Source organism: Lolium perenne, chromosome 1, assembly GCF_019359855.2.
Source record: "Lolium perenne isolate Kyuss_39 chromosome 1, Kyuss_2.0, whole genome shotgun sequence".
In the NCBI taxonomy this organism is placed as follows: domain Eukaryota; kingdom Viridiplantae; phylum Streptophyta; class Magnoliopsida; order Poales; family Poaceae; genus Lolium; species Lolium perenne.
In genome coordinates, this window is record NC_067244.2 from 237,458,731 (window position 1) to 237,591,399 (window position 132,669).

The window sequence follows — 132,669 nt, forward strand, 5'->3', positions numbered from 1 at the left end:
AAGAAGGAAACAGTGCACCAACACCGTCGTCGCCCGACCAAAGATCTTAGGTTTTCACCCTGAAGATAGTCCCCGCTCTCAAAACAATGCCTCCAACAAGGTCATTGCCAGGCACAACCAGTTAGGGCCAGACCTTAGATTTTCACTCTGAAAGGTAGGACTTTGAACTTCACATGTGTTGCCGCCCCCGCTTTCATACCACTGCTACGAAGCCCGGAACACCAAGCCAGTCCCTCAACAGCGCAGAGACTTGAACCTCCATTAGCTAGTCCTCCGATCCGGCCTTCATGATATTCTCTTCTTCTGACTTCACCATGGACCACAATGTCACTTGATGTCAACACAGAATAGAGCTTCGCGTCGCTCCCTCCATAACCAAACGGCTGGAATAAAACATTGGGTGCGCACGACCGAATACCAGCCGATCCAGCAAAACTCCAGGCAAAATGTACTGTTCCATTCACCGGCGACGGCTTCCGGAACTCAACACTCCGGCCATATCAAGAAGAACAGCCCTCAGGAAAGTCTCCATCTTCGTGCAAGAGAAACCCTAGGACCACCACCTTCAAACCGTGAAACAGACGAACAAGCCCCCTCGCCGCCATTTGCTAGCCAGCGAAAACGAAGGAGGAATCGGAATACGCACCATCGGAGACACACGCGACCCAGATCTCAGATCGGGCATGCCACGCCACGCGGTCTTGGACGCCGGTACCACACCATCCACGCCTCGCAAGGTCGCTGCCCCCTTCTCGCGCCGTCAGCTGAACCGACGGCGGGTCTATGCGGGACGTAGACCCACAGCCATCAGCACCACCATCGCCGGAAGGCCATGGAGGGAGCATCCGTCGCCGCTCGTCAAGGGATCTCCACCCCGGACGCCGTGCGCGCCTCCCCGTAGCTGCCGCCCCAGCCGCCACAATGGATCGTCGCCACCACCACACCCCGACCCCCTTTGGCGCCGGGGCCCGCCGCCACCGTGGCCGACGCCGACGGCAGCGGCGGAGGGAGGGACGCGAGGGAGGGCGGCGGCTGGCGGTGCTAGGGTTCGCCCTGGCTATTAACCTAGAGTGGGACGAGGGCGTGGCGCATGCGGCTTCGTACCTGCTAGAGGTGGTCAGATGTCGCATCCTCGTTTAGAGTGGAGGCAATCGTCTTCTCGGTCATGCAGGGTGTCGGTGGACCATGATATTTTGGTTACGATGGCAAGGTGATGCGGCTGTGATCGTGTGAGCGACAAGGTCGGATGCGACAATCCAGCGGCTAGGGTGGGAAGTGTGCTGCAATACAGGCAAAGATGTTGGTGGATAGTGTTCTGGCTACGGCGGAGACGTGTTGCACCGGCAGCGGTGAGAACGACAAGGACGACTACCCCAATCCGGCACATAAGGCCGGAGGTGAGTGGAAATAAGCTAGAATGTCTTGCCCATCTTGGGTCGGTACTGGCGGCGGCGACGACGCCTTGGGTGTCGTTCCATTTCTTGGAGGCGTTGTTGAATGTGTCGGCACTTCCATGCTCCCATTTAGTTTGGTAGATTTTACCGGGTGAAAGCCTAGATTCAGAGTGAACTGACGTGATGGTGGTGTCCTTAGAGATCGTCACGCTGTTGAGAGCATCGTGTTTGGAGACACGACTTTGCAGGTTCCGTTCCTCCCGTGCTCTTCGTTATCCAAGTTTGACCTTCATGGGTCTCATGTACACTGTAGTTGGAGAGTCCCGATCTCCAAGATGGTGTCGACCAAGGCTCACCATTTACTTGCCACTTCCTTTTTGGCATCATTGTTGCATGGTGCATAGTGGAACTATCGATCTTCGGAGCTGACCGATGTTGGTCGGGACGCGGTTTTGTTGCGTATAAAATGTATAGGTTAGCCAACTATTCTAAAAACCTGACTCATGAAAAGAGATAGGCAACGTATTTAAGCTTAACTTTTGACATGCTCTTTTGTCTTCGAGTTATAATATCGGCGATAGCTATCTTTAGGCTCCTCAGTGTGAAGTTATTTTAAGGCTAACCCGTTATTAAATTCAGTTGAGTATGATGCCACGCGACACCTCTTAAAAAAGGGTAAGGTGACGTTGCTGCATATCGACACATGCACCCGTATCCTAATACGCATGCGCTCGCCGGCACGTACCGTCGGCATCTCTCACCGACTCACCTCGCGATCGATGCATCAAGGCGGCGGCGGCAGCGGCAGCGTGGTACGTAGCCACTGTCCCGAGCAAATGAGGCCGGTGACTAGAGACAAAATGGAAACTGCAAGAGCGAACTCGAGATTCAGGGACAACAGCAAGAGCGACCCCCAGAATTCACTAGTGGAAAATAGGGCTTCCGTGGGAGCTATTTGTCGCGGGCGCGCCTGCACCCGCGACAAATGGGGTGGCCACGTCGCTCCGAATCCGGCAGAGGCTTTTGTCGCGGCCTTTTGTCGCGGGCCGTATTACGACCCGCGACAAAAGGGGTCGGCACCCCTTTTGTCGTGGGTCGTAATACGGCCCACGACAAAATGGCCATGCCTATATATATAGACAAGCAGCCAGCCACCCCCCACCTCATTTTTTCCTTGGTGGTGAAGGTGGAGGTGTATGCTAGCTCATTTTTTCTACATGTGCACAAGAGGTGTTTGATGGAATGCTTGTGAGAGGGATGCCACTTGGTTTTATTTGATAAGATTTCTCCTTTTTTTGATCCTAAAAGGTTAGCAACTATTTTCTCGACTATATATGCATAGTCCATACAATACTAATTTTAGCAAGGTGATTGCATCTGATACATATATAATTATACTTATGATGCAGATGAGTCATCCATGGATGTACGGTAACCGATGTGCTCCCGCTTTCAGAGAGGGCGTGAATTCTTTCCTGCTTGTGGCCGAGGCCAACAAGTCGAAGCAAGGTTTTATGTGCTGTCCATGTCTAAAATGTAAGAACGAGAAGGATTACTCTTGCTCAAGAGGCATTAAGAGCCACCTGCTTCGGTTTGGATTCATGTCCAGCTATAATGTTTGGACCAAGCACGGAGAAGAAGGGGTTATGATGGAAGATGGCGATGAAGAAGAAGATAATGATGACCAGTACCGATCTATATTCTCTGAATGCTTTGATACCGCAATGGACGACAATGAAGAAGAAGGAGGTGAAGAACAGGCATCAGATGATCCTGTTGATGATGATCTTCGTCGGGCCATTTCTGATGCAAGAAGAAACTGTGGCACGGATAAGGAGAGGTTGCAATTCGACAAGATGTTAGAGGACCACCACAAATTGTTGTACCCAGGTTGTGAAGATGGGCATAGAAAGCTGGGTAGCATATTGGAATTGCTGAAATGGAAGGCAGAGGTCGGTGTGACTGACTCGGGATTTGAGAAATTGATGATAATATTAAAGAAGCTGTTTCCAAGAAATAATGAATTGCCCGTCAGTACATATGAAGCAAAGAAGCTTGTCTGCCCTCTAGGATTAGATGTGCAGAAGATACATGCATGCATTAATGACTGTATCCTCTACCGCGGTGAGAAGTACGAGAATTTGAATAAATGTCCGATATGTGGTGCATTGCGGTATAAGATCAGAAAAGATGACCCTGGTGATATTGAGGGCGATCCACCCAGGAAGAGGGTTCCTGCGAAGGTGATGTGGTATGCTCCAATAATACCACGGTTGAAACGTTTGTTCAGAAACAAAGAGCATGCCAAGTTGTTGCGATGGCACATGGAAGAACGTAAGAAAGACGCGATGTTGAGGCACCCCGCTGATGGTCGGCAGTGGAGAAACATCGGGAGAGAGTTCCCGGATTTTGCAGGTGAGGCAAGGAACTTATACTTTGGTCTAAGTACAGATGGCATGAATCCTTTTGGGGAGCAGAGCTGCAGTCACAGCACCTGGCCCGTGACTCTATATATCTACAACCTTCCTCCTTGGTTGTGCATGAAGCGGAAGTTCATTATGATGCCAGTGCTTATCCAAGGCCCAAAGCAACCGGGCAACGACATTGATGTGTACCTAAGGCCATTAGTCGATGAACTTTTGGAGTTGTGGGCCAAACCAGGTGTACGTGTGTGGGATGAGCACACGGAGCAAGAATTTGACCTACGAGCATTGCTATTCGTAACCATCAATGATTGGCCTACTCTCAGTAACATTTCAGGACAGACGAACAAAGGATAAAATGCATGCACACACTGTTTACATGAGACTGAAAGTAAATATTTGGTAAAAAGCAGAAAAGTTGTGTACCCGTTCAATCGTCGTTTCCTTCCGCTCAAGCATCCCTTAAGGAAAAAAGGCAACCATTTCGATGGCGAGGCAGACCGCCGTCCGAAGCATGTCCCCCGTAGTGGTGCTGATATATTTGACATGGTGAAGGATTTAAATGTTATCTTTGGAAAGGGTCCAGGCAGTTGACCTGTTCCGAAAGACGATGACGGACACGCGCCCATGTGGAAGAAGAAATCTATTTTTTGGGAGCTAGAATATTGGAAATTCCTGGAAGTCCGCTCTGCAATCGACGTGATGCACCTGACCAAGAATCTTTGTGTGAATATTCTAGGTTTTCTGGGCGTGTATGGAAAGACAAAAGATACACCAGAAGCACGGGGGGACCAGGAACTTCATAAAGGACGAAACGGCAATCATCCAGGGCAGTTTGTAGGGCCTGCCAGCTACGCTCTTACCAAAAAAGAGAAGGAGATCTTTTTTGAAGCCCTATTCAGTATCAAGGTTCCGTCTGGTTTCTCGTCGAATATAAAGGGGATAGTAAATGTGAAGGAGAAAAAATTCCAGAACCTGAAGTCCCATGACTGTCACGTGCTTATGACACAATTGCTTCCGGTTGCATTGAGGGGACTTCTACCAGAAAATGTTCGACTAGCCATTGTGAAGATATGTGCATTCCTCAACGCAATTTCTCAGAAGGTAATGGATCCAGAAACTTTGTCAGGATTATAGGAAGATGTGGTCGAATGTCTTGTTAGCTTCGAGTTGTTGTTCCCACCATCCTTATTTAATATTATGACGCATCTCCTCGTTCACCTAGTTGAAGAGATTAGAATTCTCGGTCCTGTATTTCTACACAATATGTTCCCCTTCGAGAGGTTCATGGGAGTCTTAAAGAAATATGTTCATAACCGAGCTAGGCCGGAAGGAAGTATCTCAAAGGGCTACGGAACTGAGGAGGTCATTGAGTTTTGTGTTGACTTTCTTCCTGACCTTAAGCCGATTGGTGTTCCTAAATCTCGGTATGAGGGGAGGCTGACTGGAAAAGGCACACTAGGAAGGAAAGCAACGGTGTGCAGGGACAAGATTTCTTTCAATCAAGCACACTACACAGTTCTGTACAATTCCAGCTTGGTGGCTCCGTACATCGAGAAACATAAGAATGTTTTACGAGAAATAAACCCGGGCCAGCCCGAGTCCTTGATTACACGTCAACACATGAATACCTTCGGCAGTTGGTTGCAAAGACATCTCATTAATGACCCATCTGTTGTGGAGCAGCTGTACTTGTTGGCTAGATTACCATCTTCAAACATATGTACATTCCAAGGGTACGAGATAAATGGGAATACATTTTACACGATCGACCAAGATAAAAAGAGCACCAACCAAAACAGCGGTGTCCGCTTTGATGCAAAAGACGAGAATGGGTAGACCACCACATATTATGGATACATAGAGGAGATATGGGAACTTGACTATGGTCCCACTTTTAAGGTCCCTTTGTTTCGGTGCAAATGGGTGAAGCTCAGCGCTATACATATTGACGATAAGTACGGTATGATAACAGTGGATCCCAACAATCTTGCGTACCTGGACGAGCCTTTTGTCCTAGCCAGCGAGGTGGCTCAAGTTTTCTACGTGAAGGACATGTCTAGCAAATCAAGAAAAAGAAATCAACAAAAGAATACATCAACCGAGGAGCCAAAGCGCCACATAGTTCTTTCGGGGAAAAGAAACATCGTGGGAGTGGATGACAAGACAGACATGTCAGAAGATTATAATAAGTTTAAAGAAATTCCACCCTTCACGGTGAAAATTGACCCAAGCATCTTGCTAAATGATGAAGATTCTCCATGGCTACGGCGTAGAAGATCACAACACTAGATGGCGATGTAATAATGTATTCTTCATATATAGTTCCCAAGACAATCTCTACATTTATGTAATAATGAGAACCCTTTCCCCAACACTGTTAGAGGAGACGGAGTCTTTCACGGGCTTGCATGGAAATTTTTCCTAGGAGCAGCTTCCGAAGATGCCGTAGGGCGTATCCACCAACGATATCTTCGAGAAGCTGCGCCACGGGAGATTTCCCAACCCTTTCCTTCATCCGCGGGAATGAAACTGTGCTTGGCTTGTTGATCTGCTTGGCAAGGCGTATCGATGCTCCTTTTATAGGCACGGCACCGCTTCTACTTTGTCTTATTCCTTCGACAGGGCGTCGTGCGCTACATGCTTTATCTCATCGAGCAGTGCGTCCACCCACGCGTCCTTATCCTGCCGACAGCTTTAGTCGCGGTTGCAGCCACCAACCGTGACAAAAGGTTACCGACACATCCTTATCCTGCCGACAGCTTTAGTCGCGGTTGCAGCCACCAACCGTGACAAAAGGCCCTCCTAGATAAGCCTCCCCCAGTCTTTTGTCCCGGTTTGAGCCTCCACCCGGTTCGCGCGCCACTTCGTTCCCGCCTATTTTCTTCCCGCATTCCCGCCATTTTTCCACTATATATATGTAGGCTTGGACTCATATCTGCAAACCTCATCACTCTCTCCCATGGCTTCCATCGTATGTCTAACACCCCGGGAGGCGGAGGCGCTTTGCGCCTCGAACTACCCCTGCCCGCCCGGCTACCGCGTCCCGACCGGCTGGTTGCTGAGCGTCGGAGGCGTACCGGTCCCTCCTATCCCTCTTGGTGTGCCACGCGAGATGGCCATCACGAACCACTACTATTTCGAGCTCACGCCTGAGCAGCGGAGGAATCCCCAGTGGCATCCCGACTACAGCCCGACTTGGGACAGCTTCTTCATCAATCTGCGTGAGAGGGCGGTTGCCAGGTACGAGGAGGACGGCCCTCCTCCTTCGAACTTCAACGAGGCCGGCCGTCGGATGTGGTGGCGCGGCCGGACTCTCCAGAGTGTCATGGCCTATCGTGGCCCCCGCCTGCGCTACCCTCAATCCCAGCCCACGCGTGCTCACCCGCCGAGGTTCGACAACCGCGACCCCGATACTAGCGACGATGACGTCGGCGACTATGATGACTACAGTGGCGACTATTATAGGGCTAGGCACGACTATGATTGAATGGCTCCAACATTCGAATCTGGCCATGTATCTTAATTTTCAGTTGAGCTCTGTACTTTAATTTCAGTTCAGTCGTAATAAATTTCGTGTCAACCACTTTATTGAACAAAAACAACCGTCAACGACTTTATAAACTAAATTTAAACTAATAGAACCGACAACGACTTTATTGAAATTACAATAAAATAGATAAATTACTAGTCTAGTCTCTACTCGTCGTCGGAGGTTGTCTCCGTCCAAATGTCATCCCACCGAGGGTCGTTTTCGGTCCAAGTTGTATTCGGGTTCTCGACCTCGAAGGTGGCGACGGCCCGACGGTGGCGCCTGTTGGACCTGCGTTGTGCCCTAAGGATAGCGAAGAACGCGTCGGTGTTATCGACGTCATTGGGGAACTGCGCCCTCCACTGGCGCATCAACTCCTCGTCGTGCTCGGCGATGGCGATCCTGCGCTGCACCTGGCGGTGCCGGCGACGGTCCTCGTCGTCGACGAGGCACGGCGGTGGTGCGAGGAACTCTGCCTCCTCTAGCGATTCAACATCCGGGAAGTTCATGTCGCGCCGTGTCCACCATACCTGGCTACTACATGGTATTTTCCGCCATTCCAAGTAAATACTTCATGTGCTACCTTTAAACAATTCAAAACTTAGTATCTCTTATTTGTGTCAATGTTTCATAGCTCATGAGGAAGTATGTGGTGTTTTATCTTTCAATCTTGTTGGGCAACTTTCACCAATGGACTAGTGGCTTCATCCGCTTATCCAATAATTTTGCAAAAAGAGCTGGCAATGGGATTCCCAGTCCCAAATTAATTAATAAAAATAGACACTCCTCCATGGTATGTGATTGATTGGACGGCACCCGAAGGATTCGGTTAGCCGTGGCTTGAGAAAGCAAAGGTGGGGAGGAGTGTCATCATAATAAAACTAAAATAAAAAGGCACTCCTTGATGGTATGAGATTGTTGGCAGGCACCCAAAGGATTCGGTTAGCCATGGTTTGTGAAAGAAAGGTTGGAAGGAGTGCCACACAAAAATAAAATAAAATGGGAGCCGCTCTTTGAAGGTTTGTCTGGCAAGGGGGTTAGAGTGCCCACTACCATTCGTTGACAACAACAAACACCTCTCAAAATTTTACTTTTATTGCTCTCTATATGTTTTCAAAATCAAAGCTCTAGCACAAATATAGCAATCGATGCTTTCCTCTTTGAAGGACCATTATTTTACTTTTATTGTTGAGTCAGTTCACCTATTTCTCTCCACCTCAAGAAGCAAACACTTGTGTGAACTGTGCATTGATTCCTACATACTTGCATATTGCATTTGTTATATTACTCTATGTTGACAATATCCATGAGATATACATGTTATAAGTTGAAAGCAACCGCTGAAACTTCATCTTCCTTTGTGTTGCTTCAATGCTTTTACTATGAATTATTGCTTTATGAGTTAACTCTTATGCAAGACTTATTGATGCTTGTCTTGAAGTACTATTCATGAAAAGTCTTTTCTATATGATTCACTTGTTTACTCATGTCATTTACATTGTTTTGATCGCTGCATTCACTACATATGCTTACAAATAGTATGATCAAGGTTATGATGGCATGTCACTCCAGAAATTATCTTTGTTTATCGTTTACCTGCTCGGGACGAGCAGAAACTAAGCTTGGGGATGCTGATACGTCTCCGACGTATCGATAATTTCTTATGTTCCATGCCACATTATTGATGATATCTACATGTTTTATGCACACTTTATGTCATATTCGTGCATTTTCTGGAACTAACCTATTAACAAGATGCCGAAGTGCCGATTCTTGTTCTGCTGTTTTTGGTTTCAGAAATCCTAGTAAGGAAATATTCTCGGAATTGGACGAAATCAACGCCCAGGGTCCTATTTTGCCACGAAGCTTCCAGAAGACCGAAGAGTCAACGAAGTGGGGCCACGAGGTGGCCAAACCATAGGGCGGCGTGGCCCAAGCCCTGGCCGCGCCGACCTATGGTGTGGGCCCCTCGTGACGCCCCTTGACCTGCCCTTCCGCCTACAAATAGCCTTCGTCGCGAAACCCCCAGTACCGAGAGCCACGATACGGAAAACCTTCCAGAGACGCCGCCGCCTGATGCGTGTGGTTGACACGTCCGTTGGGAACCCCAAGAGGAAGGTGTGATGCGCACAGCGGCAAGTTTCCCTCAGTAAGAAACCAAGGTTTAATCGAACCAGTAGGAGTCAAGAAGCACGTTGAAGGTTGATGGCGGCGGGATGTAGTGCGGCGCAACACCAGAGATTCCGGTGCCAACGTGGAACCTGCACAACACAACCAAAGTACTTTGCCCCAACGAAACAGTGAGGTTGTCAATCTCACCGGCTTGCTGTAACAAAGGATTAACCATATTGTGTGGAAGATGATTGTTTGCAGAAAACAGTAGAACAAGTATTGCAGTAGATTGTATTTCAGTATAGAGAATTGGACCGGGGTCCACAGTTCACTAGAGGTGTCTCTCCCATAAGATAAACAGCATGTTGGGTGAACAAATTACAGTTGGGCAATTGACAAATAAAGAGGGCATGACCATGCACATACATATTATGATGAGTATAGTGAGATTTAATTGGGCATTACGACAAAGTACATAGACCGCCATCCAGCATGCATCTATGCCTAAAAAGTCCACCTTCAGGTTATCATCCGAACCCCCTCCAGTATTAAGTTGCTAACAACAGACAATTGCATTAAGTATTGCGCGTAATGTAACTAGTAACTACATCCTTGAACATAGCACTAATGTTTTATCCCTAGTGGCAACAGCACATCCACAACCTTAGAACTTTCTGTCACTGTCCCAGATATCAATGGAGGCATGAACCCACTATCGAGCATAAGTACTCCCTCTTGGAGTTACAAGCATCTACTTGGCCAGAGCATCTACTAGTAACGGAGAGCATGCAAGATCATAAACAACACATAGACATAACTTTGATAATCAACATAACAAGTATTCTCTATTCATCGGATCCCAACAAACGCAACATATAGAATTACAGATAGATGATCTTGATCATGTTAGGCAGCTCACAAGATCCGACAATGAAGCACAATGGGGAGAAGACAACCATCTAGCTACTACTATGGACCCATAGTCCAGGGGTAGACTACTCACACATCACTCCGGAGGCGACCATGGCGGCGTAGAGTCCTCCGGGAGATGATTCCCCTCTCCGGCAGGGTGCCGGAGGCGATCTCCTGGATCCCCCGAGATGGGATCGGCGGCGGCGGCGTCTCTGGAAGGTTTTCCGTATCGTGGCTCTCGGTACTGGGGGTTTCGCAACGGAGGCTTTAAGTAGACGGAAGGGCAGGTCAGGAGGCGGCACGAGGGCCCCACACCACAGGGCCGCGCGGCCAAGGGGGGGCCGCGCCGCCCTATGGTTTGGGCACCTCGTGGCCCCACTTCGTCTCCTCTTCGGACTTCTGGAAGCTTCGTGGCAAAATAAGCCCCTGGGCGTTGATTTCGTCCAATTCCGAGAATATTTCGTTACTAGAATTTCTGAAACCAAAAACAGCAGAAAACAGCAACTGGCACTTCGGCATCTTGTTAATAGGTTAGTTCCAGAAAATGCACGAATATGACATAAAGTGTGCATAAAACATGTAGATAACATCAATAATGTGGCATGGAACATAAGAAATTATCGATACGTCGGAGACGTATCAGCATCCCCAAGCTTAGTTCTGCTCGTCCCGAGCAGGTAAAACGATAACACAGATAATTTCTGGAGTGACATGCCATCATAACCTTGATCATACTATTTGTAAAGCATATGTAGTGAATGCAGCGATCAAAACAATGTATATGACATGAGTAAACAAGTGAATCATATAGAAAAGACTTTTCATGAATAGCACTTCAAGACAAGCATCAATAAGTCTCGCATAAGAGTTAACTCATAAAGCAATAATTCAAAGTAAAGGCATTGAAGCAACACAAAGGAAGATTAAGTTTCAGCGGTTGCTTTCAACTTGTAACATGTATATCTCATGGATATTTGTCAACATAGAGTAATATAATAAGTGCAATAAGCAAGTATGTAGGAATCAATGCACAGTTCACACAAGTGTTTGCTTCTTGAGGTGGAGAGAAATAGGTGAACTGACTCAACAATGAAAGTAAAAGAATGGTCCTCCATAGAGGAAAAGCATCGATTGCTATATTTGTGCTAGAGCTTTGATTTTGAAAACATGAAACAATTTTGTCAACGGTAGTAATAAAGCATATGTATCATGTAAATTATATCTTACAAGTTGCAAGCCTCATGCATAGTGTACTAATAGTGCCCGCACCTTGTCCTAATTAGCTTGGACTACCGGATCATCACAATGCACATGTTGTAACCAAGTGTCACAAAGGGGTACCTCTATGCCGCCTGTACAAAGGTCTAAGGAGAAAGCTCGCATTGGATTTCTCGCTATTGATTATTCTCAACTTAGACATCCATACCGGGACAACATAGACAACAGATAATGGACTCCTCTTTTATGCATAAGCATGTAACAACAATTAATAATTTTCTCATATGAGATTGAGGATATATGTCCAAAACTGAAACTTCCACCATGGATCATGGCTTTAGTTAGCGGCCCAATGTTCTTCTCTAACAATATGCATGCTTAACCATAAGGTGGTAGATCGCTCTTACTTCAGACAAGACGAACATGCATAGCAACTCACATGAAATTCAACAAAGAGTAGTTGATGGCGTCCCGGTGAACATGGTTATCGCACAACAAGCAACTTAATAAGAGATAAAGTGCATAATTACATATTCAATACCACAATAGTTTTTAAGCTATTTGTCCCATGAGCTATATATTGCAAAGGTGAATGATGGAATTTTAAAGGTAGCACTCAAGCAATTTACTTTGGAATGGCGGAAAATACCATGTAGTAGGTAGGTATGGTGGACACAAATGGCATAGTGGTTGGCTCAAGTATTTTGGATGCATGAGAAGTATTCCCTCTCGATACAAGGTTTAGGCTAGCAAGGCTTATTTGAAACAAACACAAGGATGAACCGGTGCAGCAAAACTCACATAAAAGACATATTGAAAACATTATAAGACTCTACACCGTTTTCCTTGTTGTTCAAACTCAATACTAGAAATTATCTAGACCTTAGAGAAACCAAATATGCAAACCAAATTTTAGCATGCTCTATGTATTTCTTCATTAATGGGTGCAAAGCATATGATGCAAGAGCTTAAACATGAGCACAACAATTGCCAAGTATCACATTACCCAAGACATTAATAGCAATTACTACATGTATCATTTTCCAATTCCAACCATATAACAATTTAACGAAGAAGAAACTTCGCCATGAATACTATGAGTAGAAACTAAGGACATACTTGTCCATATGCTACAGCGGAGCGTGTCTCTCTCCCATAAAGTGAATGCTAGGATCCATTTTATTCAAACAAAACAAAAAACAAAAACAAACCGACGCTCCAAGAAAAGCACATAAGATGTGATGGAATAAAAATATAGTTTCAGGGGAGGAACCTGATAATGTTGTCGATGAAGAAGGGGATGCCTTGGGCATCCCCAAGCTTAGACGCTTGAGTCTTCTTGATATATGCAGGGGTGAACCACCGGGGCATCCCCAAGCTTAGAGCTTTCACTCTCCTTGATCATGTTGCATCATACTCCTCTCTTGATCCTTGAAAACTTCCTCCACACCAAACTTAGAACAACTCATTAGAGGGTTAGCGACAATAAAAATTAACATATTCAGAGGTGACACAATCATTCTTAACACTTCTGGACATTGCATAAAGCTACTGGACATTAATGGATCAAAGAAATTCATCCAACATAGCAAAAGAGGCAATGCGAAATAAAAGGCAGAATCTGTCAAAACAGAACAGTTCATATTGACGAATTTTATCGAGGCACCAGACTTGCTCAAATGAAAATTCTCAAATTGAATGAAAGTTACGTACATATCTGAGGATTACTCATGTAAATTGGCATAATTTTCTGAGTTACCTACAGGGAAAACAGCCCAGATTCGTGACAGCAAAGAAATCTGTTTCTGCGCAGTAATCCAAATCTAGTATGAACTTTTCTATCAACGACTTTACTTGGCACAATAAAACACTAAACTAAGATAAGGAGAGGTTGCTACAGTAGTAAACAACTTCCAAGACACAAAATAAAAACAAAGTACTGTAGGTAAAACATGGGTTGTCTCCCATAAGCGCTTTTCTTTAACGCCTTTCAGCTAGGCGCAGAAAGTGTGTATCAAGTATTATCGGAGGGTGGTACTTCTACAGCGGGGTGTGGATTTTTCTCAACTATGCATCTTATCTTTTCTATGTGAGTTTCAGAGGCTCCCTTCTCACTAGTCTTGGGCTTGCTACTCTCATCAAACAAATCTTCAGGAACAATCCAATCAAAATTCTTTTCTAGTGCCTCACACATTCCCAAGAGTTTGCACGGTATTGATGTTTTAATATCCCCCTCATAATTAACTTCATTAGTGTACTTTTGTCTATCCTTTTCCATCCTCTCAAGGGTACTGGCAAAGTTGGTATAAGAGCCTAGCATATTATATTTAGTGAAGATTTTTCTAGCTACTCTCGCTATTCCCCCAAATTCTTTAAGAAGGGTTTCTAATACAAAATCTTTCTTTTCTCCTTCTTCCATATCACTGAGTGTAAGAAACATATGTTGAATCACAGGATTAAGATTAACAAATCTAGCTTCTAATGCGTGTACTAAAGAAGCAACAGCAATTTCATAAGTGGGAGCAAGTTCTACCAAGTGTCTATCTTCAAAATCTTCGACCGTACTAATATGAGTGAAAAAATCTTCTATATTGTCTTTCCCAAGGATAGACCCTCGGCCTACCGGTACATCTTTAAGAACAAACTTAGGAGGAAACATGATGAAATAAGTAAAGTAAATGCAAGTAACTAATTTTTTTGTGTTTTTGATATAGCAAACAAGATAGCAAATAAAGTAAAACTAGCAACTAATTTTTTTGTATTTTGATTTAGTGCAGCAAACAAAGTAGTAAATAAAACTAAGCAAGACAAAAACAAAGTAAAGAGATTGAGAAGTGGAGACTCCCCTTGCAGCGTGTCTTGATCTCCCCGGCAACGGCGCCAGAAATTTGCTGCTGGCGCAAAGTTGACGTGGGAGTTAGAGATCTCTGTGGTGCAGCTTTTCTTCAGTTCCCCGGCAACAGCGCCAGAAATTTGCTTGATGCGTGTGGTTGACACGTCCGTTGGGAACCCCAAGAGGAAGGTGTGATGCGCACAGCGGCAAGTTTCCCTCAGTAAGAAACCAAGGTTTAATCGAACCAGTAGGAGTCAAGAAGCACGTTGAAGGTTGATGGCGGCGGGATGTAGTGCGGCGCAACACCAGAGATTCCGGCGCCAACGTGGAACCTGCACAACACAACCAAATTACTTTGCCCCAACGAAACAGTGAGGTTGTCAATCTCACCGGCTTGCTGTAACAATGGATTAACCGTATTGTGTGGAAGATGATTGTTTGCAGAAAACAGTAGAACAAGTATTGCAGTAGATTGTATTTCAGTATAGAGAATTGGACCGGGGTCCACAGTTCACTAGAGGTGTCTCTCCCATAAGATAAACAGCATGTTGGGTGAACAAATTACAGTTGGGCAATTGACAAATAAAGAGGGCATGACCATGCACATACATATTATGATGAGTATAGTGAGATTTAATTGGGCATTACGACAAAGTACATAGACCGCCATCCAGCATGCATCTATGCCTAAAAAGTCCACCTTCAGGTTACCATCCGAACCCCCTCCAGTATTAAGTTGCTAACAACAGACAATTGCATTAAGTATTGCGCGTAATGTAACTAGTAACTACATCCTTGAACATAGCACTAATGTTTTATCCCTAGTGGCAACAGCACATCCACAACCTTAGAACTTTCTGTCACTGCCCCAGATATCAATGGAGGCATGAACCCACTATCGAGCATAAATACTCCCTCTTGGAGTTACAAGCATCTACTTGGCCAGAGCATCTACTAGTAACGGAGAGCATGCAAGATCATAAACAACACATACACATAACTTTGATAATCAACATAACAAGTATTCTCTATTCATCGGATCCCAACAAACGCAACATATAGAATTACAGATAGATGATCTTGATCATGTTAGGCAGCTCACAAGATCCGACAATGAAGCACAATGGGGAGAAGACAACCATCTAGCTACTGCTATGGACCCATAGTCCAGGGGTAGACTACTCACACATCACTCCGGAGGCGACCATGGCGGCGTAGAGTCCTCCGGGAGATGATTCCCCTCTCCGGCAGGGTGCCGGAGGCGATCTCCTGGATCCCCCGAGATGGGATCGGCGGCGGCGGCGTCTCTGGAAGGTTTTCCGTATCGTGGCTCTCGGTACTGGGGGTTTCGCAACGGAGGCTTTAAGTAGGCGGAAGGGCAGGTCAGGAGGCGGCACGAGGGCCCCACACCACAGGGCCGCGCAGCCAAGGGGGTGCCGCGCCGCCCTATGGTTTGGGCACCTCGTGGCCCCACTTCGTCTCCTCTTCGGACTTCTGGAAGCTTCGTGGCAAAATAGGCCCCTGGGCGTTGATTTCGTCCAATTCCGAGAATATTTCGTTACTAGGATTTCTGAAACCAAAAACAGCAGAAACAAAGCGGCACTTCGGCATCTTGTTAATAGGTTAGTTCCAGAAAATGCACGAATATGACATAAAGTGTGCATAAAACATGTAGATAACATCAATAATGTGGCATGGAACATAAGAAATTATCGATACGTCGGAGACGTATCACCGCCGCCAATCCCATCTCGGGGGATTCAGGAAATCGCCTCCGGCACCCTGCCGGAGAGGGGAATCATCTCCCGGAGGACTCTACGCCGCCATTGTCGCCTCCGGAGTGATGTGTGAGTAGTCTACCCTTGGACTATGGGTCCATACCAGTAGCTAGATGGTTGTCTTCTCCCCATTGTGCTTAATTGTCGAGTCTTGTGAGCTGCCGAACATGATCAAGATCATCTATCTGTAATTCTATATGTTGTGTTTGTTGGGATCCGATGAATAGAGAATACCATGTTATGTTGATTATCAATTTATATCTATGTGTTGTTTATGATCTTGCATGCTCTCCGTTACTAGTAGATGCTCTGGCCAAGTAGATGCTTGTAACTCCAAGAGGGAGTATTTATGCTCGATAGTGGGTTCATGTCTCCGTGAATCTGGGGAAGTGACAGAAATCTCTAAGATTATGGATGTGCTGTTGCCACTAGGGATAAAACATTGGTGCTATGTTCGAGGATGTAGTTACTGATTACATTCGCGCAATACTTAATGCAATTGTCTGTTGTTAGCAACTTAATACTGGAGGGGGTTCGGATGATAACCTGAAGGTGGACTTTTTAGGCATAGATGCATGCTGGATAGCGGTCTATGTACTTTATCGTAATGCCCAATTAAATCTCACTATACTCATCATAATATGTATGTGCATGGTCATGCCCTCTTTATTTGTCAGTTGCCCAACTGTAATTTGTTCACCCAACATGCTGTTTATCTTATGGGAGAGACACCTCTAGTGAACTGTGGACCCCGGTCCAATTCTCTATACTGAAATACAATCTACTGCAACTGTTCTACTGTTTTCTGCAAACAATCATCATCCACACTATACATCTAATCCTTTGTTACAGCAAGCCGGTGAGATTGACAACCTCGCTGTTTCGTTGGGGCAAAGTACTTGGTTTGTGTTGTGCAGGTTCCACGTTGGCGCCGGAATCCCTGGTGTTGCGCCGCACTAGATCTCGCCGCCATCAACCTTCAACGTGCTTCTTGGCTCCTACTGGTTCGATAAACCTTGGTTTCATACTGAGGGAAAACTTGCCGCTGTACGCATCACACCTTCCTCTTGGGGTTCCCAACGGACGCGTGCTGTACGCGTATCACCCTAGCGTGTGGGGCCCCCGTGACGCCTCCTGACCTGCCCTTCCGCCTACATATAGTCTTCATCGCGAAACCCCCAGTACCGAGAGCCACGATACGGAAAACCTTCCAGAGACGCCGCCGCCGCCAATCCCATCTCGGGGGATTCAGGAGATCGCCTCCGGCACCCTGCCGGAGAGGGGAATCATCTCCCGGAGGACTCTTTACCGCCATGGTCGCCTTCGGAGTGATGAGTGAGTAGTTCACCCCTGGACTATGGGTCCATAGCAGTAGCTAGATGGTTGTCTTCTCCTCATTATGCTTCATTGTCGGGTCTTGTGAGCTGCCTAACATGATCAAGATCATCTATCTGTAATGCTATATGTTGTGTTTGTTGGGATCCGATGGATAGAGAATACTATGTTATGTTGATTATCAATCTATTATCTATGTGTTGTTTATGATCTTGCATGCTCGCCGTTATTAGTAGAGGCTCTGGCCAAGTTTTTACTCTTAACTCCAAGAGGGAGTATTTATGCTCGATAGTGGGTTCATGCCTCCATTAAATCTGGGACAGTGACAGAAAGTTCTAAGGTTTGGATGTGCTGTTGCCACTAGGGATAAAACATTGATGCTATGTCCGAGGATGTAGTTATTGATTACATTACGCACCATACTTAATGCAATTGTCTGTTGTTTGCAACTTAATACTGGAAGGGGTTCGGATGATAACCTGAAGGTGGACTTTTTAGGCATAGATGCATGCTGGATAGCGGTCTATGTACTTTGTCGTAATGCCCAATTAAATCTCACTATACTCATCATATCATGTATGTGCATGGTCATGCCCTCTCTATTTGTCAATTGCCCAAATGTAATTTGTTCACCCAACATGCTATTTATCTTATGGGAGAGATACCTCTAGTGAACTGTGGACCCCGGTCCATTCTTTTACATCGAATACAATCTACTGCAATACTTGTTCTACTGTTTTCTGCAAACAGTCATCATCCACACTATACATCTAATCCTTTGTTACAGCAAGCCGGTGAGATTAACAACCTCACTGTTTCGTTGGGGCAAAGTACTTTGGTTGTGTTGTACAGGTTCCATGTTGGCGCCGGAATCCCTGGTGTTGCGCCGCACTACATCTCGCCGCCATCAACCTTCAACGTGCTTCTTGGCTCCTACTGGTTCGATAAACCTTGGTTTCTTACTGAGGGAAAACTTGCCGATGTACGCATCACACCTTCCTCTTGGGGTTCCCAACTGACGCGTGCTGTACGCATATCAGAAGCCGACCAAGAAGACCGCGACTCCGGTGATGGAGAAGCCCGCGACTCCGGTGATGGAGAAGCCCGCGGCTCCGGTCATGGAGAAGCCGACGGCTCCGGTGACGGAGAAGCCGACGGCTCCGGTCATGACGAGGTATACGATTAGTATAGAGGCATTAATGGAATTCTATATGTACATATGTATAGAGGCATTAGTATAGAGGCATTAATGGAATTCTATATGTATTCTCTTAGGCCTCCGAAGATAAGTTTGAGAAACAAGACCCGGCAAAGAAGTTGGGCAAAAAAGACCACTTCACAATTGAAGCTATATCACCGGAAGGCCAACCGGTGGTACCCGCGAGTGTCGGAGTGACATTTAAAAATCAGTGCGGAGTTGTGGTTGGAGATCGTCTCCCGATCACTATCAGAGAATGGAACAAGACCAAGAATGTGTCCGAAAATCAGGTTGCCGATAGGTACAAAGACACACTTTTCGGCGACCTCATGGCACATTTCACTTTGCCAGATTTGGGATCGGAGTCTGAGAATGCTAAGCAGAGGGCGCTAGTGAAGAAATGGGCTCTTAAGAAGATGGGGGAACTTTTCCGGGCGTATAAGAACCGGTTATGGAAAGCTTATAAGAAAGAGAAGAAGCCTCCATTATTCGAGAACTATCTAGCGAAGCAGGAGCATCATTGGGAAGAATTTGTGAAGTACAAAGAATCAGAGGAGGCTGTGAACCTGTCCAAGAAAAACAAGAAGAATGCAAGCGAAAAGAAATATCACCATCATACGGGGCGAGGGGGCTACGGAGTAGCCATGCCTAAGTGGGATGCACAAGTGGCTGAGATGGAGCTGAATGGGATCACTCCAGAACCCACGCGAGAAGGATGGGACATTAGGGCTCGAAATTGGTTCCTCGCGCATGGTTGTGAGTATGACATGAAGACAGGGAACATTGTTGAAAGTGACAGCAGGGTTAGGGTACCCAGGGAAAAACGGATTGAAGTGATGACAGATATAAAGGCGGGAAAACTAAAGTTTGCTCCCGATAGAGAGAAAGACTTGCTGACTCTTGTCCTCGGTAATCCTGAGAAGGGAGGACGAACAAGAGGCTTCGGCCCTAGTGTTCCGTGGTCGCTTGGGTTTCCGGCCGACGCGGAGACTTATAGAAGCCGAGCGAGAGCTAAACAATGCCAGCTGGAGGTGCGGAATGACCGGATGGCCGAGTTCCAACGCCGACTTGACCAGCAGCAGCGGGAGCTTCAGCAGCAGCAGTGGGAGATAAATGAACTAAAAGGATAGCGCCCGCCAGATAATACCACTGGCATATCTCAGCGACGAGACAGCAGCGTGGCCGACTCGGAGGCCCCTCCTACACGGATGATGATAGATGCCGGTCCTGGCGACCCCTTGGATGGAATCAAGGAGCAAACACCTTGTGATCTCCATGAGGTGTTCCGGAAGGTGTCTGTTAAGGTGGCGGTCGGCTATGTCTTACCGGCATTTGGACCTGAAGGTGAGCCGGCAACATGGCATGGCAATCCGATTCCAGCTGGGTATGCTCGTGTCGGGGTGGATTCAGTTGTCCCGTCGTGGGAGACATTGGAGCTCGAAATCCCTGGAGGTGATGCGGGGCTTACACTCAGAGAGGTGCTGGGAGAAATCATTCTCTGGGAAAAGAAGAACATCAGGCTGCCAGGCTGGGCAGCCCCTAGTACCAGTCGTCCCAGCAGGTCACCATCACCTCCTCCAGGTGATCGCAGGCCACCATCACCTCCTCCTACTGATCACATGTCGCCACCATCACCCCGTGGGTATGACGTCGACCACGACATCGGTAGTCCATCTCCATCTCCAGCGCCGCCGCCTCGGCCCACTAAGACTCGGAATGCACCCAGCCGGAAGCGTTTCAAGAGTCCTGTCCGCAAGATGTCGCCCCTCCCAAAAGTACCAAAGGTTCCTCCCCCCGTCCTTACGATCGTACTGAGGAGGAAAATGATGCCATTGTTAAGAAATACAATTATGATTTCTTTCATAAGCCAAAACCTCCAGCGCCAGAGCCATACACAGAGAAGCAAATAGAATATGCTACTAGTTTTCTGAACACACCATCGCAGTATGACTTACACGAGAAGAAGGATGAGTATACACGCACTCTTGCGAAGGTAATTGACAAGAAGAAGGATGAAAAGGCTAAGGAGAAGGACATTGCTGGCACGAGCAAATCATCAGCTAGAAGTGCAGCCAAGAAAAAGTCAAGTTCAACAAGTGCACCCCTCAAGGCTAAGCAAACGACAAAAGGCAAAAAGAGAAAGGAAGTTCCCCTCCTCGGAGATCAGCCCAAACAATCGATCCCAGCACTCAAAGTGTTTAATGTTCCCAAGGTGTACCAGGAACATGGTGGTCTCGATATGGAAGAAGCTGCAAGGCTAGCGGCTTCCTGTTCAGTTACCGTGGAGGAATTGCTGTCTGCAGCAGATGTTGCACTACCCACTGCTGATATAGCTCCTAAATTTGTCTACGGGGCCGACTTGGTCAGCAGAGAGCAGCTGCATAAACTGCCAACACATATGCGGAATTTGCATCAGTGGTACCTTGATGCATGCAAGGAGAACATAATGTACATCGTGGCGAGTATACCATGGGAATATTACTACCGAAAGGAGGAGATCCATATTGAGATGAATGAACTCTGGCAGTTATTCAATCTAGATGCCCTCGACAAATCTCTCATGAGTTGCTATTGCTTGTAAGTTGTGAACTACATATAAGTTCATTTTCATTCAGTTCATGTTCGTTTTCATTGCATATACTCATTATATCTTATGTGTTCTCTTATGCAGACTGAAGATCAGTGAATGCAAAAGTAATAATATTATCAATGTTGGGTTTATTGACCCAGATAAAATACATGTTGAAACGGTAAAGCATAAACACGAAGAAACGAAGAAACGGGGGGAAACCTACTAAGGTTTTTGGGGGAGCAATATTTCTGTGATTCAATATTGTTTCCTTACAACTACGAGTGAAAGTCTTAATGATCTTTTATGCACATTCAATTTTTCTTACTCGATGTTAAGTGTAATTCCTGACGTATATGCATAACATGTGCAGCTTCCACTGGATTCTACTAGACATTCAACCTGATAAGGGAATAGTTGAAGTAAGAGACCCACTGAGTAGAGGCGTGAACGGGTTCCACGACTTGCAGAAGTTGCTCCAAGTGTAATTTCCTTCATCGCCGCGCTTTATCTTTCGTGAGATATCAATTAATTATCCACTCATTCAATCATTCTTTTGCCTGGCAGGGCTTGGCAAGCTTTGAAGAATCATCATAAGGAGATTACCTGGGCAAAGAAGCTAACATTTACTCCTGTACCGTGCCCCCAGCAGCCACAAGGGACGAATCTATGTGGATACTACGTTTGCGAGTCCATTTGCATGTTAACCACTGAGAAGCAGAATAGAAATAAATTCGACGTAAGCAATAACATTCACAACTTTATTTATTATCATCAATATTTCGTTATCAAGACTGATATAGTCATACTCATCTCATTTTCGTATATAGGTCGACTTCATGCGGGACATACTCCAACCAAAGGAACACCTACTAGGAATCGTGGAGGAACTGGCGGGACTTTTGGTTAGAGAAGTAATAAACAACAAAGGCTTGTTTAGTCCAAATAGATGCTCTACCTCCAAATAGACGGTCGTTAGTACCGCTTGTCGATCGTGAGCTCCATGTATATACATAGGGAATCTACGAATATGTGTAAGGGGAATCGACTTTTGCTTCCAATATTTGTTTGATCGATCTATATATATATATAATGAATGAACGTGTACCACTTCTAGTAGCGTACAAATATATGCAACTTTTATTTTTGAATGAAAAAATGAAATAAAAGGGGGTCGGTGGCGGGGGGGGGGGGGGGGGTGCTGCACCTCTCAAACCCTAAAGCAGCAGCGTTGTGCGTGCGCCACGTAGAGGGCCTTTTGTCGCGGGTGGTAATACCGCCCGCGACAAAAGGACCCGTGCCCTGCGCGCCCCGCGGCTGCCACGTGAGAGTGACCTTTTGTCGCGTCTCCCTTGTCGCGGCTGGCCGCCCACGACAAAAGGGTCATACGACCCGCGACATTAGGCCTGTTTTCCACTAGTGATTCGATTGGCACCATGCCTGCCTGCCTGCCGATGCTGACGGATGGACATCGACCGCGACCGTAGAAAAGATCACCAGGAAGCTGCTCGGAATCCGACCACGTCCATGGCTTGAAGATTGTTGGCTTGTCGCTTGGACCGTACGTGTGGCTGGTCCTCGGTTTGTGAGGTAATTCTACTTCAATAATTCGAGACGCGAATGTGATGGAAAAGGCTTGTCGATACCGACCGGGATGCTTGGGTTTATCGGAGAAGACGTCGTAAGTTTTGGATGTTCGTGATGGTGGCTTAGCTACCTAGCTACTCCTATCTAGCTAGTCTCCCCTCCGATGAATGATCAGTTTACTGCCTTGCCTTGCGGCGGCGGTGGGTCGGTGAGCAGTGAGGCGCTGCTGGGAATGGGATTGGGACAGTAGCTTAACTCAGTTGAGCACAACCTAGCGGAAATTCAATTCGGCTCCCGGTCCGTATGGTCTCTATACCAAAAGATTATATTTCGAGTTATTGAAAAATTTTGTTAAAAAATTCTACATGTACATCTCCATAATACATGTGCATTCGTCAAATTTCACGAAAAATCAATATTTTTTGTGGTCTATGTACAAAAGAGAAAATTTATCTTGTAAAAAGCATTATTTTTAGGACTGAGTTTTCTCTTTTTTACACACGTCACATGGTAAGTCCATTTTTTATGAAACAACTTTGTGAGCGCATAGCATGTGAAGATGTACGTGAGAATTTTTCGTTTCAATTTTTTTGAAATTCAGAATATGTGTAAGATGAAATTCAAAATAGAGGAAGCATATGCTCCCATATTCCAAAACACCACTCCCCCTACCTAGCCCCATCCTTCTCTACGTTTATCTTTTTTTTATTTTTCTCTCTAAACCAAGTAACCCCGTCACCGGAACTCTTATTGCTGGGTTATATGAGCCTATATATCATGTCAAAGTTTAGTTGAATATTTGAAATTACTATTGTCCATGTCATATTTGTCATGTTTATGTTACCAAAACCACATGTTGTCGGGGCAATATATATCATCTCAGTCAAAAATGTCGTCATTGCTAGATTGTTTTGTTAACTAGCAGCTTGGCGTGTGCATCTGCGCTGCTAGATTTGTATATTCCTTTTTTATGTCTTTATATCTTTATGAATTTATGTTATATATCAATCAATAGTATATTTGGCAAATGCTCAAACTTTAGAGAAAGCTTGTAAGCCTAAAGGTGGAACACAAACACTTATTCAGCCAATACTTCGTTGAGATAGTATTTGCTTAACACAAATGCATTAGTTTATTCATAAGTATAGATATGAATGGTTGTGACCATATGAGTACTACTCCATATGTGCTAAAGTTAATTTATTTAAGTGAATTTTTTTGTTGTTGTTGGTAAATATTCCGATGTGATGGGATATCTTTAGGTAGTTTGGGAGTGATGTTTTGGCTCTTGTGTGCATATGATCCTTTTAGTTTGAAATGTATTTTAGATACATTTTGAAATGTTAAAAAATTCAAACGAAAAATTCACTTCACATGCTACGCGTGCATAAAGTCTTTCCATAAAAAATCGACTTGTCCTTTGGGCTATTAAAAAGACAAATTTTGGTGCTAAGAAAAGATTTTTTGTGAGACATGTTTTTTCTCTTTTATGTCGACTACAAAAAATATTGGGTTTTCGCGAAACTGTATGAACACACATAGATGTCAAGATGTACATGCGAAATTTTTTTTTTTGGAATTTGTTGATAATTAGAAATATGGTTTTTTGAGTGGACAGAGCATATGCATAGCCGAATTGAATTTCCGAGATAGTTTACGTTATTTTCTGAAGTGGATGGCCTATAAAAAATATAAAGTTGCGGATTAAAATCCTCATACGGTTGTGGACGCCCTGGGCGACGAAAAATTGCTGTGTGGTGTGTCTGATCGTGATCGGCCGGAGCCTTCGGTGAAGAGAGAGAACGGCAAATGGGCATCGTGCACGTGCTAGCTACGGCTCGAATCAGGAAAGAGAATCTTGGATTTGGTGCGTGCATACATACCACTTTTGTTACAAGTGTACTGAACTTTTGTTACTGGTGTACTGGACTAGTATCTAAGTTGGGGTATTTCATAGTGAGATCAATACCTTTGGTCGCGTTTGATGCGCTCACCAGAGCTTAACTTTTGTTATCAGCATTTTCGCCTTGTTTGGTGTTGTAGTATACTCCCTTCATAACTTTTGCTAAGGTACATGTGCCCTCCGTCAACTGAGCGGCCGGTCTCCGCTTCTTATGATCTTTTAGACATCGGAGGTGTGGCAGAACTCGGTTTCTTGCCGGCAGGAAGGTCCTTCCCGCCCTGTTCTCGCTCCAGTGGCATGTCTATACACCACTGGTTGAGGGCGCGTAGACTTTTTGTGTCCAGCGAATTTTGTGGGATCTGCTCCATTTTCGTGTTCATCGTTGTGCTTACAGGTTTGGCTCTACTGATCTACATCATTGGGGATGGTTGCTACTCTGCTATGCTGGACCTTCGGGGTCTTGGCGTGCACGACGACTTCTCATCCATCTACTACAACAAACTACTTCAACAAGTTTTGTCCAGCTACGGCGACAGAGGGACGAGAATGGTGGCGTGCCTTCAGCTCGTTCCAATGCTCGTAGTCTTCGGTAGGTGGTCCAAAAACCTGGTTGTGCCTTCTATTACCTTTGGTGCTCTTTTTACTATTTTTGGTAATGATTAATTGATCAAAGGTTCTACCTATATGATAAACAGAGTCAATATCTATAATATTAAATAAATATAGTATGGAAGTATACTTAACCATAATTCTAATAACGTTGATTTCATATTTTGAAGTTGATATTGTTAGGTTGATCTCCACGCCCTCGACCCAACGGTCGAGCACGACCATGTCTCGCTCCCTGATCGGGGGCGCCCAACCACGTCTGGTTGGTGGGCCCCTATCGCCAGCGCCACATATAAAAGAGGTGGGGGCCGGGGCACGGACGATAAGGTTCGTCCGCTAACGTCCTCCCCACCGACACACAAACCCTAATCCACCCGATCTGGTGAGGCGTTGTAGCGACGGGAAGCCGCACCGACATTGCCGCCACTCCTCCGTCGCCGCCATGGCGAGCTCCTCATCGACGAAGCCCGACGGTATACAACCCTGCTGTTTCCTCTAGCTTTCGTCCCGGTTAGACATGTACTCGCTAGATCCAACCACTAGAGATCCTAGTAGAACTAACAACGGTATCAGAGCTGTCTAGTTTCGTTGATCTAGTTGAGGTAGATATTATACCGGGAAAGAATCAAAGAAAAAATTGAGAAGTTTTCAGTTTTGCAAGCCCTAACCCTAGATCGGATCAATCCCGAGTAGAACCAGAACTTGAGTAAGAGAGAAAGGAAGAGAGAGGGAGGCGGCATACGTGTCGGCCTCCACCTACCGGCGAAGCTCCGGGAAGGGCCCTCCGCAGAGGCGCCACGCCAGGGCACCGCAGCTAATCCGCTCGGCGGCAGCGCGCCCACCCGCAAGGGGAACGCGTGCACCGGCGAGAGGGTTGGCCACGACACCGCCATCTCCCTCCACGGCGGCCCGCTCGGCGGCCACCGTCGACCTTCTCTCTTGCGTCACCGTCTTGAGGAAGACATGTTGTTCTTCCTCAAGACGGTGGTCTTCACTTCGAGCATGGCCGACACGTTGATGTTTCATTTTATGTATTGTTAGTCCGTCCTCTTGGCTAAGTTGTAGGCCTCAACATTGTAACCATACTCTCTTCTAAACCTTAAGGGCTCTATTAATTTAAAGTTGGGCACTAGATGCCTTTTATCTAAAAAGAAAATCTTATTAACCCATGGACCATGACACCACACTTATTTATTATTTGAATTCCTACAAATTATTTGACTAATAAAAAATGATTAAGTTATAATAATCTTGAATTCAAACAACAATAAAGTGAATTTTACTTTTAGAAACAAATCACCAACATCTAAAAGCTGAAAAACTCCTATTTCCATTTTGACTTTGAGGAATCTAAAAAACCGCTAAATGGCCATAGTCCGTTCAATTTGGATGTAAAAACTTTCGTGGATGCATTTTCTTGTGAAAAATATTTTCATCGGTGGTGTATGCAACCAGAAAAACTGTTTTATGGAAACATGATGTCATTTTGCATAATATATCGAAATTCATGTTTGTTAATTTTCCGAACAACTAGAACACATAATACATGGTCATCTCAGAGGATTTTTTTTTTTTGAAATTTCTAACTTTTTCTTATATTTCTTGGAAAACTAAAAAGGCCATTGGGGGGGGGGGGGGGTGGCATAGGGCTGAAGAGGGAAAAAAGAAAAAGAAACTTGTCGTTGGCACAAACCCAACGTTGTTGCCTCGTCATCATGGCAGAGATCCGCAGTGACACGCGTCCCAATCTATTTCCCCTACGCCATCGGCACAGACCCTAACCATCGGCACCTTGTCTGTTTGCCTGTGCCAACGAACCCAACAAAAAGCCATCGGCACCTTGCTTGTTTTCCGTAGTGAATACCAACCAGCTGATTGGTACTCTTACAAAGCGAGAGTTCATGCTCAACTATCCGCGTTACACATATACGTTTTTTCGATAAAGAGCATATATTAATATCACGAAGATACCAATTACACTCGGCCTCTGCAACAACATCATGCCTTAATGACATAAAGGATACGCGCAGCTAAAAAATAGAAAAGATTACAAAAAAGAAAGGTCCCGCTAGAGATCCATAACTTGAATCAGAAGCTCAGCTTCTCCATAAGCGACGCCTCTAAGAAGAAAACAGTGCACAAACGTTGTTGTCGCCCGATCATAGATCTTAGGTTTCATCCTGAAGAAAGTCATCTCTCTCAAAACAATGTCTTCAATAAGTTGTGAGGCACAACCAATTAAGGCCAGACCTTGTATTTTCACGATAAGACTCTGAACTTCTCGTGTGCAATCGCCCCCACATACCGGTCGTGTTACAAGACACAAATCTCCAAGCTAATTTCATCTCAGCACCAAGACCCGACCATCATAGCAATTCTACCGATCTCAGCTTGATGACCTTCTCCGCTAGCACCATGGAAAAAAAACGAACTACGTAATAATATTAACAGCAGGAGAAGTTAACGTTGCAGGATGACGTGTACCGACGGCGTTATCAGCTACGCGCGCGCCCACCCAGCTGCACAAACTCCGGCGTTCGTCGCAGGTTCCGACCAATCATTCGCCTGAGCGCGACACCCGCCACGGGCACGTCCTCCTGTGTGGATAGGCAGGCGTGCATTCATACGGCGGGCCAGCCTCGAGCGACGGCGACGCCGGCCAGCGGCGAGCGGCGCTAACTCGACTTGTCGTCTGTCGTTTTGATTCGGAAAAGGAGTTGTTGGAACGCGACGGCGACGGGCACGGCCGGCGGACGACGGCGACGTGGATGCCCGATTGCCCGGCCGGGTTCCGACGAAAAATTGCTGTCGGCTGGAGCCTTCGGAGAAGAGGGGGAGCGGGGAATCGGCGTCGCGCACGTGCTCCCACTCGGATCAGCAAAGAGTATCTCCGATTTGGTGCGTACATACCACTTCTGTAGCTAGTGTACTGAACTAGAGTGGCTGTGTCTCTGTCAGCACTCAGCACCGGCGAGCGATGTTGACACTCGTCCGGCCGTATATATCCTGATAGGTACGCTGGCTGGTAAAAAAAAAACGCATGTGCCCCCCGCCAAGCACTGCTCGAAGCCGTCGACATCTTTTTTTTCGAGTCAGCCGTCGACATCTCTCACCTCGCGCTCGATCCTGATCCATCGACGGCGGCAGCGTGGTGCGTAGCGTCGCCACTGTCCAGACTCCCGATCGAGCGAGTGAGGTCACGTGAGGAGATAAAACAGAAACTGGAAGAGCTTGCCAATCTACTAAAAAAAAGGAATGTCAGCGGGACGTGCTCTCCAACCATGGCGAGATTCGGCGGAGACAGCGACTCCCGGAATTCGTTCGGTACCGCCGATGGTGACCGGCATCGGCATCGGTCGCGATCGAGCCTGACGGGACGGGAACTGCAAAAAAAGATCGCCCAGGAAGCTTCTGGGAATCCGAGTACTGTACGTCCGTCCATGGCATCTAGACTGAGCCTGAGCTTGTCGCTCGCCATCGACTACGTGGCCTCGTCGGGCAATTCCGGGGTTCTATAATTGGAGACAAAAGTGAGGTACCGAGAGCGACGAGCCGACGACGACGACCGGGACGCATGGCTTATTCTGGGAGAAGACGTCGTCTTGGATGTTCGCGGCGGTGGCATAGCTAACCTGGGTAGCAGGCGCGAGCCAGCTTCCTTCGCGGAATCACGTTGCGGCGGCGGAGGGTCACTGAGCAGTGAGACGCTGCTGGAAATGGACAGTAGCTTAACTCGGTTCGGTGCAGCCTAGCCATCTCATATTTCTTACTGCATCCGTTTCAAATTATATGACATAGCTTTATCTAGACATGGTGTGTATAGGCCCTTTTTAGTGTATAAGTTCAATCTTCTTGTTTCGTATCTAATCAATATTAAAATATCTAAACATGTCAAAACATATTAAAACATTTAAAAGCATCTTATATATAATCGTGAGTTAAAGAGAGTATTTAGGTTTCAGAATTTGATCGATGAGGTGGACTATCTTCGCTTTTTCTGAACTAAGTGATGGCATCATCTAAACAGGCAAAACTAGGGCGGGAAGGCCAAATATCCGGTTTACAAGGTTTAACACTAATTGCACACTAGGTCAGGGTGCATTATTGGTATGTTTGGGAGGGGGCTGAAAAATAGGATGGTGCACTGGTACCTCACATACTAGTGTTGCACTAGGGTGGCGGTGCAAGGCGTGTCCTTGCCTGTTAGCTATAGTGGGTATTGTTGTTAACCGTGTGGCGTTGCGTTTGTATCGTGGTGCTTGTGTGGCGTTGTGTTGTATCGTGGTGCCCTTTGGTCGTTGTACCAGCCGTCTTGGCCCTTCTTCTATGCGATTGATACACCTCCCAAGATGTATTCTCGAAAAAAAAAGTGTTGCACTACGCCAGGGTGCGCCATTTGGTACGTCTTGCCACTGCTTTGTGATCCCAAAAATGCCCCCCCCCCCCCCCCCCCCATTATGTGGTCTAGTTCAAACATGAATTTTGATATATTATGCAAAATGTTTCGGTAAAATGGCTTTTCGTTTGCATATGACCTCAACTCCGATGAAAAAACTCTTTTATATGAAAATATATCTACGGAAAAAAGTTACATTCCGTTTGAACCACCTACGGCTGTTTAGAGATTTTTAGATTCCTCAAAATCAAAAAGGAAATAGGAGTTTTTGAAGGTTTTAGATTTCGATGATTTTTTAAAAACAAAATAGGAGTGGCGCACCATGGCATGCATGGTGCGCCACTCTAACCTTCATGCCTTCGAAATCGAAACCGACCCCCACTCTTCTTATCTACCTCCCCCCCCCCCCCCTGCTCGACACATTCCTCCTATTCTCGTCTCATCCCCCTCCATCCTCTTCTCCTCCTATCCTCGATTCTCTCATTCACCTTCTCTTCTCCATCATCTCCTCCTCCTCCTCCTCCTCCCCTCCTTCCACTCTGGTGCCCCTCTCTCCGGCCATCCTCTTCTCCATCCTCTCCTCTCCTGCGTCCTCTCCTCTCCTCCTTCCTCCATTCTCTCCTCTCCTCCATCCTCCATCCCCTCCTCTCCTCTCCTCTCCTCTCCGGCCTAGTCTCCTCCAACCTCACCTACGGTCCATCTAATTTGGGGAACAAAAATAAGAAAAAATGATTCTATATGAAAGGGACAAATAATTTGGAAAACAAAAACGAGCAAAAAAATAGACCCATGTCCAGATCTGGATCTATAGTTCAAAAGTAGCAGTGGCACACTCTAAGAGCTAGTAGTGGCGCACCAAGGGGGGTTAGCAGTGGTGCACTGAAGTGTTAGGAGTGGTGCATGCGCCACTGGTAGTATATGGATTAGCAGTGACGCACCAAATGGTGTGCCACTATTAACACTTACCAAAGGTGTGGTAGTAGTGGCACACCCTGGTGCGCCACTGTTAGGTTTTTTTTTCTTGTAGTGAGGTCTTGTTTCCTTGACAATCAATAACATATGTATCCATGGTGAGAACGTCATATTTAGAGTGCACGAGGAGGTCCGTGCACATATCCACCCCACCTTTTGCTTTGAGATCAACACTAGCGAGAATTTTTGCTATCCCACACTAGTTCTCTCTCTCTCTCCCTTTGTTTAGTACTTTGATTTAGTTTCTAGTATTGAATTTGAAATAGACATATATATTGGAATATATGTCGGATTGACATTTTGTTTGAATCTATGTTTATAAACAAGCGTAAAAACGGTTTCAATAAAATACAAATTATGAATTTTGAGGCACATTCAAACATGATGATACACAATAGAACTCAATGAAATACATATAAAAAAATTGTCTCCAAATTGGAATCTACGGTAATTGCAAAATATTTTCTAACTTTGACGAACCTAGATTGAAACAAAATGTTTCAAAGAAAAAATCACCAAATTTATCTGAGTATCAACATGTTTCAAAATTCGATTTTTAAACATTGTCAAAAATTATTCAATATTAGTGTTACTTTTTAGCTCCATTCACTAGGAACTGAAATAGTCAAACGGTTTGCAAATTAAATTTTCAGTTCAAAATCTACCGAGGTTTTAAGTTTTAGAACTAAATGCAATAGTGTGGGTAAGAGGGCATTTTAAACCATAAAAAGAAAGGAAAAGAAGGAGAGAGAAGGTGGGCCCATGCATGTTGTATTTCTCTATTCATAGTAGCAAATAGTACGTGCTAGACATGCATGACCCGTCTCCAATGATTACAAAATAAAATCTAAAAAGAAAAACAAATCTTCATGGTTTTCGGACTCTTTCTTCTTCCATAGCACAATCTTTTATTTTTGCTGCGGACAGTCAAAGGTAGGTAGTAAACCATAGACCTATAAATAGCAACTCCGGTTCTTCCATAATTTTAATTTGAGCCGTAATATCAAGACTATGCACGCGCGCAATCATTAAAGTGGTCTATCAACATCAGCAAGAGTACCAACACTAGTATGCGACAGAGTAACAACCGTTCAGCCTAGCCGGTGTCGCTGGAGAGCCGAGAGTATGATTCACCACGGTCAGGGACGTAGTAGCCGAGAAAAAAATTGCGAGGATAATCCTCCTCGCGACAACCATGAAAATATCCAAAATCGATGTGGCGAAGCAAGATTTGAAGGCCATACCAAAATTCCTGCAATCTTCCAACACCACCATTATAGACAGCGGTGTCATCTCCATTAAGGTGAAGACCAAAAAGAAGATCACTACCGGGCCTAGTTCTTTTTGAAGCTTAACGATGATTTATACGTGAAAATAAGCCTAAGCACACAAAAACTCGGAGAGCTACAAACATCAGATTAACACAACTTTCCTTTATCACAGAATTCATTAACCTAGCTGATATATGGAGGAAAAAAGAGAGACTTGGCCTCCCCTAAGCACCAGGATGCATCACCGTTTTTAGAATCGATTTTCAGTGCTCCTTCCATCCTTCATGCCCCAAGCAAAAGATATGACACCATTATCTCATACATGCATAACTTGAGGCATTATTGCACCTATGACGAAGCATTTACTTAGCTCCAAATTATTGACAATGCAGCAAACACTGGTTCAAGCCGGCCTGACAACACACTCGGAAGGCATAGTAAAGACATGAGTTGAGCACAGCGGTATGAAAACAAAAGCAGTCACACTGTCAACAATATAAACTAATTGATGCTTCACTTCTTAAAGTTTTCATCATTCTGAGTAGGCGACTTACTAGACGTCTTCCGCTCTCTTCTTGCATCCGCTTCACGACACCTTCTCAATGCGACAGCCTGTAGACAAAGGATACAAAGAAAAAACACATCCACAAAGATGAGGCAATGCATAAATATGAAAATAAATAAACGTAGGTAAAAGAAATAATCTTTAGGAGATTTCAAAAAGTAAGGCGGATGAACAAACCTTGGAATCACTACGGCAACAACAGTTCGGAGGAAAAAAACTATATTACAGTATTTTTGTCATTTCGATTTGAGAAAAGGAGTTGTTGGAACGCAACGGCGACGGGCATGGCCGGCGCGCCACGTGGACGCGCCGCCCGGTTCGGACGAATAATTGCTGTCGGTCAGAGGCTCAGAGCCTTCGGAGAAGAGTTAGCAGCGGGGAATGGGCGTCGCGCACGTGCTCCCGCTCGTATCAGCAAAGAGTGTCTTCGATTTGGTGCGTGCATACCACTTTTGTTGCTACTAGTGTACTGATTACTGAACTAACGTCGGAGTTTCCGCACTTGATAATCAGAGCGGTTGTGTCTCCCTCAGCACCGCGATCGATGTCGACACTCCTGATAGATGGCTGGTAAAAACGCATGTGCCCGCCGCCACTCACCGGCCGAAGCCGTCGGCATCTCTCACCTCGCGATCAATCGCTGGCGGCGGCGGCACCGCCGCAGCCGGTGCGCAGCGTCGCCTCTGCCCCGGCTGGCCGGCTCCCGATCGAGCGAGTGAGGTACTGAGGTCACGGGAGGAGATAAAATAGAGCTGCAGGAGACAAACGAAGGTCAGCGGTACGTGCCCGCCAACCATGGCGATCGAGATTTGGGGAAGACAGCGACTCCCGGAATTCGTTCGGTACCGCGAGATAATGGTGATCGACGGGCATCGGCATCGGTCGTGATCGAGCCTGCAAGAACTGTAAAAAAGGATCGCACACGAAGCTGCTGGGAATCCGAGTACGTCCATGGCTTCTAGATCGCGCATTAGCTCGTCGCTCGCCATCGGCCACGTGGCTGGATGGCCTCGTGGGGTAATTCCGGTTCTATAATTGGTGCCGAGAGCGACGGCTGAAGTACAGCCGACCGAGACGCCGGGCTGTTATGGGAAAAGACGTCCTACATTTTGGATGCTCGCGGTGGTGGCGTAGCTAGCTAACCTGGTAGGCTGGTAGCAGGCGCTGGCGAGCTTCCTTCGCGTTGCGGCGGCGGTGGGTCACTGAGCAGTGAGGTGTCACAGTGAGTAGCTTAACTGGGTGCAATCTAGCCATCCTGTATTTACGTTTTAGTGCAGTAGCTTAACTCAGTTGGGTGTGCGCACTAAGCTGGTTTATCTGAGTGATGCAAGCCACTCCAAAAACATAATTTTCAGGGCTTCTCATTCTCCGTGCCACCCGATGACAGGACCGCGTTTCTCGGGTCCGGGTTATTCGGGTTCAGGTGCGGGTATTTCGCGTATCGGGTATGGGTGCCGGGTTTTACGCGCAGCGTGGGTACAAGGAATTGCGGGAGACATGAAACACAAGACCCAAAAACCAGTGACATTAACGTGTGAAGTGATGCTGCTGACCCACAATCATCATGTAGTTAGAATTGCATGTTCGCCTGATTCATAGTTCAATAACTTAGAGCATGAACACCGTTGGCGTCCGGTTGAACAAATCTAAATGTGATGGCAGCGAGGTGTAGGCACCGTCTGGACATGCCACCAAAATTTTAATCGAATAACCATTGTATTGGTTATCACACCAATATATATATGTTTTTTCTTACAATCCTCGAGTTTTTCTAGGTTGCAAGTAAATATATTTCATAGGCATGTTTTATCATTTTTATTAATAATCTTTTTTATGATCCTTGTTATTGCCTTGTCACATTTCGTGCTATTATGTCTGGAACTAAGAAACATTGTGTTTGTTGAATCAACGCATCATTGGACACATTGGCCTCTAACCAAAGGAGGGAGGGGAGTGCACCACCATGACCAAAGCAGGTAGGGAGAAGGAGGACAATGAGGGTTAGGAGTTCAGTTTTTTGTTTATATAATAGAGGATTGGGCCGCTTCACTGACAGGTACCAAAGATGCTCACATCAATGGACGGTCGGCTCGACCTTACTGTTAGTGGTGAATGTGCTGGAATTTTAGGTATTTGGCCTTTGGCCCATGGCCCATTATCAAATTCTGAAACTCACATTGCCCATTCCAAAAATCAGTTGCAGCGCTAGTAGGGGCTGAAGTTTAGTCTCACATTGCTAGTTCGAAGAGAGTAGGAGTGGTATATAAGGTAGGTTGTTCTAGTCCTACTAAGTGAGAGAGAAGAGAGAGAGCCCTCGCGCACTCCTCCTCCGCCACCCGCCTCGCCTCGCCACGCCACACCTTGTCACGACGCGCCGCGGGTTGCGAGAATCTCGCTGAGCCGAGCTTATCTTTTTGCTGTTTGGGAAATTAATTGTGTAATCAATTTTGAGTCATTAACGGACGCGTTACTCAGCCGTTTTGCCTTCCGTTTTTTCTGGATCGTGGTTGTGCCGACTTGGACGTGGGTTGCGCCTCACGGCCTTCCCGAACCGCACTACATAAGACCCTTCGCAACCCTAGCCGCTATAATGAGACGCATATGCGACTACCTGTTTTAGTTCATTGCGCCGCCGCCTTCGTCTTCCTCATTCCGTCCGTCGGCGTGCACCGACTGCCGGGACAGTACCCTGCCTCTCGTGAACCTGTACGGGTGAGGGGCAATTGATACGCGTACAGCACGCGTCCGTTGGGAACCCCAAGAGGAAGGTGTGATGCGTACAGCGGCAAGTTTTCCCTCAGTAAGAAACCAAGGTTTATCGAACCAGTAGGAGCCAAGAAGCACGTTGAAGGTTGATGGCGGCGGAGTGTAGTGCGGCGCAACACCAGGGATTCCGGCGCCAACGTGGAACCTGCACAACACAACCAAGATACTTTGTCCCAACGTAACAGTGAGGTTGTCAATCTCACCGGCTTGTTGTAACAAAGGATTAGATGTATAGTGTGGATGATGATTGTTGCAGAAAAAAGTAGAACGAGTATTGCAGTTGATTGTATTTGATGTAAAAGAATGGACCGGGGTCCACAGTTCACTAGTGGTGTCTCTCCGATAAGAATAAGCATGTTGGGTGAACAAATTACAGTTGGGCAATTGACAAATAAAGAGGGCATGACCATGCACATACATGTTATGATGAGTATTGTGAGATTTAATTGGGCATTACGACAAAGTACATAGACCGCTATCCAGCATGCATCTATGCCTAAAAAGTCCACCTTCAGGTTATCATCCGAACCCCCTCCAGTATTAAGTTGCAAACAACAGTCAATTGCATTAAGTATGGTGCGTAATGTAATCAACGAATATATCCTTAGACATAGCATTGATGTTTTATCCCTAGTGGCAACAACACATCCACAACCTTAGAGGTTTCTGTCACTCCCCCAGATTTAATGGAGACATGAACCCACTATCGAGCATAAATACTCCCTCTTGGAGTTACAAGCAAAAACTTGGCCAGAGCCTCTACTAGCAACGGAGAGCATGCAAGATCATAAACAACACATAGATGATATTGATAATCAACATAACACAGCATTCACTTATTCATCAGATCCCAACAAACACAACATGTAGCATTATAGATAGATGATCTTGATCATATTAGGCAGCTCACAAGATCCAACAATGATAGCACAATTAGGAGAAGACGACCATCTAGCTACTGCTATGGACCCATAGTCCAGGGGTGAACTACTCACTCATCACTCCGGAGGCGACCATGGCGGTGAAGAGTCCTCCGGGAGATGATTCCCCTCTCCGGCAGGGTGCCGGAGGCGATCTCCTGAATCCCCCGAGATGGGATTGGCGGCGGCGGCGTCTCTGGAAGGTTTTCCGTATCGTGGCTCTCGGTACTGGAGTTATTCTCGACGAAGGCTTAAGTAGGCGGAAGGGTAGGTCAGGGGGCGCCACGAGAGGCCCACACCACAGGCTGGCGCGGCCAGGGCCTGGGCCGCGCCGCCCTGGTGTGTGGCTGCCTCGTCGCCCCACTTCGTTTCCTCTCCGGACTTCTGGAAGCTTCGTGGGAAAATAAGATACTGGGCGTTGATTTCGTCCAATTCCGAGAATATTTCCTTACTAGGATTTCTGAAACCAAAAACAGCAGAAAACAGCAACTGGCTCTTCGGCATCTCGTTAATAGGTTAGTGCCGGAAAATGCATAAATACGACATAAAGTATGCATACAACATGTAGATATCATCAATAAAGTAGCATGGAACATAAGAAATTATCGATACGTTGGATACGTATCAGCATCCCCAAGCTTAGTTCCTGCTCGTCCCGAGTAGGTAAACGATAACAAAGATAATTTCTGAAGTGACATGCCATCATAATCTTGATCATACTATTGTAAGCACATGTAATGAATGCAGCGATTCGAAGCAATGGTAATGCAATGAGTAAACAATTGAATCATATAGCAAAGACTTTTCATGAATAGTACTTTCAAGACAAGCATCAATAAGTCTTGCATAAGTGTTAACTCATAAAGCAATAAATTCATAGTATAGGTATTGAAGCAACACAAAGGAAGATTAAGTTTCAGCGGTTGCTTTCAACTTGTAACATGTATATCTCATGGATATTGTCAATGTAAAGTAATATAACAAGTGCAATATGCAAGTATGTAGGAATCAATGCACAGTTCACACAAGTGTTTGTTTCTTGAGATGGGAGAGAAATAGGTGAACTGACTCAACATAAAAGTAGAAGAAAGGCCCTTCGCAGAGGGAAGCATTGATTGCTATATTTGTGCTAGAGCTTTGATTTTGAAAACAAGAAACAATTTGTATCATGTAAATTATATCCTACAAGTTGCAAGCCTCATGCATAGTATACTAATAGTGCCCGCACCTTGTCCTAATTAGCTCGGATTACCTGGATTATCACCGCAATACATATGTTTTAACCAAGTGTCACAAAGGGGTACATCTATGCCGCATGTACAAAGGTCTAAGGAGAAAGCTCGCATTGGATTTCTCGCTTTTGATTATTCTCAACTTAGACATCCATACCGGGACAACATAGACAACAGATAATGGACTCCTCTTTAATGCATAAGCATTTAGCAACAATTAATATTCTCATATGAGATTGAGGATATTTGTCCAAAACTGAAACTTCCACCATGGATCATGGCTTTAGTTAGCGGCCCAATGTTCTTCTCTAACAATATGCATGCTCAAATCATTCAACTCATGGTAAATTGCCCTTACTTCAGACAAGACGAACATGCATAGTAACTCACATGATATTCAACAAGGAGTAGTTGATGGCGTCCCCAGGAACATGGTTATCGCTCAACAAGCAACTTAATAAGAGATAAAATGCATAAGTACATATTCAATACCACAATAGTTTTTAGGCTATTTGTCCCATGAGCTATATATTGCAAAGATAGAGAATGTAAATTTTAGAGGTAGCACTCAAGCAATTTACTTTGAAATGGCGGAGAAATACCATGTAGTAGGTAGGTATGGTGGACACAAGTGGCATAGTGTTTGGCTGAAGGATTTTGGATGCATGAGAAGTATTCCCTCTCGATACAAGGCTTAGGCTAGCAAGGCTATTTGAAACAAACACAAGTATGAAGCGGTACAGCGAAACTCACATAAAAGACATATTGTAAGTATTATAAGACTCTACACCGTCTTCCTTGTTGTTCGATCCTTACTAGAAAATATCTAGACTCTAGAGAGACCAATCATGCAAGCCAAATTTTAGCAAGCTCTATGTATTTCTTCATTAATAGGTGCAAAGTATATGATGCAAGAGCTTAAACATGAGCACAACAATTGCCAAGTATCAAATTATTCAAGACATTATACCAATTACTACATGTAGCATTTCCCGTTTCCAACCATATAACAATTTAACGAAGCAGATTCAACCTTCGCCATGAACATTATGAGTAAAGCCTAAGGACATATTTGTCCATATGCAACAGCGGAGCGTGTCTCTCTCCCACACAATGAATGCTAGGATCCATTTTATTCAAATAAAAAAAAACAAAAACAAACAGACGCTCCAAGCAAAGTACATAAGATGTGATGGAATAAAAATATAGTTTCACTAGAGGAACCTGATAATGTTGTCGATGAAGAAGGGGATGCCTTGGGCATCCCCAAGCTTAGACGCTTGAGTCTTCTTGATATATGCAGGGGTGAACCACCGGGGCATCCCCAAGCTTAGAGCTTTCACTCTCCTTGATCATATTGTATCATCCTCCTCTCTTGATCCTTGAAAACTTCCTCCACACCAAACTTAAAACAACTCATTAGAGGGTTAGTGCACAATCAAAATTCACATGTTCAGAGGTGACATAATCATTCTTAACACTTCTGGACATTGCACAAAGCTACTGAAAGTTACTGGAATAGAAAAATCCATCAAGCATAGCAAAACAGGCAATGCGAAATAAAAGGCAGAATCTGTCAAAACAGAACAGTCCGTAAAGACGAATTTCTAAGAGGCACCAGACTTGATCAAATGAAAATTCTCAAATTGAATGAAAGTTGCGTACATATCTGAGGATCACTCATTTAAATTGGCAGAATTTTCTTAGTTACCTACAGAGAATTAGGCCCAGATTCGTGACAGCAAGAAATCTGTTTCTGCGCAGTAATCCAAATCTAGTATGAACCTTACTATCAAAGACTTTACTTGGCACAACAATGCAACAAAATTAAGATAAGAAGAGGTTGCTACAGTAGTAACAACTTCCAAGACTCAAATATAAAACAAAGGTACAGTAGTAAAATCATGGGTTGTCTCCCATAAGCGCTTTTCTTTAACGCCTTTCAGCTAGGCGCAGAAAGTGTGTATCAAGTGTTATCAAGAGACGAAGCATCAACATCATAATTTGTTCTAATGATAGAATCAAAAGGTAACTTCATTCTATTTCTAGGGAAGTGTTCCATACCTTTCTAGAGAGGAAATTGATATTTAATATTACCTTCCTTCATATCAATAATAGCACCAACAATTCGAAGAAAAGGTCTTCCCAATATAATGGGACAAGATGCATTGCATTCAATATCCAAGACAACAAAATCAACGGGGACAAGGTTATTGTTAACGGTAATGCGAACATTATCAACTCTCCCCAAAGGTCTCTTTGTAGAATTATCAACAAGATTAACATCCAAATAACAATTTTTCAATGGTGGCAAGTCAAGCATATTATAGATTTTTCTAGACATAACAGAAATACTTGCACCAAGATCACATAAAGCATTACAATCAAAGTCATTGACCTTCATCTTAATGATGGGCTCCCAACCATCCTCTAACTTCCTAGGAATAGAAGCATCACGATTTAATTTCTCTTCTCTAGCTTTTATGAGAGCATTTGTAATATGTTTTGTGAAAGCCAAATTTATAGCACTAGCATTAGGACTCTTAGCAAGTTTTTGTAAGAACTTTATAACTTCAGAGATGTGACAATCATCAAAATCTAAACCATTATAATCTAAAGCAATGGGATCATTATCCCCAACATTAGAAAAAATTTCAGCAGTTTTATCACAGGTAGTTTCAGAAGTTTTAGCAGTTTCAGGCAGTTTTTCACGCTTTGCATTAGAAGTGGAAACATTGCAAACACCAATTATTTTACCATTGATAGTAGGAGGTGCAGCAACATGTGGAGCATTAGCATTACTAGTGGTGGTAATAGTCCAAACTTAAGCTATATTATCATCTTTAGCATTTTCTTCTTTTTCCCACCTAGCACGCAATTCGGCCATCAATCTTATATTCTCATTAATTCTAACTTGGATGGCGTTTGCTGTAGTGATACGTCTCCGATGTATCGATAATTTCTTATGTTCCATGCCACATTATTGATGATATCTACATGTTTTATGCATACTTTATGTCATATTTATGCATTTTCTGGAACTAACCTATTGACGAGATGCCGAAGAGCCAGTTGTTGTTTTCTGCTGTTTTTGGTTTCAGAAATCCTAGTAAGGAAATATTCTCGGAATTGGACGAAATCAACGCCCAGGGGCCTATTTTCACACGAAGCTTCCAGAAGACCGAAGAGTCAACGAAGTGGGGCCACGAGGCGGCCAGATGATAGGGCGGCGCGGCCCAGGTCTTGGCCGCGCCGACCTGTCTCCTGGGCCCCTCGTGTGGCCCCCTGACCTGCCCTTCCGCCTACAAATAGCCTTCGTCGCGAAACCCCCAGTACCGAGAGCCACGATACGGAAAACCTTCCAGAGACGCCGCCGCCGCCAATCCCATCTCGGGGGATTCAGGAGATCGCCTCCGGCACCCTGCCGGAGAGGGGATTCATCTCCCGGAGGACTCTACACCGCCATGGTCGCCTCCGGAGTGATGAGTGAGTAGTCTACCCCTGGACTATGGGTCCATAGTAGTAGCTAGATGGTTGTCTTCTCCTTATGTGCTTCATTGTCGGATCTTGTGAGCTGCCGAACATGATCAAGATCATCTATCTGTAATGCTATATGTTGTGTTTGTTGGGATCCGATGAATAGAGAATACCATGTTATGTTGATTATCAATTTATATCTATGTGTTGTTTATGATCTTGCATGCTCTCCATTACTAGTAGATGCTCTGGCCAAGTTGATGCTTGTAACTCCAAGAGGGAGTATTTATGCTCGATAGTGGGTTCATGTCTCCGTGAATCTGGGGGAGTGACAAGAACCCCTAAGGTTATGGATGTGCTGTTGCCACTAGGGATAAAACATTGATGCTATGTCCGAGGATGTAGAGCGCAATACTTAATGCAATTGTCTGTTGTTAGCAACTTAATACTGGAGGGGGTTCGGATGATAACCTGAAGGTGGACTTTTTAGGCATAGATGCATGCTGGATAGCGGTCTATGTACTTTGTCGTAATGCCCAATTAAATCTCACTATACTCATCATAATATGTATGTGCATGGTCATGCCCTCTCTATTTGTCAATTGCCCAACTGTAATTTGTTCACCCAACATGCTATTTATCTTATGGGAGAGACACCACTAGTGAACTGTGGACCCCGGTCCAATTCTTTACATCTGAAATACAATCTACTGCAATTGTTCTACTGTTCTCTGCAAACAAACATCATCCACACTATACATCTAATCCTTTGTTACAGCAAGCCGGTGAGATTAACAACCTCACTGTTTCATTGGGGCAAAGTATCTTGGTTGTGTTGTGCAGATTCCACGTTGGCGCCGGAATCCCTGGTGTTGCGCCGCACTACATCTCGCCGCCATCAACCTTCAACGTGCTTCTTGACTCCTACTGGTTCGATAAACCTTGGTTTCTAACTGAGGGAAACTTATTGCTATACGCATCACACCTTCCACTTGGGGTTCCCAACGGTCGCGTGTTGTACGCGTGTCAAGCTAAATTTCTGGCGCTGTTGCCGGGGAGATCAAGACACGCTGCAAGGGGAGTCTCCACTTCCAATCTCTTTACTTTGTTTTTGTCTTGCTTTACTTTATTTTATTTTCTGTTTTGTTTGCTTTCTTTATATCAAAAACACAAAAAAATTAGTTACTTGTTTTACTTTACTTAATTCCATGCATGTTTTTATTTCACTAGTTAGGCTTAATGGAAAACAACAAAAATATTAGAGATCTTTATAGTATTTATCTTGAGTTAGGACATGAGGAGTTTGAAGAGAAAATTAAAAAACCTATGAAACTTTATATGCGTGCTAATGGCAATGTTATTAGTATGAATGCTTTGAACACTATTATTGCTAATGCTATGGAAGAATTTAAGCTTGGGGAAGCTGGTTTTGATGAGCATGATATTTTTAGTCCCCCAAGCATGGAGGAGAAAATTTACTTTGATGACACTTTGCCTCCCATTTATGATGATAGTGGTATTTTGGTGCCACCTACTATTGAGGATAAAGTTTATTATAATTATACTATGCCTCCTACATTTGATGATTATGGTGATGAGAATAATAATGATAGCTACTTTGTTGAATTTGCTCCCACTACAATTAATAAGAATGACTATGCTTATGTTGGGAGTAGTAATTATTTTATGCATGAGACTCATGATAAGAATGCTTTATGTGATAGTTATATTGTTGAGTTTGTTCATGATGCTACTGAAAATTATTATGAGAGAGGAAAATATGGTTGTAGAAATTTTCATGTTACTAAAATACCTCTCTATATGCTGAAATTTTTGAAGTTACACTTGTTTTGTCTTCCTATGCTATTCACTTTGTTCTTCATGGACTTGTTTATTTACAAGATTCCTTTTCATAGGAAGTGGGTTAGGCTTAAATTTGTTTCATACTTGCTTTTTGATGCTCTCTTTGCTTCAACTCTCATCCTTATGCGAGTGCATCATTAAATTTACTGAGCCCATCTTAATGGCTATAAAGAAAGCGCTTATGGGAGACAACCCATTAATTTACTTCTGTACTTTTATTTTATATTTGAGTCTTGGAAGTTGTTAATACTGTAGCAACCTCTCCTTATCTTAGTTTTGTGCATTGTTGTGCCAAGTAAAGTCGTTGATAGTAAGGTTCATACTAGATTTGGATTACTGCGCAGAAACAGATTTCTTAGCTGTCACGAATATGGGCAAAATTCTCTGTAGGTAACTCAGAAAATTATGCCAATTTACGTGAGTGATCCTCAGATATGTACGCAACTTTCATTCAATTTGAGCATTTTCATTTGAGCAAGTCTGGTGCCTCAATAAAATTCGTCTTTACGAACTGTTCTGTTTTGACAGATTCTGCCTTTTATTTCGCATTGCCTGTTTTGATATGTTCGATGGACTTTTCGATTCCATTGACTTTCAGTAGCTTTGTGCAATGTCCAGAAGTGTTAAGAATGATTATGTCACCTCTGAACATGTATATTTTGATTGTGCACTAACTCTCTAATGAGTTGTTTTGAGTTTGATGTGGAGGAAGTTTTCAAGGATCAAGAGAGGGAGATGATACAACATGATCAAGGAGAGTGAAAGCTCTAAGCTTGGGGATGCCCCGGTGGTTCACCCGTGCATATATCAAGAAGACTCAAGCGTCTAAGCTTGGGGATGCCCAAGGCATCCCCTTCTTCATCGACAACATTATCAGGTTCCTCCCCTGAAACTATATTTTTATTCCGTCACATCTTATGTGCTTTGCTTGGAGCGTCGGTTTGTTTTTGTTTTTGTTTTGTTTGAATAAAATGGATCCTAGCATTCATTGTGTGGGAGAGAGACATGCTCCGCTGTTGCATATGGACAAGTATGTCCTTAGGCTTTACTCATAGTATTCATGGCGAAGTTTCTTCTTCGTTAAATTGTTATATGGTTGGAATTGGAAAATGATACATGTAGTAATTGCTATAATGTCTTGGATAATGTGATACTTGGCAATTGTTGTGCTCATGTTTAAGCTCTTGCATCACATACTTTGCACCCATTAATGAAGAAATACATAGAGCATGCTAAAATTTGGTTTGCATATTTGGTCTCTCTAAAAGTCTAGATAATTTCTAGTATTGAGTTTGAAGAACAAGGAAGACGGTGTAGAGTCTTATAATGTTTACAATATGTCTTTTATGTGAGTTTTGCTGCACCGCTTCATCCTTGTGGTTGTTTCAAATAGCCTTGCTAGCCTAAACCTTGTATCGAGAGGGAATACTTCTCATGCATCCAAAATACTTGAGCCAACCACTATGCCATTTGTGTCCACCATACCTACCTACTACATGGTATTTCTCCGCCATTCCAAAGTAAATTGCTTGAGTGCTACCTTTAAACAATTCAAAATTTATTACCTCTGATTTGTGTCAATGTTTTATAGCTCATGAGGAAGTATGTGGTGTTTATCTTTCAATCTTGTTGGGCAACTTTCACCAATGGACTAGTGGCTTCATCCGCTTATCCAATAATTTTGCAAAAAGAGCTGGCAATGGGATTCCCAGTCCCAAATTAATTAATAAAAATAGACACTCCTCCATGGTATGTGATTGTTGGACGGCACCCGAAGGATTCGGTTAGCCATGGCTTGAGAAAGCAAAGGTGGGGAGGAGTGTCATCATAATAAAACTAAAATAAAAAGGCACTCCTTCATGGTATGAGATTGTTGGCAGGCACCCGAGTATTCGGTTAGCCATGGTTTGTGAAAGAAAGGTTGGAAGGAGTGCCACACAAAAATAAAATAAAATGGGAGCCGCTCTTTGAAGGTTTGTCTGGCAAGGGGGTTAGAGTGCCCACTACCATTCGTTGACAACAACAAACACCTCTCAAAATTTTACTTTTATGCTCTCTATATGTTTTCAAAATCAAAGCTCTAGCACAAATATAGCAATCGATGCTTTCCTCTTTGAAGGACCTTTCTTTTACTTTTATCGTTGAGTCAGTTCACCTATTTCTCTCCACCTCAAGAAGCAAACACCTGTGTGAACTGTGCATTGATTCCTACATACTTGCATATTGCACTTGTTATATTACTTTACATTGACAATATCCATGAGATATACATGTTCTAAGTTGAAAGCAACCGTTGAAACTTCATCTTCCTTTGTGTTGCTTCAATACCTCTACTTTGAATTATTGCTTTATGAGTTAACTTTTATGCAAGACTTATTGATGCTTGTCTTGAAGTACTATTCATGAAAAGTTTTTGCTATATGATTCAGTTGTTTACTCATGTCATTTACATTGTTTTGATCGCTGCATTCATTACATATGCTTACAATAGTATGATCAAGGTTATGATGGCATGTCACTCCAGAAATTATCTTTGTTATCGTTTACCTGCTCGGGACGAGCAGAAACTAAGCTTGGGGATGCTGATACGTCTCCGACGTATCGATAATTTCTTATGTTCCATGCCACATTATTGATGATATCTACATGTTTTATGCATACTTTATGTCATATTTATGCATTTTCTGGAACTAACCTATTGACGAGATGCCGAAGAGCCAGTTGCTGTTTTCTGCTGTTTTTGGTTTCAGAAATCCTAGTAAGGAAATATTCTCGGAATTGGATGAAATCAACGCCCAGGGGCCTATTTTCACATGAAGCTTCCAGAAGACCGAAGAGTCAACGAAGTGGGGCCATGATACGTCTCCGACGTATCGATAATTTCTTATGTTCCATGCCACATTATTGATGATATCTACATGTTTTATGCACACTTTATGTCATATTCGTGCATTTTCTGGAACTAACCTATTAACAAGATGCCGAAGTGCCGATTCTTTGTTTTCTGCTGTTTTTGGTTTCAGAAATCCTAGTAAGGAAATATTCTCGGAATTGGACGAAATCAACGCCCAGGGTCCTATTTTGCCACGAAGCTTCCAGAAGACCGAAGAGGAGACGAAGTGGGGCCACGAGGTGGCCACACCCTAGGGCGGCGCGGCCCAAGCCCTGGCCGCGCCGACCTGTAGTGTGGGCCCCTCGTGTGGCCCCCTGACCTGCCCTTCCGCCTACAAATAGCCTTCGTCACGAAACCCCCAGTACCGAGAGCCACGATACGGAAAACCTTCCAGAGACGCCGCCGCCGCCAATCCCATCTCGGGGGATTCAGGAGATCGCCTCCGGCACCCTGCCGGAGAGGGGAATCATCTCCCGGAGGACTCTACGCCGCCATGGTCGCCTCCGGAGTGATGTGTGAGTAGTCTACCCCTGGACTATGGGTCCATAGCAGTAGCTAGATGGTTGTCTTCTCCCCATTGTGCTTAATTGTCGGGTCTTGTGAGCTGCCAAACATGATCAAGATCATCTATCTGTAATTCTATATGTTGCGTTTGTTGGGATCCGATGAATAGAGAATACTTGTTATGTTGATTATCAATTTATATCTATGTGTTGTTTATGATCTTGCATGCTCTCCGTTACTAGTAGATGCTCTGGCCAAGTAGATGCTTGTAACTCCAAGAGGGAGTATTTATGCTCGATAGTGGGTTCATGTCTCCGTGAATCTGGGGAAGTGACAGAAATCTCTAAGATTATGGATGTGCTGTTGCCACTAGGGATAAAACATTGGTGCTATGTTCGAGGATGTAGTTACTGATTACATTACGCGCAATACTTAATGCAATTATCTGTTGTTAGCAACTTAATACTGGAGGGGGTTCAGATGATAACCTGAAGGTGGACTTTTTAGGCATAGATGCATGCTGGATGGCGGTCTATGTACTTTGTCGTAATGCCCAATTAAATCTCACTATACTCATCATAATATGTATGTGCATGGTCATGCCCTCTTTATTTGTCAATTGCCCGACTGTAATTTGTTCACCCAACATGCTGTTTATCTTATGGGAGAGACACCTCTAGTGAACTGTGGATCCCGGTCCAATTCTCTATACTGAAATACAATCTACTGCAATACTGTTCTACTGTTTTCTGCAAACAATCATCATCCACACTATACATCTAATCCTTTGTTACAGCAAGCCGGTGAGATTGACAACCTCGCTGTTTCGTTGGGGCAAAGTACTTGGTTTGTGTTGTGCAGGTTCCACGTTGGCGCCGGAATCCCTGGTGTTGCGCCGCACTACATCTCGCCGCCATCAACCTTCAACGTGCTTCTTGGCTCCTACTGGTTCGATAAACCTTGGTTTCATACTGAGGGAAAACTTGCCGCTGTACGCATCACACCTTCCTCTTGGGGTTCCCAACGGACGCGTGCTGTACGCGTATCAAGCACTTTTTCTGGCGCCGTTGCCGGGGAGATCAAGACACGCCGCAAGGGGAGTCTCCACATCCCAATCTCTTTACTTTGTTTTTGTCTTGCTTAGTTTTATTTACTACTTTGTTTGCTGCACTATATCAAAATACAAAAAATTAGTTGCTAGTTTAACTTTATTTGCTATCTTGTTTGCTATATCAAAAACACAAAAAAATTAGTTACTTGCATTTACTTTATCTAGTTTGCTTTATTTACTGTTGCTAAAATGGGTACTCCTGAAAATACTAAGTTGTGTGACTTCACAACCACAAATAATAATGATTTCTTATGCACACCTATTGCTCCACCTGCTACTACAGCAGAATTCTTTGAAATTAAACCTGCTTTACTAAATCTTGTTATGCGAGAGCAATTTTCTGGTGTTAGTTCTGATGATGCTGCTGCCCATCTTAATAATTTTGTTGAATTGTGTGAAATGCAAAAATATAAAGATGTAGACGGTGACATTATAAAATTAAAATTGTTCCCTTTCTCATTAAGAGGAAGAGCTAAAGATTGGTTGCTATCTCTGCCTAAGAATAGTATTGATTCATGGACTAAATGCAAGGATGCTTTTATTGGTAGATATTATCCCCCTGCTAAAATTATATCTTTGAGGAGTAGCATAATGAATTTTAAACAATTAGATACTGAACATGTTGCACAAGCATGGGAAAGAATGAAATCGCTGGTTAAAAATTGCCCAACCCATGGACTGACTACTTGGATGATCATCCAAACCTTTTATGCAGGACTGAATTTTTCTTCGCGGAACCTATTGGATTCAGCTGCTGGAGGTACCTTTATGTCCATCACTCTTGGTGAGGCAACAAAGCTTCTTGATAATATGATGATCAATTACTCTGAATGGCACACAGAAAGAGCTCCACAAGGTAAGAAGGTAAATTCTGTCGAAGAAACCTCTTCCTTGAGTGATAAGATTGATGCTATTATGTCTATGCTTGTGAATGATAGGACAAATGTTGATCCTAATAATGTTCCGTTAGCTTCATTGGTTGCACAAGAAGAACATGTTGATGTGAACTTTATTAAAAATAATAATTTCAATAACAATGCTTACCAGAACAATTCTAGTAACAACTATAGGCCATATCCTTATAATAATGGCAAAGGCTATGGTAATTCTTATGGGAATCCTTACAACAATAATAGGAATTCATCCCCTGGACTTGAAGCCATGCTTAAAGAATTTATTAGTACACAAACTTCTTTTAACAAATTTGTTGAAGAAAAGCTTGGGAAAATTGATATACTTGCTTCTAAAGTCGATAGTCTTGCTGCTGATGTTGATCTTTTGAAATCGAAAGTTATGCCTAATGAGAATCATCATAATAAAATTGTTACTACAGCAAATGCCATCCAAGTTAGAATTAATGAGAATATAAGATTGATGGCCGAATTGCGTGCTAGGTGGGAAAGAGAAGAAAATGAAAAAGAAGATAATATAGCTAAAGTTTGGACTATCACCACCACTAGTAATGCTAATGCTACACAAGTTGCTGCACCTCCTACTACTAATAACAAAAGGATTGGTGTTAGCAATGTTTCCACTTCTAATGCAAAGCGCGAGAAACTGCCTGAAACTGCTAAAACTGCTGAAACTGCCTCTGATAAAACTGCTGAAATTTTTTCCAACATCGGGGATGATGATCCCATTGCTTTAGATTATAATGGTTTGAATTTTGATGATTTCCACATCTCTGAAGTTATAAAGTTCCTGCAAAAACTTGCTAAAAGTCCTAATGCTAGTGCTATAAATTTGGCTTTCACGCAACATATTACAAATGCTCTCATAAAAGCTAGAGAAGAGAAATTAGAGCGCGAAGCCTCTATTCCTAGAAAGCTAGAGGATGGTTGGGAGCCCATCATTAAGATGAAGGTTAAAGATTTTGATTGTAATGCTTTATGTGATCTTGGTGCAAGTATTTCCGTTATGCCTAAGAAAATTTATAATATGCTTGACTTGCCACCGCTGAAAAATTGTTATTTGGATGTTAATCTTGCTGATCATTCTACAAAGAAACCTTTGGGGAAAGTTGATAATGTTCGCATTACCGTTAACAATAACCTTGTCCCCGTTGATTTTGTTGTCTTGGATATTGAATGCAATGCATCTTGTCCCATTATATTGGGAAGACCTTTTCTTCGAACTGTTGGTGCTATCATTGATATGAAGGAAGATAATATAAAATATCAATTTCCTCTCAAGAAAGGTATGGAACACTTCCCTAGAAAGAGAATGAAGTTACCTTTTGATTCTATTATTAGAACAAATTATGATGTTGACACTTCGTCTCTTGATAATACTTGATACACACTTTCTGCGCCTAGCTGAAAGGCGTTAAAGAAAAGCGCTTATGGGAGACAACCCATGTGTTTTTACTACAGTACTTTGTTTTTATTTTGTGTCTTGCAAGTTGTTTACTACTGTAGCAACCTCTCCTTATCTTAGTTTAGTATTTTGTTGTGCCAAGTAAAGTCGTTGATAGTAAAGTTCATACTAGATTTGGATTACTGCGCAGAAACAGATTTCTTTGCTGTCACGAATCTGGGCTGTTTTCTCTGTAGGTAACTCAGAAAATTATGCCAATTTACGTGAGTGATCCTCAGATATGTACGCAACTTTCATTCAATTTGAGCATTTTTCATTTGAGCAAGTCTGGTGCCTCGATAAAATTCGTCAATACGAACTGTTCTGTTTTGACAGATTCTGCCTTTTATTTCGCATTGCCAGTTTTGTTATGTTCGATGGATATTTTGATTCCATTGACTTTCAGTAGCTTTGTGCAATGTCCAGAAGTGTTAAGAATGATTATGTCACCTCTGAACATGTATATTTTGATTGTGCACTAACCCTCTAATGAGTTGTTCTAAGTTTGGTGTGGAGGAAGTTTTCAAGGATCAAGAGAGGGAGATGATACAACATGATCAAGGAGAGTGAAAGCTCTAAGCTTGGGGATGCCCCGGTGGTTCACCCCTGCATATATCAAGAAGACTCAAGCGTCTAAGCTTGGGGATGCCCAAGGCATCCCCTTCTTCATCGACAACATTATCAGGTTCCTCCCCTGAAACTATATTTTTATTCCATCACATCTTATGTGCTTTTCTTGGAGCGTCGGTTTGTTTTTGTTTTTGTTTTGTTTGAATAAAATGGATCCTAGCATTCACTTTGTGGGAGAGAGACACGCTCCGCTGTAGCATATGGACAAGTATGTCCTTAGGCTCTACTCATAATATTCATGGCGAAGTTTCTTCTTCGTTAAATTGTTATATGGTTGAAATTGGAAAATGATACATGTAGTAAATTGCTATAATGTCTTGGATAATGTGATACTTGGCAATTGTTGTGCTCATGTTTAAGCTCTTGCATCATATGCTTTGCACCCATTAATGAAGAAATACATAGAGCATGCTAAAATTTGGTTTGCATATTTGGTTTCTCTAAGGTCTAGATAATTTCTAGTATTGAGTTTGAACAACAAGGAAGACGGTGTAGAGTCTTATAATGTTTTCAATATGTCTTTTATGTGAGTTTTGCTGCACCGCTTCATCCTTGTGTTTGTTTCAAATAAACCTTGCTAGCCCAAACCTTGTATCGAGAGGGAATACCTCTCATGCATCCAAAATACTTGAGCCAACCACTATGCCATTTGTATCCACCATACCTACCTACTACATGGTATTTCTCCGCCATTCCAAAGTAAATTGCTTGAGTGCTACCTTTAAATTTTCATTCTTCACCTTTACAATATATAGCTCATGGGACAAATAGCCTAAAAACTATTGTGGTATTGAATATGTACTTATGCACTTTATCTCTTATTAAGTTGCTCGTTGTGCGATAACCATGTTCACTGGGGACGCCATCAACTACTCTTTGTTGAATATCATGTGAGTTGCTATGCATGTTCGTCTTGTCTGAAGTAAGAGCGATCTACCACCTTATGGTTAGAGCATGCATATTGTTAGAGAAGAACATTGGGCCGCTAACTAAAGCCATGATCCATGGTGGAAGTTTCAGTTTTGGACAATATCCTCAATCTCAAATGAGAAAATTAATTGTTGTTACATGCTTATGCATAAAAGAGGAGTCCATTATCTGTTGTCTATGTTGTCCCGGTATGGATGTCTAAGTTGAGAATAATCAATAGCGAGAAATCCGATGCGAGCTTTCTCCTTAGACCTTTGTACAGGCGGCATAGAGGTACCCCTTTGTGACACTTGGTTAAAACATGTGCATTGCGATGATCCCGGTAGTCCAAGCTAATTAGGACAAGGTGCGGGCACTATTAGTATACTATGCATGAGGCTTGCAACTTGTAAGATATAATTTAAATGATACATATGCTTTATTACTACCGTTGACAAAATTGTTTCTTGTTTTCAAAACCAAAGCTCTAGCACAAATATAGCAATCGATGCTTTCCTCTTTGAAGGACCATTCTTTTACTTTTATTGTTGAGTCAGTTCACCTATTTCTCTCCACCTCAAGAAGCAAACACTTGTGTGAACTGTGCATTGATTCCTACATATTTGCATATTGCACTTATTATATTACTCTATGTTGACAATATCCATGAGATATACATGTTACAAGTTGAAAGCAACCGCTGAAACTTAATCTTCCTTTGTGTTGCTGTTGCGGTCAGAAACCCACCGGCGAGCAGCGACGTGCAACACAGTAGAGCCGGGAACAACTTAGGGCTGCGGCTGGCCCTGGTCCCTCCGAGCGACGGCCCGCAAAGCCTCCGGCACGCACGTCCGATGCTGGTGCAAGGGCGTGCCACCTGACCTATACCTGGTCAGGAAGGTGATGGAGATGCCTCGCTTAGTTTCCTGCATGGCATACACGTAAACATTAAATACAAGCCTCGATCGGCTCTCAGGTTATCCTGTGAATCGGCTCAAAGAGCCGATCCACCCATGATTCGTACGAGGTGTACGAATATATGGTGGTCCTGCTTGATCAAGATAGAGCTAAAGCGACCTACGACGATTTAGGGTTTTCACCGCATAATCGGATCATCCTACTCACGATTGGGCCTCGCGGTCACGTACGGTGATCGTAAGCCGATCCTAGACAAGGCCTAAAAACCAACACGAGGTTGATCCTCGGAACATCCTGTCTAGGGCTAGCAAACTACACCCTACGCGTCGCTGGATCCTCCAACCCTTTGTAAGGCCTAACTATTGCAGATATTAAACTAATCCTTGAAGAACAAGGAGCAACAGTAACGGATCGGATCTACTAAATAATGATCAAGCGGGGTGCCGCCCCTACACCTAAGATAGGTGTAAGGGCGGCCAGATGTCTAAGGGTTGCACTACGACAGCATATGATACGAAGAACAATGCTAACCCTAACACATCTAAGATAACTACGTTGCTCGCCATAAAAAAGGCTTCAGTACGAGCAACGCATGGCAACGAATAAACTTGTACTGCCTAGATTGCAAGATGCGATCTAGGCAGCATGATGCTTACCCGGAAGAAACCCTCGAGAAGAAGGAGTTGGCGATGCGCCTAGATTGATTTGTGGTGAACGATGATTGTTGTTTATTCCATAAACCCTAGATACATATTTATAGTCCGTAGACTTTCTAACGTGGGAATAATCCCAACCGTGCACGAGGCAAACTCTAACTAACCGACACGTAATCTACTATGTTACAGATACACGGGCAAACTAGCCCAAACTTTGCATAACAGGCCGATTCACGTATTTCTTCCATGTATATTCTTCAAGTCCATCTTGATCGCGGCCCACCTCTGACTCGGTCAAATTCTGGTGATAACACATGCCCCCCTGGTTTTGGAATTGATAATTCCAAAATCACTCTGCTTTTTCTTCGTCGGGTCATGTCGTGGCAGAACCGTCGCAGTATCCTTCATCATGATGCCTTGCCTTCTCAACTTCTCCGCGTGACCTGGCAGTTTTTTTTTAGGCACCACTTCCTCGGAAACTGCTGTGGCATTGAATTTCCACTATATCCCCTTTTATTTAACCGCTCCAAACAGTTTGCTTCCGCATCCCCTTCGCATTAGCACTCCAAAAGCCCTCCTACGCCACCATGTCTTCTTCCTCCTCCGCTTCATCGGATCTTTCCACCCAGTCCTCCTCTTCCCGCGAGCCGACGCCGGAGCCGAACCCGGCGGAAGTCCATGCGGCCAACACCCGCCGTGCCATCGAGGCCGGGGAGGAATCTAGCCATGACTTCTCCGTCTGGTCAGAGGATGACAAGTCCTTGACCGACGGGGAAAGTGACCTCCGCTTCCTCGCAGACGGGGAAACGGAGGAGGAGAGCAATGACGATCGCTTCTCCTGCGACGACTTCACCTCTCCCGAGGAGGAGGAGGAGGAGAAGGAGGAGGAAGAGGAGGAGGACGACACCTCCTCCGACGAGCCGCCGGCCAAACGGTTCTGCCCCTGGCCGGGGAACCTCAGCGACTTCGACAGCGATGACGATGACGCTGACGAGGAGGATGAGGACAATGAGGGCCCGGCCGGCGGCCGCTGGAGCAGCGACGACGAGCCCGCCGGGAGTAGCGCCGACAGCGGCGATGCCGGCGACGACGAGGGCAGCGACGGCCCGTAGATAGGACCATTAGCATAGGATCAGTAGTAGTAGACGGGTGATGGCGTGTAACTCACACGTTCGTTGGGAACCCCAAGAGGAAGGTATGATGCGCACAGCAGCAAGTTTTCCCTCAGAAAGAAACCAAGGTTTATCGAACCAGGAGGAGCCAAGAAGCACGTTGAAGGTTGATGGCGGCGGGATGTAGTGCGGCGCAACACCAGGGATTCCGGGGCCAACGTGGAACCTGCACAACACAACCAAAGTACTTTGCCCCAACGAAACAGTGAGGTTGTCAATCTCACCGGCTTGCTGTAACAAAGGATTAACCGTATTGTGTGGAAGATGATTGTTTGCGTAAAACAGAGAACAAGATTGCAGTAGATTGTATTTCAGTATAGAGAATTGGACCGGGGTCCACAGTTCACTAGAGGTGTCTCTCCCATAAGATAAACAGCATGTTGGGTGAACAAATTACAGTTGGGCAATTGACAAATAAAGAGGGCATGACCATGCACATACATATTATGATGAGTATAGTGAGATTTAATTGGGCATTACGACAAAGTACATAGACCGCCATCCAACTGCATCTATGCCTAAAAAGTCCACCTTCAGGTTATCATCCGAACCCCCTCCGCATTAAGTTGCTAACAACGAGACAATTGCATTAAGTATTGCGCGTAATGTAACTAGTAACTACATCCTTGAACATAGCACTAATGTTTTATCCCTAGTGGCAACAAAGACATCCACAACCTTAGAACTTTCGTCACATCGTCCCGTATATCAATGGAGGCATGAACCCACTATCGAGCATAAATACTCCCTCTTGGAGTTACAAGCATCTACTTGGCCAGAGCATCTACTAGTAACGGAGAGCATGCAAGATCATAAACAAGACATAGACATAACTTTGATAATCAACATAACAAGTATTCTCTATTCATCGAATCCCAACAAACGCAACATATAGAATTACAGATAGATGATCTTGATCATGTTAGGCAGCTCACAAGATCCGACAATGAAGCACAATGGGGAGAAGACAACCATCTAGCTACTGCTATGGACCCATAGTCCAGGGGTAGACTACTCACACATCACTCCGGAGGCGACCATGGCGGCGTAGAGTCCTCCGGGAGATGAATCCCCTCTCCGGCAGGGTGCCGGAGGCGATCTCCTGGATCCCCCGAGATGGGATCGGCGGCGGCGGCGTCTCTGGAAGGTTTTCCGTATCATGGCTCTCGGTACAGGGGGTTTCGCAACGGAGGCTTTAAGTAGGCGGAAGGGCAGGTCAAGAGGCGGCACGAGGGCCCCACACCACAGGGCCGCATGGCCAAGGGGGGGGGGGCCGTGCCGCCCTAGGGTGCGGCCCCCTCGTGGCCCCTCTTCGTCTCCTCTTCGGACTTCTGGAAGCTTTGTGGCAAAATAGGACCCTGGGCCTTGATTTCGTCCAATTCCGAGAATATTTCGTTACTAGGATTTCTGAAACCAAAAACAGCAGAAAACAGCAACTGGCACTTCGGCATCTTGTTAATAGGTTAGTTCCAGAAAATGCACGAATATGACATAAAGTGTGCATAAAACATGTAGATAACATCAATAATGTGGCATGGAACATAAGAAATTATCGATACGTCGGAGACGTATCAGCATCCCCAAGCTTAGTTCTGCTCGTCCCGAGCAGGTAAAACGATAACACAGATAATTTCTGGAGTGACATGCCATCATAACCTTGATCATACTATTTGTAAAGCATATGTAGTGAATGCAGCGATCAAAACAATGTATATGACATGAGTAAACAAGTGAATCATATAGCAAAGACTTTTCATGAATAGCACTTCAAGACAAGCATCAATAAGTCTTGCATAAGAGTTAACTCATAAAGCAATAATTCAAAGTAAAGGCATTGAAGCAACACAAAGGAAGATTAAGTTTCAGCGGTTGCTTTCAACTTGTAACATATATATCTCATGGATATTGTCAACATAGAGTAATATAATAAGTGCAATAAGCAAATATGTAGGAATCAATGCACAGTTCACACAAGTGTTTGCTTCTTGAGGTGGAGAGAAATAGGTGAACTGACTCAACATTGAAAGTAAAAGAATTGTCCTCCATAGAGGAAAAGCATCGATTGCTATATTTGTGCTAGAGCTTTGTTTTTGAAAACATGAAACAATTTTGTCAACGGTAGTAATAAAGCATATGTATCATGTAAATTATATTTTACAAGTTGCAAGCCTCATGCATAGTGTACTAATAGTGCCCGCACCTTGTCCTAATTAGCTTGGACTACCGGATCATCACAATGCACATGTTTTAACCAAGTGTCACAAAGGGGTACCTCTATGCCGCCTGTACAAAGGTCTAAGGAGAAAGCTCGCATTGGATTTCTCGCTATTGATTATTCTCAACTTAGACATCCATACCGGGACAACATAGACAACAGATAATGGACTCCTCTTTTATGCATAAGCATGTAACAACAATTAATAATTTTCTCATATGAGATTGAGGATATATGTCCAAAACTGAAACTTCCACCATGGATCATGGCTTTAGTTAGCGGCCCAATGTTCTTCTCTAACAATATGCATGCTTAACCATAAGGTGGTAGATCGCTCTTACTTCAGACAAGACGAACATGCATAGCAACTCACATGAAATTCAACAAAGAGTAGTTGATGGCGTCCCCAGTGAACATGGTTATCGCACAACAAGCAACTTAATAAGCGATAAAGTGCATAAGTACATATTCAATACCACAATAGTTTTTAAGCTATTTGTCCCATGAGCTATATATTGCAAAGGTGAATGATGGAATTTTAAAGGTAGCACTCAAGCAATTTACCTTGGAATGGCGGAAAATACCATGTAGTAGGTAGGTATGGTGGACACAAATGGCATAGTGGTTGGCTCAAGTATTTTGGATGCATGAGAAGTATTCCCTCTCGATACAAGGTTTAGGCTAGCAAGGCTTATTTGAAACAAACACAAGGATGAACCGGTGCAGCAAAACTCACATAAAAGACATATTGAAAACATTATAAGACTCTACACCGTCTTCCTTGTTGTTCAAACTCAATACTAGAAATTATCTAGACCTTAGAGAAACCAAATATGCAAACCAAATTTTAGCATGCTCTATGTATTTCTTCATTAATGGGTGCAAAGCATATGATGCAAGAGCTTAAACATGAGCACAACAATTGCCAAGTATCACATTACCCAAGACATTAATAGCAATTACTACATGTATCATTTTCCAATTCCAACCATATAACAATTTAACGAAGGAGAAACTTCGCCATGAATACTATGAGTAGAAACTAAGGACATACTTGTCCATATGCTACAGCGGAGCGTGTCTCTCTCCCATAAAGTGAATGCTAGGATCCATTTTATTCAAACAAAACAAAAACGAAAACAAACCGACGCTCCAAGCAAAGCACATAAGATGTGATGGAATAAAAATATAGTTTCAGGGGAGGAACCTGATAATGTTGTCGATGAAGAAGGGGATGCCTTGGGCATCCCCAAGCTTAGACGCTTGAGTCTTCTTAGTATATGCAGGGGTGAACCACCGGGGCATCCCCAAGCTTAGAGCTTTCACTCTCCTTGATCATGTTGCATCATACTCCTCTCTTGATCCTTGAAAACTTCCTCCACACCAAACTTAGAACAACTCATTAGAGGGTTAGCGACAATAAAAATTAACATGTTCAGAGGTGACATAATCATTCTTAACACTTCTGGACATTGCATAAAGCTACTGGACATTAATGGATCAAAGAAATTCATCCAACATAGCAAAAGAGGCAATGCGAAATAAAAGGCAGAATCTGTTAAAACAGAACAGTTCGTATTGACGAATTTTATCGAGGCACCAGACTTGCTCAAATGAAAATTCTCAAATTGAATGAAAGTTGCGTACATATCTGAGGATCACTCACGTAAATTAGCATAATTTTCTGAGTTACCTACAGGGAAAACAGCCTAGATTCGTGACAGCAAAGAAATCTGTTTCTGCGCAGTAATCCAAATCTAGTATGAACTTTTCTATCAACGACTTTACTTGGCACAACAAAACACTAAACTAAGATAAGGAGAGGTTGCTACAGTAGTAAACAACTTCCAAGACACAAAATAAAAACAAAGTACTGTAGGTAAAAACATGGGTTGTCTCCCATAAGCGCTTTTCTTTAACGCCTTTCAGCTAGGCGCAGAAAGTGTGTATCAAGTATTATCAAGAGATGGTGTGTCAACCTTACCTTGGGCTTTACCCTTACCTTTCTTATTGTTTTTCTTTCCCTTTGATTTAGGAAATATATGATTTCCTCCCGGTGTAGAGGTGAATTCTAGGGTGCCTTCTCCCACATCAATGACTGCTCCCAATAATTTTAGCAGGGATCTTCCGAGTGTGATTTTTCCTGTCCCTACGCATTCAATAACAAGATAATCAATGGATATTGTTCTTCCAAGAATGGTTGTATGCACACCTACAGCTATTCCCTTAGGAATTATAACAGAGTTATTAATGAGAGTTATTTCTTCTCCTCCTTCATCGATTCCCCAAAGTTTCAAAGATTTATAAATGCTCTCAGGTATAAGGCAAAATTCAGACATAATATCACAATTGGCACGAAGAGTTCGATCACCGATAACAATTTTAACAGTAGGATCCCACAATGAAAGTTTAGAGTTCACTAGAACTTGTTCAACACGATTACGAACATGGCAATAGTTATCATCCAAGCGAGATGTACTTATCTCGAGATTGTTTAATCTACTATAAATACTAGTGAGGGCTGAATCAAAGTTATTAGCTGAATCATGTGATGCAACCAACTTCTTTATGGCATTAAAAGCTTGATCCCCATTGCAATGAAGGAAATCTCCTCCCACTAAAGTATCCAAAGCATATCTATAGCGAACCATAAGACCAAAATAAAAATTACTAAGGAGCAAACTTAGAGTCATTTGGGGTTCAGTTTTACGATAAGAAGTAAAAATTCTAGACCAAGCATCCTTAAAACTCTCCTCATCCCCTTGTTTAAAAGTAAAGACTAATTCTTCAGGCGAAGAAGTAACAGGTTCAGAGCTAGACATGGTAACAAAAGTAACTAATTTTTTGTATTTTTAATGTAGAGTGCAAGACAGTAAATAAAGCAAACTAGATAAAGTAAATGCAAGTAACTAATTTTTTTGTGTTTTTGATATAGCAAACAAGATAGCAAATAAAGTAAAACTAGCAACTAATTTTTTTTTGTATTTTGATTTAGTGCAGCAAACAAAGTAGTAAATAAAACTAAGCAAGACAAAAACAAAGTAAAGAGATTGAGAAGTGGAGACTCCCCTTGCAGCGTGTCTTGATCTCCCCGGCAACGGCGCCAGAAAAAGAGCTTGATGGCGTGTAACTCACACGTTCGTTGGGAACCCCAAGAGGAAGGTATGATGCGCACAGCAGCAAGTTTTCCCTCAGAAAGAAACCAAGGTTTATCGAACCAGGAGGAGCCAAGAAGCACGTTGAAGGTTGATGGCGGCGGGATGTAGTGCGGCGCAACACCAGGGATTCCGGCGCCAACGTGGAACCTGCACAACACAACCAAAGTACTTTGCCCCAACGAAACAGTGAGATTGTCAATCTCACCGGCTTGCTGTAACAAAGGATTAACCGTATTGTGTGGAAGATGATTGTTTGCAGAAAACAGTAGAACAGTATTGCAGTAGATTGTATTTCAGTATAGAGAATTGGACCGGGGTCCACAGTTCACTAGAGGTGTCTCTCCCATAAGATAAACAGCATGTTGGGTGAACAAATTACAGTTGGGCAATTGACAAATAAAGAGGGCATGACCATGCACATACATATTATGATGAGTATAGTGAGATTTAATTGGGCATTACAACAAAGTACATAGACCGCCATCCAACTGCATCTATGCCTAAAAAGTCCACCTTCAGGTTATCATCCGAACCCCCTCCAGTATTAATGTAATAACCCAGAACATAGGAACAACGAAGGGTAGATTTAGAAATGGGATGTGCATTTCATCGCAAAACGGGGGAAATTTTCGCGCTTTATTGCAACTAAACCTAAGAGGGATCGAGGTTCTCTCTCATTTTGCACTTAGGGTTAGGCAATGTGAGTTAGGGAAATTTCGACATGATCTCTTTTGTATCTTGTTGATTTGGGGAATTGATTTCATTTGACAAGTCTTAACACATTTAACAATAAGCATTGAACAATATAAAATGGAATTCATAATTTAAACACAACTTATGAATTCAAACAACTTTGAATTTCAAAGTGAATCATAAATACAATGTTTATTCCAGAATATAAATATAACATAAATCAAAAGCTCATAAACAAAAACTTGGGCTTTATTGATATCACAACACAGATTACATTGTCTTTACAATATTCTTGATACAAGAATTGATGAATAATAAACAGAAATGAAAATAAAGATTACAATATTGCTCCTAAACTAAAACCTAGACTAAATGACTTGGAGAATATCTTCTGACCATGTCCATCTTCAAAAACCTGCAAAGTAAAACACCAACACTAGCCAGAATGTTAGTGTTAGCCAAAGATTCAGTTTGGACAGTTAGCAAAATAACACAAGATTCAGTTTGGACAAGGCAAGCATCACACTTGTGCTTGTCCAAAACCATGGACAACACAAGATAAGGGTAGTGAGACCAAACCCGAGCACCACCAGGGGCTCAAGTTTTAGCATATGAGAGCACACAGCTCAAGTGTCTTTGGCGAATGACAAGGCCATGCATCAGCTTAGTCACCAAGCAAGCCAGGCTTGTGTGTCAATGCAAGGATAGAAGCAGGGTTCATATAAAAGGGGCACAAACCCTAGAAATCATAACCAGTCGACCAGATAAATATTCACCAGGTAAGGGTGAAGCAAGAACAAGCTCAGTTCATCCAGTTCTTGAGCAAGAACAGAACCAACACACACACCCACTCAACCACCAGAAATCATGGTGACCTGAGAAGATCATCCAAGACCTGGAGGTGAAGGGCTGTGACACAAACCCAAGTCTGCATCAACAAAACATTTCTTTCTAGGAGCTGGAACAAGGTATACCTAGTTCCTGGAAAAGATCCAATGGATCTAATCCATCATATGCATGAAATAAGCATGGGATGAGCAGATGCTCATATGGGTAGATCATCACTTGGTTTTCACCAAGGATTACTGCCAGTCAAAAGCCACTAAAATAGAAAGCATCTAGGTACAGATCTTGTACACAGAAACTAGCACATATGCACAGATGCACACACTAGCCAGATTTGATGCATAGATAGCACCAGTAGATGGCAAGGATTAGCAGCTAAGACTACACAGTAAATCCTAAGCATACAACCATCAGAAACCCTAGATTTCTTCACAGGCAAGCATATTGGCATTCATAGTTACTATGATCCCCAAATATGCAAGCAAAGATGAGTAGCCAACAAGATCCAACCAACCATGTGAGCAACCAGTCAGTAGCAAGGCTACTGAGGTCACATCACACTTAGCACCAATTAAGAGAAAGCCAAATACAAAGCATCACTATCCAGAAATGGATTCAGACTCTAATTGCTTGTAAAGGAATCATGAATCATAAATTCAGACACAAGCAAGTAATTCAATCATCACTGCATAAGCAGTTCATCATAATTTAAGTAATACAAGCATGAATTTATCACAGATCCATGCTAAGCATGACAGTAGCATACTGTTAAGCAACACAATTTAATTCATAGCCACTAGAGCAAGTCTAGATAGCTAAGATGAGCAACAGCACAAGTAAGCAACAGCACAGTGATGCTTGAGCATCAGCATCACAAAGATAATTGAATCATATAGCCACAAAGATTAGCCGAAGCAATCATCGACAATCAATTGATCAAATGGACCAATTATAGCAAGCCAAGTTACACAGAGAGGTTAGCCAACAAGCAAGGAATGATCCAATGGATCATTGGCTTGCAGAGATAGCACTGAAGCATATCACAGGCACCTCTGGCACACACATAAGTGTCACAGATGCATCACAAGTACACCTAGACAAGCAAGCATGATAGACCAGTAAGCATAAGCAAGTCATAACCAAGCATAGCATGGCATAGTTAGCTCTTGAGCAAGCACAGTAGAGCATGGCAAGTTTAGAGCATGCTAGGAGCAGCAGAGAAGCAAGCACAACATGAACAGCAAGCAAAGCAGCATGTGCCAGTACCAGTAAATGGTAATTGGGCCATGAACTTGCAATTAATCAAAGCACAGACAAATTACATAGGAATAGCATGGCTCTGTGTGATCACAGGATCACCAGAGAGCAGCAGAGCATGAGGAGGAAGAAGAACAGTAACGAGGGGAGGCGCACAGAGGAGAGGTGGAGATGCAACACTTACTTGCGCCTGGAAGCAGAGGCTAGGGCATGGCGAGGCAGTGCTCGCGCGGCCCTAACAGCTGCAAATCCAGGGTAGGCGCCGACGTTACGCCGGCGAACCAGACACGAACCAGCACCACCGTAGCAGCACCTGAGGCGACGGCACGAGTACTGCAAGCAGCACCCGCGCCAGGTCAACCCCAGGCGCGTATCATCGTCGGCGAGGACGAGATCTCGCCGGAGTTCGTCGTGGCGATTCTCCACGGGATCCAGATCGGAGGCGATTCGCCAGGAGAGGACGAGAAGGGAAAAACTGCGCGGACAGATCGATAGATCTGCACGCGGCGGTTCAGGATCGGTAGGTGGCTACGGCGGAGGAGCACGGCGATGGCCGGAGCGAGGCGGCGGCCATGGCGGCGACGCCATCGCCACGGGAGTCGCCAGCGGTTAGGGTTAGACGAGCGAGTGAGAGGGCCGAGTGAGAGTGAGTGAGGTGGGCCGCTTCGGCGCCACCGAACCCAAAAGGGGACCAGCCTTATTGGGCCGTCCCTGGGTTTAAGTTATTGGGCTGTGCCCAATATGGGTCCAGGGGGGTATTTTGGTCTTTTTACATTTAATAAAAGACCAAAACTTTACCAAATTTTAATAAATCATAAACAACTCTAAAAATCCAATAAAAATTGGATTTATGAATGAAAAATAAATCTTAACAAGAATAAAATATGAAATGGAATTTATGAAACAAATTCAAAATTATGAATTTTCAGAATTTAAATAATAACTTGGAATTAAAGATTATTATTTCCTTGTAATTAAAATTCAAGGAAAAATCTCAAATAAGTTTAAATACTTATTTTCAAACATTTCAAAATGAAATTCTACTATTCCAAATCATTTCTTTTGAAAAAGGGAAGTTTTCCCAGAAAATACTATACTCCTTTTTATTCCAAAAACTATAGAGGTCACTCTATAATTTCAAATTATTTTGGAATGACTAAGGTAATCATCAAGTAAAATCATTTTACTTTGAATTGTTGTACTTTGTGTGAATTACAATGATTAATACTTTTAAATCAATTGTAAATTACCGTCAAAGACATAAATCTTAAATACAACCCTAAATTGTAATAACTCATTGGGGTAAAGGGATTCAACATAAAATAATCCATCCATGATTGCATTATTTGGATTTTATAACATTGTCCTTACCGGACAATGATGCTTCTTACAGAACCCGAGGTTCAGGTTCCATCAACTGCATTGAACTGCACTATCTCGCAGTCCACAGGCAAGTTCACCCTTGCTCATGTCAACTTGATTATTTTCGACTACTTTAATGCAAAGCTATATACTTATCATTCCTGCATCGCAAATGAAATGTTATTTTCCAACTATGAATATGACTATGTGGCTGGCAATGGAACCATGGTATGTGTTGATATGCTGGAGGTTCCATTGCAATGGGTTATATCACCCTAGGATTAATTACCAATGCCGTCCAGTGATTCTAGCGCCGTACAAACCGCGTTGACCATGAGATCTATAATGGCTCTGGAAAAGCCAGCTGTATCTTTTCCCTTCTGCACGCCAACGGATCGGAGAGCCGGTGGGGTGCTGGAGGCACTGCCTCAATAGGCTGGGAAATCCTTTTAAATCCCCATCCATTAGTGATGATAAGCTCTACGATCTATGAGGGATTGTCCGGAGTACACCATGAGTAAAGCCGTATTATCGGGGGAAGTCTACTGGAGGTGTACGGTTGGACAAAAGGGTGGGTTTGCAGTCGCGGAGAAGGCGGTGTGGGCTTGGATCTTTATACCTGGCCTCACACCAAAGGAAGTGTGAACGGGGGCAAGTCCCTGCGGATGGCAAAAAGGGTGAGATCTCTTGTGGGAAAAGTAACGCACCTCTGCAGAGTGTATCAAATTGTGGCTGTCACTCCTTGTTCCGGGAAGGGAATCGCTGAACGCGGCAGAAAGGAACTCCACGAAGTTCTGGTCAACCTGTGAAGACTGACGGGCATAGTTTTCATAATAAAAGCAACCTTTTGAAGAAATGATTTCAAAAACATGCATTGACCTGCGATTTCCTGATCAATGGTCGTAGCTAGTGCATCAAACACCTTTTTACTCTTTTAGAACTTGCTGAGTACCTCTGTACTCACTTTCTTTCAACACCCTTGCTAGACTGTGATCCGGAAGTGGAGGCTATCAATGATGGAACACCAGAAGGAGGCTACGAGCTGGTCTACGAAGAACCTGATCTTACCGGCGGAGTGGAAGGCGTAGACTATGGGATAGTCTACGGACCAGATGACACGGAGGTGGAGGAGTAGTGACATACCTTAGCATCATAGAGCCGAGCAACGTAGAACTTACCTAAATAAGTTGTTGAGCTCTTTATATTTGTTATGAGTTGTAATCGTACTTAAGTAGTATCTTAGGGTGTTCTCATAGGACCTGTGAGAATACCAACTTGTTAAGACAATGTTTGTAATAAAGTATGGAGTGTTATGACCTGCAATGTTTCTGTTGTACCACTCTGAGGGATATGGCAAATTGTGAAGAAGTCCCTTCGCAAAGATCATATCAACGACTTGTATACTACAACATGCAGTGGTATGCTGGGTCACCGCAGCTGGTATCAGAGCAAATGTTGCGACCTTAGGTTGGAAAAACCTAGTATAGGGAAGAAACCTGTAGGAGTCTAGTAGAAATAGTAAAGGATTCTCTAGAAATATGGTGATTATTCACTTGAGAATAGCAAAACCATATATTTTAGTGCGATAATTCTTTATTATAGCTATTATGATGCATTATCACTAATAATATTCTGCTTTTGTATACATCCATAATGGCGAACACTTTTCCTAAGAGGACTTTGAGGAAGGTTGAGGGTTGGCTCGGTGATTATGATGGACCAATAACAGCTCTCCTGTGTGGGATGCTGAAGGAACTTCATTGTGATCCACGGATACCTGTTATCAAGTATACCTACTATGATGGGGAAATCCTAGCCAAGTGCAGAGTATCGGTCCAACTACCAGAAAAACTGCTGATGAGTCGTATAATGCCATACGGAGAAGCCAAAACTATCACCACAGCCTACCATATGGGCCTATTCAAGGCAGTCCTTGAGATAAGGCAGCACAAGTCAGTAGAACTGCTATGTTCAGAGTTTTCTCATATACCTCATGCCGAGGAAGATGAGGATCCTACTCTGAATCATTTGGTGTTAGCACACAGAAGTCCTGAAGCTGCAGCACAGCATATGGATAGCTGTAAGTCTTTATTGACCACGATGTATCTTTTACACATGAAGATGAGAGGTGAGATTGACCACATGCTAGCTGAGTTCACGGACCCTGATAAAGTCCAAACTCGGATGCGTGATTTGAGGGCACAACCACAACATACTACACCTTTCTTTAACCCAGACAGCGATGTAGATTTGAGTGACCAGTGGTCCAAGAGAAATCCACTTACAAGAGATCCACTTACACCTAACTTTGTTCCGCACTATCCACACGTGTCAGCATCGTATGATACTGGATATGGGGGAGACCATTCATGGAACATAAACTGCTCGGAGTCACCGATCGAGAACTCGACGGGTTGGCGTTTCGGGGAACCTTTCGGTGATGAGGAAGAGCCAATTCCATGTGATACAGGAGATGAGAGTGATGCGGTTAACCAGAATGTTAACCAAAGCTATGGGCAGAAAGAGAAAGACACCAACTCCATTTCTTTAGATTTGGAGATGGGGTTACCCAAAACATCCCAGTACGTCGTAGGTGAGAGTTCTGGAACAAAGAAAAAGAAGAAGAAGAAGATGAGGGGTCAAGTGAATAGGAATCCTCCATGGATGACTGGAGAAGAGGAGCTGTATTCCACTGGGGATATGTATGAGTCTTTATCTAGTTACTTTGGCATGACAGATCTCTGTCTCGGCACTTCGTCCGATTCAGACTACATACCTACGGGAAGAACTTTCATTCCGGACGGTCTTCGGAGGACAGACCGCTGTACCGGATGGACCCCAGGGATGTACGCGGAGGCGAGCTATGATGAGGAGGAGTAGAGCTCCAAGGAAGAATAAAGTAATCTAGGTGGTATTGTATTAGAACGTATTTTAAATTTCCGTTGGCTTGGGCTGTGAGCCAAATAAGTGGTTTATATGTACCACATGTAATATAAGTTTGTGAGTGTGTTATGTATTATACGGTGTATATACATAATAAATGTTTGTTTTGGATTTGCTTCTTGATTTTATTGTGTGACTAGTTCTGGGCAATGAGTTGAGCTCAGAAAACATTCGCATGGTGTAATTATGAGTAATCGCTCTTTGTTACAGGACTAGGGGGAAATGGCGTTAGTAGAAACCGAAGAGGCCCGCAGAGAGCGGGAAGCAAGAGAGAAAGAGGAGGCAGATGCAGCAGCTAGAGCAGAGAACGCACCACCACCACCACACCCAATGTTGCACCCAGACTTCCAACAGTATATGAGGAGGATAGGAGGCGTTACCAGGAAAGCCAGAGCAAAAACATGCAGGATTTCTTTACCCATGTCATTAATGATAGGGGTAATGAAGGCAAGGGAGTAACTCTATCGGACTTCCAAAATGCAAGACCACTACCATTTACATCAGCTCCAGAACCAATGGACGCTGAAGATTGGCTCATGGATACGGAACGGAAATTGAAGACCGTTGGTTGCAACGATGAGGAGAAGATCAGATATACCACTTATCTGTTGTCAGGACCATCAGCATCATGGTGGGAGAACCTTGTAGCAGTACACCCTCCAGATAAGGTATTCACCTGGGAGGAGTTCAAGAAGAAGTTTCGGGATGCTCATGTTCCGGACAGCGTGGTGGAGCTGAAGAAGAGGGAATTTGAAGAACTAAGACAGAATACTGCACCAATCATGCAGTATGTTCGGGATTTCAATAGGTTATCCAGGTATGCACCTGAGGATGTAGATACAGAGGAGAAGCGGAAGAAGCGGTTCATGAAAGGCATGAATCCATACATGAAGATGCAACTGAGGTTGGCACGGACTGCCGAATTCCAAGAACTGATTGACTCGGCAATCACTTTCGAGGATGACTACAGGCAAGTCCAGGAGGACAGGAGGAAGAGGGCTCGTATAGAGCCAAGGAAGTACCCAATCAGTAAACCAATACCTGATCGGAGTTTTAAACCCCGATACCGACCTACTACTGGTAATCAATACAACCGGGGAGGTCAGAGTCAGAACCCAATTAACCAGATCATCTGCAACAATTGTGGCCTGAGAGGTCATTTGCAGAAGGATTGTCAGAAACCCAGAATCATCTGTTATGGTTGTGGGAAGGATGGACACATCAAGCCGGATTGTCCAAACAAGGCGTCCTGGAGCGGACAGAGCTCTGGAGGACGAGGTGGAAACAACAACAACACCAACCGCAACAACAACAACAACAACAACAACCGCAACTACAACAACAACAACAATAAGAGGGGAAAGCCTTATGGAAAGCTGAATTGCACATCTTTGGAACAAGCGGAAGAGTCGGATCAAACAGTCTTAGGTACGCTAAGCATTCTTACTCATCCTGGCAAAGTATTATTTGATACTGGAGCAACCACATCATTTCTTGCATTGGAATTTGTGGAAAAATTCGGGCTTAGATGTTCTAAGTTAGAAACCCCTATAACTGTTCTATCCGCGGGGGGAACGATCTTAGTAACCCACGTGAAAGAAGCACAAGTCCTAACCATATGTGACTGTGTGTATTTCGCGGACCTATTCATCATACCCATGAAGGACATATCAGTCATCTTAGGGATGGATTGGTTGACAGAAAATGGAGCGGTGATTAACTGTGGAGACAAAACAGTATCACTTCGCAACTCCATCGGAGGTCGAATAGTGTTCCAAGGAGATAAGTACAGTGAGTTGGAAATCGGATTGGAACTAAATAGCCTGAAGGAAGTGAGAATTGAAGATATTCCTGTAGTGAATGAGTTTAAGGATGTATTTCCTAAGGAACTACCGGGGATGCCACCCGATAGAGAGATAGAATTCACAATCGATCTGATTCCAGGCACAGCGCCAATAGCACAACCACCATATAAGATGGGACCGAAGGAGTTAGTGGAACTGAAAGCTCAGATAGATGAACTGGAACAGAAGGGATTTATTCAAGAAAGTGTGTCACCATGGGGTACACCAGTTATTTTTGTGGATAAAAGAGATGGAGGAAAGAGAATGTGTGGAGATTACAGAAATTTAAACAATGTAACTATCAAGAACAAGTGTCCTTTACCTAGAATTCAAGACCTTTTTGATCAAGTTCAAGGAGCAGGAGTCTTCTCAAAGATAGATTTAAGGTCAGGATACCATCAAATCAAGATCAAGAAGGAGGATGTACCAAAAACAGCGTTTGTATCAAGGTATGGACACCATGAATACTTGGTTGTACCATTTGGACTAACAAATGCACCAGCAATTTTCATGAATTTGATGAACAAGATATTCATGAAGTACTTGGACAAGTTTGTGATAGTGTTCATAGATGATATTCTAATCTATTCCAAAGATAAAGAAGAACATGCCAAGCATTTGAAGATAGTTCTGCAAACTTTGAGGGAACATCAGCTATATGCGAAGTTTAGCAAGTGCAAATTTTGGTTAGATAGTGTTGAATTTCTTGGACATGTTATAACCAAAGAAGGCATAGCGGTGAATCCAAGCAAGGTTCAGTCCGTATTGGAATGGAAATCACCTAAAAATGCTAAGGAGATACGAGGATTTCTTGGTATGGCAGGTTATTATCGGAGATTCATAGAGGGATTTTCGAAGATTGCAGGACCAATGACCAAGTTACTCAAGAAAAATACTCCATTTGTGTGGACTGATGAGTGTGAAGCCAGCTTCCAAACACTCAAAGATAAGTTAACCACAGCACCGGTGTTAGCAGTTCCGGAACCTGGAAAGGATTACACGGTGTATTGTGATGCTTCCAAGAATGGACTTGGATGTGTTCTTATGCAAGATCGGAAGGTAATAGCTTATGGATCAAGGCAGTTAAAACCACATGAACACAACTACCCAGTACATGATCTCGAGTTAGCGGCAGTTGTGTATGCTTTGAAGAGTTGGAGACAATTTCTATATGGATCCAAGTGTGAGTTATACACCGATCACAAAAGTTTGAAATATTTCTTCACCCAGAAAGAATTAAACATGAGACAGAAGAGATGGTTGGAGTTGATTAAGGATTACGACCTTAAGATCAACTATACACCAGGCAAAGCTAATGTAGTAGCAGATGCCCTAAGTAGGAAGAGTACGGAGAATCAACCTACGGAATGGGAGATTCCAAAGGAACTTCGGAAAGAGTTAGAAGATGCTCAGATTTTGTTTATTCAAGGTGACGTCAAAGGAAGTATAGCAACCATGAGGATTATGGATGAGATGTACTCAGACTTGAAATATGAGATTATCCGAAAGCAAGCGGATGATTTGTTCATCCAAGAGGAAATCAAGAGGATTGGCGAAGGAAGACCATCGGAATTCCATCTAGGGGATTTTGATTCATTATACTTGCAGAAAAGGATCTGTGTACCAGATGATCCAGAAGTGAAGTCAATCATATTAAAAGAAGCACATGAAACCCCTTATTCCATACATCCGGGAAGTACTAAGATGTATATGGATTTGAAGGAGATGTTCTGGTGGAACAACATGAAAAGAGAAATAGCACAATATGTCTCGGAATGTCATACATGTCAACGAGTGAAGGCGAGCATCAGAGTCCTGCGGGATTACTCAAACCACTAGAGATACCGGAATGGAAATGGGATGAAATAGGAATGGATTTTGTTACTGGTTTACCAATGACTAGTAAGAGGAATGATATGATATGGGTAATAGTGGACAGACTTACCAAGAGTGCTCATTTCATAGCCGTAAACACAAAGGATACTGCAGAAAAGCTTGTGGATATTTATGTGAAGGAAATTGTGAGTAAGCATGGAGTACCAAAGAAGATAGTCTCAGATAGAGGTTCAATTTTCACATCAGCATTCTGGAAACAACTACAAGAATCTTTAGGATCCAAGTTGGATTTCAGTACAGCATACCATCCACAAACCGGAGGACAAACCGAAAGAACCAATCAAATACTTGAGGACATGCTTAGAGCTTGTGCTCTGAACTTTGGAGGCTCATGGGAGGATCATTTACCTCTAGCAGAGTTCTCATATAACAATAGTTATCAGAGTAGCATCCAGATGGCACCGTACGAAGCATTGTACGGAAGGAAGTGTAGATCACCAATTTGTTGGTTTGAAACCGGAGAAAACAAGGAGTTTACACCGGACTACATCAAGGAGAGACAAGATGTCATCGAGGTGATCCGGGATAGACTCAAAATAGCTCCGAGTCGTCAGAAGAGTTACGCTGACTTAAAGAGAAGAGATTGGGAACCGAAAGTGGGAGACATGGTTTATCTGAAGGTTAGCCCAATGAAAGGACTTAAGAGGTTCGGAGTGAAAGGAAAGTTAAGTCCTCGATATATTGGACCATTTAAGATAATCAGTCAGAATCGAGGAACAGCTTTTGAGTTGGAGTTACCAGCACAACTAAGTCAAGTTCATAATGTATTTCATGTATCACAACTCAGAAAGTGTTTGAAGGCACCGGATGATCCTATCACATATGAGGAAATAGAATTGCAATCTGATCTAACTTATGTGGAAAGGCCTGAAAAGATCTTAGAAGTACAATGGAAGAAGTTAAGAAACAGGGCAATCAAATACTGTAAAGTGCAATGGCAACATCATCCTGAGCGAGAAGCAACTTGGGAGACGGAAGAAGAATTAAGGAAGTCTTACCCCGAGATGTTCAGGTACCAATCTTAACTTCAGGACGAAGTTTCTGTTAAGGGGGAGAGGCTGTAATAACCCAGAACATAGGAACAACGAAGGGTAGATTTAGAAATGGGATGTGCATTTCATCGCAAAACGGGGGAAATTTTCGCGCTTTATTGCAACTAAACCTAAGAGGGATCGAGGTTCTCTCTCATTTTGCACTTAGGGTTAGGCAATGTGAGTTAGGGAAATTTCGACATGATCTCTTTTGTATCTTGTTGATTTGGGGAATTGATTTCATTTGACAAGTGTTAACACATTTAACAATAAGCATTGAACAATATAAAATGGAATTCATAATTTAAACACAACTTATGAATTCAAACAACTTTGAATTTCAAAGTGAATCATAAATACAATGTTTATTCCAGAATATAAATATAACATAAATCAAAAGCTCATAAACAAAAACTTGGGCTTTATTGATATCACAACACAGATTACATTGTCTTTACAATATTCTTGATACAAGAATTGATGAATAATAAACAGAAATGAAAATAAAGATTACAATATTGCTCCTAAACTAAAACCTAGACTAAATGACTTGGAGAATATCTTCTGACCATGTCCATCTTCAAAAACCTGCAAAGTAAAACACCAACACTAGCCAGAATGTTAGTGTTAGCCAAAGATTCAGTTTGGACAGTTAGCAAAATAACACAAGATTCAGTTTGGACAGTGCAAACTGTCACAGCACACTTGTGCTTGTCCAAAACCATGGACAGCACAAGATAAGGGTAGCAGCAGACCAAACCTGAGCACCACCAGGGGCTCAAGTTTTAGCATATGAGAGCACACAGCTCAAGTGTCTTTGAGCGATAAAGACAAGGCCATGCATTAGCTTAGTCACCAAGCAAGCCAGGCTTGTGTGTCAATGCAAGGATAGAAGCAGGGTTCATATAAAAGGGGCACAAACCCTAGAAATCATAACCAGTCGACCAGATAAAGATTCTCCAGGTAAGGGTGAAGCAAGAACAAGCTCAGTTCATCCAGTTCTTGAGCAAGAACAGAACCAACACACACACCCACTCAACCACCAGAAATCATGGTGACCTGAGAAGATCATCCAAGACCTGGAGGTGAAGGGCTGTGACACAAACCCAAGTCTGCATCAACAAAACATTTCTTTCTAGGAGCTGGAACAAGGTATACCTAGTTCCTGGAAAAGATCCAATGGATCTAATCCATCATATGCATGAAATAAGCATGGGATGAGCAGATGCTCATATGGGTAGATCATCACTTGGTTTTCACCAAGGATTACTGCCAGTCAAAAGCCACTAAAATAGAAAGCATCTAGGTACAGATCTTATACACAGAAACTAGCACATATGCACAGATGCACACACTAGCCAGATTTGATGCATAGATAGCACCAGTAGATGGCAAGGATTAGCAGCTAAGACTACACAGTAAATCCTAAGCATACAACCATTAGAAACCCTAGATTTCTTCACAGGCAAGCATATTGGCATTCATAGTTACTATGATCCCCAAATATGCAAGCAAAGATGAGTAGCCAACAAGATCCAACCAACCATGTGAGCAACCAGTCAGTAGCAAGGCTACTGAGGTCACATCACACTTAGCACCAATTAAGAGAAAGCCAAATACAAAGCATCACTATCCAGAAATGGATTCAGACTCTAATTGCTTGTAAAGGAATCATGAATCATAAATTCAGACACAAGCAAGTAATTCAATCATCACTGCATAAGCAGTTCATCATAATTTAAGTAATATAAGCATGAATTTATCACAGATCCATGCTAAGCATGACAGTAGCATACTGTTAAGCAACACAATTTAATTCATAGCCACTAGAGCAAGTCTAGATAGCTAAGATGAGCAACAGCACAAGTAAGCAACAACACAGTGATGCTTGAGCATCAGCATCACAAAGATAATTGAATCATATAGCCACAGCATTAGCCAGTAAGCAATCACTGACAATCAATTGATCAAATGGACCAATTATAGCAAGCCAAGTTACACAGAGAGGTTAGCCAACAAGCAAGGAATGATCCAATGGATCATTGGCTTGCAGAGATAGCACTGAAGCATATCACAGGCACCTCTGGCACACACATAAGTGTCACAGATGCATCACAAGTACACCTAGACAAGCAAGCATGATAGACCAGTAAGCATAAGCAAGTCATAACCAAGCATAGCATGGCATAGTTAGCTCTTGAGCAAGCACAGTAGAGCATGGCAAGTGTAGAGCATGCTAGGAGCAGCAGAGAAGCAAGCACGGCATGAACAGCAAGCAAAGCAGCATGTGCCAGTACCAGTAAATGGTAATTGGGCCATGAACTTGCAATTAATCAAAGCACAGACAAATTACATAGGAATAGCATGGCTCTGTGTGATCACAGGATCACCAGAGAGCAGCAGAGCATGAGGAGGAAGAAGAACAGTAACGAGGGGAGGCGCACAGAGGAGAGGTGGAGATGCAACACTTACTTGCGCCTGGAAGCAGAGGCTAGGGCATGGCGAGGCAGTGCTCGCGCGGCCCTAACAGCTGCAAATCCAGGGTAGGCGCCGACGTTACGCCGGCGAACCAGACACGAACCAGCACCACCGTAGCAGCACCTGAGGCGACGGCACGAGTACTGCAAGCAGCACCCGCGCCAGGTCAACCCCAGGCGCGTATCATCGTCGGCGAGGACGAGATCTCGCCGGAGTTCGTCGTGGCGATTCTCCACGGGATCCAGATCGGAGGCGATTCGCCAGGAGAGGACGAGAAGGGAAAAACTGCGCGGACAGATCGATAGATCTGCACGCGGCGGTTTAGGATCGGTAGGTGGCTACGGCGGAGGAGCACGGCGATGGCCGGAGCGAGGCGGCGGCCATGGCGGCGACGCCATCGCCACGGGAGTCGCCAGCGGTTAGGGTTAGACGAGCGAGTGAGAGGGCCGAGTGAGAGTGAGTGAGGTGGGCCGCTTCGGCGCCACCGAACCCAAAAGGGGACCAGCCTTATTGGGCCGTCCCTGGGTTTAAGTTATTGGGCTGGGCCCAATATGGGTCCAGGGGGTATTTTGGTCTTTTTACATTTAATAAAAGACCAAAACTTTACCAAATTTTAATAAATCATAAACAACTCTAAAAATCCAATAAAAATTGGATTTATGAATGAAAAATAAATCTTAACAAGAATAAAATATGAAATGGAATTTATGAAACAAATTCAAAATTATGAATTTTCAGAATTTAAATAATAACTTGGAATTAAAGATTATTATTTCCTTGTAATTAAAATTCAAGGAAAAATCTCAAATAAGTTTAAATACTTATTTTCAAACATTTCAAAATGAAATTCTACTATTCCAAATCATTTCTTTTGAAAAAGGGTATTTTTCCCAGAAAAATACTATACTCCTTTTTATTCCAAAAACTATAGAGGTCACTCTATAATTTCAAATTATTTTGGAATGACTAAGGTAATCATCAAGTAAAATCATTTTACTTTGAATTGTTGTACTTTGTGTGAATTACAATGATTAATACTTTTAAATCAATTGTAAATTACCGTCAAAGACATAAATCTTAAATACAACCCTAAATTGTAATAACTCATTGGGGTAAAGGGATTCAACATAAAATAATCCATCCATGATTGCATTATTTGGATTTTATAACATTGTCCTTACCGGACAATGATGCTTCTTACAGAACCCGAGGTCCAGGTTCCATCAACTGCATTGAACTGCACTATCTCGCAGTCCATAGGCAAGTTCACCCCTGCTCATGTCAACTTGATTATTTTCGACTACTTTAATGCAAAGCTATATACTTATCATTCCTGCATCGCAAATGAAATGCTATTTTCCAACTATGAATATGACTATGTGGCTGGCAATGGAACCATGGTATGTGTTGATATGGTGGAGGTTCCATTGCAATGGGTTATATCACCCTAGGATTAATTACCAATGCCGTCCAGTGATTCTAGCGCCGTACAAACCGCGTTGACCATAAGATCTATAATGGCTCTGGAAAAGCCAGCTGTATCTTTTCCCTTCTGCACGCCAACGGATCGGAGAGCCGGTGGGGTGCTGGAGGCACTGCCGCAATAGGTTGGGAAATCCTTTTAAATCCCCATCCATTAGTGATGATAAGCTCTACGATCTATGAGGGATTGTCCGGAGTACACCATGAGTAAAGCCGTATTATCGGGGGAAGTCTACTGGAGGTGTACGGTTGGACAAAAGGGTGGGTTTGCAGTCGCGGAGAAGGCGGTGTGGGCTTGGATCTTTATACCTGGCCTCACACCAAAGGAAGTGTGAACGGGGGCAAGTCCCTGCGGATGGCAAAAAGGGTGAGATCTCTTGTGGAAAAAGTAACGCACCTCTGCAGAGTGTATCAAATTGTGGCTGTCACTCCTTGTTCCGGGAAGGGAACTGCGAACGCGGCAGGAAAGGAACTCCACGAAGTTCTGGTCAACCTGTGAAGACTGACGGGCATAGTTTTCATAATAAAAGCAACCTTTTGAAGAAATGATTTCAAAAACATGCATTGACCTGCGATTTCCTGATCAATGGTCGTAGCTAGTGCATCAAACACCTTTTTACTCTTTTAGAACTTGCTGAGTACCTCTGTACTCACTTTCTTTCGACACCCTTGCTAGACTGTGATCCGGAAGTGGAGGCTATCAACGATGGAACACCAGAAGGAGGCTACGAGCTGGTCTACGAAGAACCTGATCTTACCGGCGGAGTGGAAGGCGTAGACTATGGGATAGTCTACGGACCAGATGACACGGAGGTGGAGGAGTAGTGACATACCTTAGCATCATAGAGCCGAGCAACGTAGAACTTACCTAAATAAGTTGTTGAGCTCTTTATATTTGTTATGAGTTGTAATCGTACTTAAGTAGTATCTTAGGGTGTTCTCATAGGACCTGTGAGAATACCAACTTGTTAAGACAATGTTTGTAATAAAGTATGGAGTGTTATGACCTGCAATGTTTCTGTTGTACCACTCTGAGGGATATGGCAAATTGTGAAGAAGTCCCTTCGCAAAGATCATATCAACGACTTGTATACTACAACATGCAGTGGTATGCTGGGTCACCGCAATTAAGTTGCTAACAACAGACAATTGCATTAAGTATTGCGCGTAATGTAGCTAGTAACTACATCCTTGAACATAGCACTAATGTTTTATCCCTAGTGGCAACAGCACATCCACAACCTTAGAACTTTCTGTCACTGTCCCAGATATCAATGGAGGCATGAACCCACTATCGAGCATAAATACTCCCTCTTGGAGTTACAAGCATCTACTTGGCCAGAGCATCTACTAGTAACGGAGAGCATGCAAGATCATAAACAACACATAGACATAACTTTGATAATCAACATAACAAGTATTCTCTATTCATCGGATCCCAACAAACGCAACATATAGAATTACAGATAGATGATCTTGATCATGTTAGGCAGCTCACAAGATCCGACAATGAAGCACAATGGGGAGAAGATAACCATCTAGCTACTGCTATGGACCCATAGTCCAGGGGTAGACTACTCACACATCACTCCGGAGGCGACCATGGCGGCGTAGAGTCCTCCGGGAGATGAATCCCCTCTCCGGCAGGGTGCCAGAGGCGATCTCCTGGATCCCCCGAGATGGGATCGGCGGCGGCGGCGTCTCTGGAAGGTTTTCCGTATCGTGGCTCTCGGTACAGGGGGTTTCGCAACGGAGGCTTTAAGTAGGCGGAAGGGCAGGTCAAGAGGCAGCACGAGGGCCCCACACCACAGGGCCGCGCGGCCAAGGGGGGGGGGCCGCGCCGCCCTAGGGTGTGGCCCCCTCGTGGCCCCTCTTCATCTCCTCTTCGGACTTCTGGAAGCTTCGTGGCAAAATAGGACCCTGGGCGTTGATTTCGTCCAATTCCGAGAATATTTCGTTACTAGGATTTCTGAAACCAAAAACAGCAGACAAAGAATCGGCACTTCGGCATCTTGTTAATAGGTTAGTTCCAGAAAATGCACGAATATGACATAAAATGTGCATAAAACATGTAGATAACATCAATAATGTGGCATGGAACATAAGAAATTATCGATACGTCGGAGACGTATCAACGGGGCAATGTATCCCCTAGTGACATAGGCATCCCAAATGGGCTTGCCGAAGATAGTACCCGGGGTTTACTGAAGGCCCACTACCCGAAGAATAAGAGGATTCGAGAGCCCAAGATGTATTTAAGGAAAGATAGAGTTGTAATAGGAAGTGTTATTTTGTAATCTGGCGGGATGAGTTAGAAACCGTCCCGGACTCTGTAATTTGTACTACACGAATCCCTCGGCTCCACCTCCTATATAAAGGGGGAGTCGAGGGACGAGGAGATCATCGAATCATTATCTGCAAACCCTAATTTTCATAATCGTCGAGTACTTTTCGGCTGAAACCTTCGAGATCTACTTGCCCTCTACTTCTAACTAAACCCTAGCCTACAATCCATAGGCATTGACAAGTTGATACCTTGTCAATTGGCGCCGTCTGTGGGAATTAGAGGCGTAAGGATCTGATCTCGATGGCACGTTCAAGATCTTCGACATCATCAACTGCAAGCAACACAATGGATCGAGGTAAACAGATCGCTGCTGGTCTTGTCGATTTTGTTCCTCACCCACCCTCCCGTTTGGATGCATATGCGTATCTGGCGGAGCCCATGGAGATGACGTTCGGAAGGTTTCACTTTCGCGTCGAGAAGGAAGGATCGTATCGTGTCGAGGTTCCGATTTCGTCGGGATCGTCGAAGGTCGATTCCGATTTTTCAAGCTATGCGTCGTCAACCGAGTCAGGAGAAGAAGAAACTTCGGCGACACGCTACATCAGCACCAGAACAAGAGAGAAACTCGCCAAGATCTTCAACGACATGTCGTTTGAGTCATCTGCGGACTCATATATAAGCGATGGCTCAAGCGATGTCGACAGCTATGACTTCATCGACAAATCTATCACAGTGGGCAAGGTCTTCATCAATCTAAACGATGATGCCACCAAACCCAACATAGATCTGAGTACAAAGTATCATCAGATTTATGCCATTGAAGATCAAGAGGAAACATCTGAGGCTTTCGACGATCTGGGAAATCCATACGTCGATCCCTCCAATCTGCGACAAGGCCTGGGCAATAAATACGTCGGGCCAGAGCCGCGAGATAGAGTCCAACTTTCACAAACAGCGTGGGACAGAGCCGCGAGAGCTATGAACGGTACAGAACCAATGGCTACCACGGCCACACCAGAGGAATTGCAAGCATATCAATATAGGCTCGCACGAGCTGCGAGGGAATTGGAAAATCAGATACTGAGTTGAACAGGAGAAAGGACGCAGCTTCTGCATCCAGCAGGAGAAGGGCAGATCTGAGTCGACAATCTAGAACTTCGGGTGATAGCCACAGGGAGGCTCGGAACAGAGGAAGATCAAGGTTACAACACATACCCGAAGCAGAAAGAGAGCACTTGGTTCAAAACCTCGACATGTCCTTTATGTCGATAGACACAAGAGGAAACATTATCCCTAAGACACCAGAAGCTGGGTATATGGCGACACAAGCTTTTATCCTCGCGTCTAAACCACCTCCAGGTGATCCAAGGGAAACACTATACAATATGGCGATAGCAGGAGTTGGAGCTATGGGGACAGCGTTCGTTTCAACGCCTCCCGAAGGAACAGCAAGGCAAAATAGTCCACGACCTGCAGCAGCAACGGCGGCAGCCCCTGAAGGACCAAGTGGAGCAAGAGATACGGCAGCACAAGCAAGAGTCGACAGAGCACGACAAAGCAGAAGGGATCATCGGCAATCTCCGGAGCTTAACGACGAAGATATGTGCGGCTTGCCATGCTTCACGAGGAGAGTCCGAAAAACTCGAGTCCCTTCAGGATTCAAGCTACCCGACAATTTCAAAAAGTTCGACGGCCTTCAAGATCCAGAGGATTGGCTAGTCGACTATCTGGAGACAGTGAAGCTCACGGGAGGAACCAGGGCAACAGCCATGCAAAGCATTCAGGTGCATTTGAGTGGAGCCGCACGATCGTGGATAAAGAAACTCACTCCAGGATCTATCGACAGCTGGGAAAGTTTCGAGGACGTGTTCGTCAAGAACTTCAGATCCACGTGCAAAAAACCTGCGTCGTTAGAGGAGTTGAGAGCATGTCGACAAAAGCCAGATGAGTCAATGAGAAAATACATTCAAAGATGGAATATCATCAAAAACTCGGCAGAAAATATATCTGACGAGAGAGCAATAGATGCGTTTGTTGCAGGAATCAGGCGTGGAGATTTTGTCGAGGACTTGGGGAGAACCAATCCAAGAACAGTATCTGCGTTAATGGAGATAGCAAACAAATGGGCAGATGGAGAAGATGCTGTCTATAACAAACGACACAGGTCGCCAGAAGAGGACCGGGGGCGAAACTATCAACCAAGGCGACGGTTTCCTCGGCAGTACCAGAATTACGACGCTCCAGGACAAATCTCGGCAGGTTTTCGAACAAATACAGGAGGAAACAACAGAGATGATTATCAGAGAAGCAGTGAGCAGCGAAGCGACAACAGGGACGATTCTCGCAACAACAGACAAAATAGCGGGCCCAGGTTCCCAAGGCCTTTCATGTCCCCTGAAGAGATGATGAACGGGCCGTGTCAGATGCACTTTTTCATTGACAACAACGGTAAAAGACAGTCAGGGCACTTGCAGAAAGACTGTCGAAATTTTCAGGCAATGCTAAGGCATGCAGAGCACGCTAATGCTCGAGCAGCACAGAGAAATCCTCGGGAACCCAGGAGCGAGATCCACCTGCCACCACCTCCCGCAATCACAGACGACAATCGACATCAGCTCAGAATAGCAGCAGCACCCCCACCACCACCTTACGTTGATCCCAATTCTCATGGAGCGGTGTCGATGATTCAGAAGGCAAGGCCATCAAATAGAGCTCAGAAAGTAATCTCACGACAAGTGTTTATGGCAGAAAAAATGCCTCCACCAACTGTCGAGTATCTTAATTGGTCAGGGCAAGATATTGGGTTCACCATAGCAGATCATCCGCAACAAGTTCCTCGACCAGGGCAGTCAGCACTTATTCTACCAGCAGTTATTGCAGGGTTTGACGTCTCTCGAGTGTTCATAGACGGCGGCAGCAGCTTAAACCTCATGTATGCAGATACATTGAGGAAGATGAACATATCCTTAGCAAACCTGAAGCCAACAGACACAAGGTTCCACGGTATCACACCAGAGAAGCCAAATTATCCTTGGGAAAAATCAACCTCGACGTTCAGTTTGGAACCCGAGAGAATTATAGAATCGAGAGGCTGGAATTTGAAGTCGTAGATTTTCCGTCGCAGTACCACGCTTTGTTGGGACGACCAGCATACGCTAGATTTATGGCAGTGCCACATTACACATACCTGTTGTGGAGGCTACCTGGACCAAGGGGACCAATCACAGTCAAAGGAAGCTTCGCTTTAGCCGATAAATGCGACAAGGATTTTCATCGGCTATCAGAAAGTTTCGGATGCAAGCTGAGTATTTGGCGTCAAAAAGCATGACTGACTACGACGCATCGCCAGACGTTGGAAGGCCAAATAAAGAGTCAACTTTCAATACCGAGAAAAATTCTAAGGAGGTGCAAATCCACCCGACAGACTCCGAAAAAACGACATCCATTGCAACAAATATGGATATCGCATAGAAAAGCGCGCTCGTCAAGTTCCTCCGTGAGAACTGGAAAATCTTTGCATGGTGTCCAGCTGACATGCCAGGAGTACCCAGGGAACTTGCCGAGCACCACCTAAACTTGGATCCAGTAGCAAGACCAATCAAACAACCTTTGCGGCGTTTTTCGGAACCAAACCGCAAAGCCATGCTATCCGAAATAAATCGACTCGAGGAGGCTGGTTTTATCAAAGAGATATCTACAGAAGCTACATGGGTAGCTAACCCAGTGATGGTGCCGAAGAAACACACGGTAGTCCTTCGCATGTGCGTCGACTTTACGTGTCTCAATAAACATTGTCCTAAGGATCACTTTCCCCTCCCAAGGATCGATCAAATCATCGACTCCACGGCAGGCTGTGAACGTCTTTCCTTTCTGGATGCATACTCTGGTTATAACCAGATCAGATTAAAAGAAGATGATGAAGCCAAAACAGCGTTTATTACACCTTACGGCGTGTTCTGCTACAAGACAATGCCCTTCGGTCTAAAAAATGCGGGAGCAACATATCAGAGGATGATGCAGAAGTGTTTAGCAACACAGATCGGGAAAAACGTGCAAGTATACATCGATGATGTCGTCATAACGTCAAAAAAGGGGGCAACGCTGATCGAGGATCTCAAAGAAACTTTTGACAACCTCGACAAATTCTGCCTAAAGTTGAACCCGACGAAGTGTTCTTTCGGTGTCCCAGCAGGAGAACTCCTGGGGTTCCTAGTCTCAGCAAGAGGGATTGAAGCAAATCCCGACAAAATACAAGCTATAGTAACAATGAGGAAGCCAACAAAGTTGAAAGAGATACAGCAGCTAACTGGGCGAGTCACAGCATTGAGCAGATTCGTCGCCAGGCTAGGAGAAAAAGCGTTACCATTTTACGCTTTGATAAAGCAAGGAGATAAATTCCAATGGAACGAAGAGGCCGATAGAGCCTTCGAGGATTTGAAACGCAAAATTTCGACACCACCAATTTTGGTGGCACCAAAGGAAAAGGAACCTCTCCTGCTGTATATTGCAGCCACACCTCAAGTGGTTAGCACGGTGCTAGTAGTCGAAAGAGAAGAAGAAGGCAAAATCCATGGAGTGCAGAGGCCAGTATACTTCGTGAGCGAAGTTCTGTCGCCCTCAAAACAAAGGTACCCTCAGTACCAAAAGCTAGCATATGGAGTGTTCACAACAGCACGAAAATTGCGCCACTATTTTTCGGCACATCCGATCATAGTGGTCAATGAAGCTCCCTTGTCAAATATACTAAACAATCCAGAAGCTACGGGTCGTGTCTCCCTTTGGGGAATAGAACTTTCCCCTCGGGACATCACGTATGAAAAAAGAAAAGCAATCAAGTCGCAAGTTTTGCCAGATTTCATCGCAGAGTGGATGGAGCTGCAAAACACAGGACCTCCAGACTTGTCGAGAACCTGGACCATGAACTTTGATGGGTCCAAAAGACTAGAAGGGGCTGGCGCAGGAGTAGTGCTCATATCACCTGAAGGCGATAAGTTGAAGTACATCCTTCGGATGACGTTCCCTAACGCATCTAACAATGAAGCAGAATATGAGGCTCTCATACACGGGATGAAGATGGCGAAAGCCTGCGGTGCAACTCGACTAAAAATCTTTGGCGACTCACAACTGGTGGCTCAGCAAGTTATGAACCAATGTGACGCAGTCAATGATAGCATGATGGCATACAAGGAGGTGTACAACGAGCTCGAGAAGTTGTTCGATGGATGCGAAGTAAATCATATTAGTAGATTGAGCAACGACGAAGCCGACGTTCTTGCAAATATCGGGTCGCAATGCCTTGCGGTCCCGCCAGGTGTATTCTGGGAAGAGATAACAGAGAGATCCACCAAATCAACAAAGTCAAAAAAGAAGGAGAAGAAACCCTCGGGGGCTACCAAGGAAGAGCAAGACGAAGAAGAAGAAGAACAAGACCTGGTCATGGTGATACAGATACCATGGATGCAGACGTTCATATCATACATCCTCAGGAAAGAAATACCCGATGATCCAGTCGAGGCAAGGCGAATAATTCGACGCTCCAAAGCCTTCACGGTAGTCAAAGGGGAATTATACAAGCGGAGTATTTCAGGCGTCCTGCAAAGGTGTGTCACACCCGAAGAAGGAAGAATAATTCTGAAGGATGTACACGAAGGAATCTGTGGCCACCACGCAAGTAGTCGAGCTATTGCAGCCAAGGTTTTTCGGGCAGGATTCTACTGGTTGACAGCAATCGAGGACGCTAAGGAAATAGTAAGAACTTGCGACGCGTGTCAAAGGTTTGCCGCAAAACCCCACTCTCCAGCAGCAGAACTAGCACCAATACCATCGTCACAGAAGTAATCGGAGGAGGAGCATACAGAATAAAGGACAAGAAGACAGGGGTGGAGGAGCAAAACCCTTGGAACGTGGCGCAACTCAGGCGTTTCTATGCCTAGAGCTGAAATACAGTCCTTATGAAACTTCAGACCCCGTTTTTTCTAGTCCATGGAGCAGAGGCAGTACTGCCAACAGAAATAGAGCACGACTCCCCCAGAGTCACTGAATATAATGAAGAAACTTCTACGGCAGCGTTGGAGGACGACGTCGACGCACTCGACGAAGCTCGAGACGAAGTACTATCAAGGGTAACCAAATACCAACAGGACTTGAAAAACTACCACAGTCGACGTTTGCGGCCGAGGTCTTTTCAGGTGGGAGACCTAGTTCTTCGGCTCACGCAAAAAAGTCATGAAAAACTCGAGTCACCATGGCTTGGCCCTTACATCGTCACAGAAGTAATCGGAGGAGGAGCATACAGAATAAAGGACAAGAAGACAGGGGTGGAGGAGCAAAACCCTTGGAACGTGGCGCAACTCAGGCGTTTCTATGCCTAGAGCTGAAATACAGTCCTTATGAAACTTCAATGTACTGAAACGCCCGCGAGTTTTCAGACGCACTCTTTTCCTTTTTCGGGGCACCGAGTGGGGCCGGGAAAGGTTTTTAATGAGGCGGGCTCGCGGTGCTGCAATATAATAAAGATAGTGTCAATATAACTTTTTCTTTATCGACATGCTCAAAGTCTCGAACCCGACAAATTTCAATATAGTTCGTCGAAAGAAAAAAGCATCGCCTTGGTATTAAAAATACCTCGTGAGTCAATCAAAATACAAAATAGTACTCAATAAAAACGCTCGGGGGCTGATATTCACCATAATGAATGCCTTGGTTCAAAAACCTCGCAACAACTAGCCACCGAAATACTCGGGGGCTAGTCAAATATAGAAATACGACGTTTGCTTCACAATATATAATCAAAGTCATAGGTTAAAAAGAAAAGTTATCTACAAAAGGAAAATAATTACTCCTGATGCAGTATGTCATCAAGGGTAATTCTGCCTTCTTCGGGAGCAGCGCCAAGAAAGTCAGCATAATGACCGTCGGCAAAAAAGTCGGCATCCATCCGAAGAAGGTCTTCAATCATTTCCTCGGCTATAGGCGAAACCTTCGTGTTAATTCGGTCGACACCAACTCTTCGGCGCTTTACCTTCTCATGAACTTTCGCAACAACTTCGGTCAGGTCAAGTTTCGAGTGGCATATCTGAAGCATGATAAGAGCAAATCTGGCGCCAGCCACCAGTTGAGCTTTGACAAAATCATGGATCTTGTGAGCGTCCTTAAATTTTTCCATTACCTCAGGAAGAGTTTTTGGTTGAACGTTCCGAGGGAACATGGAATTGTAAACCATGAACAGGGTCTTGGTACAGAAATCAAGGAAATCGTGAGTTTGAGAAACGCGATCTTGAAATCTGACAACCTGGCGGGTCCTTTCTGGCGTAGCCCAAAACAAAGAACCATGATCAAGGGAAAGGTTAACAAGGAGGTTCGTCCTAGTATTTACCCTCTCTTCTTCCGCAACAGTATCAGTAAAGGAACCTGTTAAAGCAAAGGAGCAGAAAAACTTCAAGAGACGTAGCATGAAGATAAAAGATATCGGAGGATGAAACAAGCATACCCGACATATCAGCACTGGCTTCATTCATTAACTCGAGCATGAAATTTTCTCGAGTAGTCGCCTTTTCAGCCTCGGAAGCAGCAATTTCCTTAGCAGCCACGGCCTCGCGAGCTTGCTGAAGTGCAATTTTTTCGGCTTCAGATGATTTATGAGACTTTTCCATCATCACAAGTGTTTGCTTCTTCGCATACTGAAGTTGCTGTCGAAGTTCGTCCAGTTCTTGCGACAAGGTATCTTCGACAGGTGCAGTACCAGCAAAAGCTCCCCTCGAGCGAGAAGAAGAGGGCGAAATATTGGAAGGAGCGGCAGACGGAGTATAGTTATCAAATATCAACTGAAATTTAGACAAGACAACATCAAACAACAAACAAAGATAGAGTTTTCATTGATCTCTCGGAATAATTACAAAGGCATTACAGTGGAGCTAAGGAAGTACGTGTCGCCAAATGACTACTTTGGCGACAAGAGCAAAAGAAACATAGAAAGAAAAATAAAGAGGCATGCAACTAGACCTCCGGCCTTGATGAGCTAGGAGTCGACGCTGGTTTGATCCCGAGATAGGCCAAGATCTTCTTCGTGTTGGGCTTGGCTGCCTTAATCAACGACCTCCATCTTGATTGCTCTATCTGTTCGGTGTCGCCAACTTTCGTCCAATCAACAGCCTGTTGACTGTCAGCAACCAAAGCGACAGTGCTTTCGATAGCAATTTTCATATTTTCTTGGCGCATCTTCAGTCCAAGGTCTTCTGATGAATTGAACATCTTGGCGAGATTAAGGAAAGTCGAGGGCTCCTCTTTCTTCGGGAAGAAGTAGGGGAACAACGCCGACAATCCTGCATTAGCATTGGCCACGCCTTCACGAATTTCGGACCCATGCAGCTCCGTATAGGAAAGTGCATCAATGAGAGGGTCGTCGATGTGATTCGGCAGATCAAATTCCTGGTTTGTTTGGTCTGCCAAGGAAATAAAATGTGGGTCAAACAACAAAAAACAGTGACTCTCGTAAAAATAGAAGGGATCAAAAAACTTACTGAAAGTGCGTCGACTTTGGGATTTCAGACGTTTGAGGATTCCTTGTTCACGAGAAGCTTGTGCAGCTTTGTGCTCGTCTAAGGCAGTTACAGCATCCTCAAGTTTTTTCTGCAATCCCTCGACACTAGCAGCCTTTGCTCTAGCGTCATCAGCCTCGGCTTTGGCTTCACTAGCAACAAGCTCGGCTTTCTTACGAGCCGCCTCACTTTGCTCAAGTTTTTGAGCAAGCGCGTCGGCACGTTTGGTGGCCTCTGCAAGTTTCTCTGTCGAGATATAAAAAAGAGAGAGAGGAAAGATCAAAAATCGCGACAAGTAACAGGAGCAAAAAGTCAAGGAAAAACGGCAAGTATAAAAGTTGTTACCTTCGGCTCTGCTAGCATACTCACGGTACCCAATAAATTGGGACCCAATGCGGAGAAGCTCTTTGATCATGGGCTATTAAAGAAGAACGCAGGAAAAGAAGCACCGACATGAAAAAGAGAGTGAAGACGTAAAAAAAGCAACATAGGGGAAACACAGATATCAACAAACTTACATCATCCAAGAGCAGAGTCGACGAACTGCCCAATTGAGGGGCAGGCTCAACAATCTTTTCAACCCTTGTCCTTTTTGGTGAAGGAGCAAGGGGGCTTCCTGGCGGAGTTGTGGTGACGATGTTTTGTTGAGGAGGCGAGGATTCTTCTCCTTCAACTAGCGTGTCTGAGGCAAGTACAGTATGTGACGTGCTTGTTCGAGGAGCCACGTCAACACTTGGTACTTCTTCCTCGTCATCACTGTTGGTTAAAAATCGACAGCTTAAAATCAAGACAAGATAAACATTTCGAGTACAGAAATAAGAAGAAAAGTAAAAAGGACTTACGAGCTGACGAAGGATCCAAGATAAGGATCATAAGCTGCCTTCTGACGTGAAGGATCAATTTCTTCGGCTTTGGAAGTGCCGGAATCTTCGACATCGTTCCTTTTCCTTTTGCCTCTTGGAGAGACAACAGGGGGAGGAGATTGTGCCGATAAAGTATCTTCAGAATGACCCGCAGATTTTCGAGAATCCACGGGTTCGTTCACAAAAGATGGAGCTTCCTGATTATCATCCGTGACAATGGTCCTTTCTTCGACTTCTCCATCCTCAGGAAGAGGAGGAAGGGAAGCCATAGTAGGATGGTTCTGCAAGAAAATAGCGACAAAAGAAAATTAGCGAGATACCAATACAATGAGATGCAAGGAAAAGTTTAGAACAAGACAAAAACTCGAGAAGACAAAATACCTCGGGAAGAGGATTGGAAGCACTGTATGGTTCTACTCGACAAGAGGAGGGAATAGGATCCTTCTTGGCTAGTCGAGAAACTCTTCGAACCAATTTCTCCAAGTCCTTTACAGAAAGATCGTTGGAGATTCTGTTGGCGTCGTTTTCACCAGAATACGTCCAAAGGGGATTTTTGCGAGCCTGAAGAGGCTGCACTCTAATCCTAAGGAAGTAGGCAGTGATTTGAACACCAGATAGTTCTTTGCCTCGAGTATTTTGGAGCTGATGAATACGAGACATAAGAGCTTCTGTCGCCTTTTTCTCTTCTTCGGAAGCTTCAGCGTCCCAGGAACGGCGGTGCTGGATCTTGGCACTTCCGTCGAAAGGAATTATGTTGTGCTCCACAGAGTTGGCACTTTCTTCGTGAATGTAGAGCCATCTTTTGCGCCATCCTTGGACAGAATCAGGAAACTTGACGTCGAAATAATCGACATCAGTTCGGACACAGATAACAACGCCGCCTATGTTATAGGTGGCGTTGTGAGAGCCATTACGGCGGAGGCAGAAAATGCGTTTCCACAGAATCCAATTAGGAGGAATTCCGAGGAAGCATTCGCAAAGTGTGATAAAAATGGAAATGTGAAGGATGGAATTGGGGGTCAACTGGTGCAGTTGAATCCCATAAACGAAAAGAAGGCCGCGGAGGAAATCATGAATTGGGGCCGACAGGCCGCGGATAAGGTGATCAACGAAACTAACCCGATACTCCATTGGAGGGTTGGGGTAGCTCTCCTCGCTAGGAAAGCGGATGGCGTCTTCTTTCTTCATGAGGCCAAGCCTCTTCAGCGTATTGACATCCTGGTTGGAGATCTTGGATCTCTCCCACTCAAGATCTTTGGCGGCCATCTTGGATTCTGGCGTGCTGTGGCGAGTAAGTCGTGTGCGCGGTGGCATCAACGGCAATGGGCAAAGCAGTGATCGTGAGTGTGGAAGAACAGAGAGAGTTGGGCGCAGGGGAAGCTTTGCGAAGAGAAACAGATGTGCGGCGCAAGCGAGGGAGTGCACGGAGGTTGAAGAAAGGTTTATATAAGAATCGGGTGAAGCGATGAACCGTTGGATGAAGAAATCGTGTGGTGACAGCAAATCTTCTAGATAAAAGGGTAAAAAGGTATTTTTACTGAGATAAGCGTTACCGTACGTGCGCCAGGAAAAGCGGAGGACGTGTGTCCCCCACTTGCACGACGTGTCAACGTGGAAGAAGCAATGGACCCACAGGGCAGAAAAATCACGACTGTTAAACAGAGATGAAGTAAATTTGAAGCATGCCGACAAGAATTCGAAAAGATTGGCGACAAGAGGAGTTATTTGAATACTTCGGGAGCCTTTGACCAAATACAAGTTTTTGCCCAAATGCTCGGGGGCTACTTCGACAAAAAGTAAAATTTCGAATATGGCAATATAGAAAATGTTGAGCCTACAACCAAGCACAAGTCCTTGGCTGTAGCCTCGGGGGCTACTCCCATCGGGAGCGCTGTTCGCGCACCCGAGAGATAAAGAGAAGATCATATTGGGACATAATAACAATATAGTGACAAGGTGGACTAAAATGTTGAGCCTACAACCAAGCACAAGTTCTTGGCTGTAGCCTCGGGGGCTACTCCCATCGGGAACGCTGTTCGCGTACCCGATGAAGTTCAAAAATAAAAGATAGAAAAGCAAGAGAGTATATTTCGAGTTATAATTAACTCTACATATACTCCCATCGGGAGAACAATATAAGTCAAAATTGACTCGATAAAATGTGCCATTCCAACAGCCGGAAAAGCACTCGACAATATATTCTCAGAACGCCAAAGTTGCGATCAATTTCTGAATGCCGCAAATTTGCGAAGGTAAGACCCCAGATCCGTTCTGCTGGGCGTGGCATCGCCAAAGACTGCGCTCTGCTGCTTTTATCCGTATCAACAGATACGAAGAAAAATCCTAACGGACGCGTTAGGTACCCGATAAATTTGACTGGGACTCGACAGAATGGTAAGACCTTAAGCGGCACCTGTCGACGTTTACACCAGTATCCCGAGATCATGTCCAGGGACGTGATCTTGAAGTAGGTTTTTGCGGATTGCCACCAGAGCAGTTAACTAGTACCTGATCCGTCAGATGAACTAGCCCCAACTACCATTATCCCTGTACAATATAGAATTTTATATGAAGAAGTATAAAAAGGTTAAAGCTTTTGAATAAAAATAAACAGTGGAGATTTTCCCTGACTCTACGATTCAAGCAAAATCTCGGGGGCTACTGACATAGGCATCCCAAATGGGCTTGCCGAAGATAGTACCCGGGGTTTACTGAAGGCCCACTACCCGAAGAATAAGAGGATTCGAGAGCCCAAGATGTATTTAAGGAAAGATAGAGTTGTAATAGGAAGTGTTATTTTGTAATCTGGCGGGATGAGTTAGAAACCGTCCCGGACTCTGTAATTTGTACTACACGAATCCCTCGGCTCCACCTCCTATATAAAGGGGGAGTCGAGGGACGAGGAGATCATCGAATCATTATCTGCAAACCCTAATTTTCATAATCGTCGAGTACTTTTCGGCTGAAACCTTCGAGATCTACTTGCCCTCTACTTCTAACTAAACCCTAGCCTACAATCCATAGGCATTGACAAGTTGATACCTTGTCACCTAGTACTTCCTTTTGGGAGCAATCAGCTCTTTATGTAAGAAATCTTGCTTATCAATGAAGAATTTCCCCAATTTGACTTTGCCGATTTCTCTTGAGCCAATTTAGCCGATTTCCCCTCATACTGATTTTGCCGATTTGTCCGCTTAGCCAATGCTTAATGAGCCGATAGCAACGCATCGGTCCTTTACGATCCATCCTCCAATTCTTCAACTGATGACCTTGAGATCTGGTGGATAATGTGGAGTCTTTCAAGAGAACCTTTAAATTCTTCCAACCAGGCCCAATGATCTTCTTCTGCAAGAACTCACCATTTTTGAAGGAGGTTGTAATGAAGGATCAGTCGATGATGCCTCAATCGGCTTCTAAAAAACGGAGCATCTACCAGGCCAGCTGCCCCCCGAGCCTCAGTCATGGCGAGAAAATTGGTGAGGACGCACAGATCAGACTAAGGGCCTTGAACCCAGGTAACTCTGAGAGAGCCACCATGCCGAACCAGTCGCTCTTGACCCCATCGATTGCTTCTTCCTCCGTTGAAAGCTGATATTGTAGACGAAACACTAACGGCTTAACGAGCAAAAGGCCGCCTTGCACGCCAAAACTATTCTTCTGACAGTACTGTTGCAATCGGCTTATTGCAGCTGAGGAAGCTCTCATTGTTTGCCCCCTCGAGGAAGCAGAGGGCCTCACAGATGAATTAGATTTGGTCGAAATCCGGTAGATCTTGTGTAATTGTACTAGGGCTGTGCATCGGCTTCGTTTCTTAGTTCTAAAGTCGATGTCCTTGCATCGGCTGTATATCATGAATTGATTTTTTTTTTACTGGCCGATTTTTCTATCGGCCCCCAACATTTCACTGCACACATGTTCATCTGCACATGTTCACCTGATTAGGTGCCCCCCGAGCCGAATCTGTCAGGGAACTGCAGATATCGGCTCTGTAATTAATCAAGGCACATGTATTTGCACGTCGGCTCCGGTAGGACCAATGTTGATTCTTCCTAACTCATCAGCCGACGTAAAACCGCTGCCCAGTAGATCGATGTTGAACACAAGCAGAACATGTGGTGAGGATAATTTTGGCCGATTGCTGGAATCGGCCTCCATATTGATCGAAGCGCTCAATGAAGGTTTTGTAATGTTCCTTCATAGATCTTTGGGGCCGATCCAAGGATCGGCCTCGCCACGTTTGCTCATCGGTTTGCTCTTGCTACACGGTCAGGCCAGTGGATAAGACCAGCCTAACCCTGCCCTTCGTCACGTCGATGCGCTCGCAGTCGCCCAAATTGGGTGCCTGGTGTAATCCTGGAGCACTAAACTCCGTCGGAAGGACGAGCACCATGTTTGTGCCAGCCGATGTCTCATCATCGGCTTTCTTTTGCTTGGGGCGCCACTCCATTTTTCGTGGTCGACCCTCTTCATCCAGGGTTCGCTGAATTTTCGTGGCCAGATCAGGCCGCGCCTTCCTTAGCGTGTGCAGGTATAACCTTTCGGCTTCCTCTAAGCCGCGCAATCGCTGAACCCTACGCTTTTGGGAATGGCTGAGTCCATCAGGGCACCACCTTGGTCGGTGGTACCTGTCTTCTTCTTCTTCTTCGTCTTCCAAATCCTCGAGGTCTTCCACCCGAGGGGACTCAGCGTGCTTGTTCCGAGGCGGGAGAGGCCCTAAGCGTTGGAACACGGACACGTTAGCTGCCTCCTTCTTCTTCTGGTTACATTCTGGGCAATTGCCGATTGTAGGCAATCGGCTCATCCCTGAATCCCAGCAGTGTTTAAAGAAGGGGCAGTCCCAGTGCCTATCCTCATCGTCTTGCTCCCTCGCTTTTCCTTGGCACGGCGCTCGTACTCCTCCTCATTGCGATCATGCCGACGATGTCTTCTGGCGTCCCTAGCCAGACGGTCTCTATCATCATCGTCGCTGGATCGTCGGCGTTGGCTGTATTGACTCACATACTTATTGAGGAGGTGATCAGAGAGAGATCGCTGATATCTCACATTCCTTACTTCTCCCTCTGTGATGTAGCGCTTGCCCTCGTGGCGGAGCCGATCGCGTGGAGCGGCCTCCTCTGTGTCCTTGCTACGAGAGCAGCTGCCCTCATCTCCGTCCTTGCCAGCGTGGTGTCCAGGTCCTACCATGTTTATGCTGAACGAGGATCCTGGCTGGCAACCTTCAGGGTAAGTGTACTCCACCATGTTAACGGCGGGAAAGGGGTGGGTGTCGACCTTCATGGCGTACTGGTTGAAAATCAGACGTCCTTGTTCTATCGCCATTTGGATCTGCTGACGCCACACCCTGCAGTCGTTGGTGGCATGGGAGAGCGAGTTATGCCATTTGCAGTATGGCTTTCCGTTCAGCTCCTGTACCGTGGGGATTTTGAGGCCTTCGGGTATCTTCAACTGCTTTTCCTTGAGTAGGAGGTCGAAGATTTGCTCCGTTTTAGTCACGTCAAAATCGAACCCTCTGGGCGGACCTGGTGGCTTTACCCATTTGCAGGACACGGGGGTTGCCCCCCGAGTCCATTCAGCCACTGCTACCTCTTGATCTCACGCAGAGCCTTCGCCTTCATCTGCCTCAACCAGGACTACCGCACGCTTGAATTTGTCCTGGTACAAGTCCGGGTGGCGATGTTCATATGCCGACAGTTTCTGAACCATGTGCGCCAGTGAAGGGTAGTCTGCTTGGGAGGCCATGTCCTTGATTGGTGATGCAAGGCCCACCACTGCCAACTCGACTGCTTCATTCTCAGTCACAAGAGCCGAGTAACATCAGTTCCTCAGATTTCTGAAGCGCTGGATGTATTCTACCACGGTTTCTCCACGCTTCTGACGTATTTGAGCTAGATCGGCAATGCCGGCCTCGGAAGCTTCTGAGTGAAACTGCATGTGGAACTGCTCCTCCAACTGCTTCCAAGTCCGGATCGAGTCCGGTGGCAACGAAGTATACCACCCGAAAGCCGATCCCGTGAGAGACTGTGCGAAGAACCTCACGCGTAGTGGATCCGATGTTGAGGCTGTTCCTAGCTGTGCCAAATATCGGCTCACATGCTCGATGGAGCTGGAACCATCTGATCCATTGAATTTTTAGAAATCAGGGAGCCGATATTTGGGTGGTAGCGGGACCAATTCGTACTCGTCGGGGTACGGCTTGGAATAGCCGATTGTCCTCCTTTTCGGCACCATGCCGAACTGGTCTCTCAGGATCGTACTGATTTGATCCGCGGTGCTGGCTGCAGGAGTCGAACTCTGAAGATTCGCCGGAGTGGCATACTTAGCCAGCCATGCTTGCTTTTCCAGCTCTGAGCCAACTGCAGGAGCTGAGCTCTGGAGGTTCGTCGGAGTGGCATACTTAGCTAGCCACGTCTGCTTCTCAAGATGCATCGGCCGACGTTCCTCCCGCCTTTCCAAGTCCTATTTGTCGCAGCCTGGTTTGTGAGCGCCCAGTTACCGCAGTCTGGCACATATGTGCACATGTACCCGTGAGGGATCTCCTTAGGCGCCTCATGCAAGAACTGGCAGTCACTAGGGTCACCACCGATCTTGTAGACGACGAATGCCGGTGAATTCGGCACTTCTGGTGCTGCCAACGCAAATGGCGGCGGTGGACGGGACTGGAGTGGCATCTCTCCTTGGTATGTCCCGAGAGCTGGTCCTGACGGAGAGTACTGGTGCCTCATGATCTCCTGGATCACCCGAAGAGCGACACGCTCCAAAGTGTTCACCAGGTTCTCAGAGTGGCGGTGCAGCGAGTGAGCCACCATGTAGTTAATCTCCTGACGCAGGGACCTGGTGCGTTCCTCTGACGGGGCGGACAGGTCTATTCCATCGAGCGCACCATCAGGGGAGAACCCTTTCCACCTGATGCCATGTGAACGGGTTCTGTGAAAAGAGCCGATGAGGTCAGCCTCGAGGATAGCTTTGACCTCGTCATACTTCTTCTTGAGCTCGTCGGTCAGATCCTCGTACGTGACTGGGGTGCCGTCCGCCATCTCAGATGTAGATGGCGATGTGGTTGATGTCGAAGATGGTCCCACCGGGCGTGCCAGAATGTGTTGCGGTCAGAAACCCACCGGCGAGCAGCGACGTGCAACACAGTAGAGCCGCGAACAACTTAGGGCTGCGGCTGGCCCTGGTCCCTCCGAGCGACGGCCCGCAAAGCCTCCGGCACGCACGTCCGATGCTGGTGCAAGGGCGTGCCACCTAACCTATACCTGGTCAGGAAGGTGATGGAGATGCCTCGCTTAGTTTCCTGCATGGCATACACGTAAACATTAAATACGAGCCTCGATCGGCTCTCAGGTTATCCTGTGAATCGGCTCAAAGAGCCGATCCACCCATGATTCGTACGAGGTGTACGAATATATGGTGGTCCTGCTTGATCAAGATAGAGCTAAAGCGACCTACGACGATTTAGGGTTTTCACCGCATAATCGGATCATCCTACTCACGATTGGGCCTCGCGGTCACGTACGGTGATCGTAAGCCGATCCTAGACAAGGCCTAAAAACCAACACGAGGTTGATCCTCAGAACATCCTGTCTAGGGCTAGCAAACTACACCCTACGCGTCGCTGGATCCTCCAACCCTTTGTAAGGCCTAACTATTGCAGATATTAAACTAATCCTTGAAGAACAAGGAGCAACCGTAACGGATCGGATCTACTAAATAATGATCAAGCAGGGTGCCGCCCCTACACCTAAGATAGGTGTAAGGGCGGCCAGATGTCTAAGGGTTGCACTACGACAGCATATGATACGAAGAACAATGCTAACCCTAACACATCTAAGATAACTACGTTGCTCGCCATCAAAAAGGCTTCAGTACGAGCAACGCATGGCAACGAATAAACTTGTACTGCCTAGATCGCAAGATGCGATCTAGGCAGCATGATCCTTACCCGGAAGAAACCCTCGAGACGAAGGAGTTGGCGATGCGCCTAGATTGAACGATGATTGTTGTTTATTCCATAAACCCTAGATACATATTTATAGTCCGTAGACTTTCTAACGTGGGAATAATCCCAACCGTGCACGAGGCAAACTCTAACTAACCGACACGTAATCTACTATGTTACAGATACACGGGCAAACTAGCCCAAACTTTGCATAACAGGACGATTCACGTATTTCTTCCATGTATATTCTTCAAGTCCATCTTGATCGCGGCCCACCTCTGACTCGGTCAAATTCTGGTGATAACAGTTGCTTCAATGCTTTTACTATGAATTATTGCTTTATGAGTTAACTCTTATGCAAGACTTATTGATGCTTGTCTTGAAGTACTATTCATGAAAAGTCTTTGCTATATGATTCACTTGTTTACTCATGTCATATACATTGTTTTGATCGCTGCATTCACTACATATGCTTTACAAATAGTATGATCAAGGTTATGATGGCATGTCACTCCAGAAATTATCTTTGTTTATCGTTTACCTGCTCGGGACGAGCAGGAACTAAGCTTGGGGATGCTGATACGTCTCCGACGTATCGATAATTTCTTATGTTCCATGCCACATTATTGATGATATCTACATGTTTTATGCACACTTTATGTCATATTCGTGCATTTTCTGGAACTAACCTATTAATAAGATGCCGAAGTGCCAGTTGCTGTTTTCTGCTGTTTTTGGTTTCAGAAATCCTAGTAAGGAAATATTCTCGGAATTGGACGAAATCAACGCCCAGGGTCCTATTTTGCCACGAAGCTTCCAGAAGACCGAAGAGGAGACGAAGTGGGGCCACGAGGTGGCCACACCCTAGGGCGGCGCGGCCCAAGCCCTGGCCGCGCCGACCTGTAGTGTGGGCCCCTCGTGTGGCCCCCTGACCTGCCCTTCCGCCTACAAATAGCCTTCGTCGCGAAACCCCCAGTACCGAGAGCCACGATACGGAAAACCTTCCAGAGACGCCGCCGCCGCCAATCCCATCTCGGGGGATTCAGGAGATCGCCTCCGGCACCCTGCCGGAGAGGGGAATCATCTCCCGGAGGACTCTACGCCGCCATGGTCGCCTCCGGAGTGATGTGTGAGTAGTCTACCCCTGGACTATGGGTCCATAGCAGTAGCTAGATGGTTGTCTTCTCCCCATTGTGCTTAATTGTCGGGTCTTGTGAGCTGCCGAACATGATCAAGATCATCTATCTGTAATTCTATATGTTGCATTTATTGGGATCCGATGAATAGAGAATACTTGTTATGTTGATTATCAATTTATATCTATGTGTTGTTTATGATCTTGCATGCTCTCCGTTACTAGTAGATGCTCTGGCCAAGTAGATGCTTGTAACTCCAAGAGGGAGTATTTATGCTCGATAGTTGGTTCATGTCTCCGTGAATCTGGGGAAGTGACAGAAATCTCTAAGATTATGGATGTGCTGTTGCCACTGGGGATAAAACATTGGTGCTATGTTCGAGGATGTAGTTACTGATTACATTACGCGCAATACTTAATGCAATTGTCTGTTGTTAGCAACTTAATACTGGAGGGGGTTCGGATGATAACCTGAAGGTGGACTTTTTAGGCATAGATGCATGCTGGATGGCGGTCTATGTACTTTGTCGTAATGCCCAATTAAATCTCACTATACTCATCATAATATGTATGTGCATGGTCATGCCCTCTTTATTTGTCAATTGCCCAACTGTAATTTGTTCACCCAACATGCTGTTTATCTTATGGGAGAGACACCTCTAGTGAACTGTGGACCCCGGTCCAATTCTCTATACTGAAATACAATCTACTGTAATACTGTTCTACTGTTTTCTGCAAACAATCATCATCCACACTATACATCTAATCCTTTGTTACAGCAAGCCGGTGAGATTGACAACCTCGCTGTTTCGTTGGGGCAAAGTACTTGGTTTGTGTTGTGCAGGTTCCACGTTGGCGCCGGAATCCCTGGTGTTGCGCCGCACTACATCTCGCCGCCATCAACCTTCAACGTGCTTCTTGGCTCCTACTGGTTCGATAAACCTTGGTTTCATACTGAGGGAAAACTTGCCGCTGTACGCATCACACCTTCCTCTTGGGGTTCCCAACGGACGCGTGCTGTACGCGTATCAGGCCACGAGGCGGCCAGATGATAGGGCGGCGCGGCCCAGGTCTTGGCCGCGCCGACCTGTCTCCTGGGCCCCTCGTGTGGCCCCCTGACCTGCTCTTCCGCCTACAAATAGCCTTCGTCGCGAAACCCCCAGTACCGAGAGCCACGATACGGAAAACCTTCCAGAGACGCCGCCGCCGCCAATCCCATCTCGGGGGATTCAGGAGATCGCCTCCGGCACCTTGCCGGAGAGGGGATTCATCTCCCGGAGGACTCTACACCGCCATGGTCGCCTCCGGAGTGATGAGTGAGTAGTCTACCCCTGGACTATGGGTCCATAGCAGTAGCTAGATGGTTGTCTTCTCCTTATGTGCTTCATTGTCGGATCTTGTGAGCTGCCGAACATGATCAAGATCATCTATCTGTAATGCTATATGTTGTGTTTGTTGGGATCCGATGAATAGAGAATACCATGTTATGTTGATTATCAATTTATATCTATGTGTTGTTTATGATCTTGCATGCTCTCCGTTACTAGTAGATGCTCTGGCCAAGTTGATGCTTGTAACTCCAAGAGGGAGTATTTATGCTCGATAGTGGGTTCATGTCTCCGTGAATCTGGGGGAGTGACAAGAACCCCTAAGGTTATGGATGTGCTGTTGCCACTAGGGATAAAACATTTATGCTATGTCCGAGGATGTAGTTATTGATTACATTACGCGCAATACTTAATGCAATTGTCTGTTGTTAGCAACTTAATACTGGAGGGGGTTCGGATGATAACCTGAAGGTGGACTTTTTAGGCATAGATGCATGATGGATAGCGGTCTATGTACTTTGTCATAATGCCCAATTAAATCTCACTATACTCATCATAATATGTATGTGCATGGTCATGCCCTCTCTATTTGTCAATTGCCCAACTGTAATTTGTTCACCCAACATGCTATTTATCTTATGGGAGAGACACCACTAGTGAACTGTGGACCCCGGTCCAATTCTTTACATCTGAAATACAATCTACTGCAATTGTTCTACTGTTCTCTGCAAACAAACATCATCCACACTATACATCTAATCCTTTATTACAGCAAGCCGGTGAGATTGACAACCTCACTGTTTCGTTGGGGCAAAGTATCTTGGTTGTGTTGTGCAGGTTCCACGTTGGCGCCGGAATCCCTGGTGTTGCGCCGCACTATATCTCGCCGCCATCAACCTTCAACGTGCTTCTTGACTCCTACTGGTTCGATAAACCTTGGTTTCTAACTGAGGGAAACTTACTGCTGTACGCATCACACCTTCCACTTGGGGTTCCCAACGGTCGCGTGCTGTACGCGTGTCATGTAGCAAATGACTTAATATCATTATTTTCATTAGGCATAACTTTCGATTTCAAAAGATCAACATCAGCAGCAAGACTATCGACTTTAGAAGCAAGTATATCAGTTTTCCCAAGCTTTTCTTCAACAGATTTGTTAAAAGCAGTTTGTGTACTAATAAATTCTTTAAGCATGGCTTCAAGTCCAGGGGGTGAATTCCTATTATTGTTGTAAAAATTCCCATAAGAATTACCATAACCGTTACCATTATTATAAGGATATGGCCTATAGTTGTTACTAGAATTGTTCCGGTAAGCATTGTTGTTAAAATTATTATTTTTAATGAAGTTTACATCAACATGTTCTTCTTGGGCAACCAATGAAGCTAACGGAACATTATTAGGATCAACATTTGTCCTACCATTCACAAGCATAGACATAATAGCATCAATCTTATCACTCAAGGAAGAGGTTTCTTCAACAGAATTTACCTTCTTACCTTGTGGAGCTCTTTCCGTGTGCCATTCAGAGTAATTAATCATCATATTATCAAGAAGCTTTGTTGTGTCGCCTAGAGTGATGGACATAAAGGTACCTCCAGCAGCTGAATCCAATAGGTTCCGCGAAGAAAAATTCAGTCCTGCATAAAAGGTTTGGATGATCATCCAAGTAGTCAGTCCATGGGTTGGGCAATTTTTAACCAAAGATTTCATTCTTTCCCATGCTTGGGCAACATGCTCATTATCCAATTGTTTAAAATTCATTATGCTACTTCTCAAAGATATAATTTTAGCAGGAGGATAATATTTACCAATAAAAGCATCCTTGCATTTAGTCCATGAATCAATACTATTCTTAGGTAGAGATAGCAACCAATCTTTAGCTCTTCCTCTTAATGAGAAAGGAAACAATTTTAATTTTATAATGTCACCATTTACATCCTTATACTTTTGCATTTCACATAGTTCAACAAAATTATTGAGATGGGCAGCAGCATCATCAGAACTAACACCAGAAAATTGCTCTCGCATAACAAGATTCAGTAAAGCAGGTTTAATTTCAAAGAATTCTGCTGTAGTAGCAGGTGGAGCAATAGGTGTGCATAAGAAATCATTATTATTTGTGGTTGTGAAGTCACACAACTTAGTATTTTCAGGAGTACCCATTTTAGCAACAGTAAATAAAGCAAACTAGATAAAGTAAATGCAAGTAACTAATTTTTTGTGTTTTTAATATGGCAAACAAGATAGCAAGTAAAGTAAAACTAGCAACTAATTTTTTTGTGTTTTGTTTTAGTGCAACAAACAAAGTACTAAATAAAAGTAAAGCAAGACAAAAACAAAGTAAAGAGGTTGGAGGTGGAGACTCCCCTTGCAGCGTGTCTTGATCTCCCCGGCAACGGCGCCTGAAAACGGTCTTGATACGCGTACAGCACGCGTCCGTTGGGAACCCCAAGAGGAAGGTGTGATGCGTACAGCGGCAAGTTTTCCCTCAGTAAGAAACCAAGGTTTATCGAACCAGTAGGAGCCAAGAAGCACGTTGAAGGTTGATGGCGGCGGAGTGTAGTGCGGCGCAACACCAGGGATTCCGGCGCCAACGTGGAACCTGCACAACACAACCAAGATACTTTGTCCCAACGTAACAGTGAGGTTGTCAATCTCACCGGCTTGTTGTAACAAAGGATTAGATGTATAGTGTGGATGATGATTGTTGCAGAAAACATTAGAACGAGTATTGCAGTTGATTGTATTTGATGTAAAAGAATGGACCGAGGTCCACAGTTCACTAGTGGTGTCTCTCCGATAAGAATAAGCATGTTGGGTGAACAAATTACAGTTGGGCAATTGACAAATAAAGAGGGCATGACCATGCACATACATGTTATGATGAGTATTGTGAGATTTAACTGGGCATTACGACAAAGTACATAGACCGCTATCCAGCATGCATCTATGCCTAAAAAGTCCACCTTCAGGTTATCATCCGAACCCCCTCCAGTATTAAGTTGCAAACAACAGACAATTGCATTAAGTATGGTGCATAATGTAATCAACGATTATATCCTTAGACATAGCATTGATGTTTTATCCCTAGTGGCAACAGCACATCCACAACCTTAGAGGTTTCTGTCACTCCCCCAGATTTAATGGAGACATGAACCCACTATCGAGCATAAATACTCCCTCTTGGAGTTACAAGCAAAAACTTGGCCAGAGCCTCTACTAGCAACGGGGAGCATGCAAGATCATAAACAACACATAGATGATATTGATAATCAACATAACATAGCATTCACTTATTCATCAGATCCCAACAAACACAACATGTAGCATTACAGATAGATGATCTTGATCATGTTAGGCAGCTCACAAGATCCAACAATGATAGCACAATTAGGAGAAGACGACCATCTAGCTACTGCTATGGACCCATAGTCCAGGGGTGAACTACTCACTCATCACTCCGGAGGCGACCATGGCGGTGAAGAGTCCTCCGGGAGATGATTCCCCTCTCCGGCAGGGTGCCGGAGGCGATCTCCTGAATCCCCCGAGATGGGATTGGCGGCGGCGGCGTCTCTGGAAGGTTTTCCGTATCGTGGCTCTCGGTACTGGAGTTATTCTCGACGAAGGCTTAAGTAGGCGGAAGGGTAGGTCAGGGGGCGCCACGAGGGGCCCACATCACAGGCCGGCGCATCCAGGGCCTGGGCCGCGCCGCCCTGGTGTGTGGCTGCCTCGTCGCCCCACTTCGTTTCCTCTTCGGACTTCTGGAAGCTTCGTGGAAAAATAAGATCCTGGGCGTTGATTTCGTCCAATTCCGAGAATATTTCCTTACTAGGATTTCTGAAACCAAAAACAGCAGAAAACAGCAACTAGCTCTTCGGCATCTCGTTAATAGGTTAGTGCCGGAAAATGCATAAATACGACATAAAGTATGCATAAAACATGTAGATATCATCAATAAAGTAGCATGAAACATAAGAAATTATCGATACGTTGGAGACGTATCAGCAATCAGGTTTTTTGGGAGCGCTCCGATGCGACTACTGGCATCACGACGTCGTCGTCGAATGATGAGTTCCTCCACACCGACAACTTCTTCCCGGACCTCGGTGACTTCTTCGGCAACCTCAACATGGGCGACAACGACGCTGTTGCGAAGTATGTGATCTTGTCGTTTCTCTTTCAGTTTCTGTTGGAGTTTCTTCTTCAAGTTTTTGTGGTAGATGCGATCGGTTTGTCTTGTTTAGATGTGATCTGTTCATCTACCTTACCAGTCTGAACGATTAGTTTATTCGTTATTTTCATAGTCATGATTTATCAGTTACTTGTACGGATTATTTCATATGGATAATATTTGATTATATATTCAACAATTCAAAAAACCTGATTTTAGGCAAATCAATTCAAGCAGCGTTGCTGCCACTACTCGACCTCCCCTCTTTGATGGTATGCATTACAAGAGGTGGCGCATAAAGGCAGTTCTATGGTTTACAAACCTAGGCTGTTTTAGCACCACAGATGCTAGACCTGACGGGCCTCTTTCTGCAGAGGAACAGGAAAAGTTTGAGAATGTCGACGCCATGTTTAAGGTAGCCTTGTTCAGCATTCTTGGGGACAACATTGTTGACCCGTACATGGCTTTCGACCATGGTAAATATGCGTGGGATGCGCTCGAGGCCAAATTTGGGGTCTCGGACGCTGACACTGAATTGTATGTCATGGAGCAATACTATGACTACAGGATGACTGATGAGCGCTCCGTGGTTGAGCAGGCTCATGAGATTCAGTCCCTTGCCAAAGAACTCGAGCAGTTTAAGTGTACCTTACTGGAAAAATTTGTGGCCAGTGGCATTATTGCCAAGCTTCCTCCCTCGTGGAGGAACTTTGCTACTTCTCTGAAACATAAGAGACAAGAGTTTTCCGTTTCGGATCTCATTGGCTCACTTCATGTGGAAGAGAAGGTGAGGGCAAAGGACACACGCACTCGTAGTTTTGAGGGAGGTTCTAGTGCCAATGTGGTACAGAAGAAGAACTTCCAATCTCACAAGTCTAAGAATAAGAACAATGGAAAAGGCAAGTTTGATGAGAAGAACAAAGCCTCCAACTCAACCAACTTCAAGAGGAAGACTCCTTATAAGAAGAAAGGGAACTGCCATGTTTGTGGCGCTCCTGGACATTGGGCTCCTGATTGCCCAGAACGCCATGATCGGCATGCGAACAACGGCACGTTCGCAAATGTTTTTATTGGCGTTGATACTGAGATGAAGGACGTTGGGTACGGTATTTCCCCTAATGTCCTTTCAGTATGTAATTCTCCTGATTGGTGGATAGATACCAGAGCCAATACACATGTATGTTCTGATGTCTCTATGTTTTCTTCTTATCAGGTCTCAAGGACTTCCTCCGTGTTGATGGGAAACGGCTCACGTGCTTCTGTTCGTGGTGTTGGTACGGTGGATCTGAAGTTTACTTCAATACCATCCAGCTGAAGAATGTGCAACACGTTCCCTCCATTAATAAGAATCTCGTTAGCGGATCGCTTTTATGTCGAGATGGTTTTAAGTTGGTTTTTTAGTCCAATAAAGTTGTAATTTCCAAGTGTGGACAATTTGGTTGAAAGGGTTATGTGTGCGGAGGCTTGTTCCGCTTATCTTTGTCAGACTTATGTACTCACATTATTAATCATGTTTGCAATGATAGTGAGTCCGATATTTGGCATTCACAACTTTGTCATATTAATTTTGGGTGCATGACGCGGCTAGCGAATATGAATATAATTCCAAAATTTGCTATTATCAAGAAATCCAAGTGTCAAGTATGTGTGCAAGCTAAGCAACCACGTAAGTTTCATAAGACTGCGGAGGCAAGAGACTTGGCACCGTTGGAGCTTATACATTCGGATCTTTGTGAATTGAATGGTGAATTGACAAAAGGAGAGAAAAGATACTTCATGATTTTAATTGATGACTCTACTCGATATTGTTATGTGTACCTCCTGAATTCTAAAGATGAAGCTCTTAATTACTTCAAAATCTTTAAAGCTGAAGCAGAAAACCAACTTGATCGAAAGATCAAGCGGCTAAGGTCTGATCGTGGTGGAGAGTACTTTTCCAATGAGTTCGATTATTTTTGTGCGGAACATGGTATTATCCATGAGAGGACATATCCCTACTCACCTCACTCAAATGGGGTGGCCGAAAGAAAGAACCGTACTCTAATTGATTTGATTAACGCCATGTTACATACATCGGGTCTATCCAAGGCATGGTGGGGGAGGCAATATTGATTGCATGTCATGTCCTAAACCGTGTCCCCACAAAGAACAAAACCATTACCCCGTTTGAGGAATGGGAAAGAAAAAGGCTGAAACTCTATTACCTACGAACTTGGGGCTATATGGCGAAAGTAAATGTGCCGATACCCAAGAAGCGCAAGCTTGGACCGAAAACCGTGGATTGTGTTCTTCTGGGATATGCATTTCATAGCATTGGCTACATATTTTTGATAGTAAAATCTGAGGTATCCGACATGCATGTTGGTACAATTATGGAGTCGAATGATGCGACTTTCTTTGAGGACATCTTTCCTATGAAAGAAACGTCTAGCTCATCAATTCAGGAGATGCCCATTTCATCTACTCATGAATTATTTCCTGAACCTACCATGGCTATAGAACACTTTGATAATCCTGTGGAGGATGACAATGAAGCTTCCAAAAGGAGCAAGAGACGGAGGACTGCAGAGTCCTTTGGACATGATTTCATTGTGTACCTCGTGGATGACACTCCCACTTCTATTTTAGAAGCCTATGCATCTCTGGATGCTGACTACTGGAAGGAAGCTGTCCGTAGCGAGATGGATTCCATCTTAGCCAATGGAACTTGGGAAATTACTGATCGTCCTTATGGGTGCAAACCTGTAGGATGTAAATGGGTGTTCAAGAAAAAGCTTAGACCCGATGGTACTATTGAAAAGTACAAGGCACGTCTTGTGGCCAAGGGTTATACCCAGAAAGAAGGTGAAGATTTCTTTGATACATACTCACATGTTGTCAGATTGACCACCATTCGAGTGCTACTATCCTTGGCTGCCTCACATGGTCTTCTCATTCATCAAATGGATGTTAAGACTGCTTTCCTAAATGGAGAGCTTGAAGAGGAAATTTATATGGGGCAGCCTGATGGATTTGTAGTAGATAGTCAAGAAGGAAAGGTGTGTAAATTACTGAAGTCTTTGTATGGGATTAAGCAAGCACCTAAGCAGTGGCATGAGAAGTTTGAAAGAACTTTAACCGATGAAGGCTTTGTTGTAAACGAAGCTGACAAGTGTGTATACAATCGCCATGGTGGGCGCGAGGGAGTTATTCTTTGTCTCTATGTCGATGACATATTGATATTCGGGACCAACCTTACTATGATTAAGGAGGTCAAGGAGTTCCTATCTCGTTGTTTTGAGATGAAGGAATTGGGAGTAGTTGGTGTGATCTTAAACATCAACCTGCTGAAGGATGGTGATGGTGGGATTACATTGCTTCAGTCCCACTATGTGGAAACGATCATGAGTCACTTCGGGTATAGCGACTGCAAATCTTCTCCAATGCCTTATGATCCTAGTGTGATAATTCGTAAGAATAAAATAATTGCTAGAGATCAATTGCGATATTCGCAGATCATTGGCTCGCTTATGTATTTAGCCAGCGCCACGAGGCCTGACATCACCTTTGCTGTAAGTAAACTCAGCCGTTTTGTTTCTAGACATGGAGATGTTCATTGGCATGCTCTTGAGAGAGTTTTGCGTTACTTGAAAGGCACTGCGAGTTATAGCTGTCGTGGGATCGTCACGGCATATGCCATAGGGTGGCTAATCGAAGTGGTTCCTGAGGAATCTCACGGCGGTATCCAGATGCGGGTATGGGCACGAGCGACACGGCGACGTACCCAGGTTCGAGGCCCTCCGATGGAGGTAAAACCTCTACTCCTGCTATGAGTGTATATGATGATCACACAATACAATGGTGCTCCTAGAGCTATGTCCGGCTGCTCCTGGGAGGCTAAGGGAGACGATGGTCTCTCTCTCAGGGCAGCTCTATGGGTGGAGTGAAGTAAGAATGATCGATCCCCTGCATGAGAGGGGGTAGTGCGGCTTATATAGGCGCCGGCACTTTACATATAAGACCCTATAGTTTACTGGCCGGCCTGGCCGGCTTCGGCTTCCGCTCCTTCCCGAGGCGGTGACGTCAGGAGCCGTTGAGGCATCGTGGCCTGTCCCATCCGGCTGCCACGGTCAGCGGTATGGAGAGGAGGTGTCCCTGTCGCCGTCAGCCACTGTAGCCAGTACGGATCGTCGTAAGCCCTGGCGGCCTGTCCGGCGCGTGGCACTATTGCTCCACAGTGCCCCGCGTTTTACGGAAGATGGAGTCAGCGTGGACTTTCGGAACCCGGATCACCAACCCGGTTCCTTCCAGTGCAAGACTCGCCAGCCTCGAGTCAGTCTGAGGTACAAACCCCAGTCGGATATGGCTTGTAGAAGCCGGCCCAGCTACAGCATTGGTGGCCGTAGCCAGGCCGACTAGGACCTAGAGCCAGCCGGCTTCCGGACCAGCCGGCCACAGCGCAAGCCGGCTGCTCCTCAGCCGGCCTTTGCCGCGAGCCGGCCAGTGGCCAGCCGGCTGCTCCGCGTCCAATGCCCTATCCGGGGTCTTCCCCCCGACATTAGCCCCCGAAGCTGGCAAGGTCCTGCGTCTAGAAGGACCTAGGCAGGTTTTCCTGGCTTCTCGAATATATTTGACGGCACTTGGAGGGGCTGACTGAGAATTTCCATTCAGCCGGCTGCGCCCTCATCCGGCTCGTTTCCGCCGGCTGCTTCTAGCCGGCCGCTTTTTACACTTATGCAGCTTTTGTTTTCTCGCAAGCTTTGGTGGCGCCTCCGCCTTGTTGACGACTTTTAGTCCGAGTTGAACTTATTGTCCGGCTCCGGCTTGCGGCGCGCCGGAGTCTCCGCCGCCTCGGGTCCTGTACCCGACTTGACTGGTCTGACGCCTGGCGCTGCGGTCGGTTCGTCTGGTCACATCAATGCTCCCGCCGGATCCGGTGCGGTAGTGGGGGACGTGGTGTGGCCGTTTTCGGTAACCGCTGCCGTCGTGGGGGGAGTTACAGCGCAGTAAATCCCGATCGTGGCCCACGATCGCCACGTGGCCGCGCAACTGGCGCGCCAGGCGGCTATAAATGCCCCCGGTAGCGGTACCGAGGCGCCCTTCTCCTTCCTCGCGCTCTTCGTCCTCTCACTCAAGCTCTCTCCTTTCTTCGCTCGAGCGCTCCGTCGCACGCCAACACTCCTGGCGAACTCCGGCGAGCAGCTGCCCCGACGTTCTCCCGCCGGGCCGCCGCCGCCACTCCACCAATCCGGCGCCACGGGGCCGCGCGTTTCCACGGAGCGTCCTCAGCCGCCGCCGTCGCCGCCGCCGTCGCAAGGCTCTTCGTCGCCGTTTCGCCTCTCGTGGTCAACCTCTTCCTCTTCTTCGACAATGGCCTCCGCCAGCGGATCGTGGAGGGGCTCATACATGCGGGAGGACGACATCGAGCGGCTGGTGCGCCTCCGCCGGATCCCGTCGGCGGTGGTCTGTCGGGCGCCCGGCGAGGAGACGGAGCCCGAGCCGCAGCCCGGCGAGCGCGTCGTCTTCGGCGCGCACCTTGATCGCGGGCTGGGCCTGCCGGCTTCAACCTTCTTCCGGCAGTTCCTCGACAACTTCGGCCTGCAGCCGCACCACCTGCCGGCCAACGCGTGCGTCCTCCTCAGCTGTTACGTGGCGTTCATGGAGGCCTACGCCGGCTTGTGGCCAGACATCGACTTCTGGAGCCGGCTGTTCTACTTGAAGGCGCAAACCACCGAGGGCCGCCTGCGAGCCTGCGGCGCCGCCTCGATCTACACCCGGCCTGGTACGCCCTTCCCCAAGATCCCCACCGTTGACTCGGTGAAGAACTGGCAGATGTCGTTCTTCTATGTGCGCAACGAGGGGCAGCTCGTCGACCGGATCAACCTGCCGGAGTTCAACCCGGCTCCTCCCGTCGGCCGGATCAACTGGAGCTACAACGCCCGCACGTCGGATCCGGACGCCGAGGTGAACCAGCTCTGGGACTTCTTGGGGGCGGCCGTCGAGAACGGGCTGACTGCGGAGGATCTCCTCTGCACCATCGCTGAGCGCCGGGTGCTGCCGCTCCAGAGGCGCACCCACAAAATCGGGCACATGTCCGGCCGGTTCGACCCGAACCGGACGTCCAAGGCGGTGCTCACCAAGGCCCAGGTGGCCAGCCGGGTGAACAACATCACCAAGGCAAACATGCCGGACGACTGGAACTACGGGCTGGCGCCCCGCGACAGGGACCACCCGCCCGAACGGGTAAGCTTGTGTTTTTCGCCGGCTTCCGGCTTGCGGCTGCGAGGCCGACTTCCTTTTGCTTCTGCCAATTTTTGGCTTGTTGTTTGCTCATGCTTTTTCTTTCTTTCTAGCTCTTTGAGCGCCAGAACACCGAGGACGGCGACCTGGCGACGAGGAGGTGGACGCCGGATCATGTCGATCCGGCTGACCAAGCCGGTGACCAGGCCGGCGACGACGACCTGCTGCAGGCGCCTGATCTAGGTGGCCAGGGGGAGCACAATCCGCCCCCCTCACCAGAGCAGCAGGAGGACGAGGAGCCGGCGACGTCCGGCACGGGGCCGATCCCGGCCGTGCCTCTGCGCGCGAGGCCGCCAAGCACCACGGCGACTTCGGCACGCCAGGGGAAGAAGCGGGCCAGCGAGCCTCGCTCCACTGCCGCCTTGGAGACGAAGGCGAAGAAGCTCCGCCGGCAGCAGCCGAAGAAGGTTCCGGAGCAGGCCGGGTGAGTTCTCTTTCTCTTTCTTGTTTGATTCCTTTTCTTTCCTTACTTTTTATGCTTATCTTCTCTTTGTTTGTCCGGCTAGGGCTCCCATCAAGTTTACCCAGGGTGGCGGCTCCCGGCAGGCTCCGCGCGTCGCGTCGCCGCCGCTGCGCCAAAGGAGGGAGCCGACGCCGCAGCCTTCATCGCGCGCTCCTACGCCACCACCGCCTGCGGGTACTGCGCCTTCCGCAGGGGCACCTTCCTTCGCCGTGCCGCTGGCCTCAGCGCCTGATCGCGGCACGCGGGTCGAGCCGACTCGGCAGCCGACGCTGGACGACATGTTCCCGCGCCGGACTCGCCTTACGGACCCCGCTGCGGGGCCGGCCGGGGCATGCCGCCTTCACCCAGAGCCGGAGCCGGAAGGGCTGCACCGTCCGCGACCGGAGCCGGAGCCGGCAGAGCCGCGCCGCTGCGACCGGAGCCGGCGCCCCGCCAAGCGTGGTGGTGCTGGATGAGAGCCCGGAGGGGGCACCTCAGGCGCCGGAGACAGCTGCGCCGGCTGGGCCATCTGCTGCGCCCGGAGCGTCGCCGCCGCCGGAGCCGACGAGGGGTGAGCCAACCAGGCGGGAGCCGGCAAGGGATGAGCCGGCGCGCACGGAGGGCGCCGACTCGCGCGCCGGGTGAGGACGGAAGCCCCATCGGCGTCGCAGCAGGGGCCTCGCACGTGGCCAAGGGCGCTCTTCTTCTTCAGGTGCCGTCCGCCTCCGACTCCAGCCTTGGCTCGGCTGCCACCATGGAGCAGGCGTGGCTCCGCGCCGACTCCTACGAGGTGACCAGCCGGGAGGGGAACCCTGGCCAAGCATCGGTGGAGATGTTCTTCTCCAGCCTGCAGGCCCACCTCAAGGCCAGGGCTGCCGAGACCGCGGCCAGCGTTGCCAAGGTGGAGGAAGCCGGCAAGGTAAGCTTTATCTGTTTTTTGATTTGGTTATCATCCTGGTAGCCCTCCGAGGCATGGGCCGGCTGCTTGGAGCCGGCCCGGGTTTCGCCTAGCTGACTGACTTTCTTTTTTCCTTAGGCTGTGATGGATCGGCGCACCACTTTGTATAATCGCGCCGTTACCCATTACCACAAGGCCAAGCTGGACCGGGCCGACTTGGCCCGCGAGCTGGGAGCCGCCAAGGGTGAGCTCTTGCTTCTTTCGACTCGATGTCTTATTTTCTTTTGAATCTTCGTTGGCTGACGTTTCTTTCCGGCTGCCTCGCAGTTGAAGCCGCCAAGGTCCCGCGGCTGGAGTCGGATCTCCGGGCTGCTCGCGCCCAGTGCGCCGAGAGCGAGGAGGCGGGCCGTTCTTCAGCCGCCAAGCTCAAGCTAGCCGAGCAGAGCTGGCACGGCTGCGCCTGCTGGAGCAGAACCACCTCTCTGAGCTCAACTCCCTTAGGACGGCGGAGAAGGAGAAGGTGGACGATCTGAGCCGGCGGCTAACGGAGGTGGAGAAGCAGCGGCTTGCGCTGCAAGAGGAGGTCACCGCCAAGTCCACGGAGCTGACGGCTACCGCCAAGCGCTGGACGGATGAGATTGGCGCACTTGATCGCGGCTTGGCGGGTGATTGCACCTTAATGTTCCTTTCCCTTTGCCGGCTTTCGGCTGTCGGCTGCCGGCTTTCGTTGGCAGCCGGCAGCAGAAACTTCTGATGTCTTTGCTATCTCCATCTTCGGGCTGGTGGCGGTCAGTTCTTGCCGGCTGCCGCCAGGCTTTTCCTTTTGGCTTAGGACTTCGAAAATTTGCATTTTTCAGCTTATTTCGGCTTCGATGATTTCTGACTTGCTTCGTCTTGCAGCGGCCTTCCCGGAGACGCAGGACGCGGCTTTGGCAGCCGTTGGCGTTGCGCGCGAGTCCAGGAGGCAGGAGACCGGCGAGGGCAGCTCGGAGTATTTCTCCATGGAGGATCACATGGCGTCCATGGCTGCCCGCGTCGAGCCCATCACCAAGCTCGGCTGGGAGCTCCGGAAGGCGGTTGAAGAGCTGGCGCCGATGCTGTGGCCTGAGGAGGCGGTGCCGCAAGATATCTCCAGCCTCGCCTCCCTGATGGAGCGGGCGCCGGATCGCTTCCTCGACTGGAAGGAGTCGGCCACGCGCGCTGGCGCCGACATGGCGCTGTCCTTCGTCCTCTCTTGGTACAACGAGGTGGACCTGGGGCAGCTTGAGTTCCGGCGAGCCGGCGTGGAGGACAAGCTCCCAGCCGAATACAAGGCCGCCCGTCTTGCTCGAGCCAGCACCATCGCCGACTTCGTCGACAAGGCCCTCTTCGTCGCGGACCCGAACCCTCCTCCATCCGATGAGGACTACATGGAAGATGAGGAGGCGGAAGACGAGCCCGAAGACGACCCGGCAGCCGGCTCCGCGGACGCTCCTCCGGCTGGTCCTTCTCCAGCCGTGTCTTAGTTTTACCTGTCTTTCCAGTTGTTCTTTTGCCAAGACAATTTATTAAATCCCCGGGATGCCGGGTGCGCATGTATGAATATTATCGTCCTTTAATTATGTCACACTTTAATGTGTTTGTTAATCATTTGTGTGCCGAGTTGCTTTCTTTCGACTCGTTCGCTTTTTCCCATCCGCCCCACTCTTTGGCTGTGCTCTTGCCGGTCGTACGTCCGACTTGCGATCCGTCGCCGGATCAAGAGCGGGCCGCTGGGTGAGGCTGACAGTATTTCAGTCGAACGAGCTGAATTCGGCAATCCGGCGCTTTCATGAAAAGTTGCAAGTCAACTCGCTTTTACTCTTTCCCTTAGTCGTTTTTCGCGTGTCGGTTCCCTAGGCCTTGCTCCCGCCAGCCGGACAGCCGGGTTGCGGTCTGTAGCTGGATCGGAAGCCGGCTGTCGGAAACCGGATCACGTTACTGAGCCGACCGCGTGAGAGGGTTCAAGCCAATTGGCGAAACAGAGGTAAAGTACGCGAAAAACTTGTCGGAAACGGCGCTCTTGGCGCGTGCTTTTTCATAGCTTACAAAAGGGATACAAGGGATACATACATTCCTGCTCTCATGTGTAAAATGGGCGGAGTAAGTTGACATTCCAGGGACGTTTAGTCTCCTCGTCAGCCTTGTCCGGCTTGTTTTTCTTAGCCTCTTGGGCATCTATGAGATAGTAGGAATCATTGCCTACTGCCTTGCTCACGATGAAGGGACCCTCCCATGGGGATGACAGGTTTATGCTTTGTCCGGCTGTCGCTGGATCAGCCGGAGCACTAGGTCTCCTTCTCGGAATGCTAAGGGCTGGACCTTCCGGCTGTGATAGCGTCGGAGGCTTTGCTGGTAAATGGTAGATCTAGACGCAGCCAGCAGCGGGCCTCTTCGACCAGGTCGACTCCATCTTCGCGAGCTTCTTTGGCCTCGGCTTCAGTGTAGAGCTTGATCCTTGGCGCGTCGTGCTCGATATCAGTCGGCAGGACGGCTTCGGCCCCGTATACGAGGAAAAATGGTGTGAAGCCGACTGAGCGGTTTGTCGTTGTGCGCAGGCTCCACGGCACATTGGGCAGCTCTTCAATCCAGCAGCCGGCTGCTCGCTCGAGCGGCTCCATCAGCCGGGGCCGGATGCCGGCTAGGACTAAGCTGTTAGCCTTTTCCACTTGTCCGTTGGACTCTGGGTGCGCCACAGAAGATAGGGCCATCCGGATCCCCATTTCCCCGCAATAGCGAGAGAAGATGCCTTGGGAGAAGTTGCTGCCGTTGTCAGTGATGATGCTGTGGGGGTAGCCGAACCTCACGATGATTTCCTTGAGGAATGTGACGGCTGTGGAGCCATCTAGCTTCTTGATTGGCTTGGCTTCGATCCACTTGGTGAATTTGTCAATCATCACCAAGAGGTGTGTCATGCCGCCTCGCGCCGTTCTGAATGGGCCTACCATATCCAAGCCCCATACGGCAAATGGCCATGTGATGGGGATGGTTTTCAAGGCGGAAGCCGGCTGGTGTCTTTTCTTTGCGAAGCGCTGACAGCCGTTGCACCTCTTCACCAACTCTTCTGCGTCTCTGAGCGCAGTCGACCAGTAAAAACCGTGCCGGAAGGCTTTGGCCACTATGGCTCTGGATGAGGCGTGATGTCCGCACTCTCCTTGATGGATTTCCCGTAGGAGTTCAATCCCTTCAGCCGGCTCGACGCACCGCTGGAACACCCCACTTACGCTGCGTTTGTACAGCTGGTGGTTGATGATTGTATAGGCCTTGGCCCTTCTCTCAATCTGCCTGGCCTGGACTCTATCCTCAGGCAGCACACCGTCGGTGAGGTAGGAGAGGAATTCTTGTGCCCATGAAGGTACGCATCTTATCTCGAATACGCTAACCAACAGGGCCTCCTGCGTGGGAGCTTCCGGATCCGACTGCATGGCCGCCGGGTTCGGCTTGCTAGCCGGCGGGTTCGGCTTGCTAGCCCCCGAGTTTGGCGATGAAGCCCCCGGGTTGGACTGAGAAGTCCCCGGGTTCGGCATGGTAGCCGGCGGGTTCGGCTTGTTAGCCCCCGACTTGGGCGATGAAGCCCCCGGGTTCGGCTGAGCAGCCCCCGGGTCAGCCGGCACGAATATTGAATCTGAATCCGGTGACGGTATGATGGACGGCTTCTTGAGAACCGCCAAGGCGATGCCCGGCGGAATGGCTTGCCGGGTTGAACCAATCTTGGATAAGGCGTCAGCCGCCTCGTTGTTTGCTCGTGGCACATGGTGGAATTCGCAGCCGTCGAAGAAGCCGGATAGCTGCTGGACATGGAAGCGGTATGAGGCCATGTTGGCGTCCTTCGCGTCCCAGTCGCCAGATGCTTGCTGTATGACCAAGTCGGAGTCGCCGAAGCAAAGTATGCGACGCACGCCAATCTCCTTGGCCAGCTTCAGCCCATGAATGAGCGCTTCATATTCCGCCACATTGTTGGATGCGGCGAAGTGGATCTGCAGGACGTAGTCCAGCCGATCTCCCTTGGGAGAGGTGAGGATGATGCCGGCTCCCAAGCCGTTGCGCATCTTCGAACCGTCAAAGTGCATCTTCCAGTGTGTGGAATCCGGCACAGGCGGCAGGTACTGCATCTCGGCCCAGTCGACGAAGAAGTCCGCGAGGATCTGCGACTTGATGGCTGTGCGTGGCTCGTAGAGGATGGTGTGGGCGGCTAGCTCCAGGGCCCACTTGGCAACCCGGCCGTTGGCATCCTTGCTGCCGATGATTTCCGCCAAGGGCGCTGTGGCAACCACCTTGATGAGGTGCTCTTGGAAGTAGTGCTTGAGCTTCTTGGCCGCCATGTAGACGCCGTAGGTGACCTTCTGGTAGTGGGGGTAGTTTTGCTTCGACTGGGAGAGCACTTCGCTAAGGTAGTAGACTGGACGCTGGACCAGCTGCTCCCTGCCGTCTTCTTTGCGCTCCACCACCAGGACAACGCTAACCACTCGATTGGTGGCTGACATAGGCATCCCAAATGGGCTTGCCGAAGATAGTACCCGGGGTTTACTGAAGGCCCACTACCCGAAGAATAAGAGGATTCGAGAGCCCAAGATGTATTTAAGGAAAGATAGAGTTGTAATAGGAAATGTTATTTTGTAATCTGGCGGGATGAGTTAGAAACCGTCCCGGACTCTGTAATTTGTACTACACGAATCCCTCGGCTCCACCTCCTATATAAAGGGGGAGTCGAGGGACGAGGAGATCATCGAATCATTATCTGCAAACCCTAATTTTCATAATCGTCGAGTACTTTTCGGCTGAAACCTTCGAGATCTACTTGCCCTCTACTTCTAACTAAACCCTAGCCTACAATCCATAGGCATTGACAAGTTGATACCTTGTCAATTGGCGCCGTCTGTGGGAATTAGAGGCGTAAGGATCTGATCTCGATGGCACGTTCAAGATCTTCGACATCATCAACTGCAAGCAACACAATGGATCGAGGTAAACAGATCGCTGCTGGTCTTGTCGATTTTGTTCCTCACCCACCCTCCCGTTTGGATGCATATGCGTATCTGGCGGAGCCCATGGAGATGACGTTCGGAAGGTCTCACTTTCGCGTCGAGAAGGAAGGATCGTATCGTGTCGAGGTTCCGATTTCGTCGGGATCGTCGAAGGTCGATTCCGATTTTTCAAGCTATGCATCGTCAACCGAGTCAGGAGAAGAAGAAACTTCGGCGACACGCTACATCAGCACCAGAACAAGAGAGAAACTCGCCAAGATCTTCAACGACATGTCGTTTGAGTCATCTGCGGACTCATATATAAGCGATGGCTCAAGCGATGTCGACAGCTATGACTTCATCGACAAATCTATCACAGTGGGCAAGGTCTTCATCAATCTAAACGATGATGCCACCAAACCCAACATAGATCTGAGTACAAAATATCATCAGATTTATGCCATTGAAGATCAAGAGGAAACATCTGAGGCTTTCGACGATCTGGGAAATCCATACGTCGATCCCTCCAATCTGCGACAAGGCCTGGGCAATAAATACGTCGGGCCAGAGCCGCGAGATAGAGTCCAACTTTCACAAACAGCGTGGGACAGAGCCGCGAGAGCTATGAACGGTAGAACCAATGGCTACCACGGCCACACCGGAGGAATTGCAAGCATATCAATATAGGCTCGCACGAGCTGCGAGGGAATTGGAAAAACAGACAGTGAGTTGAACGGGAGAAAGGAAGCGGCACGCATCCGGCGGGAGAAGGGCAGATCTGAGTCGACAATCTAGAACTTCGGGTGATAGCCACAGGGAGGCTCGGAACAGAGGAAGATCAAGGTTACAACACATACCCGAAGCAGAAAGAGAGCACTTGGTTCAAAACCTCGACATGTCCTTTATGTCGATAGACACAAGAGGAAACATTATCCCTAAGACACCAGAAGCTGGGTATATGGCGACACAAGCTTTTATCCTCGCGTCTAAACCACCTCCAGGTGATCCAAGGGAAACACTATACAATATGGCGATAGCAGGAGTTGGAGCTATGGGGACGGCGTTCGTTTCAACGCCTCCCGAAGGAACAAGACAAGGCAAAATAGTCCACGACCTGCAGCGACAACGGCGGCAGCCCCGAAGGACCAAGTGGAGCAAGAGATACGGCAGCACAAGCAAGAGTCGACGAGCACGACAAAGCGAAGGGATCATCGGCAATCTCCGGAGCTTAACGACGAAGATATGTGCGGCTTGCCATGCTTCACGAGGAGAGTCCGAAAAACTCGAGTCCCTTCGATTCAAGCTACCCGACAATTTCAAAAGTTCGACGGCCTTCAAGATCCAGAGGATTGGCTAGTCGACTATCTGGAGACAGTGAAGCTCACGGGAGGAACCAGGGCAACAGCCATGCAAAGCATTCAGGTGCATTTGAGTGGAGCCGCACGATCGTGGATAAAGAAACTCACTCTAGGATCTATCGACAGCTGGGAAAGTTTCGAGGACGTGTTCGTCAAGAACTTCAGATCCACGTGCAAAAAACCTGCGTCGTTAGAGGAGTTGAGAGCATGTCGACAAAAGCCGATGAGTCAATGAGAAAATACATCCAAAGATGGAATATCATCAAAAACTCGGCAGAAAATATATCGACGAGAGAGCAATAGATGCGTTTGTTGCGGGAATCGGGCGTGGAGATTTTGTCGAGGACTTGGGGAGAACCAATCCAAGAACAAGATGCTCTGCGTTAATGGAGATAGCAAACAAATGGGCAGATGGAGAAGATGCTGTCTATAACAAACGACACGGGTCGCCGAAGAGGACCGGGGCGAAACTATCAACCAAGGCGACGGTTTCCTCGGCGGTGCAGAATTACGACGCTCCAGGACAAATCTCGGCAGGTTTTCGAACAAATACAGGAGGAAACAACAGAGAGATGATTATCGAGAGAAGCAGTGAGCAGCGAAGCGACAACAGGGATGATTCTCGCAACAACAGACAAAATAGCGGGCCCAGGTTCCCAAGGCCTTTCATGTCCCCTGAAGAGATGATGAACGGGCCGTGTCAGATGCACTTTTTCATTGACAACAACGGTAAAAGACAGTCAGGGCACTTGCAGAAAGACTGTCGAAATTTTCAGGCAATGCTAAGGCATGCAGAGCACGCTAATGCTCGAGCAGCACAGAGAAATCCTCGGGAACCCAGGAGCGAGATCCACCTGCCACCACCTCCCGCAATCACAGGACGACAATCGACATCAGCTCAGAATAGCAGCAGCACCCCCACCACCACCTTACGTTGATCCCAATTCTCATGGAGCGGTGTCGATGATTCGAAGGCAAGGCCATCAAATAGAGCTCAGAAAGTAATCTCACGACAAGTGTTTATGGCAGAAAAAATGCCTCCACCAACTGTCGAGTATCTTAATTGGTCCGGGCAATATATTGGGTTCACCATAGCAGATCATCAGCAACAAGTTCCTCGACCAGGGCAGTCAGCACTTATTCTACCAGCAGTTATTGCAGGGTTTGACGTCTCTCGAGTGTTCATAGACGGCGGCAGCAGCTTAAACCTCATGTATGCAGATACATTGAGGAAGATGAACATATCCTTAGCGAACCTGAAGCCAACAGACACAAGGTTCCACGGTATCACACCAGAGAAGCCAAATTATCCACTGGGAAAAATCAACCTCGACGTTCAGTTTGGAACCCGAGAGAATTATAGAATCGAGAGGCTGGAATTTGAAGTCGTAGATTTTCCGTCGCAGTACCACGCTTTGTTGGGACGACCAGCATACGCTAGATTTATGGCAGTGCCACATTACACATACCTGTTGTGGAGGCTACCTGGACCAAGGGGACCAATCACAGTCAAAGGAAGCTTCGCTTTAGCCGATAAATGCGACAAGGATTTTCATCGGCTATCAGAAAGTTTCGGGATGCAAGCTGAGTATTTGGCGTCAAAAAGCATGACCGACTACGACGTGCGCCAGGACGTTGGAAGGCCAAATAAAGAGTCAACTTTCAATACCGAGAAAAATTCTAAGGAGGTGCAAATCCACCCGACAGACCCGAAAAAACGACATCCATTGCAACAAATATGGATATCGCATAGGAAAGCGCTCGTCAAGTTCCTCCGTGAGAACTGGAAAATCTTTGCATGGTGTCCAGCTGACATGCCAGGAGTACCCAGGGAACTTGCCGAGCACCACCTAAACTTGGATCCAGTAGCAAGACCAATCAAACAACCTTTGCGGCGTTTTTCGGAACCAAACCGCAAAGCCATGCTATCCGAAATAAATCGACTCGAGGAGGCTGGTTTTATCAAAGAGATATCTACAGAAGCTACATGGGTAGCTAACCCAGTGATGGTGCCGAAGAAACACACGGTAGTCCTTCGCATGTGCGTCGACTTTACGTGTCTCAATAAACATTGTCCTAAGGATCACTTTCCCCTCCCAAGGATCGATCAAATCATCGACTCCACGGCAGGCTGTGAACGTCTTTCCTTTCTGGATGCATACTCTGGTTATAACCAGATCAGATTAAAAGAAGATGATGAAGCCAAAACAGCGTTTATTACACCTTACGGCGTGTTCTGCTACAAGACAATGCCCTTCGGTCTAAAAAATGCGGGAGCAACATATCAGAGGATGATGCAGAAGTGTTTAGCAACACAGATCGGGAAAAACGTGCAAGTATACATCGATGATGTCGTCATAACGTCAAAAAAGGGGGCAACGCTGATCGAGGATCTCAAAGAAACTTTTGACAACCTCGACAAATTCTGCCTAAAGTTGAACCCGACGAAGTGTTCTTTCGGTGTCCCAGCAGGAGAACTCCTGGGGTTCCTAGTCTCAGCAAGAGGGATTGAAGCAAATCCCGACAAAATACAAGCTATAGTAACAATGAGGAAGCCAACAAAGTTGAAAGAGATATAGCAGCTAACTGGGCGAGTCGCAGCATTGAGCAGATTCGTCGCCAGGCTAGGAGAAAAAGCGTTACCATTTTACGCTTTGATAAAGCAAGGAGATAAATTCCAATGGAACGAAGAGGCCGATAGAGCCTTCGAGGATTTGAAACGCAAAATTTCGACACCACCAATTTTGGTGGCACCAAAGGAAAAGGAACCTCTCCTGCTGTATATTGCAGCCACACCTCAAGTGGTTAGCACGGTGCTAGTAGTCGAAAGAGAAGAAGAAGGCAAAATCCATGGAGTGCAGAGGCCAGTATACTTCGTGAGCGAAGTTCTGTCGCCCTCAAAACAAAGGTACCCTCAGTACCAAAAGCTAGCATATGGAGTGTTCACAACAGCACGAAAATTGCGCCACTATTTTTCGGCACATCCGATCATAGTGGTCAATGAAGCTCCCTTGTCAAATATACTAAACAATCCAGAAGCTACGGGTCGTGTCTCCCTTTGGGGAATAGAACTTTCCCCTCGGGACATCACGTATGAAAAAAGAAAAGCAATCAAGTCGCAAGTTTTGCCAGATTTCATCGCAGAGTGGATGGAGCTGCAAAACACAGGACCTCCAGACTTGTCGAGATATAAAAAAGAGAGAGAGGAAAGATCAAAAATCGCGACAAGCAACAAGAGCAAAAAGTCAAGGAAAAACGGCAAGTATAAAAGTTGTTACCTTCGGCTCTGCTAGCATACTCACGGTACCCAATAAATTGGGACCCAATGCGGAGAAGCTCTTTGATCATGGGCTATTAAAGAAGAACGCAGGAAAAGAAGCACCGACATGAAAAAGAGAGTGAAGACGTAAAAAAAGCAACATAGGGGAAACACAGATATCAACAAACTTACATCATCCAAGAGCAGAGTCGACGAACTGCCCAATTGAGGGGCAGGCTCAACAATCTTTTCAACCCTTGTCCTTTTTGGTGAAGGAGCAAGGGGGCTTCCTGGCGGAGTTGTGGTGACGACGTTTTGTTGAGGAGGCGAGGATTCTTCTCCTTCAACTAGCGTGTCTGAGGCAAGTACAGTATGTGACGTGCTTGTTCGAGGAGCCACGTCAACACTTGGTACTTCTTCCTCGTCATCACTGTTGGTTAAAAATCGACAGCTTAAAATCAAGACAAGATAAACATTTCGAGTACAGAAATAAGAAGAAAAGTAAAAAGGACTTACGAGCTGACGAAGGATCCAAGATAAGGATCATAAGCTGCCTTCTGACGTGAAGGATCAATTTCTTCGGCTTTGGAAGTGCCGGAATCTTCGACATCGTTCCTTTTCCTTTTGCCTCTTGGAGAGACAGCGGGGGGAGGAGATTGTGCCGATAAAGTATCTTCAGAATGACCCGCAGATTTTCGAGAATCCACGGGTTCGTTCACAAAAGATGGAGCTTCCTGATTATCATCCGTGACAATGGTCCTTTCTTCGACTTCTCCATCCTCGGGAAGAGGAGGAAGGGAAGCCATAGTAGGATGGTTCTGCAAGAAAATAGCGACAAAAGAAAATTAGCGAGATACCAATACAATGAGATGCAAGGAAAAGTTTAGAACAAGACAAAAACTCGAGAAGACAAAATACCTCGGGAAGAGGATTGGAAGCACTGTATGGTTCTACTCGACAAGAGGAGGGAATAGGATCCTTCTTGGCTAGTCGAGAAACTCTTCGAACCAATTTCTCCAAGTCCTTCTGAAAGATCGTTGGAGATTACGTTGGCATCGTTTTCACCGGAATACGTCCAAAGGGGATTTTTGCGAGCACGAAGAGGCTGCACTCTAATCCTAAGGAAGTAGGCGATGATTTGAACACCAGATAGTTCTTTGCCTCGAGTATTTTGGAGCTGATGAATACGAGACATAAGAGCTTCTGTCGCCTTTTTCTCTTCTTCGGAAGCTTCAGCGTCCCAGGAACGGCGGCGCTGGATCTTGGCACTTCCGTCGAAAGGAATTATGTTGTGCTCCACAGAGTTGGCACTTTCTTTGTGAATGTAGAGCCATCTTTTGCGCCATCCTTGGACAGAATCAGGAAACTTGACGTCGAAATAATCGACATCAGTTCGGACACAGATAACAACGCCGCCTATGTTATAGGTGGCGTTATGAGAGCCATTACGGCGGAGGCAGAAAATGCGTTTCCACAGAATCCAATTAGGAGGGATTCCGAGGAAGCATTCGCAAAGTGTGATAAAAATGGAAATGTGAAGGATGGAATTGGGGGTCAACTGGTGCAGTTGAATCCCATAAACGAAAAGAAGGCCGCGAAGGAAATCATGAATTGGGGCCGACAGGCCGCGGATAAGGTGATCAACGAAACTAACCCGATACTCCATTGGAGGGTTGGGGTAGCTCTCCTCGCTAGGAAAGCGGATGGCGTCTTCTTTCTTCATGAGGCCAAGCCTCTTCAGCGTATTGACATCCTGGTTGGAGATCTTGGATCTCTCCCACTCAAGATCTTCGGCGGCCATCTTGGATTCTGGCGTGCTGTGGCGAGTAAGTCGTGTGCGCGGTGGCATCAACGGCAATGGGCAAAGCAGTGATCGTGAGTGTGGAAGAACAGAGAGAGTTGGGCGCAGGGGAAGCTTTGCGAAGAGAAACAGATGTGCGGCGCAAGCGAGGGAGTGCACGGAGGTTGAAGAAAGGTTTATATAAGAATCGGGTGAAGCGATGAACCGTTGGATGAAGAAATCGTGTGGTGACAGCAAATCTTCTAGATAAAAGGGTAAAAAGGTATTTTTACTGAGATAAGCGTTACCGTACGTGCGCCAGGAAAAGCGGAGGACGTGTGTCCCCCACTTGCACGACGTGTCAACGTGGAAGAAGCAATGGACCCACAGGGCAGAAAAATCACGACTGTTAAACAGAGATGAAGTAAATTTGAAGCATGCCGACAAGAATTCGAAAAGATTGGCGACAAGAGGAGTTATTTGAATACTTCGGGAGCCTTTGACCAAATACAAGTTTTTGCCCAAATGCTCGGGGGCTACTCCCATCGGGAGCGCTGTTCGCGCACCCGAGAGATAAAGAGAAGATCATATTAGGACATAATAATAATATAGTGACAAGGTGGACTAAAATGTTGAGCCTACAACCAAGCACAAGTTCTTGGCTGTAGCCTCGGGGGCTACTCCCATCGGGAAAGCTGTTCGCGTACCCGATGAAGTTCAAAAATAAAAGATAGAAAAGCAAGAGAGTATATTTCGAGTTATAATTAACTCTACATATACTCCCATCGGGAGAACAATATAAGTCAAAATTGACTCGATAAAATGTGCCATTCCAACAGCCGGAAAAGCACTCAACAATATATTCTCAGAACGCCAAAGTTGCGATCAATTTCTGAATGCCGCAAATTTGCGAAGGTAAGACCCCAGATCCGTTCTGCTGGGCGTGGCATCGCCAAAGACTGCGCTCTGCTGCTTTTATCCGTATCAACAGATACGAAGAAAAATCCTAACGGACGCGTTAGGTACCCGATAAATTTGACTGGGACTCGACAGAATGGTAAGACCTTAAGCGGCACCTGTCGACGTTTACACCAGTATCCCGAGATCATGTCCAGGGACGTGATCTTGAAGTAGGTTTTTGCGGATTGCCACCAGAGCAGTTAACTAGTACCTGATCCGTCAGATGAACTAGCCCCAACTACCATTATCCCTGTACAATATAGAATTTTATATGAAGAAGTATAAAAAGGTTAAAGCTTTTGAATAAAAATAAACAGTGGAGATTTTCCCTGACTCTACGATTCAAGCAAAATCTCGGGGGCTACTGACATAGGCATCCCAAATGGGCTTGCCGAAGATAGTACCCGGGGTTTACTGAAGGCCCACTACCCGAAGAATAAGAGGATTCGAGAGCCCAAGATGTATTTAAGGAAAGATAGAGTTGTAATAGGAAATGTTATTTTGTAATCTGGCGGGATGAGTTAGAAACCGTCCCGGACTCTGTAATTTGTACTACACGAATCCCTCGGCTCCACCTCCTATATAAAGGGGGAGTCGAGGGACGAGGAGATCATCGAATCATTATCTGCAAACCCTAATTTTCATAATCGTCGAGTACTTTTCGGCTGAAACCTTCAAGATCTACTTGCCCTCTACTTCTAACTAAACCCTAGCCTACAATCCATAGGCATTGACAAGTTGATACCTTGTCAGTGGCTGCGATGTACAACAGCATCGGCTCCATTGAAGCCGGCGTTGCAAGGATTGGCGCGGTTGAGAGCACGCGCTTCAAGTCACGGAAAGCTTCCTCCGCCTGCGGTGACCAGACGAACTTGTCCGTCTTCTTCATCAATTGATACAGGGGCAGTGCCTTCTCCCCCGCCGGTCGATTTAAGCGGCTCAAGGAAGCCAGGCAGCCAGCGAACTTCTGGACGTCCTTGAGGCACTGCGGCAGTTCCATCTTCTCCAGGGCACTGATCTTGTCCGGGTTGGCTTCGATTCCTCGCTGAGAGACGAGGTAGCCAAGGAGCTGGCCAGACGGCACGCCGAATGTGCACTTGGCCGGGTTGAGCTTCATCCGAAATCTTCTCAGATTGGTGAAGGTTTCTCTCAGGTCATCAAGGAGGGTAGTCGTCTCCTTGGTCTTTACAACGACATCATCCACATATGCGTGAACGTTTCTGCCGATTTGATCCTGCAAGCATTTTTGCATGCACCTTTGGTAGGTGGCGCCTGCATTTTTCAAGCCGAACGGCATAGTCGTGTAGCAATAAGCCCCGTACGGGGTAATGAACGAAGTCTTTATTTGATCAGCCGGATTCAAAGGAATCTGGTGGTAGCCTGAATAGGCGTCTAGGAAAGACAATAGTTCACAGCCGGCAGTCGAGTCTATGACTTGATCTATGCGCGGCAGGGGGAAGGGATCCTTCGGGCACGCCTTGTTCAGGCTGGTGTAGTCGATACACATGCGCCAGAAGCCGTTCTTCTTCAAAACCAGGACCGGGTTCGCCAACCAGTCCGGGTGCAGCACTTCCATGATGAAGCCGGCAGCTAGGAGCCGGGCGATTTCTTCACCGATGGCCTTCCTTCGTTCTTCGGCGAAGCGCCTGAGAGGCTGCTTCACCGGCTTGGCTTCAGGCCGGACGTGGAGGTGGTGCTCAGCCAACTCCCTCGGCACACCCGGCATGTCTCTTGGAGTCCATGCGAAGATGTCCCGATTCTCACGGAGGAAGCTGGTGAGCTCGCTTTCCTATTTCTTGCTCAAGCCGGCACCGATGGTGATGTACTTGTCCGGCTGCGCCGGGTCCAGCAGGATCTTCTTGGTGTTGTCGGCCGGCTGGAAGTGAGTTGTCCCAGCCGGGTTGCCTGCAGCCGGCATGTCTGTCTGCGCGGCTTTCGCGAGGGCGACGGCGTCGTGGATGAGCTGCTTCTCGGTGGCGATGACCAGCGTCTGGGCCATCTTGGAGCTCTGCGTGGCGCAGTCCACGGAGCGGCGATAGTCGCCGGCTACGGTGATGACCCCCTTGGGGCCAGGCAGCTTCATCTTCAGGTACCCATAATGGGGCACCGCCATGAACTTGGTCAGGGCCGGCCTGCCCAGGAGCGCGTGGTAGGGACTCACGAGGTCCACCACCTCGAACTCGATTCTCTCGGTGCGGAAGTGATCCGGCCTCCCGAACATCACCTCCAGCGTGATCCGGCCGATCGGCTGGCAGCAGTGGCCTGGCACGATGCCGTGGAAGACGGTGGGGGTGGGGCGCAACTCGGCCTCCTGGATGCCCAGCTTGCGGGCGGTGTCGCGGTAGAGGATGTTGATGCTGCTGCCGCCGTCGATGAGGACGCGCGAAAAACGCACGCTGCGCCGGGTTGTGCCGATGGTGGGGTCGAGGACCATGGCGTAGCTGCCCGGCTTCGGCAGGACAGCTGGTGTGTCGCGGCGATCAAAAGTGATGGCCTGCTCTGACCAGTTTAGGTACTGGGGGACCGGTGGTATGACCGCATTGACCTCGAGGGAACGGCTCTGCTGGCTCGTCTTGTCCTCAGGCTCGGAGGTGAAGATGATGTAGGTAGCATCTTCGGCTAGATATCGGCCGGCATGGTGCACTTGGTTAGCCTCGTGGTGCTCGAGGTTGGCGTTCTCTGCGCCGGCTTGGCCACCCGGCCCGCCGGCTGGTGGGGGCGGGGGTGGAGGCGGGAGAGGTTCACCGCTTGTCAGCCGCTTCATGAAGTGGCAGTCGCGGGTGGTGTGGTTGGAGGGGTTCTTGCCGCTGTGGTACTTGCACGGCGAGTCGAGCATCTGCTCGAAGGTGTACTTCGGCTTCCACTGCCGGTCTTGCTTCTGGCGGCGGCTACCGCCTGCCGCGTTGTCTGCCACGGCGGCTACGTGGGCGGAGCCGTACCGGCGGTCCGGCTGGTCACTATGACGCTTGCCGCGGTAGTTGTCCCGCCGGCTGCCATGAGAGGCGCCGTCTGCCGGCTTGTGCTCAGCCGGCTTGTGGTGGTCCCGCCTGGAGGGAGCCGGTGCTGGGTCAGCCGGCGCCTTGCCGGCTTCTTCGGCCAGCGCGTACTTGTCCGCGATGGCCATCAAGGCGGCCATCGACTTGGGGTCACTACGGCGCAGCTTGTGCCACAGCATGGTGTTTGGCCGGCAGCCTCCCATGAAGAAGCTGATGGCCTGGATCTCGTGCACGCCCTCGCAGGAGTTGCGCATCTCGCACCAGCGCGTCAGGTACGCGCGATCTGTCTCGTCCGGGCCCTGCTTGCACATCTCAAGCTGCTGAGGGCGACCCGGCCGGTGGTAGGTGCCGATGAAGTTGCTGACGAAGGCCTCTTCGAAATCCAGCCAGCCGTTGATGCTGCCGGCTGGCAGGTTGTTGAGCCAGGTGCGGGCGGAGCCGACCAGCATCAGGGGGGAGTAGCGTACCGCCCATCGCTTGTTGCCTCGAGAGATGCCGACTGCGGTGGAGTAGTCCTGCAGCCAGTCCTCCGGCTTGGCGGTGCCGTCGTACTTGGGCGTGTCGCGGGGGAGCTGGAAGCCGTCGAGTACGGGCTCGTTGGCGATGCGGGGCCCGAAGCACTTAGGGCAAGCCGGCGCCTCCTCTTCCGCGATGCGGGATTCGACCAGCCGATCGAGGCGGTCTCTGGCGTCGGTGGGCTCGATGCGGGGGCCCAGCCGGGAGCGTGCCGGCTGGCGTGTGCCGGCTGCTTCTGGAGCCGGCCGGTGGTGACGGCGGGGCTCGGAGTCTTGCTCCTGGTTCCGGCTCGGGGGAGGCCGGCTGCGGCTGCTGCCGCTCGGCTGGTGGCTCGGCCGGCCCGAACTTGCGTGCGTGGCCCGGGAGTCACGGTGCCGGCTTGGTGCTGGGGAGGCGGACTCGGCCGTGTCCCCGGCGCCTTCCCCGTCGTGCTGCGCAGCGCCACGAGCGTGAGAAGCTGCGGGGGCATTGACGTACACGGGGTCGGCCGCCTGCTTGTTGGCTGCGTTGAGCAGCTCAGTCACCCTCATGGTTTGGCGGCGTAACTCTTCGCCTTCAAGGCGGTTCAGCTCTTCTGCGGCGGCTTGTGCCGCGCGCATGTTCTTGTCGGGGGTGTTGTAGACGGGTAGCTCCGCGGACAGAGTCGGCGAAGGAGCGCCGTCGCGGGCGATCTCAGCGCCAAGGTCGCGGCCTCTGCGGCGGATCTGACCGGCTCGGCTGGGACCGTCGCCGCACAGGTGAGGCCGTGGGCGCGGTTGTACTCGCGCTGGGTGATCTCCATCTGGCGCTTAGCAGCAGCCAGTTCTTCGGTTTGCTTGAGGAGGAGCTGGCGGTGCGCCTCCAGATCCGCCTCGATGGTGGTGGGGTCGCCGCCAGGCGTGAGCGGGGTGCTCAGCTTCGCCCGGACTTCGTCCAGCCGGGACGGTGGCGGTGGCGCCTTTGGGCCCGAGCCGGAGGCGTTGGGGTCGACGTTACGCTCCAGGTTGGGGCCACGGGTGCGCGGGTTCTTGGTGGGGAGCTCCTCGCCAGCCATCATGACTTGCACGACGACGGGGCTGGCGGGTGCGCTGCTGCCGGCTCGCGGAGGAGGGCTTGCGCAGCGCAGGACCTGCCGCGGGTAGCGCGGCGGTGCGACGGTAGCGACGTAGACGTCGTGGCCGCCGAAGGAGATGACGCTGCCGCCGGCTGGGAAGGGCCGGTCAGCGAAGCAGCCAGCGGTCGGCCGACGCAGTCGAGGGAGCCGAATCCCCATAAAATGCATGAAGCGACTCGCTCGCCGGTGGTGATGGTGAGGCCCGTCCGGATGAAAACACCGGCCGAGGATGCTGAGGGCCCCACGGTGGGCGCCAAATGTCGTGGGATCGTCACGGCATATGCCATAGGGTGGCTAATCGAAGTGGTTCCTGAGGAATCTCACGGCGGTATCCGGATGCGGGTATGGGCACGAGCGACACGGCGACGTACCCAGGTTCGAGGCCCTCCGATGGAGGTAAAACTTCTACTCCTGCTATGAGTGTATATGATGATCACACAATACAATGGTGCTCCTAGAGCTATGTCCGGCTGCTCCTGGGAGGCTAAGGGAGACGATGGTCTCTCTCTCAGGGCAGCTCTATGGGTGGAGTGAAGTAAGAATGATCGATCCCCTGCATGAGAGGGGGTAGTGCGGCTTATATAGGCGCCGGCACTTTACATATAAGACCCTATAGTTTACTGGCCGGCCTGGCCGGCTTCGGCTTCCGCTCCTTCCCGAGGCGGTGACGTCAGGAGCCGTTGAGGCATCGTGGCCTGTCCCATCCGGCTGCCACGGTCAGCGGTATGGAGAGGAGGTGTCCCTGTCGCCGTCAGCCACTGTAGCCAGTACGGATCGTCGTAAGCCCTGGCGGCCTGTCCGGCGCATGGCACTATTGCTCCACAGTGCCCCGCGTTTTACGGAAGATGGAGTCAGCGTGGACTTTCGGAACCCGGATCACCAACCCGGTTCCTTCCAGTGCAAGACTCGCCAGCCTCGAGTCGGTCTGAGGTACAAACCCCAGTCGGATATGGCTTGTAGAAGCCGGCCCAGCTACAGCATTGGTGGCCGTAGCCAGGCCGACTAGGACCTAGAGCCAGCCGGCTTCCGGACCAGCCGGCCACAGCGCAAGCCGGCTGCTCCTCAGCCGGCCTTTGCCACGAGCCGACCAGTGGCCAGCCGGCTGCTCCGCGTCCAATGCCCTATCCGGGGTCTTCCCCCCCGACAATAGCATTCACTATACTGGGTATCCAAGGGTACTTGAGGGTTATAGTGATGCAAATTGGATATCTGATGCTGATGAGACTAAGGCCACAAGTGGTTATTTGTTTACACTTGGAGGTGGCGTTGTTTCCTGGAAGTCTTGCAAGCAGACCATCATTACGAGGTCAACTATGGAAGCAGAACTCACAACGTTAGACATAGCCACTGTTGAAGCAGAGTGGCTTCGTGAGCTCTTGATGGACTTACCTGTGGTTGAGAAACCAATACCCTCTATTCCTATGAACTGTGACAATCAAACTGTGATCGTCAAAGTAAACTGTTCTAAGGATAATATGAAGTCATCAAGGCATGTAAAGAGGAGACTGAAAACTGTCAGGAAAATGAGAATCTCCGGAGTTATAGCGTTGGATTATATCCATACGTCTAGAAACCTGGTGAAAGATCGAGATGTCGCCTAGAGGGGGGGTGAATAGGTAATTAAAAACTCTTGCGGATTTTTCTTGTAAGAATGCGAAATTAAACTAACGTTTAGTCTACAAGCACAAACACTAAATATGCTAAGCTCAACTAAGTGTAACAATAGCAACTAGAGCTAAGCAAGATAGGCACAAGATATATGTAGCACAAGTGATAGCAAGATATATGTACTTCAAGCACGATGGCTATCACAAGGAAAGAGAGCTCGGGTATAGAAATAACCGAGGCACGCGGAGACGAGGATGTATTCCCGTGTTCCCTTCCTTTGCAAGAAGGTACGTCACGTTTGGAGGAGTGGAGGTCCCACGAAGGATTCCCCGCGCCACGAAGGCTCACCCTATTCTCCGAACCACACCCACGAAGGATAATGGCCCTTTCCTTATGGTTAGCTTTTCCTCCGCTCCGGAGATGGCAAGCTCCACAACCACTTCACAAGCTCCACGAAGGAGAAGCCCGGGCCCCTTCACAATCTTCCACGAAGAGATCACCGGGGCACCAACCAAGCCAACTAGGAGGTCTCCCTCCAAGAGTAACAAGTTCACGGTCTCTCACTCGAACTAATCGTGGTGGATAGCTCAACACTATGCAATGATGCAAAGCAAGAACACTAGAGGTGTTCAAGTCCTTCACACTCAAATCCCACCCAAACAACAAATGCTAGGATGAGATTGGAGAGGAAGAACAATGGGGAAAGTCAACAAAAGACCCCAAGAGTTCCCCTCACTTAGAGGAGAAATGGATTGGTGGAAGTGTAGATCTAGATCTCCTCTCTTAGATCCCTCAAGAATGAGCAAGAATCATGGGGGGAGACAAGAGAGAGAGCAAGTTCTTCAAATGCAACAATGGAGGAGAGAGAATGGGAAGAACTAACTTGCTCAAGGTGGAAGAAGGGATATTTATAGCTAGGGAGCAAATAAAACCGTTGGGGGGAAAAGACAAGTTAAGACGCGCAGGAAAAACGACCCAGCCGGCGCACAGGCCGCACGCCGAGCAGGCCGGTCGCAACCGGGAGCTGGGCCGGACCCAGACCGGCAGCCTTACAGCAGCCGGCCCGGTTGGCATCAGTGCCATGGCCGGCGCAGACTGGGTGGGCCGGCGGGTGGGCCGGTCAGGCCGGTCGGCCGACCGGTCACTACCTCCCCTTTTTCTTTTCTTTTCTTTTCCTTTTTATTCTTTTCCCCCTTTTATTTAATAACTAATGCTCCCGAACTCCGATTGACATGAAACCAATTTTGTTGGAAATATGGAGACTCCTCACAGAACATTTTAGATGATTTTAGAGAGGGAGTATCCCACCGTCAAGAAACGGTGAAGACGTCCAAACTCGAAAACGCAATAGAAGATGCATGCGGATTCCGTTTTCGATGAACTTGGGCTTGTTGTAAAGCTAGCAACAAGCTCAAGAACCTCACACAGAGAAACACCAAGAAGTAATAAGGATATGAAAAGTATGCAAAGGATTGAGCTCTCTAAGACGATGTGATCAAGTTACCCAACCGAAAGCCCCTCTTGATAGTGCGGCTATCTATCATATAATCCGGTCTCCCAACAACCACCTTGAGACCGGTAAAAGGAAAACCTAGCAAGGCCATACCTTTGCCTTGCGCATCCCGCTTGATCTTGATGATAGCTCTTCACGCTCCACTCAAGCCGGAATGCCTTACTTGATCATCGTTGCTTCGTGAAGACTCACAAATGCTCCCCCATACACCATGATGGGAAAGCTCCATTGATGCATATCTTCACATGTCCATTATCACCAAATGAACGGTAAGCTTCAAGCATGTGATCCACTTGGAATGCTCATCTTGAACTTGCCCAACTCAACCTTGTATCTTCTCATACTAACTTAAGATAGAGCATGGCTAATATTGAGTTCCACCTAAGAACTCCATCTTCATTTCTTCTTCTTGATCATGTCACATCTGTATATTTAAATCGGTGATCTTGATGCCAATACACAAGGTGTATCTTTATCTTCATGGCATCCATACTTGAATCCAACACATGGAGTACAAGTAGTACCTATGGAATATTCCTTCATATAAACTCAATGAAAATATTAGTCCATAGGGGTTGTCATTAATTATCAAAACCACACATAGGGGCAATGTACCCTTACACCTGGCAGACCCCTTCACAAAGGGACTATCACGAAATGTGATAGAAAATGCATCGATGGAGATGGGTATGAGACCCACACTATGAGTTGCCCATGGTGGTAACCCACTCTATATGATCGGAGATCCCGTGAATTAGAACTGGGAGATAAGTTGTTGGTCAGCTGGGAGGAGAGTATATATCCCTATAGAAATTTTACCACTCTGTAAGATGCAATACTCTCCTAATCTGCATGGCAGGTTGATAATTATCTTAATGTGTTCTAAGTGGCTTCTTTTAGGAGAGATGTTGTCCTGCAGAACATCTTTTGAAGAACACACCTATACGAGTCTGATTGTTAAACATCGCAATCTATGAGAGTTGGGTGCTCTCTAGTAAACTCATGAAAGATCCTGGAGTATGATGTATAAGCTCCAAACCGGGAGGAAGCCTCGTAACAGCCTAGTATCGGTCTAGGCTTTGTATGAAGCTAGTGCGCAGAAAACTTGTAGTTCAAGGCATAGTCCAGTATCCAAGTTGCAATCTAGTGTAATATGAAGATTTAAGTGGATGTTTAACTTAACAGTCTCCACGACATACCAGTATATAAAACAATGTTCTGGAAACTTACTGATGAAATGTGCCAATGAGAGTTTATGGGGAATTGCTAGAATTTTGGGCATTTGGCCTTTGGCCCATGGCCCATTATCAAATTCTGAAACTCACCTGGCCCATTCCAAAAATCAGTGGCAGCACTAGTGGGGGCTGAAGTTTAGTCCCACATTGCTAGTTGGAAGAGAGTTGGAGTGGTATATAAGGTGGGCTGTTCTATTCCTAGTAAGTGAGTGAGAATAGAGAGAGCCCTCGCGTACTCATCCTCCTCCGCCGCCCACCTTGCCTCGCCACGCCTCGTCACGACGCGCCGCAGGTTGCAGGAATCTCGCCGAGCCAAGCTTATCTTTTTGTTGTTTGGAAAATTAATTGTGTAATCAATTTTGAGTCATTAACGGACGCGTTACTCAGCCGTTTTGCCTTCCGGATTCTCTGGATCGTGGCTATGCCAACTCGGACGTGGGTTGCGCCCCACGACCTTCCCGAACCGCACTACATAAGACCCTTCGCAACCCTAGCCGCTATAACGAGACGCATACACGACTACCTGTTTCCAGTTCATTGCGCCGCCGCCTTCGTCTTCCTCATCCCGTCCGTCGGCGTGCACCGACTGCCGGGACAGTAGGCCTCCGGAACCCTGCCTCTCGTGAACCTGTACGGGTGAGGGGCAATCAGGTTTTTTGGGAGCGCTCCGGCGCGACTAGTGGCATCACGACATTGTCGTCGGATGACGAGTTCCTCCACACCGACAACTTCTTCCCGGAACTCAGCAACTTCTTTGGCAACCTCAACATGGGCGACAACGACGCTGTTGCGAAGTATGTGATCTTGTCGTTTCTCTTTCAGTTTGTGTTAGAGTTTCTTCTTTTAGTTTCTGTGGTAGATACGATCGGTTTGTCTTGTTTAGATGTGATCTGTTCATCTCTCTTACTAGTCTACACGATTAGTTTATTCGTTATTTTCATAGTCATGATTTATCAATTACTTGTACGGATTATTTCATATGGATACTTGCTTATATATTCAACAGAATGTTGCAACCATGATTTGGCAACATATGGAGTAACCAATATTACCACGGCATACACGTGGGTTTACCCGATTAGCTATTTTTTAGAATCGCCAAATTCGAAAAGAGTAAAAATTTGCGACAAAGTCAAGATTTTTTCCTGCAAAAACTAAAAATTTGAAAAAAATATGTGGCGCACCGTATGCACATGCGCCACAGAATTCTAGTGCTGAAACTTGAATTTCGGTGGCGCCTCCTCCTCCTCTCCTCCACTTCTCCTCCTCACCTTCTCATCCACTTCCACTTTTCATTCTCCTCCACTTCTCCTCCTCCTCCGGCCGGCCTCCTCCTCCTCCTCTGGTCGGCCTCCTCCTCCTCCTCCCACCCACCACCTTCGGCCGGCCTCCTCCTCCTCCTCCTCCTCCTCCACCCACCTCAACTCACCCCACCACCCACCCACCCACCTACGATGACCTCTGGCAAATTTAAAAAAAAAATCCAGCGAAATTTCGGCGGCCCCAGATCTCGATCTAGATCGGCCGCTTTTTTAATTTCAAAAAAAAATTGTGGCACACCACCGCTGGGTGCGCTACAAAAAGTTTTCTGTGGCACATGTCTGGCTGGTGCGCCACAGAAATGTCACTTTTCTGTGGTGCATGGGTCCCACGCGCTACATAATTCAAATTTTTGTGACCGTGCGCCACAAAATTCCAAAATGATGCGCCACTAAAGAGCTTTTTCCTATTAGTGCGCCCACCACTCAAAAGACACGGAGCACCTTGATGCACACAATAATATGAATCTCAACCAGGACGTAGGGCTTTTTACGGCAACTCCGCGTGTGTTGAGGTTGTTATCATGTCAGATCGCTACCACATGCCCAACCTACATACTCTTACTGCCACATGCCCAACCTTCATATAAATCCTATTGTCGGTGCTTCCCACTGCTTCCAACCTGTAGGTGTTGCTTTTGAAGAATATATCTCGGGGTGATTGTGTTTTTAATGGTGGTTCTTAATGTTTGTGCTTGTTGTTGCTGATGTTGAAGAAAATACATTTATGCACATGGGTGCCAACGCACCCCATGCCTGCAAAAAAATAGTAAAAAGGGTGAAAAATCCAAATGCATTGTGGATTCAAAGATGATCAAGTATTGTACTTGTATAAAAATATTTTGCGAGGGAATTGCTATCATTGTCCTAGGTAAAAATAAAAAATTGAAACGACCCATGTCCATGTAGTATTCATGCTATATTCATTGTAAGTTTTTTGCCCCAAAGTC

At 46.4% G+C, this 132,669-nt stretch overlaps 1 protein-coding gene across 1 annotated transcript; it reads left to right on the forward strand.

Annotated features, from left to right (window-relative positions):
• The first annotated feature begins 1,297 nt into the window (after window positions 1–1,297).
• On the forward strand, window positions 1,298–111,410 carry LOC139834943 (uncharacterized). Its single transcript, XM_071824867.1, has 4 exons — window positions 1,298–1,397; window positions 109,484–109,765; window positions 110,001–110,303; window positions 111,367–111,410. Exons 1-4 carry the CDS (start codon window positions 1,298–1,300, stop codon window positions 111,408–111,410), a joined length of 729 nt encoding a protein of 242 aa, XP_071680968.1.
• Window positions 111,411–132,669: the final 21,259 nt, after the last annotated feature.

What these genes read in the sequence shown, in the direction of transcription:
- LOC139834943 (XM_071824867.1), top strand. Translation starts at nt 1,298, where the DNA reads ATGTTGGTGGATAGTGTTCTGGCTACGGCGGAGACGTGTTGCACCGGC. An exon ending in ACTTGATCGCGGCTTGGCGG is followed by an intron (nt 109,766 to 110,000) that starts GTGATTGCACCT and finishes TTCGTCTTGCAG; the next exon opens with CGGCCTTCCCGGAGACGCAG. An exon ending in GGAGTCGGCCACGCGCGCTG is followed by an intron (nt 110,304 to 111,366) that starts GCGCCGACATGG and finishes TGGGGATGACAG; the next exon opens with GTTTATGCTTTGTCCGGCTG.